The sequence below is a fragment of the Oreochromis aureus genome, linkage group 8, assembly GCF_013358895.1.
Source record: "Oreochromis aureus strain Israel breed Guangdong linkage group 8, ZZ_aureus, whole genome shotgun sequence".
NCBI lineage: Eukaryota > Metazoa > Chordata > Actinopteri > Cichliformes > Cichlidae > Oreochromis > Oreochromis aureus.
The window spans coordinates 28,783,977-28,905,872 of record NC_052949.1 but is presented as its reverse complement, the minus strand read 5'-3'; the positions used below and the strand labels follow the sequence as shown (position 1 = coordinate 28,905,872).

At 40.7% G+C, this 121,896-nt stretch overlaps 1 protein-coding gene across 1 annotated transcript; it reads left to right on the top strand.

Moving 5' to 3' along the window:
* The first annotated feature begins 1,274 nt into the window (after positions 1-1,274).
* On the top strand, positions 1,275-68,388 carry llgl2 (LLGL scribble cell polarity complex component 2). The gene is made up of 27 exons (XM_031747827.2): positions 1,275-1,585; positions 28,800-28,921; positions 35,987-36,084; positions 38,705-38,786; positions 38,928-39,043; positions 39,245-39,403; positions 39,940-40,102; positions 40,186-40,315; positions 40,400-40,454; positions 40,642-40,796; positions 42,005-42,216; positions 42,502-42,569; positions 42,653-42,806; positions 43,584-43,688; positions 47,891-47,986; positions 49,080-49,276; positions 62,164-62,311; positions 62,397-62,544; positions 62,664-62,780; positions 62,872-63,038; positions 63,425-63,689; positions 64,461-64,611; positions 65,520-65,545; positions 65,717-65,764; positions 66,124-66,166; positions 66,858-66,919; positions 67,021-68,388. The coding sequence occupies exons 2-26, from the start codon at positions 28,847-28,849 to the stop codon at positions 66,895-66,897; spliced, it is 3,018 nt and encodes a 1,005-aa protein (XP_031603687.1). The 5' UTR covers positions 1,275-1,585; positions 28,800-28,846; the 3' UTR covers positions 66,898-66,919; positions 67,021-68,388.
* Positions 68,389-121,896: the final 53,508 nt, after the last annotated feature.

Genomic DNA, 121,896 nt, shown 5'->3' with positions numbered 1-121,896 from the left:
GACTGGAATGGACTACAGAACCATCAGCAATCAGTCTGGACAGAAAGTGACAACTTTCGAGGCAGTTATTCAGAAATGAAAGAAATATAAAATGACCATGAATCACCCTCTGTCTAAAACCCAATACGAGATATTGTTTCATGTGGTGCAGATGAGCATGAGAAAGGTGGTGGGTCAGCCTACACAGGAAGTGCTTGTTAATGATCCGAGGGCAAGTGGGATCACAGTCACCCAGAACACTATTATTAACACACTACATCATAATGAATTTAAATTTTGCAGCGTCTGCAAGGTCTCCTTGCTCAAGATAAGGCACATGTAAGGGCCCATCTAAGTTTGCCAGTGAACACTGACATAGTTCAAAGAGGGCTTGAGAGAAAGCACTCCCAAGTGGTCAGATGAAACCAAAATCAAGACGTTTGGCCTCAACTTGACCTGCCGTGTTTTCAGGATGACAAATGCTGAGCATGACCCAAAGAACACCATCCCTAAAAACGCCATCCAAATCTGACCAGTTCCCGGTGTATTAGTTACAAAGAGGTCTCTCTCCTCATTGAGAATTAAGATCTAGAACCTCTTAATTCTGTTCTGAGTCTTTTTCTTTTGTCTGGTAAATGCAAAAACTGATAGGTTGATATGGCTGAACAGTGTTTATGGTAAAACATTCAGTGCTGTGTAAAGGTTTTTGTGTAATTTTTAACAGTGGTATTTGTCTGATAGTATTGCTATCCACAGTTTGTTTCCACTCAGTGGTGTTTTCTAGTTAGGAAACAATCAGACAAACGGGAGTTTTAAAAGATTACAGTTAAATTTGTAATCCTATGCCACATGTCACTACAAGAGTGTGATTAAAGTGGTAGGTGGGCTCATTTACATTTTGAGAGAAGCCAGTTGAGTCTAATAATAGTGTTGATGATATAATTTTCACCATGTACATATGCACAGATCAGATAGAAACTCAAAGTAAAGATCAGGTGGTAGATGGATAACAAATAAACTCTGCTTCCTTGATAGTCACGTTTTGAAGGGTTTAATAACTTTGGCCAGTGTCTAGAAATGAATGTTGCTCTTTCCAAAGTGGGATAGATGCTGTCTCGTCTAACATCACCAGATTTTCCCCAGGAACTTTATCAATTATCAGCCTGCAATTTAAGTAGCCTACATGCGGCTAGATATGCCGCTCTTGGTTCGTCGTTTTCAACCAAATTTCAAATCAAACCACTGACCGGACGTCAGCACACGTTTACGAGGTGTGCTTGAATGTGTCATGAGGGCGGAGTTAGCACAGCAGTGAGGTTTAGCCTAGCAGGAAATACTGAGGCTAACCACCGCAGCGGTGGAAAACAAAAACCAGCCAACCCAGTTTTAGTTCCTTATAGATCTTTAGATGTGATAGTTACTCAACAAGAAGCCTGTCGCCTGGATTCCGGGAATACTTATTCACGGCGTGGCTACGTCTTCCTCGACTCTGGAAGAGGAGAGATACCTCTTTGTAACTAATACACCGGGAAGTGGTCGGATTTGGAATTTCTTTCAGCGGCTGTAAACGGTGCACCTCTGCAGAGCAACGGCCGTTTGGAATCAGGTGGGTTAGGAGGTCGGACCGCACGCTCTCAGACCTTGTGCCCATAGTTGTTGTGAACCGTTCGGCTAACAGTTGAATTCCACGCTGTTTACTCTTCACTATGTACACACTTCAGCTGAAGCTAGCTCAAGTTGTGTGAAGATCCAGAAGATGTCATTTGCCAGTTTTTCTGTGGTTAGCTGTCTAACCGTCTGAAGTAAACCAAGCAAAACAGGCATATGAGCGTTGCCTCAAAAATCAGTTTTGTATATTTTTCTCAAAATTTTCATACTGATCATAATCGCAAGAATGGAGTCTTGCGATGACAGACGCTTTAACTTTCGGCAAGTCGTCGAGTTTTCAAAAATGTAATACAAGGTGGACTGATTGAAATTACCGTCTCACATCAGTAACTTGCCTTCTTTATTAAATAAAAAAATTACTATAATCACATCACTCAGCTTTTGTATGTAATTGGTTGTTTTTGCCGTCGGTTAGCTTGTTTTCATTCTTAAAGCTACAGTAAAACCTAATCGCAGCAGCCTGAAGCCGTTCAGTTATTAAGACAAGTCCACAAGGAGGAAAAGTGGGTAGAAATGGATTAGCAGTTTCCCGCAAGATGTCAGTAGTATTAGAGAAACTGGGGAATTTCTTGCTAACCTGCATGTGCAGCCAGGTGAGTACTAGCTGCAGCTAATGTTGCATAATGACGGAGACATCTAACCTGACTAAGGTGTGTCTCAGCAGTCAGTATGTTAGTAAGCCCTTTGAGTCAACGGTCTGGTTTCAAGAGTGAGTAAGTGCTGTGTTTGGGGAGGGGGAGTATGAGGAAGGCGGTTTCACCTGTTTGGCTGGTTTCACGATAATTCGTATTTATAAAACTCTGCTGACATTGTATCCAGTGAGTCAGAGCTGAGCTCACGTCCTGAACTTTAGTACAATGCATATATGTACAGTGATTCCTTCGTTCAATCAGCTCAAATTAATATGAAGTATTCCTCACTATGAGGAACAAACTAGGAATGATGTGTAAGACATCAGGCTTTGTAAAACAAAATGAATGAAGCAGGGTTTTCCCCAGCTAACAATAAGTGTGTGTGTGTGTGTGGGGGGGAATTTCAGACTACTTAACAAGCAACATCAGCCATATTACTATATTGCTCTGGTCTGCCTAAGTGTGTGTGTGTGTGTGTGTGTGTGTGTGTGTGTGTGTGTGTGTGTGTGTGTGTGTGACGTGTTGCCAAAAGGTATTTTAGTGAAATGATAAATGCCATCTTGACCGACAGACATGAAAAATCAACTTCCATTATGTCCCCTTGCTCTTGCCTTATTTCATATGTCATTTCTGCTGTCATATGGTCTCTTTTCACCTTGGTCTTGTAGGTGCACTTAATCATACATATATGCATCACATGTGCAGTGTCACAATGTTAAGATATTAAAAATGGTAACGATACATTTTGCTACTTGTAATCAAAATAAAAGTGTTACAGAAACATAACAGGAAAGAAGTTCAACTCATGTGTTCACAGTTTATCGTGAAGTCACAAATGTTTGCAATGAAAAGCTTTTGGCATAGATGGTGTGAAATGGGTCCAAACCGCTGGCTTTCTCTGTGCTATGCCAGCTTTCCAGTTAGCAACAGGTGCATGCTTGGTGCCTTATTCACTGAACAACATTGAATTTCATTGAGTAACTTGGCTTGTTGTCACCAAAATGGAGCCACCCATATGCAAAAAAGTTGTTCTGTTAACTGGTGCAACAAAAAAAAGCGGAATCCGTTTAAATATTAGAACAGCCTTCAGCATTCACACTGTACAGTCTGGACAGGATACTGCTAAATGAAGCACAGGCTGTGTACTTCCACCTGCATGAGCCCAGGACTAGTCAAACAAAAGCCTTTGTTCTCAGGCTTGGTGTTATTCCACCTGCATTGCAAAGTCCACCTGAAACTATTATGGAGGCAAAATAAATGGCCCCTCCCAAAAGTGAGGCAAGCTGGAGGGAGGGTGTTCACCTCTTCTAAAGGAACAGTCCTGAACATTACCAGGAATTTTGGTGTTAGTTGTTCACACAGTGCAAATATGAAGAAAAGATGGACAAAGCTTTGCCATCAAAGGCTTCCTATTTTTAAACTTTTGAATGGGGAGGTTAATTTTTACTAACCTTTTACAGGTAAGGAGATGACAAAGACAAAGACCTTGCTTGGCTCAGACAGTCAGCTTGCTAAATTGATTAGGGCAGAGGTTCCCAAAATGTGGGGCCCGCCCCCTAGGGGGGGCGCAGAGCCATTGCAGGGGGGGCGCGATATGAAAAGAAAAAAAAAAAAGAAGAGCGCTGGGACACTGTGGACAGGTTTTTGACGGGGCTCCCACATAAACGCAAAGCAGGAGATGAAGCATCGCCAAATATGTTTCCAAACCAACTTCCTTCCAAGCCAAAGACAGGAAAATATGGTGAAGCATATCTTCCCTTTGGCTTCACCTGCACAAGTGCCAAGGTAGGTCTCCCCTGCAAAATTAGTTTCCCTGCGTCGGGAGCACGCGCTGGGCTCTCCAAATCACGGACAAACATTATCCCACATTCTTGATTTTTAGTTCACAAACACTTCTTGTAATAACTAACTACTCCTGACATTTTGGACATGTTAGCTCTTTATGCAGTAAAGTTACAGTGGGATGCAAATAATATCAGGCTGATCCTGTCGTAATTTGTTCCCCCTGTTCAAATCACGGACAAACAGTATCCCACAGCTGTTTATGTGTTTAAACCCATTTTGCACAGAGGCATTTTTTGAAAAATGTATTGATAACACTGTTGAATATTATTACACAGGAAAAAAACAACTACACGTAAAATGATTACACTGTGACGCCTCTGCCTTTCTAAATAGAGGGAGAGTAACTGCGTGTGTATATGTAAGCGTGTAAAACCTGAAGATAGATTAACAGTATTTTGTCTCTATCTGCCATTCTGCAATCCATCTCATGTAAACAATAACGTGGCGCACAGCGTGACGTGAAAGAGGCACATACCTTTGACTTTGCGTGACGAACTCTGTAATCCTCGTCCACACGTAAACGCAAAAAAGGAGTTTTAGATAATCTCCGTTTTCGGTGAATCGCAACGCCGTTTACGTGTTGACGAAAAGCCCAAACGCATAGAAACAGCTGAGTTTTCAAAAATACCCGTGTAGGTGTGGACGTAGCGTAAAAGAGTTAGTAGTATATTTTATTACTACCTGTAATTTATTGCCGTTTACTTGTATTTGCTTAATTGTTTACTAAATGTTTGAGGTGTGAAATAAACCGCAATGGAGTTTGTAAACAAAATATGGGTGTGTGTGTTTGGAGGATGTGTTTGTGGGGGGGCGCGAACATTTTTCTTGTAAAAAAGGGGGGCCTGGCAAAAAAAGTTTGGGAACCACTGGATTAGGGCAACTCACCGAACAAAGCTGTTCTGTGGTTTGCTAATGGTAAAGCACAGGAAATCCAAATGTAAAATCTCATGTTTCTTGTTTGCCAGCTTGATAGACACTATTAGAACATAACTGAAAACTTGACACTGTAAGCATTGTTCCAGAGGATAGCCTAACCTTGAGAATGAAAGGCTCTGCACACTTGGCCTCAAGGAAGTTTGTCAGTAGATCCTCATCACGATCATTGTTTGGGTAAATGTGAAGTCAGAGCTTATGACATCACATAGATAGTGTGTTTTTATTGCTGGTACTTCATGGAAATGATTGTTTTATAGTGTTCTAGATTGAAACAAAACATACACAAAGCAACTCTAGATATGAAGATTTTGATATTAGTTTTCATAAAGCAGTGTGTATGTGTGCTCATCCAATACCTTTCTTTCTTGGATAAAAGAAAAGACCTACATCCAATTTAAATTCTAACAATTCACTTTTTATGAAACTACAAACAATTGTGATAATGTAACAACACTGTTTGCGGGTCAAAGTGTGTCCTGTGTTGGATGAGGCTCCCATCTGCAGTGCTTTGTTTCTTTTTCTGCCAAGAACTATTGAGTTGTCATTAAAGATTTGTAACACTTTTTTAAAAAGTTGAGGTGTATATACTACAGCTGTTGAGCTCCTGGTTTCTCAGGTACCAAATATTTTAACACTTCAGAACAGAATCACTGTGTTTAGATTTCAAGCTTTGAAGCTTAAGATCAGCTGATGATGAATAATACGCACATGTACACAAGGTTGCCTGATTTGCAAGTGATGCAGCAGATTCAGGCTCTTGCGGATAACTCTGTTCTTGAAGCTCAATTCTGTATGCTCAAACCAACTGAGTGTGGAGGACAGAGCTCAAAGGAACAGGAGTCCTAATGTGATTGGTCAGGTTCAAAGCAGTGACGCTGCAGCATCTACGATGGAAAGGTTCAGGTTACTGCGTTAAACAGAGTTACACTTTGGCAGAAACGTAAGCGTTGTATTAAAACATTTGTTTACAACTTGGAAAATGAAGTTTCCCAAATTAGCTAACAACGGCTGTTTGATGTGTAGCAGTGAAAATACTGACACGTTAATTACAATAATCAAAGCTGAAGAAATCTAAAGGAAAACAGAAATGAAAATTGTACGTGTTTTATGCCGCGAATCATCATGATTAAACAGGCCACAAAATTTCAGAGCCCACATGGTTTACCTGAGGTGGGTGATCACAGTCTCTGATCAAATGAAAATGATCAGTTTTTTACAGGTGAGGAACTATCCTATCCTAAATTCTATATTTAATTAAAAGTAGTTGTTCTAAATCAAATCAGATCAGTTTTATTTATACAGCACCAAATCAAAAAAACAGTCACCTCAAGGGACTTTATATTGTAAAGTAGACCCTACAATAATGCATACAGAGAAAAATCCAACAATCATATCGCCCCCTATAAGCAAGCATTTTGGCAATAGTGGGAAGGAAAAACTCCCTTTAACAGGGAAACCTCCAGCAGAACCAGGCTCAGGGAGGGATGGGGCCATCTATGTCGGCCGGTTAGGGTGAGAGAAGGAAGACGGGACAAAAGACATGCTGTGGAAGAGAGCTAGAGATTAATAACAAGTATGATTCCAGCAGAGAGGTCTATTAACACATAGTGAGTGAGAAAGGTGACTGAAGAAGAATCCCCCAGCATATGCACATTCTATAAAAATAAACTTTTACTGAAGTAAAAGTGTTTTGCATTGAAATGTACTTGAAACAATACGTAATTGTTGAGTCATTAAAGCGTACACAACAACTGGAGCCAATTCATTGTAGCTGCATTGCAACATAATGTGATTTTGGTTGATATCAGCCTTATTCTTCTAGAGAGAAATAGAGCTTTGAACAGAGTACAGACTGAAACACTCGCCATTGTAGCATGCTGTGTTGTGTTGAATAATTATTTTCATGATAGTTTTTGTCAACAACCTTTTTCTCTGATGAGATAACAAAATAAAAACTAATGCACGAGGACAAAAACTGATGAAATGTACTGACACCTTCAGCAAATACAGACGCTGAAACTTTTTCTCTTCACAAGCCATCAGCATATTGAACACGTACAACAAACACACAGTAATAATACACATGCACACATAAACCTACACATCACTACCACATGAGACAAATGCAATTCTTGAGAGCAACCTTGCATATCTGTATTAGTTGTATCTGCCAGAATCACTTTTTCCATAAAGACAAGTCTTTTTCCATAGGTTCAAGGTTCTTTATTTGTCACATGCATAGTTATACAAGTATAACACACAGTGAAATGTATCCTGACACGCTCCTCGACATGTGCAAAAAAAGGGGGGGAGTGTAGAGGAATAACATTATAAATATATATATATATATATAGTATATACATTGGGTGAATGTGCAGTAGTAGCAGCAAGCAGGTGAATTCTGTACATTAATATGAATAGACATCTGACTATTTTACAGAATGGACAATATAAACATATTTAAAGTTAAAGGAATTGAGTGTCTGGAGGAGAGTCTCAGTCAATTATAGATGATGTGAGAGGATGGGTGTGTGTGGGGGGGGGGCGGCGGTTTGGTTTAGGGCCCGGATGGCTTGAGGATAGAAGCTCCTCTTGAGTCTCTCTGTCCTTGCCCGGATGATTCGGGTTTCACCGAACTCCTTGTACCTTGGACTCCCACAGCCTAACCAACCTTGATAGGACTCTACTTTCAGCCTGATAGGACTCCTTCAGCTTTGGTGTCCACCAGCTGGTTCCACCACAACAGGCACCAACCACCTTGCAGCAACCTCAGCAATAGAGGTGCTGAACATTGTCCCCAGTCTCCCTTGGAAAGCTGTTGAAGCTCTGCCAGAGGTGGGAGTTGAAAAGCTGGTGGACCAGGGCCTCTGCTAGGCATTCCCAGCTCATCCTCACTATACATTTGGATGTGACATGTCTGTCCAGCTTCCTCCCTCACTACCTGACCCAACTCAGTTGATGATCAGTTGACTGCTTCTCTCCTCTCTTTATCTGAGTCTCCAGAACATATGGCTGCTTATCTGATTCAATTCAGTTTTATTTAAACAGCACTGCTGTGTTGGCACAAGGCATAAAAGAAGATAACAGTGGATGAATGTTTAAGGATACACATAAGCTTAGTTACAGCACTTTCAGAAAGACATCTACTGTGATGATACTATTCTCTACTGCTGTGTAATTCATTATTGTAAATTTAAGTGTCATTAGGAAATGATCAGACGACAGGGTGTTCATGGAATACTGTTAAATGCTCAGTTTCTTTGCCATATGTTAAAACAAGAACTAGAGTGTAATTAACGTGGTCGTTTTACATTTTAAAATTTGCCAATTGAGTCTAATAATGAATTAAATGCTGTGTTGAGGCTGTCATTTTTAGCATCTACATGGATGTTAAAATCACCCACAATTTTTGAGTTTTGGAGCTAGGGTAGACAAAGCTGAGCATCAGGCTTTCAACTGGATTAAAAGTCTGTCTGGGTCTTTGGTTGATTAATAAGCTGGCGTGGAAGATTGCTGCCACCGCACTCTTCCTGTGCTTCAAGGTTTCTGATACTTAGAATGACTTGGGGGTGTTGATTCATTTAAGCTAACTTAATCATTCTGCTGTAACCAGGTTTCTGTAAGGCATAGTAAATTGATTTCTTGATCAATTATTAATTCACTTACTAACAGAAACTTGGAAGAGAGAGGCCTAATGTTTAATAATCCACATTTCACTGTTTTACTCTTGATGCAGATGTGGATGCTGTATTGTTCTCTCTTTGTGGTTTTTTATGTTTAAGTCTTTTTTGCTGGTTTTTTTTAGGGTTTTTTTTTTTTTTTTTTGTCTGTTTGGGAGCTGATACAGTCTCTAAGGGGATGGGGTTTTGGTGGTATACTGGGGGCTTCTGTTTAAGACCATCACCCAGCCATCCTGTTTTTCCCAGCTCCTGGGGACAATCTGCCATGGGAGCGCTATCGGGGCCTACGCTACCTTCGCCTGCTCTGGCTACAGGGCCTGCTTAGCTACGGGTGAATTGAAGCAGAGTCAGTGAATTGAAGCGGAGTCTCTAATTCAGTGATCCTGGCCTCCAGAGCTACAAATAGGCTGCAGTTATTACAAGTATCATTACTGCTAAAGAAGGCCAAAGAGTAACTAAACGTCTGACGCAGAGACTGTTCTTTGGGGACAGGTGAAGAGGCCATGCTGCTAGTGAATCCCTTAAGACACAATAAGTGAATACTGTGAATATAATTAGTGAGTGAATACACACAGAGTGTGCTTCAGATGAAGCATGTGAAGATTACACTATGAAATACGAAGTTATCTGTAAGTTTTTAATTAAATTGGCTACGCAGAGAAGCTACATAAAACAGCACTGTGTGTTGGAACAGGAAGAAAAAAGTAACGTAACATATAAGATTATGTTGTTGTGACACTGCTTAGTTTAGTTCTGTATTCTCTCCTTGTCTTGTGTGTATTTATTTCAATTGTATGTTTTTCAAACACAGTTTTGTTTTGTTGTTGCTATTTTTTGTTTTTGCTTAATTTATTGGTTATTTTAGAACCAGGGGCCCGTTCTTCGTACCTCGCTAAGTAAGTTAGCCGGATTTGAATGTTGACGATTTCGCGTGATCTTGGATCGTTCGGTTCTCCGAAGCTCATCTGGGACTTGCTGTCATAGCAACAGATCCGTAAGCGTAAACCTGCTCGGGAGCAGGTTTACTTTATGTAAACAGGATTAGATCGCGGCCACTCAGGTATGTCCGCTGCAGTTATATGAAAGCAAGAGCGATATTTCGCCACTGTTTTACCATAAATAAATATTATCAATGTAACTAAAGATAATGTATTTGATTCTTTTATTGATTCCATACAGATACATACAGGTCATTTCGAAAAAAGGAAATGTACTATTAATCATTCTATTACATGTAGTAGATCATGTCAGATGTAATTCATATTTTAGGGTAGTAATAGTAAATTACTACGTGCAATCAAGATGAGAGACCACGACTATAAAAGCGAAGGTGGATTTGGGAAGTCTGTCGCAGCCATGTCCTGTCCGTTTGTACGCGAGCAAGGAAGGTGCAAGATTGATAAGGAGAGTTTACAGAATTTAGCGTATATTGCGGGATAGACGGGATCCTTTAGCTCAGCGCGACGGTGTGCTCAGAGAGATATCGATTCTCCCGTGAGGGTATTATTTACTTTCTTCTCTCTCTCTCTCTCTCTCTCTCTCTCTCTCTCTCTCTCTCTCTCTGTATATATATATATATATATATATATATATATATACATACACACACATATATATATATATATATATATATATATATATATATATATATATATATATATATATATATATATATATATATATATATATATATATATATATATATATATATATATACTTACTGTACTGTATATACTTACTCCCGACTTACTGTGCATGCTTCAGTCACCCTTGCATGGGAACAGGTAAAAGTGATGGAGTGTTATGTCAAACTACACACAAAAAAACCCACAATGTCAATAAATGTCACAGTACAAAAAGCGCGGTGTGACGAGGGGTGCAGGACCACCACCTGTCTTTATTTGCTCTGCCCTTTTCTTGGTTGCTGTTATAAACAAACAAACAGATTATTCCAGGGTCTCTTGTCATAGACTAAAAGCAATATAAGTGATAAATATTACCATTCTGTGGAATATTCTTATATTTCACTTTTACTTTTTCCCATGTTCTAGTGGGTCCTGTTGTGGCTCTAATGTGAAAGACCCTGATGTAATATAATATAATGTGGTATAATATAATATCACATGATATAATGTAATATCATGGATCACTTACGAGTTTGATTTGTCAGCAACTTTCTGCCAGCCCTCTCTCCTTGCTTTTGCAGCCTTTGCAGTGTTCCCCTGCGTTTTAATTAAACTCTGAAACTCCTGATATCCCTCAATCAAGAGTTCTTGGTCTGCTGCCGTGAAATACTGTGCGCGCTCCTTCGACATCTTCGCCGACCAATCACAGGGTTGCCGATCAATGTTTCTACTATCGATGCGTAGCCCCTTTTAAGCCACCCAGTGATCTCAGATTACTTCATCCAGCTATACTAATCGTCAACAACAGGTGTGTTCGGAGAACCGGATTAGCGAGCTCAAAGTTAGCGCGATGATTTGATCTTGGATGTGTCGTTTGATCTTGGATGTAGTAAGCGAGGTACGAAGAACGGGCCCCAGTTCTTCTGCTTGTCTGTACTGTTTGTTTATATGGACTGAATTAAGACTGCATGCGAGGAAGAGACAAGCAGAGATATGGACACATTTCACATGTGATGTCAGGGAAAATAGGAGCCTTTGTGAACCTTATGGAACAACTTTTACACTTTATATTTTAGTCAAATGAATTAACTTAAGATTATCGTCGACTAAATCTAATCAGAGTAAAGCGATTAGAATTGAGATGTGTAAATTACTGATGAAGTCACAAATGTTTGCAATGATGTAAATGATGACTGTTTGAAAGTGAAGTTTACTTAAATTGTAGCTGTTGAACTATTTCTATTGTGCACCGGTGGATGTACTAATTTATCACTGGCATCACTTTCATACTCAAATTTTAGCCGAAGAATTCCAAGGCATATTTTGAAGCACTCTCATCCAGTCCATCCAATCATGGTATGTGGATTCATGTGTTTTCTGCAGACTGAACAACTTTTTGCTAATAGGTTTACTCGTCTCTGCTTTGGCCAAAGTTAATTTCTAGATTATGAATCTGGACTAATTGGGCAGGAGTGCAGTGGCTTCAGAACCTGCCTTAGAATCCTCCACTAGAAACTCGTTTTGTTTTTTGTTTTGTTTTGCTTTTTTTTTCACTCAACCTCACCTCGACACTGGCTCCGCCTCTTTGGTCTTTGTCAAGTGTGTGTAGGCAGACTCTAGCTCCACGTGAAACTATGATGGCATCATGCTTGGACTTAATGTTATCATACTTTTTATTCACATGCTGCTCCTAAATACATTTCTGTGAGAGGATGTTTTTAGTCGCAAATGTAGGGGAAGGACTCGCATGATAATGGCATGCTACAGAGCCATGCATTAACTGAAGCATCGAGGCAAAGAATTTGTTTCAAGGGTTATTTATAATCAAATTATTCAAATTACTTAATAAATGTGTGAAAAATTGTTTGCCCACTTCCAGGCGTTGTTTGTCACACTTAATGATCAAACAAATATGAAAATAAATATTTGACAAAGATCACACAAGTAAACACAAAATGCAGTTTCTAAATGAAGGTATTTATTATTAAGAGGGGGAAAAAATCCAAACATACTTGGCCCTGTGTGAAATAGTTATTGCCCCCTAAACCTAATAACCTTTTTTATGGCGAAGTCATGAGCACTGACTTTAACTGAGACCTGCAGTTCTTTGGATGTTGTTCTGGGGTCTTTTGTGACCCTTTGGATGAGTTGTCTGCGTGCTCGTCGTGGCCAGCTACTTCTGGGAAGGTTGACCATTGTTCCATGTTTTCGCCATTTGTGCATAATGGCTTTCAATGTGGTTTGCTGAGTCCCACAGTTTCAAAATGGATTCATAACCTTTTCCAGACTTAAAATTGCTTTGTTTCTAATTTGTTCCTGAGTTTCCTGATCGTGGCAGCATAATGTCTGGCTTTTGAGTCTGTTGAAAAGCCACATCAGCAGGTATATTCTTGCTTCGACGCCCACCTTTTTTGTAGCTTTCGTGTTGCATTTAAATGTTGTCGCAGGAGGCACGGATGCATTGCTATGACGACAACCATGCATGTTAGGTAGTACCAGATTGTAGTGGAAAACCAGTCAATCTGAGTCGAGTCATGGCAGTCTGTGGCAAGTTGATCCAAGTTGGTTATATGGAAAAGGGACTTATGTGGCTATTGGGTAACTGCTAATAGTTAAAAGGCTAATGTTAATGTGTGCGCTTCACCGTTGTTGAAATGGGAAATTTACTGGCCTCTAAAGTGTTAGGGGGAAGGAGCTGTGTCTCTCTCCACAGAGGTACAGTGTGCAGGTGTGTGCAGGCTGGAGGAGGCAAAGATGGCACCGTTATTATTTACAGTTACTGTAGTTTTTTTTTTTTTGGCTAATAGTAGTTGATTGAACATAATTATTTATTAACTCAACAGACACCTGCTTTTTCAGGTAGATGGGAGATGAGGGAAGGATCCTAGAAGGATATTAGGCACAAACATATGGGTATTATTGACAGTAAAACAAAAGGCCTAGGTGGCAGCTAGAGACCTACGTGGGATCAAAATGTTAACTGTCTGACACCTTGGGTGTGTGCTGCCAGAAACAGGTGTAGTTACAGGTTCACCTGTTGAAGATTTTCATAACTACACAGATCGTATGAACTGTAGCCTCTTTTTTCCCATCATTTTGATGCAAAATGGACTAAACTCTGAAGTAAAAATGTATCACCCTAAGGGTAAGATGTGTCCTTGATGATTTATAACAAGACAAAACATGAGCATCATGGCAACAAAGGAAAACTGTTTTTATTTTTATTTATTCTTTAGCAGTTGCCCTCATTTATCTTTGAGAACTATACCACATTTTAATCCCCTTGAAATTGGTTTTATATATACCTACTTGGACCTTTGAACAACTTTGTATGAAGTTTATGTTTCAGACCTGAGCCATTAAATGACATACTCCTCAGGACAGAGGAGTATGTCATTTAATGGCTCAGGTCTGAAACCACTATCACTGAGAATCAGAGTTTAGTTAATGTAAACTTTGTGCACCTGACCACCCTCCTCTTAATCTCTGGTTTTTCATTATAGGAAGGAATGAGTGAGGTGGTGGGAGACGTGATATCCTGGCAGCCAAAACTAACAATCGGTCTGTCTAGCAATCTAATGTATTCTAAACTAAAGACGGTAAAGGGAGGTACCTCTGCTGTGTTTGCTGTAGTGCTGTACTCTCGCCTCTCTCTTTCTGCTATTTAAATACACAGAAAATTATCTTTTGCTTCGTGCATATTCACCAGCAAAAGTTCTTTTTTTCTCCAGGTTTCAGTAAAACATCTGTGGTTTCTATTTCATGCACCCTTTATACCTCCCTGTCCCCTTCAGAGCGAAGACATAACACCCCCACAGCCCCCTAACTAGCAGTGAACCTTTTAGTAATCACTCATTCCAGTCACTCTAACTGAGAATAGTTCAGTGATTGCCAGTTGAAGATCACTGAGAGGTGAGGTCCTGCATATTCAGTTGATTTGGTGTCTTATGACGTGTTTCTTTGTGTGAGATAGGTGTGTTCACATGTGAAAGCAGTTCCTAGCAGCAGCTCTTATACAGCTCCTGCTTCATCTGTGTTGACAGGATGAGTATTACGGTTTGTACCTGTAGTTTGTGACTTGATCAGATATCATTCAAGAAGACTTGTTCCTGTCTTGAGCGAGTGCTGGCATAGCTGTCATTGCAAAAGATCTCGAGTGGAATGTTTTGGATGCCATGCATTTGGAGCTACTCATCTTGCATTAAGCAGTATGTTAGCTTTGTGTTTAAGAGCCACGAGCTATGGAGCAGCTCTGCTTGGTTAAGCAAGTGTGAGGTTCCTGTTGTGGGATACAGGCGTGTTTTTGCATGGCTGCACTCCCTAACTTAGATGGCTTGATGGATATACTGGGAATTTGATGATATCACTGAGCTGTGTTATGAAAAGCAAATAGCGTCTTGCTGCTTGAGAGCAAAGGCATCCAGGATGGTATATTGAATAGCATAAGAAGACAGGCCTGTTAAATTTGCAGTCAAAGGTAAATAAAGTCTAAATCATTATCTTCATGGGAGATATGCTCATGGTGCTTCAGTGTGACCATAGTGGTACAAGATGGAGTGTTCGCGGTCATTTGCTTCTCCAGGGGTGGCACGAACCAGCATTTGTGACATCACAATCCATTCTGCAGTCACCTGTTTCAGCCAACACACAGACACAAAAATCAAACATTTCTCCCATAAAATAAATATTTTATTCATGACCTGGACAGAGCTATGATGTTTTTAGGCCATTCTTATAGTGAATTTCGATGTTGAAATCTTGCTGTTTTGAAATTCAGTCAAAGATATGAGAAGATAGTGATCTGAGAATACAATGGTTGGAACAGAGCTGGTGCCAAGGTATACTTCAGAATCCTGCAATGCTAGTAGAAAAGCTAATGCTTCTTTTTAGATCATGTTATAGTGTATTAGATTTTTTTTGACAAAAAGATGGTCAATGCGTTTGCCGAGCTAGAAAATCTATTGTTGCATGCAACCGCAAGGATCTGGATAGGTTTTGATGATAGGTTGTGATGTGTTCGGTCCAGGTGGATCAGTAGGACACTGTATCATCCAAGTAAACATCACAATTGCTGGCCCTGCACAAAAGGGTCTTCAGCCATGGAACATGGCTGGTGCGTTTCTTAATCCAGATGGCATTATGGTTTATTGTAAGACATGGTCAGGTGTCTTACAGATAGGAGTTTGGTTAGTGGGACCTACCAGTATCCTTAAAGGAGATCTGTCTTTGTTATTAACTTGGCTAAACCGATGAGTAAAGTCATTCATGCATTGAAGCGGGAATGAATCTGGCTGTAATGGTGTTACGACCGGGCTCAAAAGCCGCAACATAAAAAAGGAGAAGAATACCAGAGTGTTAGTGAGAAGAGGGTTTATCTTAAAATGGAATACCAGGTTTGCTAAAATGGATGGTGCCACCAAGGCAAAGACAAGTGAGCTCCCTGGGAAGCTTGCCTCAGGTATGCCTTTATCCACACCTGACTAGGTGTGGCCAATTAGCACCAGCTGAATACATTAAGATGATTAGGGGCTGCAGAGGGACGTAACACCTCCTCCCTCAAAAGGGTTCCTCTAGGACCCTTAAATTTATTAAAAGCCCCTCTGAAGCCTTCAGGTCCTTGACCCACAAACCTGGAATAAAAGTAAAAGCTAACAGAAGCACAGTGTTCACACTATAGTTGGCATCTGTAAGCATGGATGCCCCTGCATGAGGATTTGAAGTTGCCACACTGAACACACACAAAAAGTAACATGTGACCAACACAAAGGAGCACAACAGTCACCAACCCAAAACGATTACCTGACCTACAACACAAAACCAAAAGTAGGAACAAATAATCACAACTAAGTGATCTGTTGTCTCCACCACACAAACAGTCACATACAAGTGGCCCTACACCACAACAAGTTACTTTAATCCAAAAAGTTCAGTAAAGCAAACACACTAGTGACCAACCACAAATGGAGAGCTATGGCCACACAATGATCACATTAAGGGGGACTCAGCACCCCTCAGTGTTATTGCCATCACTTGGCCAGCAACACTCACGAGTGATCCAACAAAAGTAGTCATATTCCCCACAACACTAAAGGTCACAGCACAAAACACTCACCTCATGAGGATCTCATTAGCATCCATCAACACTGACATATTCGATGCACACACAGTACACATTATGCCAACTTAAAAACAACCTACCTGCCTCAGCTACAAGACCATAATTAACGAATGTCTTAACCTCCTGCCAAGTTTAGTGCCACTAATTTACTGTGAGCAACTCCCATCCTAAAAGGCTAAAAACAAAACTTGACCTGTCTAGTCTTCAGTGGTGTACCGGGCTCGAGGCAACTTTAAACGCAAACTCAAGGGTAGGCAGCAGACCAGGGTACAGTCTCCCACCAAACCCTGAAGCGTGCCCCACCCAGGATAACCACCAAACACAACAAATTAAAACAACAAAGCAAAACAACAAACAAGTGCTCCGATGGAAGGGCAGCATAGCCACCCAGCTGAAACACACTTACTAAAGGGATGTTACTCAATCACAGTGAACACCTTCGCTCACCCACTTAAAAGTCAAACAAGCTGATATTCAGACTCCACTAAAATGTCCAAAAATCCCGGACGAGCCCCCACTTATGTTACGACCTGGCTCAAAAGCCGCAACATAAAAAAGGAGAAGAATACCAGAGTGTTAGTGAGAAGAGGGTTTATCTTAAAATGGAATACCAGGTTTGCTAAAATGGATGGTGCCACCAAGGCAAAGACAAGTGAGCTCCCTGGGAAGCTTGCCTCAGGTATGCCTTTATCCACACCTGACTAGGTGTGGCCAATTAGCACCAGCTGAATACATTAAGATGATTAGGGGCTGCAGAGGGACTAATCTTGCAGAAGTCATTACAAAATCAGAATTGATCAGGATTTGGGACAAGCAGTGATGGTGAGCTCCAAGGACTATTAGTGGGCACATAAAAGGTCAAGGACATTACTTACTTTACATTACTTACATTTTGCATTAACAGAATCACAAAGTAATCAAATGTATTTTTAACATTTCTCAATAGGACCCCCAGAATAAAAATAAAAACATTAGGTAATAGAAATTGAAATGCTAGTGGTATTTTGAACAAAACATAATGTACAAATAGGAAACTAACTGTGTGAAAATGGATTCTGTTTTAAAAAAAAAAAAAAAAGTTCAAATACAGCTTCAAATTAAATCAAAAAGGTATTTTCTTCCAGTCCAAAGTAACAAATTTCTAAAGCTTTCAGATGATTCAGTTCATGATTCAATTACAATCGTGGACATGCTCTGGAGACATGCTCTGGAGACATGCTCTGGAGACATGCTCTGGAGTGAGGCTTGCTCTTATCTTTGAGATAATGTCCCCAGCTCCAGCTGATTTTCATGCTGTCATGACTTTAGTCTTTGGCAGGTGTATGAGCCTCTTTTCAGGAGAAACTCATCTACACTAGTTAAACAGAACAAAACAGAAAAGAAAAGACCGTTACAAATCACAATTAATTATATTAAACGTAGAGATTAACTACCTCACATTAGGTTTATTATTCAGAATAAACACTAATATTAATGTGAGCAAAAAACCAAACGAACTAGGAGACAGTGTAGCTGCTCCTACTCCTCATTAGTTATCAAAACTGAAATGGTGTTCGCTTCGTTTGAGAATTTTCCAACAGGTAAGTTAATATCAACATTACTGTACAAACATCAACATTACTGTACAAATATTAACATAAACTAGGTATCAACGCAACGCACTAACTTAACTCCCTAAGACGGACCCATTCAGAGTTGAAATCACAGGGTCCAGGCGTTTTAAATGCTTGTGCACTTTTTGCTGTTTTGGAAGGAAAACTCTGTTTTTCACAGTCTGTGTTTAACTTTATTTGTTTTCTGTGAAATGCTTTCACTTTTTAAAAAAAATCAGTGTTTCCATTTTCTTCTGTGCACCTGTTTTGCCCTTCATGTTACGTTCTTATGCTTAGTATTGGGTGCAGTATTGGCAGACGATATAAGCGACACTACCCCCATAGCTTCCTGTAGTGTATTGCAGTTGCAAAAACATATTTATGTGGTATTAGTATTAGACATGTTGCCATTAAAATTCTGCGTTGATGAATCATTGATTATGCACCTCTAACTTCAACAACACCCAGGAGAAAGCCAGAAACACTGAACAGTTGAAAATGTTAGGCTGCATCAAATCATTCAGTTCTGATGTGAGAAACCATGGGAACAGGCACCTGTCTCAGCCAACACACACATGTGGAGGGAGGAGAGAAAAAAGCACACACCCTACATTCTGATGGGAGGAGCTATGAACAACAGTTACATGTCAATTCAACAACTCTGCACTAGTTGAAAATACTTTTTTATTTGATCTCTGGAAATATTCTAATAATTTGAGAGACTGGATTTACGATTTTTCCTGAGCTGTAAGCTATGATGATTGATATTAAAAATAATAATTTATGTGTAATCATGGAATATACAAAAGTTTACTTTTCCCTATATTTGTATTTCTGTTTTTTTGTTTTTTCCACACAAGACTGCTGTGTTAGTGTTTGTCTTGGCGTGCTTGACCTTTCTAAACATTGAATGTACTGGTCTGACGCCTGTTCTCTGTGAAACACTTAAAGGGATAATGCAACATTGAGTTGGTCTATGTAGTCCTCAGAACAAGTGACTGGTGAGTCCACCCAGTCTGTTTGGGACAGTCTGAGGAAGTTTGAGGAAGCTGAAGTTGGAAATGTGAGTCATGGGAACACTGAGGGCAGTAACAGAACTATGTCTGGCTTTGGACTGAGGCAAATGACCTGGCTCAGACATGTGAGTCATGGCACAGACCTTTGTTATGAAAATGGATGGTCATGGACTGCAGATCACACATTTGACCACTGGTATGAGCTTTGCTCTGCCATTGTCTGAATCTGGAACTCCAAGTAGCTTTTCTGTTTCATAGCTGCAGAACAGAGTGTGGTGCTCTGTGGTTGACGTATATCCAGGACACACTGATGAGAAGTGGGTTACTGGAACAAGAAGGCACGAGCTGGCATGAGTTTATAATAAGGCAAATGGTAAATGGACTGATTCTTATATAGCGCTTTTCTACTCTCCCAGAGTACTCAAAGCGCTCTATACAACATGCCTCATTCACCCATTCACACCCACTTGTACAAGCACTTCTATACGCAAGTGCAAACTAACCTGCATTCACACGCATTCACACTCCGATGAACGCATCGGAGGGCAATTTGGGGTTAGTATCTTGCCCAAGGATACTTGACATGCAGACTGGGGAAGCCAAGGATCGAACCACCGACCTTCCGATCAGTAGCTGAGCTGCTCTACCTGTTGGAATGCGAGTCAAGCCCAGTGGAAGGGGTTGCATGAATAAAATGAGGGACCTATGGAATCTTCGATACCCAGCATCCAGATTGACAGCAAAACAACTAGTAGCTCAGTGTTTCAACATTTGCAAGAAGAAACTGCTCTCATGGCTAGAGATTGACAAAGTTCAAAACAAATACTACAGCAAGAGGAAGCCAGGACGACAGGTCGGATTGGGTACCAAACCCCAAGTGCGATGGAAAAAGGATCATTGAGTGCGAGAGGAACTGACCTGAAAGATTGGATCATGGTAGAGCTTGAAACCTGGATCCTCTGTAGCCGGTTACCAAGATTAAGTGAAGTACCCTCTGAGGATCTACTAGATGATGTCAATGCAGTCCTACGGATAATAGTACTTTGTGGCTGTTTTTAAAAAGAAGCCACAGAGTCGATGTTGCGTAGAGGGGGAGGGAAACTGTTCCACAGTATTGGTTTGGAAAGCGCGATCCCGTGGAATAGTCAGAAGCCCACAATCAGTGTATCTAAGAATCCGGTTTAGAGAGTAAGGGTGAAGAAGCTTGATAATATAAGTGGGGGCCTCTCCTCATAAAGATATAAAAGTAAGAGTATTTTAAACTGATATCTGTACCCAACCGGAAACCAGTGGAAGGACTTCAACAAGGGAGTGAAATGAGTGAATTTATGAGTGTGGGTTAACAGCCTTGCTGCGGTATTTTGGATCACTTGAAGGTGATTTAAAGAAGTCTTTGACAGACAGGAAAAGAGTGCATTACAATAATCTAATCGGGAGGCGATGAAGGCATGGACAAGTATTTCCTGTTTATCTTTGGAGACAATAGTCCTAAGTTTGGCAATATTTCTTAAATGAAAAAGCAGGAGCAAGTCACAGACTTGATATGAGCATCAAAAGACAGAGATTGATCAAAAATTAACCCAAGATTCCGAGCAGTAGCTTTTATCGTGGATGAGAAGTAAGTAAAGTAAGTAAAATTTTATTTATATAGCACATTTCTAGATAAAAGATCACAAAGTGCTTCACAAGGTATAAAACAAAAACAGTTAAAAGTTAACAAAATGCAATTCTAAAAAGATGTGTTTTTAGCTGTTTTTTAAAAGTAATCACTGAGTCTGCAGATCTTAAGTTCTGAGGAAGAGAGTTCCACAGTCTGGCGGCCACAGTGACAAAAGCTCTATCACCCTTGGTTTTCAGCCTTGTATGCTGAATAACAAGTAGGCCCTGAACACAAGACCTCAGGGACCTACTAGGGACATAGGGCTGTAAAAGTTCAATGATGTAGGCTGGTGCTTGTCCTTGAAGAGCTTTAAATGTCAGAACCAGTATCTTAAAATGGACTCTGAATTCAACGGGGAGCCAGTGCAGCTGTATAAGCAATGGTGTTACATGACAGTATTTAGATCTTTTTGTCAGAAGCCTTGCTGCAGCATTTTGGACAATCTGCAGACACTCCAGGGAGTTTATGTTTAGACATGTAAACAGTGAATTACAGTAGTCCAATGGTGATGAAATGAATGCATGAATAACAATCTCCAGTTCAGTATGAGATACTATATGGCTCAGTTTAGAAATGTTTCTTAAATGACAGAAGCAGGACCGAACCAGAGATTTGACGTGGACATCCAGGGGTAAGAGCAGAATCAAAGGTTACCCCTAGGTTCCTGATAGACGATTTCACAAAAGTTGAAAGAGGACCAAGAGCATTCATTATGTTAGGTACATGTCTGTCTGGAGCACATACAAGGACTTCAGTCTTTTCTTCATTAAGTTGTCAGCCATCCAACCTTTGATGGTTTCTAAGCACACATTTAGAATCTGCAGCTTAGAAACATCTTCAGGTTTAAAAGACATATATAGCTGGATGTCGTCTGCGTAGCAGTGGTAGCGAATGTCCTCAAAGGGGCTCAAAATGTGCTGGAGAGGAAGTAGATATATTAAAAACAATAAGGGCCCCAACACAGAACCTTGTGGCACACCATAGGACAGGGACATGGAAGATGACCTGTACTTGGAGACCGCCACAGAAAAGTATCGTTCATAGAGATACGAGGAGAACCACTCTAAGGCAGACCCAGATACACCAACCCAGTATTTCAGCCTTTCAAGTAAAATGTAATGGTCAACGGTGTCAAAGGCTGACGTGAGGTCCAACATTAGGAGTACAGAACACTTTCCTGCATCGTTTTGCATCAGAATGTCACTGGAAACTCTTAAGAAGGGCTGTTTCAGTAGAATGAGCTCTACGAAAGTCAGACTGAAATTTGTCAAAGATATTATGTTTGTCTAAAACTGCTGTAAGCTGCTTAGCCACAACCTTCTCTAATATCTTAGCAATTAACGGAATTTTTGAGATTGGTCTGTAATTGCTAGTGAGAGATGGGTCCAGCATAGGCTTTTTTAACAGGGGGTGTATAACAGCAGTTTTAAAATAAGCAGGGACTTTACCAGATCCCAGTGAGGTGTTAACTATGGTGAGCACACAGGGACCAATAGAGTGGAAGACATTTTTGAATAACGATGCGGGTATAATGTCGAGTGAACAGGAGGATGCTTTTGTTGCATTAACTATTTTTTCCAGCTCTGATAGTGAGACTGGTAAAAAGCTTTCTAAAATGACAGGCCGAGCTGGCGTAGGAACTGACAATGCAGATGCTGATGGGGACAATTTTTTCCTTACATTACTAATTTTTTCTAGAAAGAAAGAAAGAAATGTTTCACAGTCTTCATTAGAAGAAATAATGGCAGCAGGTGGAGCAGGAGTAATAATATCAGTAATAGTGTCAAATAATACCTTAGTATTACCTCTGCTCTTTGCAACCAGATGAGAAAAATAAGCAGCCCTCGCATCTCTAATTGCATTGTTAAAAGAGGCTAAGAGATCCTTTAAGTAAAGGAGATGAACATTTAAATGAGTTTTCCTCCATAAACGCTCAGCTTTACGACAATCACGTTTTATGGAGCGGATGTTGTCATTTAGCCAGGGTAAGGACTTGGAAACAGAAACTGGTCTCATTTTAACCGGACAGATTTCATCTAAAATCGAAAAACAATGGTTATTAAATAGATCTGTTAAGAAATCAACGCCGTTTTGCGGGGATAGAGTTCAATTAAAAGCATCCGAGAAATTCTCCGCTGTGGAGGAATTTATGATGCGTGAGATAATTGTCCGGTGAACAGGAGACAAAGGCTCATGAAAAGACATGTTAAAAAGAATACAGTGATGATCAGAGATAAAAATGTCCTCAGAACAAATAGAATCAATATTCAAACCCAAAGTAAAAACAAGGTCCAGTGTGTGTCCTTTGTTATGGGTGGGGCCTGACACATGCTGGGTAAAATGAAAAGAATCCATAATGTTGGTAAAACCTCTGGCAAAGAGGTCAGAGTCATCATCAACATGCATGTTAAAATCCCCAACTAAAAGCAGTCTGGACAACCTCATAGTAGAGGACAGGAAGTCGCTAAACTCCGATAAAAACAAGCTATTTGGGCCGGGTGGACGATACACCACAGCACAATAAAAAGGATCCTTACTTCCGATTTTAATCAGCTGTAGTTCAAACGAAAAAAAGTGAGAACAGAGAAGGGACCCAGATGTTGTCTGATTTGGGGCTTGATACTCTCTAGAGCAAGAATTAAACACATAGTCTTGTCTGGGTTCAGCTGCAGAAAATTTATTGCCATCCAACCTTAAATTTCCTTAAGACAGTCCATTAGAGTGGATAATTTGTCTAGTGTGCAAGGTTTAAAAAGATGTATAATTGGGTATTGTCTGCTTACAGATGGTAGGAAATAATTTTGAAACTACTAATGATAAGGCCTAAAGGCAGAATATTTAATGAAAATAACAAGGGGCCTAAAACCGATACTTGTGGAAAACTGCATGAAAATTCAGCTACATCTGACTGAAAGTTTCCTACTGAAACCAAAAGTGATCTGTCCGCCAGAAATGAGGTGAACCATTTTAGGACGGGTCCAGATATCCCTACCATATGAGTTAAGCGGTGGATTAACATCAGATGATAAACGGCATCAAAGGCTGAGCTAAGGTCTAGTACAGGGGTCTGCAACCTTTTACACCCAAAGAGCCATTTGGACCCGGTTTCCACGCAAAAGAAAACACTGGGAGCCGCAAATACTTTTTGACATCTAAAATGAAGATAACACTGTATATATTGTTTTTTATCTTTATGCTTTGTGTGAACAACTAAGGTGTGCTGTTTATGAAACCCATGAAGTGCTACAGAGAAAATTAAATTATATTTATGTAATCAACACATTTTGAACTCTTAAAGAAATATAACAAAAGGAAAGACACCAACCTGAACTAAAATGATCCATGTAGCAAACAAAAACTGTTGTCAGCCGCCACCCTTATATCGCCTTTGGGCTGTTGGAGCCTTGACCTGACTCTTAAAAAATAATTGGACAAAAGCACTATGCTGCTAAAAGATGAAAAATAGATATTTGCAAAATTCTGCCTAAATATGTATTTTACCTGGTTAATGTGTGCGGCGGGGCGTGGTTTGCAGCGCCGCTGCAGGGGAGGCGGACGCACCTGAGCGACACCCGCAAATCATGCCTCGCTGCCTTTACGTCTGCGCTATCTGTGCTGTTGTGTTGTTGGTGGTGTATGTCGGGCTGTGAGCTGAAAAGCTACAGCCGGCTGTATGCGTACAGCAACCGTGTGTGAAAAGTGCTCAATAAAGAGATGCTCAAAAGCATGCTCATGGAAACATCGTCGGGTCTGCCGTGATTTGTTTACAATGGGACTTCTGCTCCTGAACCTCTGCGCACAGAGTCCGCAAATCGGGCTATACTGAAGTCAGTTTACGCAGGACTGTAAGCTGTCATCTGTGAGGCGTGGCGGTGTTTGTCTTTAACATAGTTCACGGTGGAGAACAGCTGCTGACATAATGTGGATCCGAAGATCCATAATTGGCCTACCTGGGGTTGAAAGTCTCGATAAATGCACGGCGTTTCGGCGGGTATACCGGCTTCCACGAGTGTGACGCTTATTTGAGCGATGAAAAATAATAGAATATAATTTTATTTTTATATTTCAATATCACAATAATCTTCCAATTTAGAACTACGAGTTTAAAAGAACTAACATAAATAAAATACACTTCAGCTAAATACTTCTAATTTATTTGCCCAAACCACGTGGAGCCACAGTATAAGGACTAAAGAGCCGCATGCTCTTTAGTTCTACTAGACCAGGGGTCGCAGGTTGCCGACCCCTGGTCTAGTAGAACAAGGACTGAGCAATTGCGTCTGTCCGCGGCCATCGAAAGGTAATTTGTGACTTTAAGGAGAGCTGTTTCTGTGGAGTGTAACTTTCTAAAACGTGATTGAAAGTTATCAAGAACATTATGCTTCTCCAGTGTCTTCTTTACTTGTGACCAAATGGCTTTTTCTAATATTTTAGAAATGAAAGGAAGTTTTGAGATGGGTCTGTAGCTTGTCTGTAGTGTCGGATCCAGGTTAGGCTTTTTCAGCAGAGGTTGAATAACCCCCTGTTTAAAGCACCTGTGGACAGAGCCAGATAGCGGGGAACAATTTATCAATGAGACCACAGAGAGCCCAATGGTGTCAAAAACTTTAAGAAACAGAGAAGTAGGTAAGACATCTGCTGGACTCGTTGAGGGTTTCATTTGAGTTAGTATTTCAGATAGATATTTAAAGAAAGTGGGTGAAAAGATTCCATAATTATGGTTTGTGGGAGATCACGGTTGAAGAGGCTATTTAAGGGGGTTATATTTCCTCTTACCTCACTGATCTTATCTTGGAAAAGCTTAAAAAGTCATTGCAATCCATATCTGAGAAGACTGGTGTGCACGGAGTTGGAGGAGAGACGTTGCTATTCATTGAATCGAAGAGAACCTTAGGATTTCTTTTTCCTACTGCGAGTAGTTTGGAGAAATAAGTGGCCCTGTGATCCAGGGCGGGATTTAACAGAGCTGCCTTTTCTGATTTTAAGAGGAGCTACTTTATCTAGAATTTTTAGACATTGTGAATTGCAGGAGGCCACATGCCATTTCATATCATCCATTTCAGGTAGATTAGATTATTATCAAACAATTCCACAAATTCTTCCACCACAGAGTCAGTAATTAGATGTGAATGCTTCACATTAACAGAGGGCATAGTGTCATAGATAAAGGAGAGATTAAAGAAAAGATATTGTTGATGGCTAATAAAAATGTCCTCATGACGGACTGGTCCGATATCCAGACCCAGTGACAGAATGAGATCCAGGGTGTGGCCACAACTGTGTGTTGGCCCAGTCATATTTTGGGTCTAAGAGATTAAGAAAGTCAGGAGCGGCGTGGCATGAACTGTCATCGACATGGAAATTAAAATCCCCCAGCAGAAGGATTGTTTTCTTGTTTCTTGTTGTCGTCTTGTTTTGGCAGTATGTGCTCTACCTAGCCTAGCACTTGGTGACAGAGAAACCATATATGACCACAAAATGCAGTACATTTTCACTATGCTGAAATAAAGGAAGACTTATCAATTAAGTCAGTGTCTTTTAGCTTTGTTTACATTTTGAAGCCTTAACGGTGGAGTTTTGATAATCTCGTGCTTTTTGCTTTTTTTTCTTGACCGAATCGTGTAGGCAGAAGTTAGCAGGAAAGTTTGTGTGAAAAACCACTTCTAACACACAGCATCTACATTAAATAGCAGTTGTATTATGATTTCACAGAAAATCTCAGATGGAGAAGAATGTTTGATGGCTGAAGTGGGACAAATGATGAATACATTTACATTTGAATCCTAATTTCCCAGTGACTTCAAGCAGGGTAGTCACAGACAACCAAACATGTAGCCAGGGGCCTTATGACACCCAGGTCTCGTGTATTTTGTTTAACAGGTTTCTATAGAGTTTCTATAGTTTGAGGGGATAGGTTAATTGGATAATCGAAATTGTCACTAGGTGTGAATGTGCGAGTGAATGTGAGTGTGAATGGTTGTCTGTCCCTGTGTGTTGGCCCTGTGACAGACTGGCGACCTGTCCAGGGTGTACCCCGCCTCTTGCCCTATGACAGCTGGGATAGGCTCCAGCGCCCCCCGCGACCCTGAAAAGGATAAGCGGAAGCGAATGGATGGATGGAAGGTTTCTATAGACATTAGTGAAGCTAATGTTTTGGTACTGCTAGTAACCCTTTTTCCTCCTAGTAACCCTTATACTGCTACTTGTGTATTGGTGCAAGAAAAAACATGAGAGACACTGTACTTTTTGGAAGGCAACTGGACTGATTAATAAAGCCATGTATCTGATGGTGTGATTCATCTCTGAATTGTGGCTGGAGAACATGCTTATGGAAGAAGACAGGTTTTGATTGTGTTAAATAGTAGAATATCAATACAGGGAGTGCAGAATTATTAGGCAAATGAGTATTTTGTCCACATCATCCTCTTCATGCATGTTGTCTTACTCCAAGCTGTATAGGCTCGAAAGCCTACTACCAATTAAGCATATTAGGTGATGTGCATCTCTGTAATGAGAAGGGGTGTGGTCTAATGACATCAACACCCTATATCAGGTGTGCATAATTATTAGGCAACTTCCTTTCCTTTGGCAAAATGGGTCAAAAGGAGGACTTGACAGGCTCAGAAAAGTCAAAAATAGTGAGATATCTTGCAGAGGGATGCAGCAGTCTTAAAATTGCAAAGCTTCTGAAGCGTGATCATCAAACAATCAAGCGTTTCATTCAAAATAGTCAACAGGGTCGCAAGAAGCGTGTGGAAAAACCAAGGCGCAAAATAACTGCCCATGAACTGAGAAAAGTCAAGCGTGCAGCTGCCAAGATTCCACTTGACACCAGTTTGGCCATATTTCAGAGCTGCAACATCACTGGAGTGCCCAAAAGCACAAGGTGTGCAATACTCAGAGACATGGCCAAGGTAAGAAAGGCTGAAAGACGACCACCACTGAACAAGACACACAAGCTGAAACGTCAAGACTGGGCCAAGAAATATCTCAAGACTGATTTTTCTAAGGTTTTATGGACTGATGAAATGAGAGTGAGTCTTGATGGGCCAGATGGATGGGCCCGTGGTTGGATTGGTAAAGGGCAGAGAGCTCCAGTCCGACTCAGACGCCAGCAAGGTGGAGGTGGAGTACTGGTTTGGGCTGGTATCATCAAAGATGAGCTTGTGGGGCCTTTTCGGGTTGAGGATGGAGTCAAGCTCAACTCCCAGTCCTACTGCCAGTTTCTGGAAGACCCTTCTTCAAGCAGTGGTACAGGAAGAAGTCTGCACCCTTCAAGAAAAACATGATTTTCATGCAGGACAATGCTCCATCACACGCGTCCAAGTACTCCACAGCGTGGCTGGCAAGAAAGGGTATAAAAGAAGAAAAACTAATGACATGGCCTCCTTGTTCACCTGATCTGAACCCCATTGAGAACCTGTGGTCCATCATCAAATGTGAGATTTACAAGGAGGAAAACAGTACACCTCTCTGAACAGTGTCTGGGATGCTGTGGTTGCTGCTGCACGCAATGTTGATGGTGAACAGATCAAAACACTGACAGAATCCATGGATGGCAGGCTTTTGAGTGTCCTTGCAAAAAGGTGGCTATATTGGTCGCTGATTTGTTTTTGTTTTGTTTTTGAATGTCAGAAATGTATATTTGTGAATGTGGAGATGTTATATTGGTTTCACTGGTAAAAATAAATAATTGCAATGGGTATATATTAGTTTTTTGTTAAGTTGCCTAATAATTATGCACAGTAATAGTCACCTGCACACACAGATATCCCCCTAAAATAGCTAAAACTAAAAACAAACTAAAAACTACTTCCAAAAACATTCAGCTTTGATATTAATGAGTTTTTTGGGTTTTTCAATAATAAAATTATTCCTCAAAAATACAACTTGCCTAATAATTCTGCACTCCCTGTATTTGCTTTTCACTAAGGAATAACAAAGGTGTGAACTAGAGGATTTATCTTTGAACATGCCCTCTTTTCTCCTCTCTCAAACTTTTACTTTCGAGCTGGATCATCTACCTCTATCTCCTGTGTCTCCTCCAGCCACCAAGTGTCAACGGGCCTTCTGGCTGCACGCCGGTATTGACAGGATGAAGAGGTTCAGGCGGCATGGTCAAGAGTCCCAGAGGGATCGGCTAAAACAGGAACTCTTTGCGTTTAATAAGGCAAGTAAATTAGACCTTATCACACAATTTCAACCACATCACTACAGATGGCAATGTGAGTGATGAGGAGAAGAAGAAGAAAAAAAACATTCACAAGACTCTGAACTATCTGCAGTCATAATATGCATTCAAGTGACCAGGTTACTTAGCAGAAACAGAAAATAAAAGTAACCAGAACAAGATCAAATAAACTGTTTACTTTAAATTTATATATTAGTTTCCTTTTCTCTCATTTTTTCTGTGTAACTGTATCATGGCAGAGCAATAGTATACAGATAGGTGCAGCTCAAGGCTACAACAGATTTTCACAGGTAGAAATGACCTTATTTGGAGTCCAAAGGACCGCTGTGTTTCCATTTTCCTTAGACTTTGGATGGAACCCTTCTAAATTTACAGTAATTCTCTATTTTTCTCTCATTCAAATCCTGCCTCTATTTATCGCCTTTTTTATTTTCAGTTGTTGTGAATGTGCATACTTTGACAGACAAAAAATGCTGACATGAGAAACCAATGCTTGTCCTAAAAAATGCAGTCAATAAAAAATAATGTTTAGCATCAGCATTGCAAAATAAGGATCCATCAATCTGATCTTAGCGAAAGCAGAAACCATGGCATCACTATATGATATTCAGAATGTATGACATTTTCGAAAAACGTATGGACCTGGGGTTTTTTGGGGTGATTTTTGTCTGTACATCACCGTGGTCCCTTTAAATCAAGGAACACAGGCGTGATTGAAGACGTGCAAGCACTCAGCTTTAATTCAAGGGCTTTAACAAAAATATTGACTTAACTGTTATGGAATACGGCCATTTTTATACATGGTCTCCATTTTTAGTACTCTAGTGTTCAGAATGTAATTCCAAAAATTATCATTGTTCAAATACTTAAGAACCTGACTAATCTCAGATAAGAATATATACATTTCAGACAGAATGTCACCAGGTAAATTTATGAAAGTGCGTTGCCTTTAAGAATCCATACAAATCCCAAACTTTGAACTCTAACCAGCGTAGGTATCCATCTTAAGTAACCATAACGATCTAATTAGGTTGATCCTAACATGAATAATATTATAGCCCTCTGGTTTTTCTAATCCCCTAATCCACTAACAATAACCAAGTGACAATGAAGAAGCTTAGTGGAGAAAGCAGTGTCACCTGATTATTTCAGTGCCTCTAAACCAGGGGTGTCAAACTTACAAACTTACTGTCTAGGGCTGCTCAATTAATCGAATTTTAATCTCGATTACGATCTGGGTTTTCAACGATCATTAAAAATGACTGAGCCGATTATTAGCACCAGAAGTTATTTGGAGAGGAGAGGATAATGGCTGCTGAAGAAAGAATGCCGTTGGCTGAAAAGAGAGGTAAAACGACTTCAGTGGTGTGGAAACCAATGTTCCCTCTAAGCTGCGCACGTGCGCAATTGCGCACTGCTGGCACGGTCTCTGCGCACAGAAAATCTGCGTTGCGCACAAAAAAAAATCTAACCTGAATTGAAATTAAAATTAAAACTTGAACAATTCTGTTTTGCAGTGTTAGTCAGTGAGTGACTGGCTGCTCCTGTATGGGATTAGAACGATGCCACCTTATCCTTTAGTCCAGCCAATAATGCGAGTCACATTCGTATATACGCAGCCAATCAACGTCACTGACAGGCTATGACAGCGTCCTTATGTGCCGACACCGGTGTTTTAGCTAGCAAAGCGGCGTGGCTGATGTGCAGTGAAGCCACATTAATGACCAGTGTTGGGCAAGTTACTTTGAAAAAGTAATTAATTATAGTTACTAGTTACTTCTTCAAAAAAGTAACTGAGTTAGTAACTGAGTTACAATATTCTAAAAGTAATTAATTACTTGAAAAGTAACTATTGCGTTACTTTAAAAAAAACGTTTAACCCTCTGGGGTCCAGGGTATAATTGGCCATTTTTAACTACATTTTCCCTTTTAAAAACTATTTACTTTGCCTTGTTTGGTATCATCCTTTTCAGCACAACCTCACGTGTCTGAATTTACAGTTATGTTTTCATTTTGACATACTGTATTAACACAATTGATTTAAAATCAGACAAAAAACATAAAATCAGAGTAGAAACAGTTATATTTTTACTGTAACAACCACAAACATGTTTAATGAATCACATTTCATAACTTTAAATGCAAATATAAATTGTCAATTTTAAAATCATATGCACAAGTTTTGCAAACAACAAAGTTATTTGCAGCCATTTACCTTTTACCTTGATTTTTTAAATAACCATTTCAAACTATTTACAGAACAATCAGCTGTTCTGCATTCAATAAGATGCCACACAAATTGTTTGTGCCACTCCAAAAAAATAATTTCTGTCCACTATAAAGGAGAACATCACAGCCTGATACCTGCAGGTCTGACAGCAGCAGGTGTATCACTCCTGTTTCTACCTGGAGACAGCAGTCGCCTCATTGTTCTGACACACAACACAAAACTATCCACAACACTACACACTAACTACACAAGACAACACATTAACTACACACTCCAAACACGCTAAACATCACAAATCTCTCACATCTCAAAACAAGCACTCTCGCTTTTTCTGCTGTTTCTCTCTCTCTCCCTCCGTCACTCCTAAAACTTCCCCTGTTTTGTTTTTTTGCTCATAAGCAGAGCGCGCTAACGTGGCGAAACTATTCAGGAAAAAAACGCTGCGTATATCTTTTTTATCATGACTCTGGTTTTACGTGGCCTATCAACACAATTTATAAACTGGTATATATCACCTTGTTGCTTTGTCTTTAAGTGGTCATGTGATTGGCTTACCACGACTACTTTATTCTTCCTCAGTCAAACAGCAGCACTCATGCCATTGTTTTGCCCCCTTAGCTCCAGGTGTTGTGCTAGACAGTGATCGTGATTACCGTCCGCGGGAGCGCACAGCTGCTTAAAGCTGTAGCGTCCAGATTACTTACAGCTACTTCCGTGCAACTGATATAAGATGCGGTAAGCTGAACACAGCTTCAACCATCTGTTTGTTGAAAAATAGTAACGGACCGCATTTTCTTGTTAGTAACGGTAACGGCGTTGTAACGATAGGAATAGTAATTAGTTAGATTACTCGTTACTGAAAAAAGTAACGACGTTATTCCCATCACTGTTAATGACAACGTGTACAACCATTGGAGATGTGAGCAGGACAGACGGAACAACTGACGGGAAAAGTGTGGACTTTATACCAGTTTTTAAATTGTGTTGATAGGCCACGTAAAACCAGAGTTATGATAAAAATATATGCAATGTTTGGTTTTCTTCCTGAATACTATCGTTATTTATATTTACTGCGGGAAGAAAGCGGTAAAATGGCGTTTTATAAGGAAAACGCCGAAAGCACTCTCTGCCTGTGAGCAAAAACAAAACCAAAAACCCTCACCCTTTCCTATTGGTCGAGAAAAAAGTACCGTGTCGACCAATCAAAAATGATATGGCAGCGTGGCATCTAGTTGTTAAGAAACGGGGAAGTTTTAGGAGTGACGGCGGTGTTCTGAGATGTGAGAGATTTGAGACGTTTAGCGCAAATCTTGTGTAGTTAGTGTGTAGTTAGTGTGTAGTGTAGTCAATAGTTTTGTTGTGTGTGTCAGAACAATGAGGCGGCTGCTGAATGTTACAGGTGTTACAGCAGTGATACATCTCCTGTTGTCAGGCCTGCAGGTATCAGGCTGTTGTTCTCCTTTTCTCATAGTGGACAGAAATTATTTTTTGGAGTGGCACAAATAATTTGTGTGGCATCAGATTTGATGCAGAACAGCTGATTGTTCTGCAAATAGTTTGAAATGTTTATTTAAAAAAACGCCTTGGCTGCATTAAAAAAATAAATAGCTGCAAAAACTTTGTTGTTTGCCAAACTGAGTTACTTTTTTGAAGTAGTAACTATATAATTAATTGCCCAACATTGGTCATTATATACTGTATTTGGCAGACAGAGTTACAGACTCTCTCCCAGACCACAGACTCATAATACAAGTCAGAGCTTTATGAAAAAAAAGAAAAGAAAGAAAGTTGTGTTTTCAAAATTGGAGTTCAAGTTATTTTTACTTCCAATAGTGTTAACATACTACACAGGTCATGAACAGGATTTTTTTAAATTTTCACTGTAAGTGGGCTAAAGCAGTTAATTAAAAGTAGTCTAACATAAATGTAAATGCTGTAATTTGATTATTTTAATAAACCATGTAACTTGGATGGATTAGATGCTGGCGTGACCACAGTGCACACGTCTGATGTCGCTCACAGTGGTCCAAGGGATCGCTCAGCGAGTTAGTGTGTTCGCTCAGACACATGAAATATTTGAGGGAGCATTGGTGGAAACATTATGGGTTCGTGGAGTCAGACGTGGATCAAATATTGTGCAGTATTTTGAAGTTCACTAAACATAGATGTTTACATTTTTCATTTATTTTTTTATATTGCAAACATTTGCACTGTAATCAATATTTGCACACTGTCAAAAAATAATATAAAATAATCTTTAAAGCCATTATTCAATACATTGTTATTGTTAAATAAATATCGTCAAATAATCGAGATATCAATTTCAGTGAAAATAATCGTGATTATCATTTTTGCCGTAATCGAGCAGCCCTAGTCTACGATACAATTAGTGTGTGAATGTGAGAGTGAATGAATAGTGGAATTGTAAAGCGCTTTGGGAGCCTAGAAAAGCGCTATATAAAAGCAATACATTATAATTATATATAACCCGCAGGATCATTTCATATGTCAGTTATTAATGTGGAAGCTGAATCTTCAGCCCTGTTGAGAATCCATCCCGGCAGCGGTGGAACTTTATTTTTGATGGGTACACCATGTGGCCAATCACATGCAAAGACAGACAAGGAAGGGGGCGGATGTTCCAAAGACAGCAAGTGTAGTGGTATAGGCCAGGTACATGGAGAGACAGGAGAGTCGGATTTAAATGCTGGCAAGTCATTGTGGAGGTAATTTTATTAAAACAGTGAATTTAAAAAAACTGCTCCCTTGAAAAAGACTAAATTTACAGTTCAGTATTGAATATTAAATTAAAAAACTGTACACAAAATGTCTTTGAATGGCAGAGATGCAGACATGTCTGCAGTCATAGGTTTTACAGCTTTTACAGTTATATTTCTACTATAGAAATGTCTTCTTTTTTTTTTTTTTACAACTACAGTTTAAAAAATGGTCATATAAAAAATCTATTAAATATATAGCTTATTTACACTGTGAGAAAGGGGAGTTTCACTGGTTGGGGCCACTTAAGATCAAAGTGGGCTGTATGTGGCGAATAGACACTGCACTCATTTTATTTTACAGATAATTGTAACCATAATGATGACACACTTTCTGTATATAAGATGCTTGTGCCCTGCAGAAATAACACCTATATATGTGTAGACACAGGTGTTCATTTCAGTGTTTTGTTTGACTAATAATTATCGTCATAGTTTTGATCTTTTTCTGATGAAAAAACACAATTTTATTGACGAATAAAAACAAGATGAAGATGTACTGGAGAGAAGAGGTCCAATCAGAATGAATTGTGTTGTGTATAAGGGATGATGATCCAGTTAGAAGTTATCTTCTTGTGCAAAGTTAGACATGCACAATTTGATCTGCCGCTGACAGACAAGGTTGGGCGAGCTCCCCGTCTCATGAAAAAACAACAACAAATGCCAGAGTAATCATATGGACACCAGCCTGATTATGGACATGTCAAGGAAAATCAGACGCTTCGCAAACCGCGTAGAGCAACTTTCACTGAATAAAAACACAACAAACTTTTATACTTTCTATTTTTGTCAAATGAATTAGTCTACAACAATCTTATGATATTTAGTCAACTAAAACAAAATTATGACTAAAACAAAATCAAAATTTGCATCAAAATTACCACTGTAACATTTATGTATACTTTTACATGTCCAATCTGACATGTTGCTCTCATATACTCATCCCTCCTGGTCCCTCCTAAAAAAATAAATAAATAAAAAAAACCCTAGCTTCGCTTCCTATCTTTTTGTCAATGCCACCATCTAACCAAACTATACACCATAGCAATAATATAAGCTGCAGTATTCTGACAGAGGCTTTCTCCTGACTGATTTATCCTCAGCAATCAGGCGTGTTTTCAAAACTAAGAATTCTAATGCGACCCGCAAGCTTGGCACAAAGACATCTAGATGCTGTGATAGTGGCTGTTTGTTGGGTGTCATAGGTTTCCATTGTGACACATTCCCATTATAGCTCGTTCTGTGGCTGAAGATTGCTTCCAGTAAACAACAACACTTAAGGCACTTTGATTTGTGTTCTCTTTTCTTTGTTGTAATCTTATTTTAACTTTATGATTTCCTCCCAACATTGATTTGCTGTGTGGATGACCCTAGTAGTTATGAGTAAAGGCTTTTATTTTTTATTTTTTTATTTTTTTTTTATTTTTTATTTTTTTTAACCCCTCAGCCGTAGAAAACTGATTAGGTGTTGTCGTCACTCTGCCTGGCGGGTTGGCAGGCGGTGTGGATTGTTGTGAATGCGATAATGCGAGAAAAATTGAAACCATAGGTGTATCTACTAAAGTTAGACCAGTTTGAATCTCAGTGATCTTGAACTCGATGTCAAGTTTTGTAAATGTGATAACTCAAAGGAAGTCACGTAGGATTTATTTTTACCACTCCCTGCCACCAGTATTTTTGCATTTAGCTTTGAGTCAAATTCTTATTTTTGCTCCTGCATATACAGACTGATATCGGCCGCAGCCTAGCAGAGTATCTCAGATGTGCAAACATGTCCGTGGGTTCTACACTTAATTTTCCATACCAGTAAAACCTCCAGTAAAATTGTGATTATATTGGACTGGGGAGCCAGTGGAATAAATATAAATATTAGACACTGCTGCTGACTGTTAAACTGATTAAATTCATTAGCTAGCATTTATTGAGATGTATGAGGGCATTTCTTGAAGTTGGTATTGTTTTGTACACTCTTGTCTCTGTCCTTGGCTCTTTTGTCAAAGTTCTTTCTCACCCTCATCTTTTCACTCTCATCCTCAGACAGTGGAGCATGGATTCCCCCACCAGCCCAGTGCTCTGGGCTACAGTCCCTCCTTGAAGCTGCTGGCCATTGGCACTCGCTCCGGGGCTATCAAACTGTATCCATCATTCTGTTAAATGTTCAGTTTCTATGCCATATGTTAAAACAAGACCTAGAGTGTGATTAAAGTGATGGGTGGGTTCTTTTACATTTTGAGAGAAGCCAATTGAGTCTAAAACCAGATTAAATGCCATGTTGAGGCTGTCGTTTTTAGCATCTACATGGATGTTAAAGTCACCCACATAATTACTGAGCTGAGCACTAAATCAGATAAAAAGTCTGAGAAATCAGACATAAACCCTGTGTAAGGCCCAGGTGGACGACAGATAACTAATAAGACCGTTATTTGAGTTTTTCACCTGGGATGGACAAGGCTGAGCATCAGGCTTTTAAATTAATTAAAAGTCTGTCTTGGTCTTTGGTTGATTGATAGGCTGGTGTGGAAAATTGTTGCCACAGCTCCTCTGCCTGTGCCTCGAGTTTTCAGATAGTTAGAATGAGTCAGGGGTGTTGATTCATTTAAGCTAACATAATAATCCTGCTGTGTAACCAGGTTTCTGTAAGGCAGAGTAAATTAATTTGTTGATCAATTATTAACTCATTTACTAACAAAGACTTGGAAGAGAGAGACCTAATATTTAATAATCCACATTTCACTCTTTTACTCTTTGGTGCAGCTGTGGATACTGTATTGTTCTTTCTTTGTGATTTTTTTTTTTTAATGTTTAAGTCATTTTTGCTGGTTTTTACAATAATAATAATAATAATAATCATTAATAATAATAATAATAATACATTTTATTTGAGGGCTCCTTTCAAAAAACCCAAGGTCACCTTACAAAAGAACAAAATTAATAAAAGGAGCAATAGTCATAAAATACATAAGTTACAATTGCAAAACAGAACTTGACAACAGATAAAATCAGCACTAAAGCGAATAAGCCAGTTTGAACAGATGTGTTTTGAGCTGTGACTTAAATATCGGAAGAGAGTCTATGTTTCATATGGCTGGAGGAAGAGAGTTCCAGAGCAGTGCGACTGAAGGCTCTGTTCCCCATAGTGATAAGATGTGCGGACGGAACAGTAAGATGAATAGCAAATGAGGATCTGAGAGGGCGGGAAACAGTGGTTATATGAAGCAGGTCACACAAATAGGAAGGAGAAGATTTATGGATACACTTGTATGTGAGAAGTAAGATTTTAAAGTTTATCCTGGCTTCTATGGGCAACCAGTGAAGCTGCTGAAGAACTGGGGTAATATGAGCTCTTGACGGCGTACGAGTTATGACCCCGAGCTGCAGAGTTTTGAAGAAGTTGGAGTTTATGAAGGGACCTTTTAGGGAGACCAAATAAGAGGGAATTGCAGTAATCAATACGGGACGTAATAAGACTATGGACAAGGATGGCAGCAGCATGGGGAGTAAGGAAGGGACGGAGTCGTTTAATATTACGTAAGTGGAAGTATGCAGACTGGATTATGTAATTAATGTGAGACTGGAATGAAAGAATATTATCAAGTATGACACCCAAACTCTTAACCTGAGGGGAAGGAAGGGTGGGAGAACTTTCAGTGTTAATGGAAAATCTGTGGGATTTGGTTAAGATGTACCAGCAAGTAAAACTTCAGTTTTATTTTTGTTAAGTTTAAGAAAATTGGAGGAGAACCATGATCTAACCTAAAAATTTGTTTTTTGTCTGTTTGGGAGCTGACACAGTCTCTATGGAGATGGGTTTTGGGGCGTAACAGGAGGAGAGAAGCTGCAGGGAGTCGTGTAAGACTGCAACTCCGCTTCCTGGTCCCAACTCTGGATAGAAATGATATTATTTATAGTCACGAGGGAGAGTTGGGGGCAGGAAACGTTTTCTTTTTCCTAAGAGGGGGAATAGAAAGTAATTGAGAAGCAATGCTCTAGCTTAACCTGTCTCAGAACAGAATTGCCAATTACCAGAGTCTGATCCCCGGCAGATGTGTCGCCAAGTGGGGAAAAGCAGTTAGACACATGAACAGGTTGGTGGTGTACCTGGGCCTTCTGTTTAAGACTAAACTTCCTCCTCACCGTCACCTAGCCATCTTGTTTCCCCGGCTGCTCTGGACAGTCTGCCAGGGGAGCGCTAGCTACCTTAGGCTGCACTGGCTACTGTGGCCTGCATAACTATGGGTTTTCCAAGGGTGTGAAGCCAAGTCTCTAATTCAGTGATCTTGGCCTCCAGAGCTGCAAACAGGCTACATTTAGTACAAGTAGCATTACTGCTAAAGGAGGCCGAGGAGTAACTAAACATCTGACACAATGAGCAGGAAAGTGTAGGAGGGACAAGTGAAGAGGTCATGCTGCTAGCAAATCCTTAAAGACACAGTGAGTGAATACACAGAGTGTGTGCTTCGGATAAAGCATGTGAAGATTACACTATGAAATAAGAAGTTATCTATTAGTTTTTAATTAAATTGCTACACAAAACCACCACTGTGTGTTGGACTCTAATTCCCTTCACATTGTATCTTGGCGTCCCCTCAAACACTTAGATACCTCCCTGAATTTGGGACTTAAATTTTAGGATTTCTCTGTGTAAAATACACCATATCTCACTAAATGTACATTAGCTTAGCTCTTCCCAGTTTGCTAGTATGTTAGTATCACTGCAGCTATGATAAATGTAGTCTGTGCTTAACCATTGTTCAGATATGGATCTCCGGGTGTGGAGTTCATGGGGCTACATGATGAAAATGCTGCTGTCACACAGGTGCACTTCATGCCCCACCAGGTAATGTTTGATATAAATCACACAACATAGAATGCCAGCAGCATTTAGGTTTTTTGCGCTTGTACTATAGTGCTGTTCACAATAGTGTGTCTCAGGGAATACATTTTGTTATATCTCTGATTATTTGTAACTCTTATGTAGGTTGAGCTGGTGACTTTGCTGGATGACAACAGTTTGCACATGTGGACTTTAAGAGGACACAATGGACTTTCAGAACTTCTTGAAATAGGACGCTTCACACTGACTGGACCACCTGGGTAAACCACATATTTCCACCTGTCATTTTCCTTTCTCCACAGTAACCTTTTTGAGAAATGGCCTAGTTTTATTTGACTTGCTAAGCTAAGTAAAGCCAGGTAAAGAAGAGAGATGAATATGTAGAATTTGCTTAGCAACTTCTATGTCCTGTGACCTGTACAACTAAGTGATGCCACCTTTCTCCTTCCTCCTCCTCTCAGTGCCCCCCCAAGTGTGACCAGAGTGACAGCAGTACTGGCCCACTCCTCAGGTGAGCTGCTGCTGTTGGGGACAGAAGGTGGACATGTATTTGTAGTTGAAGTTCCAGGATTCAGAGAGCTGGAAGAGAGAAACATCAGCCTTGACCAAGTTTCCAGCAGGTAGGCAAATTAAAACACATTACAGACTGTCGCACACTATTATAGAGTGTCACAATATGCTGCTAAGAACTATGACGGTTGTTAGTTTCTGCAACGTAGGCATAGAAGAAAAAGTGAAACTGCTACAGTTACTAGAGAGAGTTTTTTCTGTTTGAAAGCACCTATTGTTGCACTTTGTTTAGTTTTGTTGTTTTAAAAAAAAAAAATTCTGCTAGGGACAAGAAATGTCCTTCTTGTCACATAAAATATTGTATTTGGCTACTGTTTGCACTCGTGGCTGAATGCTGGATAGAGCAGATTGTAGCTCAGTGCTACAGTTTGTCTGTGGAAATTTACATATTTCAGTCACTTTCAGAGCATGTATTACAGTGGAAATGAGCACTCTGTATCAGTCTGTTCACTTCAAGTGTTTAAATAAATGTTACTGCTAAACTGCTGTCACACAGTATAATAGAATATATTGCCTGTCATCCCCTGTGCGTCAATAATATAGACTGCTATTCACTTGAGTTATTTCCTCTGCTTGTTGTGTACAGCATACCCGATGACTACATTGGTCGCAGAAATCTAGAACACGTTGAGGCCTTGCAAGAGAACCCGGTCGATCCAGATCAGGTCATTATTGGCTATGGACGTGGCCTCATGGTCATCTGGGATTTGGAGAAAAAACTTGCTATCCAGCACATTCCTGCCACACAGGTATCTGTCATTTAACGTGCGCCTGAACAGAATACCAGCTGCCATTAAATAAACTTACTGAATACTGTGTAATCTAACCATAGCAACTGGAGAGTGTTTGTTGGACTGAGGACGGAAAGTACATTCTGAGTTCACACAGCGATGGAAGCTATTGTCGATGGATGGTGGGGGGGCAGGACATGAACGAGGAAGAGAAATCAGACATTCCTTATGGTAAAGAGGAAGCTCTCCACCGTTTTATTAATCACAAAGTAAAAGGGTTTAGGGCTCATGGTTACTTGTGTTTTATAATTGCAGGACATTTTCCCTGCAAGGCCATTTCTAAAATAGTTCAGCTCCCTACAGAAGAAGGGTAAGATGACGTCATCCACCAGTGAAATAAATTTTTTTGTCAGCTTCCTTCAGTGAAAGTGGCGTCGTCACCTTTCTAATGTTTAACTTCTCAGATATGTTATGTGAGCCGTTGTTACACATTAATCACTGAACAAATGGAACTGAACTTGAACCTTGTGTGTACGTATGTTTGCGTGTTTCTGTAGGCCTCCATTCCTGCTGTTCAGTGGTGGTATGCCCAGGGCCAGTTATGGGGACAGACACTGTATTACAGTGATCCATGGTAAAACACACGTGGCCTTGGACTTTACCTCCAGGATCATCGACTTCTTCGTCATTAGAGATGGACCGCAGCGCACAGGCAAGCCACACACACCAACATACTCAGTTACTGGCAACAAAATTACAGCACATTTAAATATGGGACTCTTAAAGGATTTGACACTATTGAATGTTCCCCATTCTCTCATGTTGTCAGGTCCTATGAAGAACTGAGGAATGAATTACATTTGAGAAGATTTTTTTTTTTTTAAGTACAGATGATAAAGTTTTGTAATAACTAATTCATATAATTACTTACCATTTCCACAAAGACCTCCTAAAAATACAATGACAGGCAACTGTTTCCATCAATTTTACAGTCTGCTTACGTCTTATCACTTTATAAGATAAATGAAGATGAAGATTTGGAAATTGATATCAAAACATTAATACACTATAACTGGCGTGTGTGTGTGTGGCACAAACATACTAAAAGCACAGAGGAACACTGCTTCAGTGTTTAACTTACTTAGACTTTGTTACTTTGTTGCTGTCTAGAAGGACACAGTTATAATAAATGAACAAACATTATTGAAACACAGATTAAATGCCAAAACTATATTAATCATGATATTGATGGTATTTTGGGGGAGTACTCATAAACCTAATGTAGAAAAGACAAATGATGTCGAATCCCCCATTAGAAAAAATAACACTCAATAACAGTCAAGAGTTTTTGGGCCTATCAGAAAGTGAATGAGATCAGCTAATTTCTTTGAACCATGCAGTGCTATTTGTTATGTCACAACTGGCTAAAAAGGGGCGAGTAACGGTGGGTGATGTAGTTAGTCAGGTAAAAGGATAAAAGGCTTTATTTGAAATAACTGAGCTGAACATGAGATGTGTCAGTAAGTCAGTAGGGTTGGCATGTTGCATATGAGCTAGCTTGGTGAGTTAAATATTTGGATAAAAACAAAAAAACAGTTTTACAGCACATGATGCTCAGGAGCAGAGGAATCGCTCTTTCTGAGGGAGCAAGTAGAGCGTATTCTTATACCAGCCAGTACTGTAGCCAGGTGTTCCCAATCTCTGATGACCTGACTACAACACACACAGACAAAGACAACCTGCCAGAAGAGCCGAGGTTGTCACAGTTTGATATGACTGGGTTGTGTAAATTTGAACATACTCTCTTGTGTAATTGTAATTTATTCATCACCGCAGCACAGAAAAAGGAGAGCAGCTTTGACAAGAGACACAAGCATATCGCAGATCTCAGTTTATTAGCTGCTGTATATCTTCCTGCAGGAGATCCCAGTGCCCTGGTTGTCCTGGTGGAGGAGGAGCTGGTAGTTATTGACTTGCAGACTGAGGGCTGGCCTATCATACAGACTCCTTATTTGGTCCCCCTTCATAGTTCAGCCATCACATGCTCGCATCATGTCTCCACCATTCCCCTCAAACTGTGGGAGAGGATCCTCGCTGCTGGAAAGCATCAGAATGCACACTACTCGAAAAAGGTAAAAATCTTTGTAAATTAAAAATAATGTCATGTCATATGTATTCTTCTCTGATGACATGACAGGTTTTCACCTTTTCTGTGAATCTGTAAAAACACAGGCTAAGGCTATACAGTCACCCATTTAAGTACCAATATTCTTACCGGTGGGAAATGTTACCACTGTATGAGACTCCAAAGAATCCCCTAGAAGGCTGTTCATCATAACTGGAATGTTGCATCTTGAATATAAGATGCTGGTTGAGGACATCAAGTTTTCTTACCAATTTTTCTTTCTTCGTGTCAGCCGTGGCCAATAACAGGAGGTCAGAACCTGGCCCCAGATCCTCCACAGAGAGATCTGCTCCTCACAGGGTTAGTGCGGCTGCCTTCATTCACATTTATTGAAAGGTTTCTTTGAAGTTCTAAAAATGATTATAACACTGTTGTGTATATAGGCATGAGGATGGAACAGTTCGTTTCTGGGATGCATCAGGAGTCTGTCTCTATCCCATGTACAAGCTGAGCACAGCTGGAGTATTCCACACAGATGCTGACCCCAATGACAACATGAACCAAGGGACTGAAGGAGAATGGCCTCCATTTAGAAAGGTATGTTTTTGTAACTTAATTTATAGAAAAGAACATTTTCATTTATATTTTAAGGTGAATATAAAAGAAATGTCAAGACACTAGAGCTGCAGCTATCGATTATTTTAATAGTCAAGTATTCTATCGCGAATTCCATCAATTCATTGAGTAATCGAATAAGAAATACTCTTGTCTTATTAATGAGCAATGATAAATATTCAAAAGATAAAAAACACAGGTCTTTCCAAATGAGCTGCTCGTTGGTTAGCATTTTACAAATGACAAGGTTTCTAAGTTTGAGTGCATACAACATTTCTCAAAAAAACTAGAACCACTTTGATTGTATTTATGTGCCATATTCGATTTTTTTTTTTTTTTCTTTTTTTGGGGAGTGTTCCTAAATACAAAAAAAATATCAATGGGAAATTTTGAATCACTAATATCAGAATACTTTAATAATTCCTAAGGAAACTATGTATACCTAACCCCACTAAGTGCATGTTTTTGGGCTGTGGGAGGAAGGCACTCCACACAGAAAGGTTCTGGCCAGATGGTTATTTACAACCCAGGGCGTTCTTGCTCTGAGGTAACCGTGCTAATTTATTTTTAATTAATCTTAATTAGCATTTAAATCGACATATTATTTTATGTTATTTTACTTTAAATTAACAGCAATTATTTATGTTAATATTTATGTAAAAGAGGAATGTTGATCAAGGTCTTGCATAGCAGCATATTAGGCAAAGTTGGAAGTATAGGTCCTACTCTAAATTTCACCCTTGTCATGTTTCTGTTTAGGTTGGCTGTTTTGACCCCTACAGTGATGACCCAAGGCTCGGCATCCAGAAGATCCATCTCTGCAAATATAGTGGTTATCTGACTGTAGCTGGCACTGCGGGACAGGTGACTATTGAGCTCTGAGGATGTTTTTTTTACAACAGACCTATGTCATGTTGGGCTAAGGCATACCTCTGATGTAGAGTAAGCTAAGTAAAAACTTAACTTACACCAGTAAGTTAAACTCTTACTTGTCAAGTAATATTTTTAGTTTTAAAAGTTTTATAAAACTTAAGTATTATACTTTGCTAGTGAGTATATATGATAATGCCTGGGTATCAGTATTTAATTTAGATTTTTCTGTTGCTTATTCTGTCCTCTTGCATATGTAGGGGTAGTAGAGCTTAAGAAGTCAGTTTTTTCACACTCAGTGTTGAATTTATTTATTTTCATAAACACTCTTTTTCTTCAACCACAGCATCATGCTGCCACCACCATGCTTGAGTGCAGGGATTGTATTGGCCAGGTGGTACCAGGTTTCCTCCAGGCATAGGGCTTTGGCTTTAGACTAAAAAGTTCTGTTTTCTCTTATCAGACCAGACAATTTTTTGTCATAGTCTGAGTCCTTCAGGTGCTTTTTTAGCAGACTCCAGGTGGGCTGTCATGCTGTGTCATGTGTATCCAGTAAGAATCCCCCATACTACACAAGCCTACCTTGGAAAATATCCAAGAGCTGTGTAAGTAAAGCTATACTGGCAGTGTTGAGGAACCAGAAGACATTGATGAGAAGTGGGCTACTATAACAAGAAGGCATAAGTGTACAAGGTATGAGAATATGGGGTTGTTAGAATGCTACTATCAAGGAATCCCAGTGGAAGGGGTTACATGAAGTGGATGTGGGACCTGTGGAATCACACCCAACATCTAGACTAACAGCAAAACAACTAGTAGCTCAGTGTTCAAATAGCTGGAAGAAACGACTCACAACTAGAGATCGACGAGGTACAACACAAATGCTATGGGAAGGGAGAGCTAAAACGTCAGGTCAAGGGGGAGATGTCATCATTCCCACCCTCCGAGATTGGGGCTACGTCCACACGTACCCGGGTATTTTTGAAAACGCAGATTTTTCTATGCGTTTGCATCTTTTGTCCACATGTAAACGGCGTTTTCGGTCACTGAAAACGGAGATTTCTAAAAACGCCTGCCAGGGTGGATATTTTCGAAAACTTCGTTTTTGCATTTAAGTGTGGACGAGGAAAACGGAGAAAACGCAGCGTCAAAGGTGTGCGCCTTTTTTGACGTCACACTGTGCGCCACGTTATTGTTTCGGTGAAATGAATTTCTACAATACTGTTACTGTTAATTGTACTCTCTGCAGTGTTTAAATGCTTACATATACACACACAGTTACTGTCCCTCCACACATACGACTCGGTTCTGCTTCTATGCCCCATCTTTGTTTACTATTTCCTACCGAGGCTTCTAGACTTCTGATTGGCCAACATTTCTACACGGTTAGGAATATATCGCCACCTGTTGCTTTGGCATGTTCCTAGCAGCGTTTTCCTTCATGTCTGCGTTTACGTGTGGACGGGATTATTTTTTAAAACGAAAACGGAAAGTCTCCGTTTTCAAAAATACCCGTGTACGTGTGGACGTAGCCTGGGTCACCAGGCCCAAGTACAACTGGTGCATTGCATTGTCATAGGATCATGGCTGAACTGGAAAACTGGACCCTCTGTGGGTGATTAACTAAGACTACATAAAGTACCTCTTGGGTACTTTATCTAGTCTTAGATGTGAAGATGTGAATGCAATATTACAGACAATCCCTATTGCAACCATCACCAAAGCCAATCAGCTGAACTATACCACGGCAGTAATGATCACTGAGATGCTTGGCTACGAGATGAACAGCCACAAGGAGCAGTACCCTCCATGGAAAATGAGACTAGAGTTAGCCAACTATTGGAGCTATAGAAAGGTGTGATGAAAACAGGGATGCTTGAGAAGTACAACAAGCTGCCAATACCTGAGAAACTGCCAAGCAAAGACTCACAGCCTTGGCAGGCAGCTTGAAGAGCTACACCATAGAGACTGAAGCCAGGAGAATAAACCAGCTGTACTTCACTGAATCATCCAAGGTGTACTCTTAGTGGCAGAGGAACAATATGAGAACAGAACAATATTGGTAAGAGCAAACGGCAGGAGGATGCAACATACAGCTACAGTGTTCAGTAGCCAGTGGATCTAATAGCAGACTATAGCAACCAGGTCCTCCAGGATCCAGAAACCATTACAGTGGCAGACCTACATGAAAGGTTCTGAAAAATGAAGAGTTGGACAGCACCCTGACATATTTCACGCCTGGTGGCTAAGGAAGCTAACTGCTTTCCATGAGCATTGGGCAGCACACATGAACCAGCTGCTAACGGACGCGTCACACTGAGAATAGCTAACTGCCCAGAAGGGACCGGCCCCAGCCAACTACTTGTCAATAACCTGCTTCAGTACTGTAGAATGCCACAGGAAGAAGAAGGAGGAACCATGAACGCCTGTTCATGGTTCCTTCTTCTAGGAGCCGCAACCACCAACCACCTGCAGATTCCTGAGGAATCAGCTGAATGGGAAGAACATCCAGGCAATCAACACCTACTCCCTGCTGGTCATCAGATACCCTGCTGGGATAAATAGCTGGCCAAAAGAGAACATGGAAGCCATTGACATCAAGATAATGAACCGCCATGCATTGAGGGTTTCATCCAAAGTCCAGCTCCTTGAAAAGGAGGCAGAGGACTAGTGAATGTGAGAACCTTTATCCAGGATGAAATGACAAACATCCAGGAATACATCAGAAAGATGACCACAACTGACCTCGTGCTCAGTGAATACCTCAGGCAGCAGAAACCCAAGCAAGAAGACGAGCAAGAGGAGGAACCATCATGGAAGGTCAAGCCCCTCTACATGGTATGTACCACGGTCACATAGAAGAAGTGGCTGATATAGAAATAACACCCCAGCACTCCAATACAGGAAGTCTGGATCGGATCTGGAGAAGAGAGCAGGCACATCCAGGGCTGAAGATGCACTTATCTCTGTGTTCTGTGTTATAATAATAGTCTAATGGGAAAGAAGCACCCGTTGGAAGTTCAACTCCCCATTAATATAGTGGAAAGAAAAAATTCTCCAAGTTAAAACCCAAAGGAAAACATTAGAAACCCCTGCAAGTTGTAATCCAGCAGGAAAACAATGAAAATCCAGATCATCTTGAATTTATAGTGAAACACTGCAAAAAACAAGCAGAGAAAAGGCCAAAAAAATTAAAAACCAATTTGCCAATTTGTAAAACCACAGCAGTTCATCCCTTTGGTGTCTCAGCTGGAATTTTCAACTGTGAATGCTTAGATTCGGTCTTCTGCCCTTCTGAAAGGAAGAACCTCTTATCTCTTTCTGAACAAACCTTTTATACCTGCTCAACCTTTTTCCCCACTTTCTTTCTGTATGCCACACTTTCTGAGATGACATGTAGTCTCACACCCATTGTGACATCCAATCACTGTTCCTGCAGCCAAACACAACCACTAATATTCCAAGGTCAAAGCTGATTCATGTCTACACAAACAAATGCAGACATTAGAACAGGCATTTCCATTACTTAAACTGTATTTGTCATTCATCATGTTAGTTAGCCAAATACTTTGCAAGAATAAAGATGATTTACCATTAGCAAAAGACCCTTTACTCTCTGAAATGTAATGAGAGGTAGTCCAGGGGGGGACTCTCTTTCAATTCCACCTTTCTTGATACTGGACAAAGCTGCCTGTCGTGGTTGAGACTGACCAAGTAAGTTTCTATGGGACTTCCAGATACAGATGGACGAACTGGGTATCGCTAACCAACCAAACATAGCAGAGGAAGATGCAATGATACATGTAGCTAAGTGATAGCAACATCAGGATAAAAGAACCCAAGAAAACTGAGAAATACCGAGGGTTGAGAGGGTTGGAGGGTACAGGCAGCAGTGATCTCTGTGTTCGGAGCATTTGGGACAGTGACCCCCCCAAACTGGGCGAGTGGCTCCAGCAGACCCCAGGAACGACATCCGAGATCTCTGTCCAGAGGAGCGCAGTCCTAGGAACAGCTAAGATACTGTGCAAGACCCTGAAGTTCACATAGAGGACCTAAGCTTGAAGAATAAAGACTGTCTGCAGAACGAGTGGGGAAATTATTATTGTGTGTGTGTGTGTATACGTACACACTCTTATATAGGCCTACTTTGATATCACACTATTGTGGTTATTCCCACTGTTATTTTGACTTTGCAGATCCTAATGCTGGAGTTAAATGACGAGGCAGCAGAGCAAACCGTGGAGGCTAAAGTTGTGGATTTGCTGCAAGGCCAAGAAGGATTTCGATGGAAGGTAAAGAACAGAACTGATTACTCAGACCATGTTTATCTTTTTACAGTGACATGCAGCAGCTATAGACATTATAAAAGACGGATCTGGCCACTGTAACATGACCCGTATGTTTTAGGCCCTGTATTGTGAAACTTTTTTCAAGATAAGCTCTGTAAAATTTTTGTAGGTTCCTTTTGTTCATGTGTTTCTTTAAACTGTTTATTTATTAATTTCTCTAAGTGTTACTGCATTACAATATATGTGACCATGTCTAAACTGGCAGGCAGAAACAAAGGAAGAGGGAGAAAATATAATAAAAGGATACAGCACAAATAGAAAAGGATGATGTTTCACCAACGGATGCATCTGTAAAAAAAAAAAAAAAAAACACAGAAAGAAAGGGGAAAAAAAAACCATACAGCACCTGGAACAGAAAAATCTGACAATGAACAGCTACACACATCAAGAATAGAGTGCTAAGTTATCAGCCAACGCCAGCTGACTCAGCTACAGCCATATACTGTATGGGTTCTGTACACATATGCACTTATTAAGGGTAAGGTAACAGATTAATGAAATACTAACATTTCACTCAGAGATGCTGTATAGAAGTTTTACTAAGTGCTACTCTGTCTCCAACAGAGTTTTCGTTCTCCACAGATGCCTCCCCCAAAAAAACCATTAAGAATTGTTTTTGTAGTCTGGCATAAAATATTATTGAATGAAAAAAGGTGCACCTGCAGATTTAATTAATGCAACTTTGCAACCAAGCTAAGTAGCTAAGAAATCCACACTCGTGTCTAAATAAGGTCAGTTGTACTTCTAAAAATAAATAGCAGTAGCCAAAACTCAAAAGTTGACTTTGCAGAATCCAGAAACATCACAGTGGCCATCTTGATATACAGTGTGCAAAAATAGGTGATCTAAAAAGGCTTTAAATGCTGCATTTACAAAAATAACTAGCTTACTGTGAACATGCTCTGGGAAGCAGATACAATCGCAGTTTACCAATTTACTTTCTTTACAATAATTCCTGGAAAGCTATCATAAACCCTTTCTATTGTTACACCGTCAACTACATATTCCAGCATTTGATAGTCGTCTTCTTTCACAGGGCCACACTCAGCTGGATATCCAGGAAGACCCAGTGATGTTTCCTGCAGGCTTCCAGCCCTTTGCTGTTGTCCAGTGCCAGCCCCCAGCTGTGGTCACTGCTCTCACACTGCACTCAGAGTGGAAGTTGATAGCCTTTGGCACCAGTCATGGGTTTGGGTTATATGACTACCAACAGAAGAACAGTGTCCTGATCAAGTAAGGAGAAGCATTAAGAAAGATGTGTGTCTGTACTGTGTTTACAACTTCCAGGAAATCTGTTTCATGTTAGTGGATGTGTTTTAGCCATTATTTTCATTTTCGTAGTTAGCTGTTTTCACTCGATGTTGATCAATGTACAAAGAAGCAAGTTTGATGTAGCCAAGCTTTCAAACTTGCAAAATTTAAAACTGATACAACCATTCGTTAACTACTGGGTAGCAAATTCAATTCAGTTCAATCCAATTTGATTTATATAGCGCCAAATCACAACAACAGTCGCCTCAAGGCAATTTATATTGTATGGTAGACCCTACAATAATACATAAAGAGAAAAAAAAATCATTTATTCTCTTCCGGAAACTCCACACCGAAAGGCTCAACCCAGATGGTGGATTCAGACCTAGGACCTTCTTGCAAGGCAACAGTGCCAACCACTACCTGATACAACCTGATGCAAAACAAATCTAAACCATAATGGCTATCATGATAACAGATACACAAACAAACCCGTTTATCAATTCTCAAGTACGCGAGTACGTACTCGCGTTCTCGGTGAGTACGCATCGCTGAGAACGCACGCGAGATGCGTACCCGCCCGGCTTATGAGCACGGACTCGCGATTTGTACAATTGGAACACCTGCGTGCGTGATGATGTCACAGGTCCGGAGTTTTACTGCCGCCCCTCCTAATTTAACTGTGAGTAACATGTTATGAAGCTTAACTGTAATCACAGCCAAACCGGTTTACTCAGGAACAAATAAAACACTGAAATAAACCAAACATTAACATTTAGAAGTGATCTAAGTGACTTATATATCATTTTTAACCTCAGTAGTGAAACCTCTATTAATAAAAAAAGTGTACATGTACATACGTGTACATACCTTAATAAAAACAAGCAGGTGAGATGTTAGAACGCTTTTATTTCTATTCTAGTGGACACTCAATACTATAGACAGCTGCTGGAGTTTCTTTACCCCCCCGTTGAAAATGATGTGCCGGGAGTCCGCTGTTGAGTTTTGGACGAAATGCATTCTGGGATATATAGCTGTCCCAAGTCCACACCGATGCATGCTCGATAAAGCGGGCGGATCGAGAACACATCTGGGACTTTTTTTTCGCGTTCTCGGCTTGATGCGTGCCAATTGGAACAGTACTTGGTCTCCGACTGATGACGTATCACGAGTACACGAGAACGCAAGTACGCACAAGTACGCATATTGAGAAACGCCCTATGTCAGCGACACACACCAGCTCTCTGTGGCTCTCTATTTAATGACCCTAAGCAGGTCACTCTGACCTGCAGACTCATGCAGCTGGCCTTAGTGCTATCTACCACCCACTCGTCAGACTGCATAAGCCCAGATACCACCCAGTGATCCATCAGTTATCACTCATTCATCAGGCCCAGGTCCCAGCTGTCATCCATCATGTTCAAAGGAAATCTTCAGTTACAGTGGCTTGCAAAAGTATTCGGCCCCCTTGAACTTTTCCACATTTTGTCACATTACAGCCACAAACATGAATCAATTTTATAGGAATTCCACGTGAAAGACCAATACAAAGTGGTGTACACGTGAGAAGTGGAACGGAAATCATACATGATTCCAAACAGTTTTTACAAATAAATAACTGCAAAGTGGGGTGTGCGTAATTATTCAGCCCCCTGAGTCAATACTTTGTAGAACCACCTTTTGCTGCAATTCCAGCTGCCAGTCTTTTAGGGTATGTCTCTACCAGCGTTGCACATCTAGAGACTGAAATCCTTGCCCATTCTTCTTTGCAAAACAGCTCCAGCTCAGTCAGATTAGATGGACACTGTTTGTGAACAGCAGTTTTCAGATCTTGCCACAGATTCTCGATTGGATTTAGATCTGGACTTTGACTGGGCCATTCTAACACATGGATATGTTTTGTTTTAAACCATTCCATTGTTGCCCTGGCTTTATGTTTAGGGTCGTTGTCCTGCTGAAAGGTGAACCTCCGCCCCAGTCTCAAGTCTTTTGCGGACTCCAAGAGGTTTTCTCCCAAGATTGCCCTGTATTTGGCTCCATCCATCTTCCCAACAACTCTGACCAGCTTCCCTGTCCCTGCTGAAGAGAAGCACCCCAGAGCATGATGCTGCCACCACCATATTTGACAGTGGGGATGGTGTGTTCAGAGTGATGTGCAGTGTTAGTTTTCCACCACACATAGCGTTTTGCATTTTGGTCTCATCTGACCAGAGCACCTTCTTCCACATGTTTGCTGTGTCCCCCACATGGCTTGTGGCAAACTGCAAATGGGACTTCTTATGGTTTTCTGTTAACAATGGCTTTCTTCTTGCCACTCTTCCATAAAGGCCAACTTTGTGCAGTGCACGACTAATAGTTGTCCTATGGACAGATTCCCCACCTGAGCTGTAGATCTCTGCAGCTCGTCCAGAGTCACCATGGGCCTCTTGGCTGCATTTCTGATCAGTGCTCTCCTTGTTCGGCCTGTGAGTTTAGGTGGACGGCCTTGTCTTGGTAGGTTTACACTTGTGCCATACTCCTTCCATTTCTGAATGATCGCTTGAACAGTGCTCCGTGGGATGTTCAAGGCTTGGGAAATCTTTTTGTAGCCTAAGCCTGCTTTAAATTTCTCAATAACTTTATCCCTGACCTGTCTGGTGTGTTCTTTGGACTTCATGGTGTTGTTGCTCCCAATATTCTCTTAGACAACCTCTGAGGCCGTCACAGAGCAGCTGTATTTGTACTGACATTAGATTACACACAGGTGCACTCTATTTAGTCATTAGCACTCATCAGGCAATGTCTATGGGCAACTGACTGCACTCAGACCAAAGGGGGCTGAATAATTACGCACACCCCACTTTGCAGTTATTTATTAGTGTGAACGCTTGAAAAGCATTCACAGTATTGTTCTTCAAATCTTTATTAGTGTGAATGCTTGTAAAAGCATTCACAGTATTGTTCTTCTAATTAGTGTGAATGCTTGTAAAAGCATTCACAGTATTGTTGTTGTAATCTTTATTAGTGTGAATGCTTGTAAAAGCATTCACAGTATTGTTGTTGTAATCTTTATTATTATTATTAGTGTGAATGCTTGTAAAAGCATTCACAGTATTGTTGTTGTAATCTTTATTAGTGTGAATGCTTGTAAAAGCATTCACAGTATTGTTCTTCTAATCTTTATTATTAGTGTGAATGCTTGTAAAAGCATTCACAGTATTGTTCTTCTATTCTTTATTATTATTTCACATTCCGTACGTTTTTTGGACGCTAACTCCTTCAAAACCGTTCAACTTAGAAAAACCATTCAAACACCGTTAGATTCCTCTTCTTTTGGAATAGTGTGCTTCTATTTTTCTCATTATTAACATTTATATTTTTAAAATTATTCAACTTTTTTCAACAAAAATTTCCCATGTATTTCAATGGGGAGACCCTTCAAATCCTCATTCAACTTACTCATTTCTAAACTCTTACTACTTCCACATACATTGACATAGAGCCACCATTCAAACTTTAAAACGAAGACAAGACATTCAACTATTCAACTTGTATTTATCTTTTCAATATCTGTTATACTTTTTCTTCAGTTCCAGTTTAAGTTTCATGATGTTTTTTCAGCCGTTTCAGCGTTTATAATGGGTGTGTATGGGACGGAATGTTGGGGCTAGAGTGAGACAGCTCAACTGCTAGAGTGAGAGGAGCGAAAAAATTAATCTGAAAATATTTTTTAAAACTGCTGCTGTGTCCGCAGCGTTTGCTCTACAGGTATGATTTTACCCCCAAAACGTAGCCATCGCTGTCCTCTTTCATCCAATGTGTTTACTATTGTGCTAGGTGTTATGGTTCTTTCATAAATGTCACCAAAGCACAGCCTCCTCCCTCAACTCCTCCTTAGACTCCAATGTTAAAATGGCTCAGAAAGTTCCTTTGAAAATCAGAAGAGCAGGCTGTCTTTACACTGTCACCACGTCCATATAATAAACTCCACAGGCATGAAAACTGAGAATTAGGTAGACTAGACATTGCTGCCGCTCACGGTGAAAGAATTTTGTCAATACGACTTATACTTTTCATTTGGGAGCGATTTGTTTCGCCTGACTTTTCTGTTCATTTTAAGCAGCAAAAGTGAGGTGCATGTCTGCGTGTGTATGGGGCCATTGGGTGCAGTCACTATAGCAACCAGGCTCACACCTGCCTGCTTAACGAGCTCTCTCTCTCACTGTGCCAAGATTCATTTTAAACACTTCTCTTTCAACTGCTGCTGTGTCCACAGTGTTTGCCCTACAGCCATCATTTTACCCTCAAAACGTTGCCATCGATGTTCTCTTTCCAACAGCATGTCTTTCAAAGCTCAGAAATATAAACTTTTTAAACTGTGTGGATCCAAGTGGAGGGATCACATTTCAGTCATTCAGTGATTCAAAGAATATGAACTTTTAATATTCATTCAGATGTTTTCTGACTCTAAATTTTCTTTTCTCATTTCTTAGGTTTTTCTAATTTACATTTAAAACATTTTCAGCTATTTTCCAACTTCTTCTCTATGGATGTCAGCTTTTAGCAGTTCAGCACTTTTGTTTTCAGGTGCAAATTTCTGTATTTTTCATCTCATTCAAAATTCCTAACTTAAATTCAGCAATTAATTCATTTCAGTGCATACATTCAGATTCAAGCATTCACACTGCAGTTTCTTCAGAAAATGCACTTTCTAGTTGTGTGGATGCCCTAAAAGGGCTTCCACACTATTGAGATCCTGTTTCTCTTTCTTCTTTATTATTATTCTTCAAGTTGCTTCCGTGACGCTTTTTTGCCGTTTAACTACTGCCTCAGTTTTCAGCCGATTTTCTCCGTTCAAACTCTATACTGTTCTGCTCTTTCTGCTAATGTTTGCTATGACTTTTGGTGTTTATTACTCTTATACTTTTTAAAATATTACACTTTTTTCCTTTAATTTGTCCCATTGAAATGAATGGAAATCTTCAGAAATTCTGCTAAAACTTGCTTGTTTTTGAAATTTAACTACTTTGTCATACTTTCACCTAGAAACTCCATTCAAACTTTAAAATGTTCTCAGACTATTGGGCTATTGCTGTGTGATTCAGCTTTTTCAGATCTTCTACCGTTTTAATTTTATACCTCTTTAAGTTTTCAGTTGCAAAATTGGGATTTTTCAGAAAATACATGCGTTGTTATGGTTGCTATGCAATTAACTCAGAGTGTGCACTCGTCCTTTCTGAATTTTCTCTTCATGTCTGAACGACTTCTTGCTACTCGCTCAATTTCCACTCAACCCCACAAACAATTATACATCAAAACGTAGGTATTTTTGCTGGCTTTCAGAAAATGTCACCATCATTGTTGTGGGACTTATAGATTTTTGCAAATCTCCTCAGAGTAACATAAAGTATCAAAACTCTCCATAGAAACTCAATGGAGAGTTTCTTCAAAATCAGCGCTGGAATTCTCTAATGAGAGGCATTTTCAAATCGTCATATCTCCTTAACGAAACAAAGTTGAGACATGAGGCTTGTGCCCATATATCTTCAGACATCCCTGATGCTCACAATTCAAAATTTTTTCCCACCTATTACCGTTTTGAGATGAGTTACACTTGTTTGAGGGTAGGAAATTCGTGCCTTGCTCAGATCTCTTCAGATTTCAAACTCTGGAAATGAGGCACTTTTTTCTCTCGTCATATCTTTTGATGGATTTCAACAGAGACCTGAAAATTTCCATGACTGTTCACCAAAGCCTGCTGTTTCTTACGGTGAAAGAATGATTTTGATGCTCCATATAGATTTAGAGTTACAAAACGTTGTTTGAGGGCAAGTCAAGGCAGTTTTGCTTTGCCTCTACTCAGTTACAGTGTGTTACAAGTCATATATCTTCAATAATTTATATTTTATCTCTGAATTATGAAGACCTGCAGATTCCCCATCTCTTCTGAACAAAACGGTGTCAGAATGACCGTTCTAGCTCCTACGGTTAGGAAATTATGGCCATTTGTTCGAGGGGAATCCTGAATGTGAGAAATACACTGCAGAAAACTTATACCTCTCTCTGTGTCTGTGTGTGTAAGTGCTGATTACAGCAGGTGCAGCCAATTTAGCTGACCTAGATATACCAAGCACAGACTCTTAACAGCCACTGTACACTTTGCTCTCTGTGTATGTGTGTGTGAGTATCAATATTTCTCCCATGTTAAAGTATTACTCCTCCATAATAGTATTTGTGCTAAATCAAAGTACTTCTACTACATGTTAGTACTTCTGCTCAATCATAGTATTTCTGCTAAATCAAGTATTTTTGACAAATCATGGTATTTGTGCCAAATCATGGTTTTGGGGCAGAACCATAATATTTATTTAATGTTATGAGATTACTACTAAGTGGAGGAATGTCTGTTATGTTATAGTATATTTGCTGAATATAGTATATCTGCCAAATCATAGTATTTATCCCAAATCATAGTGTTTATGCAAAATTACAGTATTTCTGCTAAAAAGCAGAAATAGTACCTTTAGCAGAAATTTCTGTCAAAAGATATTATTTATGTTAAAACATAGTATTTCTGCTAAGTCATAGTATTTCTGCCAAATCATAGTATTTGTACTTATTCATAGTACTTGTGCCAAATCATAGTATTTGTACCCAATTATAGTATTTCTGCCATATCATCGTATTTGTGCCAAATCATGGTATTTTTTGCCAAATCATGGTTTTGGGGCAAATCATGTTATTTGTGTCCAGTTAAAATTTCTGTTATATTATAGTGTTACTACTAAGTCGTAGAATTTCTGTTATGTTATAGTATATCTGCTGATTATAGTATATGTGCCAAATCATAGTATTTATAGCAAATCATAGTATTACTGCCCAAACATAGTATTTCTGCCAAATTGTAGTATTTGTGCAAAACATAGAATTTCTGCAAAATCATAGTATATCTGTTATGTTATAGTATTACTACTAAGGCATAGTATTCCTATCAAATCATAGTATTCCAAATCATAGTATTACTGCAATTCCATAGTATTTGAGCGAAATCGTAGTATTTGTGCAAAAACATACTATGTCTGCAAAATCACATTATATCTGCTATGTTATAGTATTACTACTAAGGCATAGTATTTCTACCAAATCATAGTATTCCTTCAAAATCATAGTATCACTGCAATTTCATAGTATTTGAGCGAAACTGTAGTATTTGTACTAAATCATGGTACTTGTGCCAAATCATAGTATTTTTTTGCAAATCATGTTATTTGAACCAAAACATTGTATTTGTACGAAGTCATAGTATTTCTTCTAAATCATGGTATTTCACCCAAATCTCAGTAGTTGTGCTAAAACCCAGTATTATTGCCAAATCGTAGTATTTGTACTGAAACATAGTATTTGTGCCAATAAGAGTATTTGTACTAAATCATAGTACTTGTGCCAAATCATAGTATTTCTGCCATATTGTGCTAGTTGTGCAACAACATAGACTGTCTGCAAAATCATAGTATATCTGTTATGTTATAGTATTACTACTAAGTCACAGTATTTCTGCCAATTCGTAGTATTTGTACTAAATCATACTACTCGTGCCAAATCATAGTATTGAAATCAAAATATAGTATTTGTACCAAAGCATTGTATTTGTACTGAAGTACAGTATTTCTGCCAAATCATAGAATCACTGCAATTTCATAGTATTTTGAGGAATCCCTTTTGTTATAGTATTACTTCTAAGTCATAGTATTTCTGCTTTGTCATAGTATTTGTACTGAAACATAGTATTTCTGCCAAATCATAGTATTACTGCTATTTCATATTATTTGAGTGAAATTACAGTGTTTCTGCAAAGACATAGTATTTCTGCAAAATCATAGTATTACTGCTATTTCATAATATTTGAGTGAAATTACAGTGTTTCTGCAAAAACATTGGTTGGTATTGGTTTTAGTTACCTTTAGCGTATGCGCTAGTTAGCAATAGCTATGGCAGCCCAGTTATTTTATTGTTTTGGGCTTGTTCCTGCTTTGTTTTTTTCCCCTGCAAATTTATGTGAATTTGTACACTGTAATATCGCTGTATTACGTAATGGCTAAGTAGGAGGCTGACTGTTACTAAGTGCATCAGTGTACATAGGTCATCTCTTGTGTTGGAGTGCCCTCTTGTGGCGCCTTTTGGGTAGTGCCTTTGTAAGCGTGAACACTGCAAAGAAGTGGTATCAGACTGGTTTGTAGTGGAGGAATTTGTTGCCAGTTTCTTTCATCTTTAATCCGTATTCATGTTGTAATGTAGTAGTACCACAATATGGCAGAAACACTATGTTTTGGCACAAATACTTTGATTTGGTATACTTTAGCTTCTTCACCCCTGTAGGCAAAATTTTCATTTTTTCACCCCTTTTCAGCACAAATTCCAGCTTTTTGGCTGTTTTCAGAAAAACAAAACTCTTTTGAGCAGAAACTCTGCTGATTCATCTCTTTTCAGCGCAACTTATTGCTTCTTTAGCTCTTTTCTGCAGAAATTCTGCTGATTCACCTCTTTTCTGCAAAATGTTCAGCCTTTTCACCTCTTATCAGCACAAATCTCAGCTGTTTTCAGAAAAAAAACTCTTTTGAGCAGAAATTCTGCTGATTCACCTCTTTTCTGCAAAATTTTCAGCCTTTTCACTTCTTCTCAGCACAGTTCTCAGCAGCTTCTGCTCATTTAGCAAAATTGTCAGTTGCTCCATCTCTTGCTTTTGTGAGAATGAGTTTGGTTCAGTGAGATGAGCAGCTACCTTGAGACCAGAAGGGCCAGGTTCAAATCCCGGTCATGGCAAAAGCTGTTTTCAGTTTTCTCTTTTGTTCTGCCTCTTTTCTGCAGAAGTTCTGCTCATTCACCTCATCTCTTGTGTTGGAGTGCCCTCTTGTGGCGCCTTTTGGGTAGTGCCTTAGTAAGCGTGAACACTGCAAAGAAGTGGTATCAGACTGGTTTGTAGTGGAGGAATTTATTGCCAGTTTCTTTCATCTTTAATCCGTATTCATGTTGTAATGTAGTAACTTTTGTGGCACAAATACCACAATATGGCAGAAACACTATGTTTTGGCACAAGTACTTTGATTTGGTATACTTTAGCTTCTTCACCCCTTTTCAGCAAAATTTTCATTTTTTTTTCCCCTTTTCAGCACAAATTCCATTTTTGGGGCTGTTTTCAGAAAAAAAAAACTCTTTTAAGGAGAAACTCTGCTGATTCATCTCTTTTCAGCGCAAGTTTTTGCTCCTTTGCCTCTTTTCTGCAGAAATTCTGCTGATTCACCTTTTTCTGCAAAATTTTCAGCCTTTTCACCTCTTATCAGCACAATTCTCAGCAGCTTCTGCTAATTTCAGCAGAGTAAGTAATGACACGTCTCTGCAGTTCAAAGGTCGTGCGTTCAATCCCACCTTGGTCAACATTTTTTTCCCTACAAATTTATACACTATCACAGACCTCTAATTTATATTGCTAATTTCTTTCACTACAAATGAGTAGTGCAAAAAACATACTATGTCTGTCTGCAACATCACAGTATATCTGTTATGTTATAGTATTACTACTAAATCACAGTATTTCTGCCAATTCAAGGAGGCTGACTGTTACTAAGTGCATCAGTGTACATAGGTCATCTGTTGTGTTGGAGTGCCCTCTTGTGGCGCCTTTTGGATAGTGCCTTAGTAAATGTGAACACTGCAAAGAAGTGGTATCAGACTGGTTTGTAGTGGAGGAATTTGTTGCCAGTTTCTTTCATCTTTAATCCGTATTCATGTTGTAATGTAGTAGTACCACCATATGGCAGAAACACTATGTTTTGGCACAAATACTTTGATTTTGTATACTTTAGCTTCTTCACCCTTTTCAGCAAAATTTTCATTTTTTTCACCCCTTTTCAGCACAAATTCCAGCCTTTTTGGCTGTATTCAGAAAAAAAAAAAACCCAACTCTTTTCAGCAGAAACTCTGCTGATTCATCTCTTTTCAGCGCATACGTTTTATGATTTTAGCAGCTTTTCTAATATGGACCTCAGATTCTTGTTAATGCTCCATGGCAGAAATACATACAAGTACCCACCTGATGAAGCAGACAGAGGCAGTACCTCTGATTTGTGAATTTGAGCAGAAACAGGTTGTTTTACCTCTTTTCAGCAGAAATTCTGCTGATTCACCTCTTTTCTGCAGAAGTTTGAGCAGCTTCTGCTCATTTCAGCAGAATTATGAGTCTCTCCACCTCTTCTTTGCAAGAGTGAGTTTGGCTCAGTGAGATGAGTGGCTTCCTTGAGACCAGGAGGGCCAGTTTCAAATCCTGCTCACGGCAGTATTTTTTTTTTCACCACTTTTCAGCACAAGTCCCTGCTTTTTCAGGTATTTTCAGCAAAAACATCTTTTCGGCAGAATTCTGCTGAAAATTCTGCTTATTCACCTCTTCTGCAAAATTTTCAGCCTTTTCACCTCTTATTAGCACAAATCTCAGCTGTTTTCAGAAAAAAACACTTTTGAGCAGAAATTCTGCTGATTCATCTCTTTTCAGTGCAACTTTCTGCTTCTTTACCTCTTTTCTGCAGAAATTCTGCTGATTCACCTCTTTTCTGCAAAATTTTCAGCCTTTTCTCCTCTTATCAGCACAATTCTCAGCAGCTTCTGCTCATTTCAGCAAAAGTGTCAGTCTCTCCACCTCTTCATTGGGAGAATGAGTTTGGCTCAGTGAGATGAGTAGCTGCCTTGAGACCAGGAGGGCCGGGTTGAATCCTGCTCATGGCAACATAGGACGGGTTTCTTTCACCACTTTTTAGCAAAATTTCGCCGTCTTTACCACTTTGCAGTAGAATTTTTGCTTTTCACCACTTTTAAGCAAAAATCTCTCCTTCTTCACTTGTTTTCAGCGGAATTTTCAGTTTCTTCACCACCATACAACTTTTTGCAACTTTTCATCTTTTTCAGCTTTTCAGCAGACAGCTTCAGCGTTAAGGCATCCACACAGCATTTTCGCAGGAAATGCAAATTTTTCTAGTTATTATTTTCTTTTCTGTACGTTTTTTGGCATCTAACTCCTTCAAAACTGTTCAACTTAGAAAAACCATTCAAACACCGTTAGATTCCTCTTCTTTTGGACATGACTGCTTGTATTTTTCTCATTCATAACATTTATATTTTTAAAATTATTCAACTTTTTTCAACAAAAATTTCCCATGTATTTCAATGGGGAGACCCTTCAAATTCTCCTTCAACTTACTCCTCTTTAAACTGTATCTACTTCGACATACATTGACATAGAGCCACCATTCAAACTTTAAAACGAAGACAAGACATTCAGCTATTCAACTTGTATTTATCTTTTCAATATCTATTATACTTTTTCTTCAGTTCCAGTTTAAGTTTCATGATGTTTTTTCAGCCGTTTCAGAGTTTATAATGGGTGTGTATGGGACGGAATGTTGGGGCTAGAGTGAGACAGCTCAACTGCTAGAGTGAGAGGAGCAAAAAAATTAATCCTAAAATCTTTTTTAAAACTGCTGCTGTGTCCGCGGTGTTTGATCTACAGGTATGATTTTACCCTCAAAACGTAGCCATCGCTGTCCTCTTTCACCCGATGTGTTTACTATTGTCCTAGGTGTTATGGTTCTTTCATAAATGTCACCAATGCACAGCCTCCTCCCTCCAACTCTTCCATAGACTCTAATGTTAAAATGGCTCAGAAGGTTCGTTTGAAAATCAGAAGTAAGGGCTGTCTTTACACTGTCACCACGTCCATATATTAAACTCTACAGGCATGAAAACTGAGAATTCAGTAGACTAGACATTGCTGTCGCTCACAGTGAAAGAATTTTGTCAATACGACCTGTACTTTTCATTTGGGAAGGATTTGTTTGGGCCTGACTTTTCTGTTCATTTTAAGCAGCAAAAGTGAGGTGCATGTCTGTGTGCGTGTGTATGGAGCCATTGGGTGCAGTCACTATAGCAACCAGGCTCACACCTGCCTGCCTAACGAGCTCTGTCTCTCACTCTGCCAAGATTCATCTTAAACACTTCTCTTTCAACTGCTGCTGTGTCCACAGTGTTTGCTCTACAGCCATCATTTTACCCTCAAAACGTCGCCATCGTTGTTCTCTTTCCAACACTGTCTTTCAAAGCTCAGAGATGTAAAGTTTTTAAACTGTGTGGATCCAAGTGGGGGGATCACATTTTAGTCATTCAGTCATTCAAAGAATATGAACTTTTAATATTCATTCAGATGTTTTCTGACTCTAAATTTTCTTTTCTCATTACTTAGGTTTTTCTAATTTACAATTAAAACATTTTCAGCTATTTTCCAACTTCTTCTCTGTGGATGTTAGCTTTTAGCAGTTCAGCTTTTTTGTTTTCAGGTGCAAATTTCTGTATTTTTCATCTCATTCAAAATTTTTAAGTCAAAATTCAGCAATTAATTCATTTCAGTGCATACATTCAGATTCAAGCATTCACACTGCAGTTTCTTCAGAAAATGCACTTTCTAGTTTGTAAAAAATGTTTGGAATCATGTATGATTTCCGTTCCACTTCTCACGTGTACACCACTTTGTATTGGTCTTTCACGTGGAATTCCAATAAAATTGATTCATGTTTGTGGCTGTAATGTGACAAAATGTGGAAAAGTTCAAGGGGGCCGAATACTTTTGCAAGCCACTGTATAATACGGTACAAGTGATACAGGCACATAATATTTACCTAGGTGGATACTCCAACCTTATATATCAGTCACTCATGCTCAAGTCACAATACAAGTTATGAGAAAAACTGATTCCACCTTGTTGTCTCTTTGTTACATTTTAGGAGTAAGCAAAGTATTTGCGCAGCTGTCTGCATATCATATGTGCTAATTTTGTGTTTTCAAACTTTTAGGTGCACGCTAAACCCCAGCGATCAGCTGGCCATGGAGGGTCCTCTCTCCAGAGTGAAGAGCATAAAGAAATCCCTGCGACAGTCCTTTAGACGAATCAGACGTAGCAGAGTCTCTCTAAGAAAACAACATGTTAACACTGCTACTAAGGTAGAATCGCAAAAAGGACTCTGCTACCTTTTCCATGTTTCTCCATTGTCGCATGTGTTATGTATATTGATATCTGCCTAAGCAGCTCCAAGAGGCAAATGCTCGTCTGGAGGCTGAATTGGCAGAGATGGAGCTGGCTCCCGTCCAGAGGAAAATTGAAGCTCGCTCTTCAGACGACTCTTTCACTGGCCTAGTACGGACGCTCTACTTTGCAGACACCTTCCTCTCTGACAGTGAGTTTGCGTGTTAAATGTGTAGTATAGTATGTAAACAGCACTTGCTACAGAAATGAATAGTGGGCAGAACTTTGGGTTGTTTCCATTTCCTTACATGTCTCCTCATTTTCTTTTAGGTTCACATAACACGCCCTCCCTGTGGGCAGGGACCAATGGTGGCTGTGTGTTTGCCTACATGCTTCGCCTTCCTTCTGTAGAGCATAGAGCAGATGAGCCTGTCACCGCTCAACTATGTAGGTTTAACATTGTGGTGGTCTGATCTCTCAGCTCTGCCCTCTTCTTGTAAAGTTGTCTCTTCTTTATATTTGCGTCCTTTATTTTCAGCCAAAGAGATTCAGCTGATGCACCGCGCTCCTGTCGTCGGTATTGTGGTGTTAGATGGACATGGGGCTCCTCTCCCTGAGCCCCTAGAGGTTGCTCACGATCTGGCTCGCGCGCCTGATATGCAGGGCTCACACCACCTCCTGGTCGTGTCTGAGGAACAGTTTAAGGTTAGACTTGGAGCACTAGGGTTCCAGTGGGTCATTAAGATGTCTTAAAAAGTTAATATCAAAGAAAAGGTGGTCTTAAAATGTCTTGTTCCTTGTAAATTTTTCTAAAAGTGTTACATTCTCAGTTAGTATTTTTATAGACTTGTAGATTATAGCCCTAAAAAATAACAATTAAATCAGTTACTGTTGGTTCATGTCACTTGTTGAGCATTGTTGTCTCTTAGCTTGTTCTATGGTCTAAAGAGAATGCCATTTATGTGGTCTAGGCTCACAATTTTAAATATCGGTACAATTACTGTTATTTATTGAAGTGTAGGATAGAAATATTAAATCCTCTTAAAATTTCCAAAACTTTATTCCAATGCATTTATTTTGTGTGTGTTCAGGTTTTCACCCTGCCAAAAGTTAGTGCTAAGATGAAATTAAAGCTGACTGCTGTTGATGGCTCTCGAGTGCGAAGGGTAGGCATGGCCTGGTTTGGTAGCAGTCGGACAGAGGACTATGGTGAAAGCGGCTTGTTGGTCCTGACTAATCAGGGCGATGTTCACGTGGTGTCACTGCCACATGTCAAGATGCAGGTACAGTACCCCTGCATCCGCCGAGAGGACGTCAGTGGAATCGCTTCTTGTGTTTTCACAAAGCACGGCCAAGGTATAGAGACGCCTGCGCACACGTTTCTTCCTCTGTTTTACTGGGACTCTAAATACATTCTCTTTAGAATATACCATCAACAACACAGGTGTAACTCTGGCTCGACCTTCTAGAAGCACTTTTCACAAGTCATGTATGTCTTTGTTCTAGCCTGAAGTCTTTAGCCTTAATAGCTATTTGAAGAGATGGGGATCAGTCATAAGTTGTTGACTTTCCATAAAGAGCTAAAGAAACATGTGACAGTCAAAGAATTCAGAGTTGATATATGTGTTAGTGTTTTGCAACAGCAATTTCTAAAGCAGCTTTTACAAAAAGCTGGTGATGTTATGCAATTTTTATGTCCTAGTTACCAATAAAATTAAAGATAATTTAGACACACGCTTCCAAATAACTGCCCAAATAAGGAATGTAAGGTGTTTCAAGATGCCTGTACAACAAGACCTGATTTTAGAATGACTTTGATTTCACTCAAAGAAAAAATGCTTGTTTCATGGTGGTAAACTGGGGTTACAATTGGTATATTTTGTGATTTGCGTTAGTACATGCCGAGACTTGTTGTATTGTGGGATATGTTAATCAGATTAAAGGATCCATTTACTGTCAGATTATTATGAGAACTGGATTGTTTAGTTTGTATGTTTGTTGGTTTTAAATGGGAAGACCCTTATGCCGCTTACATCCATGCTGTTCAGTAACTGCTGCCATGAGGTTTCACCCCCCACCCCGCTTACCACTTTCACTAAGCTCCTGTGTCCTGTTGTTCTCCCTCAGGCTTCTACCTGATCTCACCGTCTGAGTTTGAAAGATTCTCTTTGTCGACCCGCTGTGTTGTGGAGCCTCGTTGTCTGGTGGAGGCTCCACTTCATTCTGGCTGCTCCAACCAACACCAGTCACAGCCAGTTGGAGCTTCATCTACTCATAGGTACATAAACTTGGAGGTTTCCTTGTTTTCATCATGTTGGTGTTTACTGAATACAAAAGTTTGCTGTAGGGCAATTTGAGCCAGGTTGTTATATGATGCTGGTAGTTACAACTGCCATGTTAAATGAGAGTAAATACATTGTAATAATGCCAAAAAAGTACATAAAAGAGTGAAAAATTTCTAAGGACTTTAATGCTGACCCTGTTGAAGGTATAATAAACATTAGATGGACATCTCACTGATGTGTGCAGAGTGAGTAGATAGAAAGAAAAGTAAACATGAAGTTAGTTAAAAACATTAGAAGCAAGACTGATATTGTGTAACACAGAAGTGCAAATTGCATTTATAAAAAAAGGGTGAAAAGACAGCGATCTGGTCTGGTGGATTTGAGTGTAAACATGGCTGTCTGACTTTCTGATCCCTGGTTGGTGAAACTCACTCTTGGGACATAGAATGTCACGTCTTTCGTGGATAAGGACCCCAAACTAATGCTTGAGGCTGAGAGATGCCGACAGTCCTGACTCAGGTGTGCCTCAACACCTGGAATAGTAAAACCACTCAACTAAAGCGCATAACATCTCTTGCCTTCTCTTCCAAATGTATAAACCACTAGTTCCAGTATAGTCAGTTATGCTGTTTTTGCATGCTTTTGTCTTTCATTTTCTCTTAATATTTATAAGTGACATCAACCTTCCTGTGACTGCAGATTGAAATCAGCCAGTATGGCTATATCAGCAAAATTTACACATTTTACTTCCAGTGCATTGTCCCTTTTTAACGAATATTTTAACAGGATATCAATATTACATGTTTTACATATTACAATAATTGATATGTTGTGACATCCCTAAGAATGAGCTTTGCAGAGAATGAGCTTTCATTACTTTTTGTCTTCTCTGTCCTTTTAGAGCCAAACATGATGGTGGGGATGCAGGTAAAACAATTAAAAACAAAAAATATCATTCTAACTAAATGTGCATGTGTCACATGAGTGTGTGTTCTGTGTTCTGTGGTGTTGTATAATTCTTTGCTATGCTAAATGTGCTGTCTGTTTTTACACGTACCTTGTCTATGGCTGACTGTGTTGACATGCCATCTATTGCAGAAAATGCAGCTAAACATGTTATGGAGCATGCTTTGCTGAATGATGAGAGTGAGTACTCAAGATACAAAGGCAGGAGAATATCCTGAAATATAGACCTGGAAGGTCAAATAGTATGTCCCTCGGACATTGTAGTTGTTCAAAGGAAATCTGGCTTCAGTTGTAACTGAATCATACTCTACGTTTTTGAGCTAGTACTGCAGCCTCTTACTCACATTGTCATTTGACACATCCAAATTACATGGCTCAGAACCATATATAAGCACCTGACTGATACAACTTCAGTTTTTCCCCAGTGAGCTGGCTTGCTGTGACTGAGCTAACACTCCAAGTCATGACAAAGTGTGGTGATGTTAAAAACAATAGTTAGTTACAGTTGGGTTTTTTGTATTTTGTTTTTTTCTTTTCAGAAGTACTTCAGGAGATCCAGAAGTCACTAGAAGGAGATCAAATGCAAGTATCACAAACACTTTGTAGTTATACAAAAATTAAATGAGGAAAAAAAAGATGATGTGCCATTCTCAGGCTGGGAAAATGACTGCAGTGTGTAGCTATATCTGTGTGTAAGAACTGTTTGCAGCGTGCACCTCTGCGGGGGAAAAGGCACTGACCAACTTCAGTCTGTTTTGTTACTGTGATTGGAAAGCGGCGTTGCTGGTGTTAATCCCAGAACTCTGAATTCAATAATATTTTCCCAATTAACCTTTAAAAGTAAATCGATGTGATTCTTTGGCTTAAAAAGCTACCAACATTTTTTCTTGCAGATTTTCACTTGATATGTTATGAGAAAATTCAACTCATTCAACCCAGAAATTCTTCTAACATTTCTCCAATATTAACGACAAACATCACACAGTGCATTATGACCATACATCTCCACTTCAGTCTCATTCGTCCAAATAATTTTTCGAAAGTCTTGTGGCTTACTCAAATATAACCTTGCAAATCTAAGGCTTCTCCTTATAGTGAGAAGAGGCTTTTCCCTAGTAAGCCTTGCAAACAAGCTGTACTTGCTCAGTCTTAATTGTAGTATCATAAACTTTTAAAATGCTGAGATTATGGCTCTTGGGTTTTTAAAGGTGAACATGAAGTTGGAAAGTTGTAACCAATTGTGTTAATGGATTCTGTTTTCTGTTTGTCAAAGGTCATTCCTGGAGAATAATGTGAAAAGTGCTGTAGCATGAGGAGCCTATCTCAGCAGCTGAGGTGCGACTTTGTAGCACTTTCTTTCCTACAAATGCAAAACATGCAACCAATTTTTGAATCCACGTCTGTTGGTTCATGGTGTTTTTGTGCTATATCTTTAGAGAGAACCGACATGTTGATATGTCTAAAGTGGACCTAAGCGACAGATCTTGCCTCCATTTTAGCTTACACAACCACTACTGACACCTGACCCCTCTCCTCAGAGACTTACCCGCTCACACCCGCCCCTTCATAGAGACACCAATAGGCTCTTGTCAGAAGTGCTTTCTGAATATCGGGGGCTTTGGCTCAGTAATGGTGCAAAGAATGTGAAGGAAGAGACACCACATGTGCCTAAGGACCATACACTGCTGCCATAGCATGGCCACACCCATTTAATCCCAAAGCTGGATGAGGCACATTACTGGCGTGTGACCGGATCCCTTCAAATCAGCCTTCTACATCTGACATGGAAGCTACTGAGCTGTTTTGTTTGGTATAAAACCGTTTGTTTAAATTCACTTGATGTTCTAATGGCCTTTATCACTACCAGCATCACTATCTAGTCACTGTACTCTGCTGTATATCTTACTGGCCTTCATGTCCTCACAGAAACATGAAGAAGAAAGTTGGGGGATGATTTTTAAATAACATTGATAAATATTTTGTGTAGTTTAGATTTGTAATTTGTTGTAGAAAAGCCCATTTCTACCTGCAAAAACATGTTGTGTCCAAAATTATAAAATGTTAAAATTAACAACAAGTTGCTGTAAAATATTTGACAAATTCTTGAGACACTGAAACACAGAGGAAACGCGTGTTTCAGTCTGAATTAGGTAATACTATTTTAATTTGTTTGGGGTTTTTTGTTGGTTTTGTTTGTTTATACAACAATGATGTAACACAAATCATGCGTTTTCACTTCATGCATAGTCTTTATATATTTTTTCATGTCTTAACTTTTTAAATTTACATTTACAAAGTTGGCATGATTTTAACTTTTAGTGGTTTTTTTTCTTTTGATGTTAATGAGCTTCCATACTATTCAGAAAATCAGTGGAACATGTAATGCCTGAGATGATATATGTGTGTGTGTTATTTTGACTTATCATTTACTTAGTGAGAGCATTACACATTCTTTACACCACGCATAGGTACTGATGCACTACTGCAATTTTTTGTGCATGTTCTTATTTTAATCTTTTTTCTTTTGCAGGTAATAAATACTGTAATTTAGGAATGTAATTGTAAACTATTGTGCTGAAATATTTTTAATATATAAATGATTCTTTACCTGTGGATCTGTTGTAACTGGGGTTGGCTGCTATTTAGATCACACAAGGAAATATTTTGGTACTATCTCTCACAATGCTGGGTGTTTTAGCATCAGTCTAGAATCTATTTTTGTAGTGAATTGATTAAGAATGCTAATTTTTTTAATAACTTTACACTACAATTTTCTTGGATAAAATTGTTTTTTCAAAGAATGACTTTCTGGCTCTTTTTTTCTGCATAGTATCTACATTTTGTAACATAGCACAAAATCGATATGGAAAAAATGACTATGCCGCAATGCAATTCTTGATTGTGTGACTGTCCCCAAGTCTTCAAGTCTTTGTGTGCTTGGTTCAGAGACCAAATGTCAACTCGGAACCCATTATTTGGCCCTCATGAACTGCCAAAGCTCAGTACTCCTTTTTGGTATCTTTTCCTCTAAAAGCCTAGCTACAGTGTTGTGTACTTGAGAGCATAGCTTTCTCTGATGAAATCTATACAATGACGGAGGAATCCGCTCTCCTGCGTGATCCAACTGTTTTGATAATAATGATAATGATAATAAAAACTTTGTTTGAAAGTGCAATATAGTCAAAGTGCTGAACAGCTGCTCCAATCTGACAAGACAACCAGTGAAGAGATTTTAATACTAGAGTAATGTGCTCAAAAATCCTAGTTTTGGTTAAAATGCGAGCAGCTGCATCTTGTACCATCTGTAAACCTCTAAAACGTTTCTCCCGTAAGCCAGAAGGGAGAGCATTATAATAATCAATGCATGAAGACACAAATTAATGGACAAGAATCTCTGCAGTGTCAAGTGATCAAACTTGTCTGATTTTAGCTATGTTCCTTAGGTGACAAAAGGCAGTCCTTGTTGTCTCTTTTACATGAGAGTCGAAGGAGAGCTCCGGGTCAAGCCACACGCCCAAGTTTTTTACCTTGTCCCTGCAATTTATGACATTCAGCAATTTTCAAGGTGAGGTTTTGGGGCAATTACTGAAATTTTTGTGATCCAATGACCATCAAATCTGTCTTATCAGCATTAAGAAACTAAAATAACAATAATAATAATACATTTTATTTGAGGGTGCCTTTCAAAAACCTAAGGTCACCTTACAAAAGAAAATTAGTAAAAGGAGCAATAGTCATAAAATACATAAAATAAGTAAAAATTGCAAAACAGAACTTGACAACAGATAAAATCAGCACTAAAGCGAATAAGCCAGTTTGAACAGATGTGTTTTGAGCTGTGACTTAAATATCGGAAGAGAGTCTGTTTCATATGGCTGGAGGAAGAGAGTTCCAGAGCAGAGCGACTGAAGGCTCTGTTCCCCATAGTGATAAGATGTGCGGACGGAACAGTAAGATGAATAGCAAATGAGGATCTGAGAGGGCGGGAAACAGTGGTTATATGAAGCAGGTCACACAAATAGGAAGGAGAAGATTTATGGATACACTTGTATGTGAGAAGTAAGATTTTAAAGTTTATCCTGGCTTCTATGGGGAACCAGTGAAGCTGCTGAACTGGGGTAATATGAGCTCTTGACGGCGTACGAGTTATGACCCCGAGCTGCAGAGTTTTGAAGAAGTTGGAGTTTATGAAGGGACCTTTTAGGGAGACCAAATAAGAGGGAATTGCAGTAATCAATACGGGACGTAATAAGACTATGGACAAGGATGGCAGCAGCATGGGGAGTAAGGAAGGGACGGAGTTGTTTAATATTACCTAAGTGGAAGTATGCAGACCGGATTATGTAATTAATCTGAGACTGGAAATAAAGATTATTATCAAGTGTAACACCCAAACTCTTGACCTGAGGGGAAGGAAGGGTGGGAGAATTTTCAATGTTAATGGAAAAACTCTGGGATTTGGTTAAGAAAGAGGCTGTACCAACAAGTAAAACTTCAGTTTTATTTTTGTTAAGTTTAAGAAAATTGGAGGAGAATGATGATCTAATCTCGATAAGACAGTGTGGAAGGGATGAATTGGGTTTAGAAGAAATGTAGAGCTGGGTGTCATCGGCATAACAGTGAAAATTTATATTATATTTTCGGAATATATGACCAAGAGGGAGCATGTAAATAATGAATAAAAGAGGCCCTAATACGGAACCCTGGGGCACACCAGCAGAAACAAGATAGAGACTTGAAGAGGGAGATTTAAATTGGATAAACTGAGTGCAGTCTGAAAGATATGAGGCAAACCTAGCAAGGGGGGTATGACTAATGCCAATGGATGCCAACCGGTTTAGGAGGATATTGTGAGAAATGGTATCAAGCACTGCACTAAGATCAAGAAGAATGAGGATGGATAGGAGACCAGAATCAAAGGGCGCTAAAGCTTTAAGCAGCTGCGCGCGCTCCGGCAGGCGGCAGTCACTTTCTGGCAGACGATCACTTTTTGGCACAACACCTGGAGCTATTGGGCAAAACAATGGCATGAGTGCTGCTGTTTGAGTGAGGAAGAATAAAGTAGTCGTGGTAAGCCAATCACACGACCACTTTAAGATGACAAAGTTCAATTCAATTCAGTTCAATTCAATTTTATTTATAAATCACAACAAAAGTCGCCTCAAGGTGCTTCATAGGTACAGAGAAAAACCCAACAATCATATGACCCCCTATGAGCAAGCACTTTGGCGACAGTGGGAAGGAAAAACTCCCTTTTAACAGGAAGAAACCTCCGGCAGAACCAGGCTCAGGGAGGGGTGGCCATCTGCTGCGACCGGTTGGGGTGAAAGAAGGAAAACAGGATGAAAGACATGCTGTGGAAGAGAGACAGAGGTTATTGCAGCACGTCTATTGCAGCATAACTAAGGGAGGATTCAGGGTCACCTGGTCCCGCCCTAACTATATGCTTTAGCAAAAAGGAAAGTTTTAAGCCTAATCTTGAAAGTAGAGATAGTGTCTGTCTCCCGAATCCAAACTGGAAGCTGGTTCCACAGAAGAGGGGCCTGAAAACTGAAGGCTCTCCCTCCCATTCTACTTTTAAATACTCTAGGGACAGCAAGTAGGCCTGCAGTGTGAGAGCGAAGTGCTCTAATAGGGTGATATGGTACTACAAGGTCATTAAGATAAGATGGGGCCTGATTATTTAAGACCTTGTATGTGAGGAGCAGGATTTTGAATCCAATTCTGGATTTAACAGGAAGCCAATGGAGGGAAGCCAATACAGGAGAAATATGCTCTCTCTTTCTAGTCCCTGTCAGTACTCTTGCTGCAGCATTTTGGATTAGCTGAAGGCTTTTCAGCGAGTTTTTAGGACATCCTGATAATAATGTAGTCCAGCCTGGAAGTAATAAATGCATGAACTAGTTTTTCAGCATCACTCTGAGACAGGATATTTCTAACTTTAGAGATGTTGTGCAAATGTAAGAAAGCAGTCTTACATATTTGTTTAATATGTGTATTGAAGGACATGTCTTGGTCAAAAATGACTCCAAGGTTCCTCACAGCATTACTGGAGGCCAAGGTAATGCCATCCAGAGTAAGAATCTGGTTAGATACCATTTCTAAGATTTTCAGGGCCAAGTACAATAACCTCAGTTTTATCTGAATTAAGATGCAGAAAGTTAGCGGCCATCCAGGTCTTTATGTCTTTAAGATATTCCTGCAGTTTAACTAATTGGTGTGTGTTACCTGGCTTCATGGATAGATAGAGCTGGGTGTCATCTGCATGTATAATGTAAATAGAATTGGTCCTAGCACGGAACCCTATTGAACACCATAATTGACCTTAGTGTGTGAAGAGGACTCTCCATTTACATGTACAAATTGGAGTCTATTAGATAGATATGATACAAACCACTGCAGTGCAGTACCTGTAATACCTACAGCATGTTCTAATCGCTCTAATAGGATATTATGGTCAATAGTATAGCAGGACAAGCACAGAGATGAGTCCACTGTCAGAGGCCATAAGAAGATCATTTGTAACCTTCACTAAAGCTGTTTCTGTGCTGTGATGAGCTCTGAAACCTGACTGAAACTCTTCAAATAAGCCATTCCTCTGCAGATGATCTGTTAGCTGTTTGACAACTACTGTTTCAAGGATTTTTGATATGAAAGGAAGGCCGGAGATTGGCCTATAATTAGCTAAGACTGCTGGGTCTAGAGATGGCTTTTTGAGTAAAGGTTTAACTACAGCCACCTTGAAGGCCTGTGGTACATAGCCGATTATTAGAGATAGGTTGATCATATTTAAGATCGAAGAATTAATTAATGGCTGGACTTCTTTGAGCAGTTTTGTAGGAGGTTGTGCTGAAAAGGATGATACCAAACAAGGCAAAGTAAATAGTTTTTAAAGGTGAAATTATAAGTGAAATTACTTTTAGAATCCTGTAACTCAGTTACTAACTCAGTTACTTTTTTAAAGAAGTAACTAGTAACTATAATTAGTTACTTTTTCAAATTAACTTACCCAACACTGCTGAAATCATTACTGAATTGGTGTGTAGCTTTGCCAAAACAATGTCAGACTCTCTGCTCCCCTCCCCAATCAGACCAGGAGTGACATGTTTAACAGCATGTTCTCCTTAAATTGCTGGCTGTCTAAGTGGTGTCCAAAAAACAATGTGGACTTTATAGATAATTGAGAAACTTTCTGGAGGAAACCTGGTCTTGTTGGGAGAGATGGCTTCCATCCCACTTTGGATGAAGCAGCTCTCATTTCTAGAAATCTGGCCAAATTTATTAAACCCCCCATAACGTGATTATCCAGAGTTGGATCCAGGAAGCAGAGTTACAGTCTTACACACCTCTCTGCAGCTTCACACCTCCTGTTTTCCCCTCAAAACTCCATCCCCTTAGAAACTGTGTCAGCACCCAAACAGACTTAGTTAACTTAAACATAAAAAAATCACAAAGAACAATACAGTATCCACTGCATCAAAGACAGTGAAATTTGGTTTATTAAACATTAGGTCTCTCTCTTCCAAGGCTCTGTTAGTACATAAGTTAATAATTGATCAACAAATCGATTTTCTCTGCCTTACAGAAACCTGGTTACAGCAGGTTGATTATGTTAGCTTAAATGAATCAACTCCCCCGAGTCAGAATCATTGAAGCACAGGCCGAGGGGGTGGTTTGGCAGTAGTTTGAACTCACCTCTCTGACATCACTCACAGAGTAGTCTCTCACTGTCTTCCTTTTGGTAGTCCCTCAGATTCAATTGTACATTTCTGAAGACCCTGGAACCACCCACTTGTTGTAGGTCCACACTGATGGACCCATAATAGCATCTTAGGTTGGAACAATTTCTGTCACCAGCACCATTTAAAATCGTGTTTCTCTCCCTCAGCAATCTGACACCTGGGATCTGTCTTGAGGTATTGCTGTTTATAATGACTTAGTATTCAGAAAAAGCTCTCTCTCCCACCTCATTGTCCCTACGATGGTGCACTAGATTTGCTTTCAGGTGCTTCGCTTACTCTATACTTAGCAAGCAAGGTTGACTTTGTTCTTCTCCAGATTTATTATTATTACCTACAGACTCACTTTCACTATGCAAAACCAGACATACTTTCCAGCCAATTATCCACTTCCAAGACCACCTCTGAAAGTGCTACCATAATTTCCATCCATCTCGATTTACCTAGGAAATCAAATCACTGATCAGGATTCCCCAGTGTGACAACCAAGACCCAGGTATCGGTCCACCTAACCATCTTTTTGTCCCTTCCAAGTAATACACTGTGCCCATTTACCTGCCACCCTGGTAAGAACTGCACCATCTCTTTTCTCCAGTGCCTGTTCTGGTGCCATCTTTAAGGATGTCAAAGACTACCTATCTCCATGTCCTGCCTGCATGTCCTGAACACCACTTGAAGAGTGTGGGAGACAAGGTAGGGGTGGTGTCACCGACAATGGCACCTAGGCTGGCTCCATCTGCACAGGTTCCTCCGGTTACATAGTTGGTCGTCCCTGCACAGGACACACAGCTGAAAAAGAACTGGTCATCCCAAGTTTCCCTCTGATCCCTCCCTTTCCTCTGATATGTCGAGTTTATAAAAAGCACTCAAAAACAAGTTTTCAGCAATCACAGCAGTTGTAGGTTTGGGTTCAGTCTCTGGCTGGGGTCCGGAGCAACCCTGGCAGAAACCCTGCTTCCTCTTGGAAGTCTAAGAAGATTGGACAAGGATTGCAGTCACTTCATCCTTAGTCAGTAGCCAAGGAGGCTGACTGACGTCACCAGGTCCAGGGCCAGCTCCAGCAAGAAGGAGAACTAGTCTGAGGTGATGGAGACTCCTGGTGTTTGGCTCCTGCGTATATACATTATACATTTCTTGGGTGCTGCTACAGATTCCCAGTAGCTTGTCACTATTGTTTGGCTGATGAACTGAACTGAAATGAAATATAGACTTCCAGCAAGGTCTGCATCTACCAGACTGCAGCATTGCCAGCTCCCCTCTGTTTTAACTAATAGTCATTGTGTCCCATCAGCTGTTCAATTTAATATTAAATATAAATTATACACATATATATATAACCTTGCAATCCAAAAATAAACTGTTAATAAAAGGCCAACATTTTGCATTTAAGTAATCATTTTACCTTAAAATGACATAAAAACACAATTTCTAATTGAATATTACATATAACAAACAGGTTAATAATGTATAACAATAGTAAATAATCATGAATTATAGTTTATCACTTTGTAAAATTATGACAGCTTTATTACCCCATTTGGGGCTAATCACTTTTGAGATAAAATATCTGTTTTCTCTGTAACTGACTGGGACATGCAACAGCTGAAATTCTCTAATTTCATAATGGAATGTCTGATTAATTCCATACTGGGTAGGAGTGTGGCCAAGGGGTTCCTCCACACATATAGCACATAGAGGAACCTGTTTCTCGCTGTGCTCTTTCTCATCCTGTCAATCAGCTCATATTGTTAATGTAGCCCAGATGGAAAAATCACAATTAGATGACACGAATAAAAAAAGAAGAAGTATTTAGTATTTATTTTCGTTATTTTAATTGTTTACATCAAGTGTTACAGTTCCTGTCACAATTGCTCAGTTCACCTCTAGCTCTCAAAAGCCAATCAGAGCCTACATCCAGCCTGTCAACTAGGAGGTGAGGTGAAGGCGTGTGGTTCTCCCAGGTTTCTTTCTGATCTCAGCCATGGTAGTGAAGGCAGCTACTGAAAAGAAGACCTAGAAACACGGAGAACAAAAAGAGGAAAACCCAGAGTTAAACTGTGGGACAGAAACAGAAAGCCAGTGTACTTACCTACTGGAAGCCTGGAGCTGAGTGAGTAAATGAAGGAGAGAAGTAACGTTTGTAAGACAAGTGTTAGTTGGATAAAAAAACAAACAAACTTGAAGATTCTTACTGTCCTTGTCCATCTAATGCTAGCACAGGCTTACCACTTACAGCAGCAGCAGAAGAGCTGCTGCTGTTCTGATACCGGTGTGTTTGGCTTTGAAACACAGAGCAACTATGAGAAACATTTTCCTGTAGCTGCTCTGAAGCTGCTCTGAACCTGTCAGTTCACTGTGTGCTAAAGACAGTAGTAGTAATATTAAAGTTATGAGAGTGAACTAAAGTGGATAGTTGTTACAGTCCTGGGTCGTTTGATAACTCCCAGCTGTGTTTCCCTCCTGTTTCTTCCCTCATTATCCCTCTATTTAAGCCTTTTGTCTTCCTCTGTGTGTTGCTGGTTTGTCTGCATATTATCAGTCATTCCTCCATGTCCCTCATCTCAGGCTCTCATGTCCCATGTTCCACGTCTCCATTCAGGTTTTTGGCTCCTTTGTATTACTTTTGTATGGCTTACTATTACTATTACTTAAAGCTTTTCAACACAGTCATCTTTGGTGACATCTGGTGGCCAAAAATATGAAGAACAGCTTGAAGCAACAAATTGAAGTGTACTGCTTCATTATGACTGCCCACTCCACAAAGTGGAGTTCACAATTTGGTCTGATATTGGGCCATCCTTGTGTTGCTTTGAAAATGTATTGCTTGGGGGTGATAAAATTATGTTTATTTGTTTAATAAATAAATTTGATCAATAAACATTCCTTTTTTAAACATGTGCCATGGTGTGGTCTTTCTTTGCTTGAGACTCCTTGATGTTGGTAAATACAATAGATGAAAAATACATATAATATACATATAATAATGTACAACACATTATGGAGTATGCCTCTGCTGTGAGGTCCTGCCTTAAGGTACTTATGCAATTAACCGCTGGACAGGTGTGTTTATAAATAATATTATATTAGGCCAATTTTCTTTTACATATTTTTAAACCTGGGCGTAGAACTGATTGTGAACTGGAAAGGGGAAATGCTTATGAACTTGTAAAGTAGAATTTAAGGTTATCCTGTTTGGTTTTCAGGATAAGCGGAAGCGAATGGATGGATGGATGGATAGAATAGAATAGAATAGAATAGAATAACTCATTATTGTCATTGTTACAAAAACAATGATAGGCAATATGGCATCTCTCCATGTGTGTGAAGTACACAATACCATAAGTATAGTACACAATAACACAGACAAATTTACATTTACACAAGAAAGATATGTACAAGTTATACATACACCTGCATACATACGGATACACCCATGCATACAAATACATACATACGTACATATATGCATGCATACATATGTATACACACATATTTCCACATACACGCTTACATATATATACACACACACATGCATGCCATCTGAGGAGCAGGTACATTGTGTCACAATGCATTGGGGGTGGGGGCTGTTGCAACTATAATAAATATTGTTATAATAAATACAGTTTCAAGAGGTAGGAATGTTGGTTGCATTAAAGTATGCATAGAAATACAGTTTATAATGTCCATGGGTGTTGGCAGTGCAGTTATCCTCCAATCAGGGTGGAGGTAGGGCATGTTTGAAAGCCTGTGGGTAAAAACTTCTATTGAGTCTGTTTGTCTTCGTCTTGATGGACCTGTAGTGTTTACCAGAGGGAAGGGGGGGAAAAAGTGAGTGTCCAGGGTGCGAGGGGTCTTTGATAATGAAGCTGGCTTTCTGCTGAAGTCTGCCAGTAAAGATGTCTCTGAGGGGGGTTAGTGAGGTGCCAACTGCCCGCTCTGCTGCTCTCACCACCCGCTGCAGTTTCCTCGTCCTCCGCGGTGCAGCAGTTGAACCAGAGTGTGCAGCAGTAAGTCAGAAGGCTCTCGACGGTGGAGTGGTAGAAGTTTACTAGCAGTCTCTGGGGTAACTGGGCTTGATGCAGCAAATTTTATAATGGTGTTACTGGTGTGGATTGGAGAACAGTCATGGGTGAAAAGTGAGTATAAGAGGGGACTGAGGACACACCCCTGTGGCACACCTACATTCAGAATGAGGGTGGAGGAGGTATGCGCTCCCATTCTTACGTTCTGGGGTCTGTTGCTCAGGAAGTCCAGTATCCAGCTGCACAGTGAGCTGCTGAGTCCTAAGTTGCTTAGTTTATTGACCAGTTTGTGGGATTGAACTGTATTGAAGGCAGAGCTGAAGTCCAAAAACAGCATTCTCACATAGGTGTTACTACTGTCTAGATGTGTGATGGTTGAGTGAAGAGCTGTTATTATGGCGTCCTCTGTCAAACTGTTTGCCCTGTATGCAAACTGGTATGGATCGAGGTTTGCAGGGATGGCAGCTTTGATGTGTGGCATGATGAGTTGCTCAAAACATTTGGCAATTATGGGTGTTAAAGCAACTGGACGATAGTCATTCAAGCAGCTCACTGTATTCTTCTTGGGCACTGGAACGATGGTGACTGACTTAAAGCAGGATGGTACTACAGACTGTAGCAGTGAGAGGTTGAAGATGGCGGTGAAAACCTCTGCTAGTTGGTCTGCACATGCTTTAAGAAGAGAATTTCTTCCTCTGTGTGATGGCCGAGTCTGTTTGTTTTCTTGGAGATAATTTCTCCTGGCTTAGAGAAAATCCTCTCACATGGAACAGAAGAGGCTGGAGTGCACAGAAACTGAGATGCAAGTTGGTAGAAATGCAGGTATACGGTCTTCCTGGGTCCCAAAGACTATCAACTAAAAAGACTGAGTAAATTAAATTGCTGCACATTTTTTAGGATAACATTTTAAGATTATTTTAAACATAAAATTATTTAATGACATATATATTATGAAATGCAGATGTTTTGTTAAGACATTTTAAGTTTTTTAATTTTTCAGATAAAATAAACACACGCAAAAAACAAGAACAGAAAGCTGGCAAACCCACCCGATTGACCAAAATCAACTCAAAATACTCCCACATGACAGAACTTCCCATCTTCCTCACTGGCAAATAAAAGCTCATTCTCAGTTAAGTTGGTTATCAGTGTAAATATAGATATCTGAACAGTGTATATATAGTGTCTTTTATTTTATGCTGATTTAAATATAAAAGGGGAAGTCTTTTTTATTTTGCTGTTGCCAATTTAAAGATGGCTAATTTTAAAAAATCAGATGAAGAGAGTAAAATAATGTTCTATTTTGTAATATGCAAATTATTGAAAGAATTCATTTCTACTGTGAGTCTAATGTAACTGGGGGTAATTTTTGGTATAGACGTATAGTGTTGGAGAAATTAAGGACGATGCTTTGATACCTCTAAACCAAACTCTGCATGTGTATTTTGTTGTTTTATTTGCACATGGCTATGATGTATGAAATTTTGAATGTTAATGGTTACTCACCATCAGTATTATTGAAAAAAGAAATATGTGAGTACTTGAATGTTTAGTTCATGCATTTGACTATTGCATGTTGTACAGCTAAAAGAAAAACTGAAACTTAGAGATTTGATAAGATTTAATACATGGGGTTGATGCAATATTTTGATAGACCTCTCTGCATCGAATCATATCTGTTATTAATCTCTGTCTCTCTTCCACAGCATGTCTTTCATCCTGTTTTCCTTCTTTCACCCCAACCGGTCGCAGCAGATGGCCGCCCCTCCCTGAGCCTGGTTCTGCCGGAGGTTTCTTCCTGTTAAAAGGGAGTTTTTCCTTCCCACTGTCGCCAAAGTGCTTGCTCATAGGGGTCATATGATTGTTGGGTTTTCTCTGTATTTATTATTGTGCTATCTACTGTACAATATAAAGCGCCTTGAGGCGACTTTTGTTGTGATTTGGCGCTATATAAATAAAATTGAATTGAATTGAATTGAATTGATATTTCATTTAAACTTTAAATAGCTTATAATATGATAATAGACCTGGGTTATAGGTTAGGTATTTAGAGGGGACAGGAAAGTCCGAGGACCAGGACGAGCTTTCGGTCATGACAGATGTTGAGTCAACCACTTTGAGGAAAATCACCATGAAGAAGATGCACGCGTACAAACTCATACATATGTTCACATTACACTTACAAAGACCTTTGAAGTCAGGTGTTACCGAAACAACTCTTAATTCTTTAAAGGGCCCCAACGGACACTTTTATTTCATTTAACTGTGCACACCATTCATTTTATTTTTGATAATTAGGGTCAATTTGATTATTTTATACTCTTTCTCTACAAATTGGACAATGTTTCTTATGCATTGTAACAATACAAGAGTGGCTACTCAACAGTTATTCTTGTGTCTGAGTCATTATTGCTGCTCAACACTTTGGCTCCTCACGAATTTGGTTTCTTCTGATTCTGGTCAGGGTCTTATTACTAGCCCAAGTAGTTACTGTGCTGTAGTTCACTTTTTTTATCTCTAAAACTGGTTGCATTGAGCACTTGAAACAGCACTTCTCACCTTTCCCAACCATTTAGCAGCTGTCCATATGAATGGCAGCACAGTGCTCTGATCAGCAAGGTAGAACTAAATAATTCAGAAGGCCCTCTGTGTTTGTGTGTCTGCACTTTACTGCAAGCAGTTCAACTTTGTCGTTGCTGTGTCACAGGCATACAATGTTGTTGGGTGTATATTACATATGTGGCTCTCTGCCCTTGGTTTAATTTTAGTGGGTGGGATATTTGTGTGTCAGCACTCCTCCTGAGCACAGCACATATTTGGATCAGTAACACTAGTTCTTGAGGAAAAGCGAGAGGACTTTGCAGCCCCCCAGCTATGCTTTGGTTTCATCTGAGAAGCCTGGTAAGCTATATTACACTGAAATGAGCTCTGTGCTTTTACCCCCAGGGACACTGGATATAGAGCCACATCTAGGCTGAAGGCGCAGACAAAATCTGCCGTTTACTGTTACAAGGGGAATAGCTGAGTGGTTTTAATCAAACTTGGAAAAGATTTATAGCCTCTTTGAATGGACTTTGCTTCCTTGTGCGTTATCCTTATCCTGCATATTAATTCTAGCCCACAAAGTTAGCTTAGGAATGTCAAGTAAATAGAAAGGATGAGGGACTTAAATCCTGAAATATGGTCTCAATAATGAAAGATGAAGTCAAGGACCTGGTTTCACAAATTTTTTAAAATTCGATTTAATATGTAAGGCTTTACCTCTTACCTTTCTCTCCATTTTCCAAATGAAAATTTAAATGACAAAAAAACATTTTGTTTTCATACTTTGTAGGTGAGTTCAACTCTGAAGAAGTGATTGCATACTATAACTTGACTCCCAAGCTAGAACAAATTCCATGAAACAGAAGGCAAAGACAAAAACAAACAAAATTCTACAAAAAAATGTGAGACAGAATAGTTCTAAAACATGTCAGTCTCCTTCTCAAGAAAGAAAAGGGATTTTATTAACACTAAAGGATGGAAGGTCCAATGAAACTGAAAGCAATGTAAGAAAGAAAGCAGTTCAAAGCAGAAGAAGAGGTTCCAGTGAAATGGAGCATCATACTGAGGAAGAAAATAAAAAAACAGGACATGCAGAATTGCATGCTCAACACAAGAATGATAATGACTTTACAGGTGGGAAAAAAAAGATGACCAAACATTCACCAAAAGTATTCCCAGCCATTCAAGAGAGGATTAATAATGATTTCCATGCTAAGCCTGAGAAAGAGAGGGTAGTAGAAAGTGAGGAATCAGAGAGCAATGCTGGGAGCTCAGTGGAGGCATCGGTAAAGGAAATTAGTAATAATGAGGAGGCGGAGGAACAGAGTAGCGATGAAGAGCCAGTTAAGATGCAGGCTAGAGAGGAAAGCAGTGAGCGATCTGGGGTGTTGAATTCTCAAAGAGATACAGAACAGTCAGCAAAAAAACAATCAGACAAGGAAAAAGCTGAATCCACCAGAAGTGATTCTAAGGACCAGGAAGAAAAAGAGGGGAGAAAAGAACAGGAACAAAAGAGAGTAGAAGAAAAAGAAGAAGAGGAACAAAAACAACAAGAAGAAGATGAGCAGAGAGGTTATCTATGTGAAATTATCAACCATGACAAATTTGAAGACAAGAAGATAGCCTGGGAGGAAAGGTCTAAAAAACCAACTGCTGATAAAGCCAGCAGACAACACAAAAACACTCCTGCAAAGCCTGTTCAAGGAATGAAATACAAGATGTTTAAAAAGACAAAGGATCAGCAGGCTGCAAAGACAGAAAAACAACGGGCCAAAGCAGAGAAGCTAAGGTTGAAAAAGGAAGTCAAACAAAAAGCCAAGGAAGAAAAGGAGAAGAAAAAGAAGCCACAAAAAGAGTACAAATCTCGTTCTACAACAGAAGGGGTTCAGCCTCCAATGGGTATTTCTCTTACCAGGACTGACCCAGCAAAAAGTGAGACCCAGTTAACAAATAAAGTAAAAAATATCAAAGGGAGAGATTCTTCTGTAGAAGTTGATCTAATCATGCTTCCCAAAGGCAGAAGTGAAGAACTCAAAACCATTCTGGATCCAGAGGAGCAGCAGGGCGCTAAGAGTGTCATTAACAGGAAGTCACAGATCTTGCTCTTGGGGAAAGTCAAGACATTATCTCTCCAACGCAAAGCAACCAACAAGATTTTGGCAAAGCCTGATAAAGAAGAAATAGATACATGCACAATTGATGGAGGGTTTAATAATTTTAAGGACCATTTGATGGCACGGGAAAAAAGTATGAAGAGTTTGTGCAGACTGTCTGGCTGGATTCAAAATAAAATGCCACAGGGGTTAAACTGGAGAAAAAAGCTTTCTGCTTGGACTAAAGCTATTGGGATATCTCGCTGGCTCTCAGTTCAGGCAATAAACCAAAAACATGGCCTAAGAAAATCTAAGGGGAATATCTTCAAAAAACAGATGGCCGTAGGAGTTGAAAGTAAAGCCAACCTGGCTAACAGGAAAAACAAGAGCTCCACAGAGGACAGAATTGTTGAAGAGAGAGCGACCTTCCAGGGTACGGACGAGGAAGGAACAGAAGAAACAGTCCAGGGTGGGGAGAAAGTTGTAGAAGCCAGATATGCTGTTGTACTCCCGACGATGAATAAACTAAGCAAGGAAAATATAACAGAAGCACCTAAGGCAGATCTTCAAACTTCTACTCCAGCGATTCTAGCAGCAGAAGCCACACTCCCAGAGCTCAGACCTACAAACCCAGGTGTCAAGTCTGTGCTCCCTATCAAACCAGATCTAAATGTCGTAAAGTGCATCAATAAACCCTTGTCTGGAGGATTAACATCAGTTCAACATGTGCCTAAGAGCAGTTCTGGACTCAGTGAGTCCACCACTGAAGACAGAAACAACAAAGGCAATCAAGATAGAGTCAATATGTTTGAAGTTGCAAGAGGGAAGGTGAACACCTCTGAAATCAACATTCCCAAGATGTCCTTGTCAGTGGGTGGTCCAACACAGGCCTCAGGACAAGAAGAACAAAGAGGTACCAGTCGACCATTTCCAAATGGAGAGTCCAGTGCAGAGAGATCTTTGTGGGAAGAAGAAGCAGACAAGGAAGTAGCTCATCTGATGAGTGAGGGGAGAATATGTTCTATCTCCAAACCAAAGGTACATTGGACTGGGAACCCACGGATGAGTGGAAAGCCTCAGGTATGGGTTATATTTTTGTTAGTGGACTTTTAAATAAGCAATGTTTAATATGTGGCTGGAAAATGTGAAATACATTTATTTAGGTGTTAAAGGCTTTTCGTAAGGCCAAGATTTACATTTGGATAAAACAAATAAGGGAAAAATTTCATAAATAAAAATATGTGTACCTAACCCTAACTGTAGTCTGTGATCACGTTGATGCTAAGATGGTTAACATGTGTAAAATCTTGGTAAAATAACAATTAAGGGAGTGCTATCATTGCACGCAGCAACAACAGAACTCAATATGTGTACTTCTCTCACACTATGCTCAAGACAATACTTTCAAGCTTAGTTGTCAATCTTTTTCTATGTGGGCTCAGGACTGGTTGTGCGCTGAGAACATGTTGCCCCATCAGAGAGTGGAGAAGCTAACCAAATGGACAGTCTATGAGGATGAAGGCCAAGGCCAGCCCATTCAATCCCATAATGGCAGGGGATGCTGGGAATCAGAAGATCCCAACCAGGAGATACTGGAGAGTCGACTAATGAACATACAGGTATTGATACTCTGTTTTAGTATAAAACTATAAATCACTTAATGACAGCAATATTTAAATGCTACTATTAGTTTGAAAGGGGAGAAGGCATTGGGAATGAATAAGAATTTACCATTTCCAATTCCATTATCGATATCTCTTAATATACTACACAGAACAGTTTTCTTTAAAGTAATGCAGTAAGTTACTCAATTTCTTGCTGGAGAAATTAATTTGTTATACTACTCATTAAATAACTTTCATGTTACTACGTAAAATGACCTGAAATGCATGCATGTCTTATAATTATCATTTAACAATATAAACCTAAGGCTGCAGTCCCTCACACCACCACAAATCTCTATGCGAAACTTTCTCTTAGCCGAGAGATATAATCTCTTCAGCGTGTCCTGGGTCTGCCCCGGGGCCTCCTCCCGGTGGGACATGCCCGGAACACCTCACCCAGGAGGCGCCCAGGAGGCATCCTTGTCAGATGCCCGAACCACCTCAACTGGCTCCTTTCGATGTGGAGGAGCAGCGGCTCTAATTTGAGCCCCTCCCGAATGGCCGAACTTCTCACCCTGTCTCTAAAGGAGAGGCCAGCCACCCTTCGGAGGAAGCCCATTTCTGCCGCTTGTATTCGTGATCTCGTTCTTTCAGTCACTACCCACAGCTCGGGACCATAGGTGAGGGTAGGGGCGTAGATCAACCGGTAAATTGAGAGCTTTGCTTTTACACTCAGCTCTCTCTTCACCACAACAGACCGGTATAGCGTCTGCATCCCTGACCTGGAGTGGGCACTCCACCCTTTTCCGGCTGAGGACTATGGCCTCAGATTTGGAGGTGCTGATTCTCATTCCCACCGCTTTACACTCGGCTGCGAACCGTTCCAAGGCGAGCTGGAGGCCATCACCCGATGAAGCCATGGACCCTCAAGTATCCTTGAGAGGATAAAGAGCTGATCCAGTGTTCCACGACCAGGATGAAAACCGCATTGTTCCTCCTGTATCCGAGGTTCGACTAACGGACGGACTCTCCTCTCCAGCACCCTGGTATAGACTTTCCCAGGGAGGCTGAGGAGTGTGATTCCCCTGTAGTTGGAACACACCCTCCGGTCCCCTTTCTTAAAGATGGGGACCACCACCCTGGTCTGCCAGTCCAGGGGTACTGCCCCTGATCTCCACGCAACATTGTAGAGCTGTGTCAACCAAGACAGCCCTACAACATCCAGGAACTCGGGGTGGACCTCGTCCACCCCAGGGGCTCTGCCACCAAGGAGTTTTTTAACTGCCTCAGTGACCTCACGCCCAGAGAGTGGCGGGTCATCCCCTTCGTCCCCAGACTCTGCTTCCGCCACAGAAGACATGCCAGTGGGATTGAGGTGGTCCTCAAAGTATTCCTTCCACCCCCCGACAATTTTCTCAGTCGAAGTCAGCAGCACTCTAACCGTTCTATACACAGTGCAGTTAGAACACCGCTTTCCACTCCTGAGTCGCCTGACGGTTTGCCAGAATCTCTTTGAGGGAGTCCGAAAGTCTTTTTCCATGGCCTCTCTGAACTCCTCCCACACCCGAGTTTTTGCTTCAGCCACCGCCTGCGCCACATTCCGCTTGGCCTGTCGGGGAATGCGACAGGCCAAGCGGACCAACCTATCAGCTGCCTCCGGAGTCCCACAGGCTTATCAAGCCTGGTAGGACTCCTTCTTCAGCTTGGTGGCTCTCCTCACCTCTGATGTCCACCATTTGGTTCGGGGATTACCACCACAACAGGCACCAACTACCTTGCGGCTGCAGCTCAGTGCAGCGGCTTCGGCAATGGAGGTGCTGAACATGGTCCATTCCAGACATGGTCCCCAGTCTCCAGTCTCCCTCGAAATGCTGTTGACGCTCTGCCAGAGGTGTGAGTTGAAGATCTCGCGGACCGGGGCCTCTGCTAGACGTTCCCAGCACACCCTCACTGTACGTTTAGGCGCGCCAGGTCTCTCCAGCATCCTCCCTCCCCACCTGATCCAACTCACTACCAGGTGGTGATCAGTTGACAGCTCAGCCCCTCTCTTTACCCGAGTGTCGAAAACATAGGGCCTCAGGTCTGGTGATACGATTACAAAATCGATCATCGACCTGTGGCCTAGAGTGTCCTGGTGCCACGTGCACTTATGGACACTCTTACTCTTATGGACACATAAGTCCAATAATAAAATACCATTCGGGTTCAGATCCGGGAGGCCGTTCCTCCCAATTGCACCCTTCCAGGTCTCGCTGTCATTGCCCACGTGAACATTGAAATCTCCCAGTAGGACAACAGAGTCCCCAAGAGGAGCACCCTCCAGTGCCCCACCCAGGGACTCCAAGAAGACTGGATACTCTGAACTGCCGCTCGGCGCATAAGTTCAGACAACGGTCAGGACCCGTTCCCTGACCTGAAGGCGAAGGGAACAAACCCTCTCGTCCACTGGGAGAAACCCCAACATACCAGCAGCAAGCCGAGGGGATATCAAGATACCCACCCCAGCCTACTGCCTCTTACCAGGGGCATCTCCAGACTGAGACAGAGTCCAGCCCCTCTCCAGGAGGCTGAGGTGAGCCTGACAATATCTAGCCGATACCTCTCAACCCCACGCACTAGCTCAGGCTCCTTCCCCACCAGAGAAGTGACATTCCATGTCCCAATTGCCAGTCTTGGTAGCCGGGGATCGGTCCGCCAGGACCTCCGCTCCTGGCCGCAGCCCGACTCACATTGCACCCGACCCCTACAGTGCCTCCTGTGGGTGGTGGGCCTGCAGGAAGATGGGCCCATGTCCCTTTTTCGGGCTGTGCCCGGCCGGGCCTAAATACGGTTTTTACTTTACCATTGCACCCTCATTTTTAGAGCAATAAGAATAAAAGTAATTTCCACGTCCACACTGCAGACTGCACCACTGTTTTCCTCCTCCAACCCAACTAAAATCACCTGTTTGTAATGCGAGTGTAAGTGGAACTGATAAGCAGGATCGATAGGCATGGTAACTAACAATTCCAAGGAATTAGACTGCTGGGAATCAGTTCTCTATGAGAACTGGTTCTTACTGACATGAAACATCAGTTTCATGATCATTGATATATAAATTGACAGGACTATTAATCAATGATCTAGAATATCCCTCACAGAGAACTAGAGAATGGCTGCAATTAGGGCACTAGCTCTGATCGTTAGCCCTTTAAAACCGGTCGGAGCGGGAACGCTCTGTTTTGCGTAACTATTTTTAAATCCCGGTAGCACTGCAACCACGTAAGCTAGCGCAATAATTTTTTTTGCATATGAAACCGGAGGAGTTGTACTTACATCTTATGCCATCAGCTTGTCCTAGGTCACAGTTTCCTTCCACATATAGCTTTGCAAAAATTGCATAAAAAGCGCTTGCAGCAACAAAAATATAATACTCCAGAAACACGCTTTGCCGATCCGATCAGCTGTTCATAACACTTCCTACGTCCATCAGCGTGAACTATCGCATGTCCGCCGTGACCTGCCCGAAACCGGAAGTGACGTCATTTTGCGGAAATGTAGTTGTTTACCATCGAGGCCTCATGAGCCTATACTGTTGTTTTTGAAAGTTATTGTCACTACCCGATCCGTACCAGAAACCCGATCGGTACCCCGCATGCGCGAAAGGTGTCTACTTCCGGTCGAAGCGTTTTACGATAGTTACGGGTCAGAGTATCTGTTGAGATGTTAAGAATAATAAGTATCTCTTAAAATGTTTGCAATAATGAAGCATTTTAATATAATGTAGACAAAAACGAAAAATAAAAAGATCGTTACGGATCAGGACTCCCCGATCCTTACTGCGCATGTGCAAAGTCGGACCGTACAAATCGGGTCTACCCGATCCGTACCGCGCATGTGCAGGGGTTTTCTTCTTCTTCTGTTCGTTTAATGGCAGTTTACTCCCCAGTGTACGAGGATACTGCCACCTGCCGACCGAGCGAATGAACCCTGTTGTAAATGAATTAGCGTCATTACAAACGTGTGTTAAATTTGATTTAATGATAGTCGAGTGTGTTTATGCTTGTCTGTGTGGAGAGGATTGATTGGAATAGTGATGATGATGTCCGCTATCACTGTCAATTGTCAGTAAACACTTCTTCTGTCTGATTAATCTTCACGTGACATGTTACAAAGTCTGTATTACTAACTCTGTAATTAGGCGGCATTCTTCTTATTTTACGGCGTTGTTGTTCAATCAGGGAACGCTCTCTGTTGAGGAGAAAAGCATGAATTTGTTTATATACGGATTATCCATTGTTTAAATGTCCCGGTAGTCGAAAAGGAGGCAGAGCTGTTGAGAAATGCTAGGAGCTAACCGTATCATTCAAATATATTGAATGTCGCAATGTTGGTAAAGAGAGGAAGTGACGTAAGATTTGCGCATGTGGGGTACGGATCGGGTTTCCGGTACGGATCGGGTAGCGACACATGACTTTATGACTTTCTGTGTCGTTTCTGGGATGCTTAGGACTCATATTGCACTGCTGGAAATAGTTTATTTTGATGCACATGCTGCTTTTTTGCAAATTTGCACTATAATATTTATTTTTGTTTTTCCTGCAGTATATAAAAATTGGTGTATTTCAAAAATAAAACTATGAACACACTCAAAATAAATTTCCTGTGGTGGGAAACTATTTTGTGCAACTTTTTTGTATTTACAGTTTTGAGGGACAAGCCTCTTAAATTTCTCTAACTAGAAATATATGTTAAAAAAACAAAAACAATTTTCAATTTTTTTGTAGTTTATTGCACTTTTTTGCAATTTATGTACTATGCACTTAATGCATACATATTGTTAAAATTTGGGCTATAATGGTTGTATTGATGTATAGCAACTTGAAATGCTCCCAAAAATGGCACTACAGCATGTAAAAATATAATATAAGCTCTGGCGGACTTGGTTCTATGGTAGGTCTTAAAGGGTTAGGCAGCTATGCTGTTTATAACCCTGGCGAAATCTGCAGTAAGCTGAGACTGAAGAAGTCACTTGTATGCGTGATGAAATACATCTACCACTAAAACCACTGTCCAAATGAACAGAGTCTTTAGTCAGAGACTACTTCCAGAATTTGAGGATTCCAGAGGATGGAATGGCCTGGCTGCAGTCTGAGAAAACCCCACTGAAGACTTTTTGGATCAGCTTAGGCGTGCTGTTCATGCCAGAGTGACCACATTGGCTGCCTTGCAACAAATGCTGGTTGAAGAATGGGATGCCATCTTACAGCAGTGTGTGACCAAGATAGTGTCCGTCATTAGGAGGAGGTTCCAGGCTGTTCTGGCTGTGGGGTTTACCACATGCTACTGAGGCCCCTGTTTGTTAAATGGTAAATGGTAAATGGCCTGTATTTGTATAGCGCTTTACTAGTCCCTAAGGACCCCAAAGCGCTTTACACATTCAGTCATCCACCCATTCACACACTGGTGATGGCAAGCTACATTGTAGCCACAGCCACCCTGGGGCGCACTGACAGAGGTGAGGCTGCCGGACACTGGCGCCACCAGGCCCTCTGACCACCACCAGCAGGCAAGTGTCTTGCCCAAGGACACAACGACCGAGACTGTCGGAGCCGGGGCTCGAACCGGGAACCTTCCGATTACAAGACGAACTGCCAACTAAATGAATTAAATGAATAAAATGAATCCACTGTTTAATTGCCAGTTGTTTCTTCAGACTTCAATCATCCAACCCAATAAACTACACCAAATAAAAGTCATTAGCAGACTAAGCTGTTTACTATTGGCAGAGAAAATTTGCCAGATTTTTCATGAGTGCAACTCACATGCTCAACTCTGCTTCTCAACCCACAAATGCATTTTCCTTCCAGATGCGGCCTCATTTAAGGGGAAATAAACAGGCTTTCCACAGAATAAGATTTATTGCCAAGAAGCATTGTTACAACAAAGATATAGTTGACCAAATTTCCTTACATTTTGGCTAAATTTTGAATAACTTTGAGTATCAAGAAATGTATTTCTTCACAGGCATGGAAGACAGCAAAAATCATTTCACTTCTTAAGAGTGAGATTGCTCATATTAGCGGTGGAAGTAATCTTCCTCCAAAAAGTAGCCAGCCATTTCCATAGAGATCAGGTGAGGAGTTTAGTCATTCGAGAGGGGCTCAGTGTAGAGCCACTTCACCTCCTTCCTGAATGAAGATAATCTGAGTTTCTCTGCTGAAGTCTGGAATATATTCTGTTATGGACAGGGACAGCAGGAGACCTAAAGCTGGAGCAGTAATTCCTATTTTACTTCGTTGAAGTCTGATGCTCTATCTGGATGCATGCATGGGTGGTACATTCTAGGCCATGTCCACACTAATTTTCGTTTGAAAACACATCTTTTTCTCTCTGTTTTGGCCTTCTGTCCACACTGAGACGGCATCTTTAGTCAAGGAAAATGGAGCATTTTGAAAACGCTCTCCCTAGGGGATAAATTTGAAAACGCGTCGCAGTGTGGACTGTGAAAACAGAGGTTTTCAAAAACAATGATGCATTTTAGTTGTATGATGCAGTCATATGACCAATTCAACTAAGATGGCAGATGGCATCGTATAGCAGTTGTTTTGTTTGCTCTCAATTTTGACAGACCTATTAAGGATTAGTATCAGTTTGTACATGCTCCAGATAGCTTTTCTTCAAAGAAGACGGAATGTTTACTCAGAGCTGTTGTTCAGCGATGGAACTAGATGACAGTTGTGTTTCATTTTGCTGCAATGTTTCAAGAAAATAAACGACTGACGGTCAAATCACGCATTCGCAACTCTTCGGAAACAATTGAAAACGATGGAGCCACTTTTCATATCCTCCCTGGTGAATTTGATGTGTTGGTCCACCGAGTTAATGTGATCTGTGAATTGTGGTATGTCCTGAGATTTGATTTCCACCCAGGTGCCATCCACGTACCTAAACCAATGACTTTGGTAGGATAGCAAAGCCCTCTTTTCAACTTGTTCCATGTACAAATTGGCCACAATGGGTGAAACTAGGGAACCCATGGCACACACGTTTCTGCCTGTAGTACGATTGTAGTAAGATTAGGGGAAACCTGCAGTCAGCTGAGACTCAAGAAGTCACTTGGATGAGTGATGAAACGTTTCTCCCACTGAAAAGGCTACGGCCAGATGAACAGAATCAGCTTTTGGGGATTTACTTACCTGGATGATTGAGCATGCATCAAGACGCATAGAAACCTATTTTACAAATGCATATCCTAAAACTTGAATGAATAGGGTTCGTTTTAAAGTCCTTTTATTGGTTTTTAAATCTTTAAATGGTCTGGCCCCTGTTTACTTATCTGATTTGCTGAAACCACATGTTCCTCCTCGCTCGCTCCGTTCAGCTGAGCAGCTGTTGCTGTCGGTTCCTAAGTCGCGGCTGAAATGCAGAGGAGACCGAGCTTTTTCAATTGTGGCTCCGATGCTCTGGAATAACCTTCCCCTTCAAATTAGACTAGCGTCATCAGTGCAGGTCTTTAAGTCCAGATTGAAAACCTATTTTTATTCCCTGGCTTTTAACTCTGTAGGAAACTGACACCTTCTTATTTATTTTATTGTATGTAATGATTTTATCGTATTTTTAAATTGGTAGTTGTTTTAATCTGTGTTGTTCAGCACTTTGGACTGCCTTGTGTGTTCGTAAAGCGCTATACAAATAAATGATGATGATGATGATGATGATGATGATGATGAATACTGATCATTTAGGCACAATTTATATTGGGCAATTTTCTCATTTAAAAAGCTTCCTGTGAATACAAATATATAAAACTACATTTAACGTCTTACTCAGAATTCTTGAATGCATGTAGACGAATCAGCTGACGGACACAGATCATGTTGCATACCGCGTATGGGGTTCTGAGACAAACTTCACACTGTTAGCTTTGCACGGATCCACAAATGAAAGCTGCGTAAATGGTCTCTGTCTGTATTCCTGAATTTATTTATTTTTGATTAAAGTGGGAGTTTCGTCATCTGAATAAGCAGAACAACTCATCACCCCTCTACTAGAAAACATAGATTTACCCATTACAGACACAGCACAATAGCACCACACGAAGGTTAATATATGGTTTAAATAAGCTTAGAAATAAAACACTTGCTGCTGGTTGATTTATTGCCTGGTCTTTGTATATACAATAGACCTTATGAAAACACTGCAGCACACTGCTATGAGGTTGCAGCCTCATAACACTCTTCCACTGCAGCAAACTGAATTTTTTGCCTGTTGTGGAAAGCTTTCCAAAATAGTTGACCAAAAAAAAAAAAAAAAAAAAATCACACTTTAAACCATCAAGGCCTCTAGAGCAGATCCTTGCCCTTTCTGACAAGCTTCATTCAGTGTTGTTGAGCTGTCTTTATTTCATGGTCATGACTGGAAGGGAAGGGCCAGAGCTCTGGTATCCTTGCATGCTCATTTCTCTAGCTTTTACAGGTGATGATCCCCGGCAGCCAGAGTGCTATAGAGGTGGATGAGGTGGACGATCTGTCCCAACTGGAGTGAGTACACACACAACGCACACACACACACTCTTTATATTTTAAACTGTGCATAATTTCAACCTTTCTGTCTAATGGTTATAGAGAGGTGTGTGAGAGTTCCGTGCTTCTGAATTTGAAGAAGAGGTTTCATCGTGACTGGATTTATGTAAGTTAAACTGATTTTGACCCTTTCTTACACAGTTCGATGAAAAAAGGTTATAATTTATTATATATTATCAGCATTTTAAACTGCACATCAGAACAATCTTTCAATAAAAAAAAAGTCACCTCTGGTATTTTTTGGTTTTACTTTTTAAAGTGTTTATATACATTAAAAAAATACATAACACTTTAAAATAACCATCACAAAAAATTTATTTTCATTTTGTCATTACTTTGTGGAATAAAAATATATATACTAAATATATATATTTTGTATTATGTATTATACTATTAAAAAAGATAATGATAAAAATATATTATAAATTATAATTTTCCTAATTATTACCAAATGTTTGTGTGGTTATGGTTAAAACCCTTCATTACAAAAGAACAATTACTGTAAATATTAGTTTTTGTTTCACAATAGCGATGAAAAATAATGTTAATAAATTTAATAGTAATTAAAGCTGCAAGCAGCGATATGAGGGCCCTCGCACCCCAGCACGTCGAGCCAAGCCCAACACCTAAAACCAGTGCGTCCGATCTGATGTCACATTGATGGAATTCATGCATTTAACCACCAGCTAACATTTCATCTAATTCAACCATTATTATAGTCGTCCCACTAGGTGGCGCTCTAACCATTACTGACAAATGGCATAACAAACATTTCCGAGCTCGAGTCTCATCACGCCTGCGACCTTTGGGAGAGATTGGACATTGTGTTTTTGAGTGACAGCAGATTACTGCTTGTTGGCGAGTGATTGAAACTCCACGTGCCGCCATGACCACCCCGTTTCCCTGAACGTAAAAAGTTTCGCAATTTAACATCACAAAGGTCTTTAGATTCCACACACAGGAGATCGGGTTAATCTGATGAAATCCCTTGGAGGAGTTCGTCAAAGTATGAGGCCTGAAAAGAGGCGAAAAAGTGGCTAAAATTACACCTTAATTTTAAAATGGCTGACTTCCTGTTGGATTTGGGATATTGCTCCAAGAGACTTTTTTGTACATCTTGATATCCTCCATAAGCTTACCAAGTTTCAGACTTATAAATAAAACACAGAGCAGGGGCTGATGTTTTGAAATTTTGTAGGGGGCGCTGTGGAGCCATTTTGCACTATTCAAGGAAAATGATCACATAACAACAAAGCCCTCATCACATTGGAGGTTTGGGCCAAATTCCAAGACTTTTTAAAATTTCCAAGCCCCTCAAAAGCCACTTCGTCTTTCATGGTGAACCGCGTTGCCACCAGGGTGCGCCGTTCAGTTTAAAGTCACAATTTTCGCACAGAAGCATCATGAAGGACTGATGGTGATACTCACTGCTTTTGAGGTGGCCACGATGAACCTGTGAAAATCAGTACAACAAAATGAAAGACATGACATTTCCTGGTGCCACTAGGTGGCGCTCTACGTATTCCTGACAATGGGCATATCAATCTGTTCAGGGCGGGTCTGACATCATCCCTGTAAAATCTGGTTCTGATCAGACTGGATTTCATTGAGTTACACTAATTTGTTTCTTCATGGCGAGACCTCAATGTTCGCCATGCTGCTGGGGTCACACCCTTCAGCGAAAACTCACAGTTTTCTCTGTAACCCAAGACCAACTCCTTAAGGCTTTCCTGGAGAAATTTGAGGCTGCAGATGTCACCCATTACAATACTGTACCCCAAAGTGTAAAACATGACACTTCCTGTTCCCACTAGGTGGCGCTGTCCCTGATGTCAAATATGGCACTTGAAATATGTTCAGTGGTGGAGCCTTATCATATTTATGCTCTTTGGTCCAGATGGGACAATGTATGACAGAATGAGAGGCAATAAGATTTTCATGGCGAGTCATCGAAATTCGCCGTGGCGCCACGTCCTCACCGTATCACGAAAACTCAAAAGCTCCGCAATTTAACATGGCCCAGGTGTGTAGTTGGCACTGTCCAAACATGAAGTTTGTATGAGAAAATCCCAAGGAGGAGTTCGCGAAAGTACAAGGCATGGAAATGGTAAAATCAGAGCCAAAATGTGACCGTCAATCCAAAATGGCGGACTTCCTGTTGGGTTTGCGTCAATGGTCCCAATGACTTTTTTGTTCGTCTTGGCATGATACATACGTGTACCAGATTTCATACATGTAGCTCAAACCATGTGGTCGTAGGGCTGCATTTTATAAGGCATAGGTGGCGCTCTAGAGCAATTTTCCAATGCTCATATGTAAAACCATTAAAATACGAAATTTTTCACCAGACCTGATGCGTGTGCAAAATTTCATGAGTTTTTGAGCATGTTAAAGCCCTCAAAAAGGCAATTCATTTCAATGAAAAATAATAATAATAATTAAAGCTGCAAGCAGCGTTATGAGGGCCCTCGCACCCCGGCACGTCGAGCCAAGCCCAACACCTAAAACCAGCACGTCCGATCTGATGTCACATTGATGGAATTCATGCCTAGAACCACCAGCAAACGATTCATCTCATTCAATCATTATTATAGTCGTCCCACTAGGTGGCGCTCTAACCATTACTGACAAATGGGATAACAAACATTTCCGACCTTGAGTCTGATCACGCCTGCGAACTTTGGGAGAGATTGGACATTGTGTTTTTGAGTGACAGCAGATTACTGCTTTTTGGCGAGTGATTGAAACTCCACGTGCCGCCATGGCCACCCCGTTTCCCTGAACGTAAAAAGCTTCGCAATTTAACATCACAAAGGTCTTTAGATTCCACGCACTGCAGATCGGGTTAATCTGATGAAATCCCTTGGAGGAGTTCGTCAAAGTATGAGGCCTGAAAAGAGGCGAAAAAGTGGCTAAAATTACACATTAATTTTAAAATGGCTGACTTCCTGTTGGATTTGGGATATTGCTCCAAGAGACTTTTTGTACATCTTGATATCCTCCATAAGCTTACCAGGTTTCAGACTTATAAATAAAACACAGAGCAGGGGCTGATGTTTTGAAATTTTGTAGGGGCGCTGTGGAGCCATTTTGCACTATTCAAGGAAAATGATCACATAACAACAAAGCCCTCATCACATTGGAGGTTTGGGCCAAATTCCAAGACTTTTTAAAATTTCCAAGCCCCTCAAAAGCCACTTCGTCTTTCATGGTGAACCGCGTTGCCACCAGGGTGCGCCGTTCAGTTTAAAGTCACAATTTTCGCACAGAAGCATCATGAAGGACTGATGGTGATACTCACCGCTTTTGAGGTGGCCACGATGAACCTGTGAAAATCAGTACAACAAAATGAAAGACATGACATTTCCTGGTGCCACTAGGTGGCGCTCTACGTATTCCTGACAATGGGCATATCAATCTGTTCAGGGCGGGTCTGACATCATCCCTGTAAAATCTGGTACTGATCACATTGGATTTCATTGAGTTACACTAATTTGTTTCTTCATGGCGAGACCTCAATGTTCGCCATGCTGCTGGGGTCACACCCTTCAGCGAAAACTCACAGTTTTCTCTGTAACCCAAGACCAACTCCTTAAGGCTTTCCTGGAGAAATTTGAGGCTGCAGATGTCACCCATTACAATACTGTACCCCAAAGTGTAAAACATGACATTTCCTGTTCCCACTAGGTGGCGCTGTCCCTGATGTCAAATATGGCAGTTGAAATATGTTCAGGGGTGGAGCCTTATCATATGTGTCCACTTTGGTCCACATCGGACCATGTATGAGGGAATGAGAGACGATAAGATTTTCATGGCGAGTCATCGAAATTCGCCGTGGCGCCACGGCCTCACAGTATCGCGAAAACTCAAAAGCTCCGCAATTTAACATTGCCCAGGTGTGTAGTTGACACTGACCAAATATGAAGCTTGTACGATGAAATTCCAATGAGGAGTTCGCAAAAGTTCGAGGCATGGAAATGGCAAAATTAGAGCCAAAATGTCATCTTCACTTCCAAATGGCGGACTTCCTGTTGGGTTTGCGTCAATGGGCCCATTGACTTTTTTGTTTGTCTTGGCATGATACATACGTGTACCAGATTTCAGACATGTAGCTCAAACGATGTGTTCGTAGGGCTGCATTTAACAAGGCATAGGTGGCGCTCTAGAGCCATTTCCCAGTGCTCATATGTAAAACCAATAAAATACAAAATTTTTCACCAGACCTGGCATGTGTGCAAAATTTCAAGAGTTTTTGAGCATGTTAAAGCCCTCAAAAAGGCCCTTGTTTTGCCTGAATAATAATAAGAAGAAGAAGAAGAAACGGAGCAGATACAATAGGGCCTTCGCACTCGAAGTGCTCGGGCCCTAATAATAATAATAATAATAATACACAGAGCAGATACAATAGGGCCTTCGCACTCTCGGTGCTCGGGCCCTAATTAAAGCTGCAAGCAGCGTTATGAGGGCCCTCGCACCCCAGCACGTCGGGCCACGCCCAACACCTACAACCAGCACGTCCGATCTGATGTCAAATTGATGGAATTCATGCATTTAACCACCAGCTAACGATTCATCTCATTCAATCATTATTATAGTCGTCCCACTAGGTGGCGCTCTAACCATTACTGACAAATGGCATAACAAACATTTCCGACCTTGAGTCTCATCACGCCTGCGACCTTTGGGAGAGATTGGACATTGTGTTTTGAGCGACAGCAGGTTACTGCTTTTGGCGAGTGATTGAAACTCCACGTGCCGCCATGACCACCCCGTTTCCCTGAACGTAAAAGCTTCGCAATTTAACATCACAAAGGTCTTTAGATTCACACACAGGAGATCGCGTAAATCTAATGAAATCCCTTGGAGGAGTTCGTCAAAGTATGAGGCCTGAAAAGAGGGGAAAATGTCGCCAAATTTACACATTAATTTTAAAATGGCTGACTTCCTGTTGGATTTGGGATATTGCTCCAAGAGACTTTTTTGTACATCTTGATATCTCCAATAAGCTTGCCAGGTTTCAAACTCATACATAAAACACAGAGCAGGGGCTGTTGTTTTGAAATTTTGTAGGGGGCGCTGTGGAGCCATTTTGCGCTGTTCAAGGAAAATGAACATATAAAAGAAATCCTCATCACATTAGAGGTGTGCGCCAAATTTCAAGACTTTTTAAACTTTTCAAGCCCCTCAAAATCCACTTCATTGTTCATGGTGAACTGCGTTGCCACCAGGGTGCGCCGTTCAGTTTATAGTCACAATTTTCTCACTGAATCATCAAGAGGGACTGATGGTGATATTCACCGCTTTTGAGGTGGCCACGATGAACCTGTGAAAATCAGTACAACAAAATGAAAGACATGACATTTCCTGGTGCCACTAGGTGGCGCTCTACGTATTCCTGACAATGGGCATATCAATCTGTTCAGGGCGGGTCTGACATCATCCCTGTAAAATCTGGTACTGATCACATTGGATTTCATTGAGTTACACTAATTTGTTTCTTCATGGCGAGACCTCAATGTTCGCCATGCTGCTGGGGTCACACCCTTCAGCGAAAACTCACAGTTTTCTCTGTAACCCAAGACCAACTCCTTAAGGCTTTCCTGGAGAAATTTGAGGCTGCAGATGTCACCCATTACAATACTGTACCCCAAAGTGTAAAACATGACATTTCCTGTTCCCACTAGGTGGCGCTGTCCCTGATGTCAAATATGGCAGTTGAAATATGTTCAGGGTGGAGCCTTATCATATGTGTCCACTTTGGTCAAGGTCGGACAATGTATGACAGAACGAGAGGCAATAAGATTTTCATGGCGAGTCATCGAATTCGCCGTGGCGCCACGGCCTCACCGTATCCCGAAAACTCAAAAGCTCTGCAATTTAACATGGCCCAGGTGTGTAGTTGACACTGACCAAATATGAAGCTTGTACGATGAAATTCCAATGAGGAGTTCGCAAAAGTTCGAGGCATGGAAATGGCAAAATTAGAGCCAAAATGTCACCTTCACTTCCAAATGGCGGACTTCCTGTTGGGTTTAGGACATGGCCATAATAGACTTTTTTTTGTGCGTCTCCGAACGTTAGATATGTGTTCCGAGTTTTATACATGTAGGTCATACCCATCTCGGGGCTCGCGTTTTCATTTTTCTAGGTGGCGCTACTGAGCCAATTTTCCCTGGACATGTCTACGGACATTAAAATACGTAAATTTTCACCAGACCTGACGCGTGTGCAAAATTTCATGAGTTTTTGAGCATGTTTAGGCCCTCAAAAGGCCGATTCTTTTCCGAAATAATAATAATAATAATAATAATAATAATTAAAGCTGCAAGCAGCGATATGAGGGCCCTCGCACCCCGGTAGCGTCGAGCCAAGCCCAACACCTAAAACCAGCGCTTCCGATCTCATGTCACATTGATGGAATTCATGCATTTAACCACCAGCTAAAATTTCATCTCATTCAACCATTATTATAGTCGTCCCACTAGGTGGCGCTCTAACCATTACTGACAAATGGCATAACAAACATTTCCGAGCTCGAGTCTCATCACGCCTGCGACCTTTGGGAGAGATTGGACATTGTGTTTTTGAGCGACAGCAGGTTACTGCTTTTTGGCGAGTGATTGAAACTCCACGTGCCGCCATGACCACCCCGTTTCCCTGAACGTAAAAGCTTCGCAATTTAACATCACCAAGGTCTTTAGATTCCACACACAGGAGATCGCGTAAATCTAATGAAATCCCTTGGAGGAGTTCGTCAAAGTATGAGGCCTGAAAAGAGGGAAAATGTCGCCAAATTTACACATTGATTTTAAAATGGCTGACTTCCTGTTGGATTTGGGATATTGCTCCAAGAGACTTTTTGTACATCTTGATATCTCCAATAAGCTTGCCAGGTTTCAACCTCATACATAAAACACAGAGCAGGGGCTGTTGTTTTGAAAGTTTGTAGGGGCGCTGTGGAGCCATTTTGCGCTGTTCAAGGAAAATGAACATATAAAAGAAATCCCTCATCACATTAGAGGTGTGCGCCAATTTTCAAGACTTTTAAACTTTCCAAGCCCCTCAAAAGCCACTTCATTGGTCATGGTGAACCGCGATGCCACCAGGGTGCGCTGTTCAGTTTAAAGTCACAATTTTCTCACTGAAGCATCACGAGGGACTGATGTTAATATTCACCGCTTTTGAGGTGGCCACGATGAACCTGTGAAAATCAGTACAACAAAATGAAAGACATGACATTTCCTGTTGCCACTAGGTGGCGCTCTACGTATTCCTGACAATGGGCATATCAATCTGTTCAGGGCGGGTCTGACATCATCCCTGTAAAATCTGGTACTGATCAGATTGGATTTCATTGAGTTACACTAATTTGTTTCTTCATGGCGAGACCTCAATGTTCGCCATGCAGCTGGGGTCACACCCTTCAGCGAAAACTCACAGTTTTCTCTGTAACCCAAGACCAACTCCTTAAGGCTTTCCTGGAGAAATTTGAGGCTGCAGATGTCACCCATTACAATACTGTACCCCAAAGTGTAAAACATGACATTTCCTGTTCCCACTAGGTGGCGCTGTCCCTGATGTCAAATATGGCAGTTGAAATATGTTCAGGGGTGGAGCCTTATCATATGTGTCCACTTTGGTCAAGGTCGGACAATGTATGACAGAACGAGAGGCAATAAGATTTTCATGGCGAGTCATCGAAATTCGCCGTGGCGCCACGGCCTCACAGTAACCCGAAAACTCAAAAGCTCCGCAATTTAACATGGCCCAGGTGTGTAGTTGAGACTGACCAAATATGAAGCTTGTACGATGAAATTCCAATGAGGAGTTCGCAAAAGTTCGAGGCATGGAAATGGCAAAATTAGAGCCAAAATGTCACCTTCACTTCCAAATGGCGGACTTCCTGTTGGGTTTAGGACATGGCCATAATAGACTTTTATGTGCGTCTCCGAACGTTAGATATGTGTTCCGAGTTTTATACATGTAGGTCATACCCATCTCGGGGCTCGCGTTTCTCATTTTTCTAGGTGGCGCTACTGAGCCAATTTTCCCTGGACATGTCTCACGGACATTAAAATACGTAAATTTTCACCAGACCTGACGAGTCTGCAAAATTTCATGAGTTTTCGAGCATGTTTAGGCCCTCAAAAGGCCGATTCATTTGCCGAAATAATAATAATAATAATAATAATAATAATAACTAGAAAGCGAAAATTTCAGAAGAAATTTTATGTGTGCCTATGCCGCTGCTATTCAGTGTAGTTTGCCATTCATACAGCTACAGAGAGCAAAACTCAGAAGAGCACCCATTCTCCACCATGAACTATGGTAAAAACAAACACTGCTCACGCTTCACAGATGACAGCTTACAGTTTTGTGTAAAGATGAAGTTACTGCCATTACAGCGCCGATTTGCAGGCGCTGTGCACACAGGTTCATGAGCAGAAGTCCCATTGTACCACGGCAGATCCGACAATGTTTGCATGAACACGCTTTGAAGCATTACGTTATGGACCACTTTTCACACATGGTTGGTGTACCCAAACAGCCGGCTGTAGCTTTTCAACTCACAGCCCGACACACACCCAAAAACAGCCGAGAGAGCACAGACTACGCCCGAGAGGCGTGATTGCAGGTGCCGCTCAGGTGGGTCCACCTCCCCTGCAGCGGCACTGCAGACCACGCCCGCCACACACATCAAACACGTAAAATAAATATTTATGCACTTTTGCATTCACTTTTTGTTTTTGTTATTTTTACACAGTGTTCTGAATGATGAACAATGGTCTACAGCCAATCTTGTGTATTATTATACAAACTTTGGTTGTAAGATTCAGATAACTATTTAATAAAAGCTAAATATTTTATATGAGAGTAAGAAAGAAAAGTATATCTTTGTGTCCACCTTTCTCTGTTAATGCCCTACCTGGCCCCTGGCAAAAGCTTTGCTAGATCCGCCCCTGCACAGTTACCAGCTGTCAGCTACACAAAAAAGGAGCTTGGTGTATATTTGTCTGTCAGAAACAGTTCATAACTTCCTTCAACTCATTCATGTCACCTAAGGGTAAACCTGTTTCTCCATCATCAGTTCAGCTCTGATGATTCAGTAAGGACATCTCCTGATTTCATCTTCATGCTCCAGCAAACATCAGCTGATACTAGAAATTAAAATCAAAAGAATTCTAACAACAGCTGATCAAGCTTAAACGTGCTGCTGTTGTTTAGCGCGATAAACAAACAAGAGAGAAAAGCCGATCATTGATCAGTTTCATGACTGAAGTTTCAACAGGCGAGAGAATGACAGGGGAGGCTGTCATAAAGTTCAACATCGGTAACATCGGTAACTTAGCGCGCACACAGCTGTATACAAACTCCGTAGTGCTAGCTAGCATGCAGTATGAGTTATTGTAAGTGATTGAAAAAGTCAGCACAACGAAAATAAACTACACCTAAACTCGGTTTATATCTGACCCAAATAGAGTGCAGGTCATAACTTCTTACCTGAAATTCAGTTCACCTCACGCTCCTGCCTTCGCTTTCCCTGATCCACCGCATTAGCAAACACCGGTCGATCGGCGGTAGCCTCACCGCCTTGTATGTCTCATTCGCGGCATGTCCTTTCTGTCACACACCGGTGGATAGCTGCCCTCTGTTGTAGCTCCACCACCAAACAACTCAGTTATTTTTTCCACATCGACCAGTATCATCGGCCCATATAAACGAAAAATAAGTCCAGCTAAGACACAGACCCTTGCCGAGCGATCGGGCGATTAAACAAATTTTAGCCACCTCACTATCAGCCAAGCCTGGGTGGTTTTTCACGAAGGGTCGCTAGCCGCGCTAGCTAGCTAAGCTAGCGGCGCTAGCTAGCTAGCCAGCCGGCTATCAGCAACACATAAGAGAACTGCTGCTAAATAAACTACACCTAAACTCGGTTTATATCTGACCCAAATAGAGTGCAGGTCATAACTTCTTACCTGAAATTCAGTTCACCTCACGCTCCTGCCTTCGCTTTCCCTGATCCACGATTGACCTCAGCGTTAGCAAACACCGGTCGATCGGCGGTCGCGGCATGTCCTTTCTGTCATACACCGGTGGATAGCTGCCCACTGTTGTAGCTCCGCATTATAGCACCACCAAACAACTCAGTTATTTTTTCCACATCCAGCTGTAACTCCGATTCTGTGCGAGCATTTGCGAGAGACCGGGAGGTGAAAGGGAGAGAGAGTCCCTCGCTGTCCATTTGCAGCCAAGGCGCGGCAGCTAGCTAGGTAGCCGGCTAGCTGTCAGGCAGGACCGAGGTCGTCAGAGCATTGTCGCTAATATGGGATGTCTTGATAAAACAAGCAGATATTTGAAGTTTACACACCTACATTCTCGCCTGAAAATATCTTAAAAGTTGATTTTGTGACCTAGAAACACTAATAAAAGACATATAAAACGAAGTGGTGGCCGCCATTGTTTAACTCGGCAGAGGTGTGCTATGAATTGTGGGATATGGAGTTTTCCACCAAGCATAGAAGCCATTGTGTTTACCGTAACTATTCAATGGTTCGTGCAACCTTAAAACCTCCAATGGTTCCTGAAAGCAGCGAGGCTGTGCGCGCCATTGATATTGTCATCATTACGGTATCCAAATAAGGGTAGACAGGCTGTACCACTCCCGGCATACCACTAGAGAGAGCCAACACACCACAAATGAAGTTTGAAATTTGTTTCAATGGGACCAAAAGATGGCGCCAACACACCACAAATGAAGTCTGTTTATTTGGCGCCAAAAGATGAATTGGCCTAAATTTGCACTAAAATATTAATATTTAAAAAACTATAAAAGTCATAAACACCAAAAGTCATGACATAATAGTCCAGCTCCAGCCGCACAAAATGATCTAACATATGTAAACCTAATGTCAAAACTGTTCGGCAGAGGAGCGCGGGAAAATTTTCACTAAAATATTAATATTTAAAAAACTATAAAATTCATAAACACCAAAAGTCATAGCACACCATTCCAGATCCGGCCGCACAAAATGAGGTAACATATATGAAGCTTTTCTCAAAACTGCGGGGCGTGATACGTGCCGAAATTTAGGCGGAAGATGGAGAATAATAATAACTAGAAAAATTTGCATTTCCTGCGAAAATGCTGTGTGGATGCCTTAACGCTGAAGCTGTCTGCTGAAAAGCTGAAAAAGATGAAAAGTTGCAAAAAGTTGTATGGTGGTGAAAAAAAACATGTCGCCCTGAGCAGGATTCGAACCTGGCCCTCCTGGTCTCAAGGGAGCTACTCATCTCACTGAGCTAAACTCATTCTCTCAAAAAACAGGAGGAGAGACCGACAATTCTGCTAAAATGAGCAGAAGCTGCTGAGAATTGTGCTGAGAAGAGGTGAAAAGGCTGAAAATTTTGCAGAAAACAGGTAAATCAGCAGAATTTCTGCAGAAAAGAGGTAAAGAAGCAATAAGTTGCGCTGAAAAGAGATGAATCAGCAGAATTTCTGCTCAAAGGTGGCTATTCATTTCCCTGAGCCAAAGTCAGTCTTACAAAGAAGAGGTGGAGAGATGGACAATTCTGCTGAAATAAGCAGAAGCTGATAAGAGGTGAAAAGGCTGAAAATTTTGCAGAAAAGAGGTGAATCAGCAGAATTTCTGCAGAAAAGAGGCAAAGAAGCAGAAACTTGCGCTGAAAAGAGATGAATCAGCAGAGTTTCTGCTCAAAAGAGTTGTCTTTTTTCTGAATACAGCCAAAAAAGCTGGAATTTGTGCTGAAAAGGGGTGAAAAAAATGAAAATTTTGCTGAAAAGGGGTGAAGAAGCTGAAGAAGCTGAAGAAGCTAAAGTATACCAAATCAAAGTATTTGTGCCAAAACATAGTGTTTCTGCCATATGGTGGTACTACTACATTACAACATGAATACGGATTAAAGATGAAAGAAACTGGCAACAAATTCCTCCACTACAAACCAGTCTGATACCACTTCTTTGCAGTGTTCATGTTTACTAAGGCACTACCCAAAAGGCGCCACGAGAGGGCACTCCAACACAAGAGATGAGGTGAATGAGCAGAATTTCTGCTGAAAAGAGGCAGAAGGTTCTGTATGTAGAAAAAGAAACACTGTTGAACCATGTGTGAAATAAATAAAGAAATGAAATGAAAGAACAACCTGGTTCTGCTCAAATTCACCAATCAGAGGTACTGCCTCAGTCTACTTCATCAGGCTGTGTACTTGTTTCTGCCATGGAGCATTAACAAGAATCAGAGGTCCATATTAGAAAAGCTGCTAAAATCATAAAACTTTGCAGAATTGTAATAAATTAGCAATATAAATTACAGGTCTGTGATAGTGTATAAATTTGTAGAAAAAAAAAAAAAACATGTGGACCAAGGTGGGATTGAACCCATGACCTTTGAGCTGCAGAGCCGTGTCATTACTGATTGCGCCACCTGGAAAGGGGCGGCGGTCTGAAAGACAGATACTTGGGCAGTCAGAAAATAGATCGCGGTGAGAGGCGATAAACGCCGTTTTTGGAGTTACAAAATGTCGTGTAACTCAAAAACTAGGAGGGCTAGCAGCATAATTCTTGTACTGGGTGAATCAGCGGACTTTGGTGTATTTTGACTGCGATTTTCATAGTTCGTTCTACCTCCGTCGCTGAGATATGACGAGAGAAGAAACGGCTTCATTTTCGGAGTTTGAAAACTGAGAGGAGGACAGATTTCCACCCTCAAACAAACGTAATTCATTGCTCAACGGTAAGATAATTGTAAAAACTGCTTCCACTGTGAGTGTCAGCAGTGTCTGAAGATATATTGGCACAAGCCTCATGTCCTAACTTTGCTTTGTTAAAGAGATTTGGCGATTTGAAAATGCCTCCCGTTTCAGAATTTCAGCTCTGAATTTCAAAACCTCCCATAGACTTTGAATGGGGAGTATTGAGACCTTATGTCACTCCGAGGCAAATTGCGAAAAAACGGTAAATCTCACAATAAAGATAGTGACATTGTCTGAAAGCCAGCAAAAATACCTACGTTTTTGATGTATAATTTGTGGGGTTGAGTGGAAATTGAGTGAGTAGCAAGAAGTTGTTTAGACATGAGAGAAAATTCAGAACGGACCAGCACTCAATCTGACTTAATTGCATAGCAACCATAGCAACGCATGTATTTTCTGAAAAATCACAATTTTGCAACTGAAAACTTAAAGAGAGATAAGATTAAAACGGTAGAAGATCTGAAAAAGCTGAATCAGACACGAATAGCCCAATAATCTGAGAACATTTTAAAGTTTGAATGGAGTTTCTAGGTGAAAGTATGACAAAGTAGTTAAGTTTCAAAGACAAGCAAGTTTTAGCAGAATTGTGGAAGTTTCCCATTCATTTCAATGGGACAAATTAAAGGAAAAAAAGTGTAATATTTAAAAAGTATAACAGTAATAAACACCAAAAGTCATAGCCATCATTAGCAGAAAGAGCAGAACAGTATAGAGTTTGAACTGAGAAAATCGGCTGAAAACTGAGAAAGTAGTTAAGTGCCAAAAAGTGTACGGAAGCAACTAGAGGAATAATAAAGAACTAGAAAAATTTGCATTTCCTGCGAAAATGCTGTGTGGATGCCTTAACGCTGAAGCTGTCTGCTGAAAAGCTGAAAAAGATGAAAAGTTGCAAAAAGTTGCATGGTGGTGAAAAAAAAACATGTCACCCTGAGCAGGATTCGAACCTGGCCCTGCTGGTCTCAAGGCAGCTGCTCATGTCACTGAGCTAAACTCTCTCCCTCAAAAAAGAGGAGGAGAGACAGACAATTCTGCTCAAATGAGCAGAAGCTGCTGAGAATTGTGCTGATAAGAGGTGAAAAGGCTGAAAATTTTGCAGAAAAGAGGTGAATCAGCAGAATTTCAGCTGAAAAGAGGTAAAGAAGCAGAACGTTGCGCTGAAAAGAGATGAATCAGCAGAATTTCTGCTCAAAAGAGGCAGAACAACCTGGTTCTGCTCAAATTCACCAATCAGAGGTACTGCTTCTGTCTGCTTCATCAGGCTGTTTACTTGTATGTATTTCTGCCATGTGGTGTTGACAAGAATCTGAGGTCCATATTAGAAAAGCTGCTAAAATCATAAAACTTTGCAGAATTGTAATAAATTAGCAATATAAATTACAGGTCTGTGATAGTGTATAAATTTGTAGTGAAAAAAAAAACGTGGACCAAGGTGGGATTGAACCCACGACCTTTGAGCTGCAGAGCCGTGTCATTACTGATTGCGCCACCTGAAAGGGGCGGCGGTCTGAAAGACAGATACTTGGGCAGTCAGAAATAGATCGCGGTGAGAGGCGAAAAACGCCGTTTTTTGGAGTTACAAAACGTCGTGTAACTCAAAAACTAGGAGGGCTAGCAGCATAATTCTTGTACTGGGTGAATCAGCGGACTTTGGTGTATTTTGACTGCGATTTTCATAGCTCGTTCTACCTCCGTCGCGGAGATATGACGAGAGAAGAAACGGCTTCATTTCCAGAGTTTGAAGACTGAGAGAAGGACAGATTTCCACCCTCAAACAAACGTAATTCATTGCTCAACGGTAAGATAATTGTAAAACTGCTTCCACTGTGAGTGTCAGCAGTGTCTGAAGATATATTGGCACAAGCCTCATGTCCTAACTTTGCTTTGTTAAAGAGATATGGCAATTTGAAAATGCCTCCGTTACAGAATTTCAGCTCTGAATTTCAAAACCTCCCATAGACTTTGAATGGGGAGTATTGAGACCTTGTGTCACTCCGAGGCAAATTGCAAAAAAAAACGGTAAATCTCACAATAAAGATAGTGACATTGTCTGAAAGCCAGCAAAAATACCTACGTTTTGATGTATAATTTGTGGGGGTTGAGTGGAAATTGAGTCAGTAGCAAGAAGTTGTTTAGACATGAAGAGAAAATTCAGAACGGACCAGCACTCACTCTGACTTAATTGCATAGCAACCATAGCAACGCATGTATTTTCTGAAAAATCACAATTTTGCAACTGAAAACTTAAAGAGGTATAAAATTAAAACGGTAGAAGATCTGAAAAAGCTGAATCATTCAGGAATAGCCCAATAGTCTGAGAACATTTTAAAGTTTGAATGGAGTTTCTAGGTGAAAGTATGACAAAGTAGTTAAGTTTCAAAAACAAGCAAGTTTTAGCAGAATTGTGGAAGTTTCCCATTCATTTCAATGGGACAAATTAAAGGAAAAAAGTGTAATATTTTAAAAAGTATAACAGTAATAAACACCAAAAGTCATAGCCGGCATTAGCAGAAAGAGCAGAACAGTTTAGAGTTTGAACGGAGAAAATCGGCTGAAAACTGAGGGAGTAGATAAGTGCCAAAAAGTGTACGGAAGCAACTAGGGGAATAATAATAAAGAAGAAAGAGAAACAGGAAAACAATAGTGTGGAAGCCCTTTAGGGCATCCACACAATAATAACTAGAAAGCGAAAATTTCAGAAGAAATTTTATGTGTGCCTATGCCGCTGCTAATCTGTGTAGTTTTCCATTCATACGGCTACAGACAGCAAAACTCAGAAGAGCAGCCATTCTCCACCATGAATTATGGTAAAAACAAACACCGCTCGCGCCTCACAGATGACAGCTTACAGTTTTGGGTAAAGATGAGGTCACTTTGTACAGCCCCGATTTGCAGACGCTGTGCACACAGGTTCATAAGCAGAAGTCCCTCTGTACCACGGCAGACCCCGACAATGTTTGCACGAACACACTTTGAACCAGTACGTTATGGACCACTTTTCACACATGGTTGGTGTACCCTCCCAGCCAGCTGTAGCTTTTCAACTCACAGCCCGACACACACCCAAAAACAGCCGAGAGAGCACAGACTACGCCCGAGAGGTGTGATTGCAGATGCCCCTCAGGTGGGTCCACCTCCCTGCAGCGGCACTGCAGACCACGCCCGCCACACATATCAAACACGTAAAATAAATATTTATGCACTTTTGCATTCACTTTTTGTTTTTTGTTATTTTTACACAGTGTTCTGAATGATGAACAATGGTCTACAGCCAATCTTGTGTATTATTATACAAACTTTGGTTGTAAGATTCAGATAACTATTTAATAAAAGCTAAATATTTTATACAGGGAGTGCAGAATTATTAGGCAAATGAGTATTTTGTCCACATCATCCCCTTCATGCATGTTGTCTTACTCCAAGCTGTATAGGCTCGAAAGCCTACTACCAATTAAGCATATTAGGTGATGTGCATCTCTGTAATGAGAAGGGTGTGGTCTAATGACATCAACACCCTATATCAGGTGTGCATAATTATTAGGCAACTTCCTTTCCTTTGGCAAAATGGGTCAAAAGAAGGACTTGACAGGCTCAGAAAAGTCAAAATAGTGAGATATCTTGCAGAGGCATGCAGCAGTCTTAAAATTGCAAAGCTTCTGAAGCGTGATCATCGAACAATCAAGCGTTTCATTCAAAATAGTCAACAGGGTCGCAAGAAGCGTGTGGAAAAACCAAGGCGCAAAATAACTGCCCATGAACTGAGAAAAGTCAAGCGTGCAGCTGCCAAGATGCCGCTTGCCACCAGTTTGGCCATATTTCAGAGCTGCAACGTCACCGGAGTGCCCAAAAGCACAAGGTGTGCAATACTCAGAGACATGGCCAAGGTAAGAAAGGCTGAAAGACGACCACCACTGAACAAGACACACAAGCTGAAACGTCAAGACTGGGCCAAGAAATATCTCAAGACTGATTTTTCTAAGGTTTTATGGACTGATGAAATGAGAGTGAGTCTTGATGGGCCAGATGGATGGGCCCGTGGCTGGATTGGTAAAGGGCAGAGAGCTCCAGTCCGACTCAGACGCCAGCAAGGTGGAGGTGGAGTACTGGTTTGGGCTGGTATCATCAAAGGTGAGCTTGTGGGGCCTTTTCGGGTTGAGGATGGCGTCAAGCTCAACTCCCAGTCCTACTGCAAGTTTCTGGAAGACACCTTCTTCAAGCAGTGGTACAGGAAGAAGTCTGCATCCTTCAAGAAAAACATGATTTTCATGCAGGACAATGCTCCATCACACGCGCGTCCAAGTACTCCACAGCGTGGCTGGCAAGAAAGGGTTTAAAAGAAGAAAAACTAATGACATGGCCTCCTTGTTCACCTGATCTGAACCCCATTGAGAACCTGTGGTCCATCATCAAATGTGAGATTTACAAGGAGGAAAACAGTACACCTCTCTGAACAGTGTCTGGGAGGCTGTGGTTGCTGCTGCACGCAATGTTGATGGTGAACAGATCAAAACACTGACAGAATCCATGGATGGCAGGCTTTTGAGTGTCCTTGCAAAGAAAGGTGGCTATATTGGTCGCTGATTTGTTTTTGTTTTGTTTTTGAATGTCAGAAATGTATATTTGTGAATGTGGAGATGTTATATTGGTTTCACTGGTAAAAATAAATAATTGAAATGGGTATATATTTGTTTTTTGTTAAGTTGCCTAATAATTATGCACAGTAATAGTCACCTGCACACACAGATATCCCCTAAAATAGCTAAAACTAAACTACTTCCAAAAACATTCAGCTTTGGTATTAATGAGTTTTTGGGTTCATTGAGAACATGGTTGTTGTTCAATAATAAAATTATTCCTCAAAATACAACTTGCCTAATAATTCTGCACTCCCTGTATTTGTCTCTCAAAAATAGTTCATAACTTCCTTCAACTTATTCATGTCACCTAAAGGGTAAACCTGTTTCTCCATCACCAGTTCAGCTCTGATGATTCAGTAAGGACATCTGCCGTTTTACAGCTGTAGCTCCAGCAAACATCAGCTGATACCAGAAATTAAAAGCAAATGAATTCTAACAACAGCTGATCAAGCTTAAAGGTGCTGCTGTTGTTTTTTGCGCGATAAACAAACAAGAGAGAAACGCCGATCATTGATCAGTTTCATGACTGAAGTTTCAACAGGCGAGAGAATGACAGGGAGGCTGTCATAAAGTTCACCATGCGCACACAGCTGTATAGAAACTCTGTCGTGCTAGCTAGAACGCAGTACGAGTTATTGTAAGTGATTGAAAAAGTCAGCACAACGAAAATAAACTACACCTAAACTCGGTTTATATCTGACCGAAATAGAGTGCAGTTCATAACTTCTTACCTGAAATTCAGTTCACCTCACGCTCCTGCCTTCGCTTTCCCTGATCCATGATTGACCTCGCGTTAGCAATCGCCTGCCCGGCCTCGTATGTCTCGTTGGCGGCATGTCCTGTCTGTCACACACCGTGGATAGCTGCCCTCTGTTGTAGCTCCACCACCAAACAACTCAGTTATTTTTTCCACATCGACCAGCATCATCGGCCCATATAAACGAAAAATAAGTCCAGCTAAGACACAGACCCTTGCTGAGCGATCGGGCGATTAAACAAATTTTAGCCACCTCACTATCAGCCAAGCCTGGGTGGTTTTTCACGAAGGGTCGCTAGTCAGCTAGCTAGCTAGCTAGCCAGCCGGCTATCAGCAACACGTAAGAGAACTGTTGCTAAATAAACTACACCTAAACTCGGTTTATATCTGACCCAAATAGAGTGCAGGTCATAACTTCTTACCTGAAATTCAGTTCACCTCACGCTCCTGCCTTCGCTTTCCCTGATCCATGATTGACCTCGCGTTAGCAAACACCGGACGATCGGCGGTAGCCTCACCGCCTTGTATGTCTCGTTCGCGGCATGTCCTTTCTGTCACACACCGGTGGATAGCTGCCCTCTGTTGTAGCTCCACCACCAAACAACTCAGTTATTTTTTCCACATCGACCAGCATCATCGGCCCATATAAACGAAAAATAAGTCCAGCTAAGACACAGACCCTTGCCGAGCGATCGGGCGATTAAACAAATTTTAGCCACCTCACTATCAGCCAAGCCTGGGTGGTTTTTCACGAAGGCGCTAGCTAGCTAAGCTAGCGGCGCTTAGCTAACTTAGCCGGCTATCAGCAACACTTAAAAGAATTGTCGCTAATATGGGATGTCTTGATAAACGAGCAGATATTTGAAGTTTACACACCTACATTCTCGCCTGAAAATATCTTAAAAGTGTATTTTGTGACCTAGAAACACGAATAAAAGACATATAAAACGAAGTGGTGTCCGCCATTGTTTGACTCGGTAGAGGCATGCTATGAATTGTGGGATATGTAGTTTTCACCAAGCATGGCACCCTTTAGGCCGTACTACTCCCGGTATACCACTAGAGAGAGCCAACCCACCACAAATGAAGTCTGTTTCTATGGTGCCAAAAGCAGAATCTTTCTCAGGAGCCTAGAAATTGGCCTAAATTTGCACTAAAATCTAAATATTTCAAAAACTATAAAAGTTATGAACACCAAAAGTCACACCATACTAGCCCAGCTCCAGCCGCACAAAATGATGTAACATATGTACCCCTATTGTCAAAACTGTTTGGCAGAGGAGCGCGGGAAAATTTTCACTAAAATATTAATATTTAAAAACTATAATAGTCATAAACACCAAAAGTCATAGCACACCATTCCAGATCCAGCCGCACAAAATGAGGTAACATATATGAAGCTTTTCTCAAAACTGCGGGCGTGATACGTGCCGAAATTTAGGCGGAAGATGGAGAATAATAATAATAATAATAATAATAAGAATAATAAACCGACGAATAGTAATATGTGTGCCTCTTGGCATAGGCACACATAATAAGAACTAGAAAGCGAAAATTTCAGAAGAAATTTTATGTGTGCCTATGCCGCTGCTAATCACTGTAGTTGCCATTCATACGGCTACAGAGAGCAAAACTCAGAAGAGCAGCCATTCTCCACCATGAACTATGGTAAAACAAACACCGCTCACGCTTCACAGATGACAGCTTACAGTTTTGTGTAAAGATGAAGTTACTTCAGCACAGCGCCGATTTGCAGACGCTGTGCACACAGGTTCATGAGCAGAAGTCCCATTGTACCACGGCAGACCCGACAATGTTTGCATGAACACGCTTTGAAGCATTACATTATGGACCACTTTTCACACATGCATTCACTTTTTGTTTTTGTTATTTTTACAGTGTTCTGAATGATGAACAATGGTCTACAGCCAATCTTGTGCATTATTATACAAACTTTGGTTGTAAGATTCAGATAAGTATTTAATAAAAGCTAAATATTTTATATGAGAGTAAGAAAGAAAAGTATATCTTTATGTCCACCTTTCTCTGTTAATGCCCTACCTGGCCCCTGGCAAAAGCTTTGCTAGATCCGCCCCTGCACAGTTACCAGCTGTCAGCTACACAAAAAAGGAGCTTGGTGTTTACAGGAGTGCAGAATTATTAGGCAAATGAGTATTTTGTCCACATCATCCTCTTCATGCATGTTGTCTTACTCCAAGCTGTATAGGCTCGAAAGCCTACTACCAATTAAGCATATTAGGTGATGTGCATCTCTGTAATGAGAAGGGGTGTGGTCTAATGACATCAACACCCTATATCAGGTGTGCATAATTATTAGGCAACCTCCTTTCCTTTGGCAAAATGGGTCAAAGAAGGACTTGACAGGCTCAGAAAAGTCAAAAATAGTGAGATATCTTGCAGAGGGATGCAGCAGTCTTAAAATTGCAAAGCTTCTGAAGCGTGATCATCGAACAATCAAGCGTTTCATTCAAAATAGTCAACAGGGTCGCAAGAAGCGTGTGGAAAACCAAGGCGCAAAATAACTGCCCATGAACTGAGAAAAGTCAAGCGTGCAGCTGCCAAGATGCCACTTGCCACCAGTTTGGCCATATTTCAGAGCTGCAACATCACTGGAGTGCCCAAAAGCACAAGGTGTGCAATACTCAGAGACATGGCCAAGGTAAGAAAGGCTGAAAGACCACCACCACTGAACAAGACACACAAGCTGAAACGTCAAGACTGGGCCAAGAAATATCTCAAGACTGATTTTTCTAAGGTTTTATGGACTGATGAAATGAGAGTGAGTCTTGATGGGCCAGATGGATGGGCCCGTGGCTGGATTGGTAAAAGGCAGAGAGCTCCAGTCCGACTCAGACGCCAGCAAGGTGGAGGTGGAGTACTGGTTTGGGCCGGTATCATCAAAGATGAGCTTGTGGGGCCTTTTCGGGTTGAGGATGGAGTCAAGCTCAACTCCCAGTCCTACTGCCAGTTTCTGGAAGACACCTTCTTCAAGCAGTGGTACAGGAAGAAGTCTGCATCCTTCAAGAAAAACATGATTTTCATGCAGGACAATGCTCCATCACACACGTCCAAGTACTCCACAGCGTGGCTGGCAAGAAAGGGTATAAAAGAAGAAAAACTAATGACATGGCCTCCTTGTTCACCTGATCTGAACCCCATTGAGAACCTGTGGTCCATCATCAAATGTGAGATTTACAAGGAGGAAAACAATACACCTCTCTGAACAGTGTCTGGGAGGCTGTGGTTGCTGCTGCACGCAATGTTGATGGTGAACAGATCAAAACACTGACAGAATCCATGGATGGCAGGCTTTTGAGTGTCCTTGCAAAGAAAGGTGGCTATATTGGTCGCTGATTTGTTTTGGTTTTGTTTTGAATGTCAGAAATGTATATTTGTGAATGTGGAGATGTTATATTGGTTTCACTGGTAAAATAAATAATTGAAATGGGTATATATTTGTTTTTGTTAAGTTGCCTAATAATTATGCACAGTAATAGTCACCTGCACACACAGATATCCCCTAAAATAGCTAAAACTAAACACAAACTAAAAACTACTTCCGAAAACATTCAGCTTTGATATTAATGTGTTTTTGGGTTCATTGAGAACATGGTTGTTGTTCAATAATAAAATTATTCCTCAAAAATACAACTTGCCTAATAATTCTGCACTCCCTGTATGAGAGTAAGAAAGAAAAGTATATCTTTGTGTCCACCTTTCTCTGTTAATGCCCTACCTGGCCCCCTGGCAAAAGCTTTGCTAGATCCGCCCCTGCACAGTTACCAGCTGTCAGCTAAATAAAAAAAAGGAGCTTGGTGTTTATTTCTCTCAGAAACAGTTCATAACTTCCCTTCAACTCATTCATGTCACCTAAAAAAAAGGTAAACCTGTTTCTCCATCACCAGTTCAGCTCTGATGATTCAGTAAGGTCATCTCCTGGTTTCGACCAGCCGCTTCTACAGCTGTGGCTCCAGCAAACATCAGCTGATACTAGAAATTAAAATCAAATGAATTCTAACAACAGCTGATCAAGCTTAAACGTGCTGCTGTTGTTTAGCGCGATAAACAAACAAGAGAGAAAAGCCGATCATTGATCAGTTTCATGACTGAAGTTTGAACAGGCGAGAGAATGACAGGGGAGGCTGTCATAAAGTTCAACATCAGTAACTTAGCGCGCACACAGCTGTATAGAAACTCCATCGTGCTAGCTACCACGCAGTACGAGTTATTATAACTGATTGTAAAAAGTCAGCACAACGAAAATAAACTACACCTAAACTCGGTTTATATCTGACCCAAATAGAGTGCAGGTCATAACTTCTTACCTGAAATTCAGTTCACCTCACGCTCCGACCGGCAGCCGCCTGCTTCTCCTGCCTTCGGTTTCCCTGATCCACGATCTACCACCGGTCGATCGGCGGTCACCGCCGCCTCGTCCCCGCATGTTCTTTCTGACACACACCGGTGGATAGCTGCCCTCGGTTGTAGCTCCGCGTCAGCGACTACCAAACAATTCAGTTATTTTTTCCACATCGACCAGCATCTGGACAATCCACCGCCTTTCACTGTTTGTACCGTTACTAAAAAAAACCCTCATCGGCTCATAAAAACGAAAAATAAGTCCAGCTATGACCCGAGTCAAAAAGACAGCCAGCTCGGGTTAGCTAGCTACCTGTCTAGCTCTTTGCAGTCACCGAAAACATCAGAGCTAATATGGGATGTCTTGGTAACACGAGCAGATATTTGAAGTTTACATCTGGCCAATCCACCACCTTTCACTGTTTATACCGTTACTAAAATGAATAAATAAATAAATCATCGGTCCATATAAAGCGAAAAATAAGTCCAGCTAAAACACATACTGTCGGCGAGCGACCGGTGCTGACACGAGTTTCACCCGCCTCAATATAAGCCAAGCCTGGGTGCTTTTTCACGAAGGGTCGCTAGCGGTGCTAGCTAACTATGCTAGCGGCGCTAGCTAGCTAGCCGACTATCAGCAACACATAAGAGAACTGCTGCTAAATAAACTACACCTAAACTCGGTTTATATCTGACCCAAATAGAGTGCAGGTCATAACTTCTTACCTGAAATTCAGTTCACCTCACGCTCCTGCCTTCGCTTTTCCTGATCCACGATTGACCTCTGCGTTAGCAAACACCGGTCGATCGGCGGTCGCGGCATGTCCTTTCTGTCATACACCGTGGATAGCTGCCCACTGTTGTAGCTCCGCATTATAGCACCACCAAACAACTCAGTTATTTTTTCCACATCCAGCTGTAACTCCGATTCTGTGCGAGCATTTGCGAGAGACCGGGAGGTGAAACGACAGAGAGAGTCCCTCGCTATCCATTTGCAGCCAAGCGCGGCAGCTAGCTAGGTAGCCGGCTAGCTGTCAGGCAGGACCAACGTCGTCAGAGCACTGTCGCTAAATATGGGATGTCTTGATAAAACAAGCAGATATTTGAAGTTTACACACCTACATTCTCGCCTGAAAATATCTTAAAAGTTTATTTTGTGACCTAGAAACACGAATAAAAGACATATAAAACGAAGTGGTGGCCGCCATTGTTCACTCTGTAGAGGCGTGCTATGAATTGTGGGATATGGAGTTTTCAACACAAGGATAAATCTTTTCGGCTGTACTACTCCCGGTATACCACTAGAGAGAGCCAAGACACCACAAATGAAGTCTGTTTATTTGGCGCCAAAAGATGAATTGGCCTAAATTTGTACTAAAATATTAATATTTAAAAACTATAAAAGTCATAAACACCAAAAGTCACAACATAATAGTCCAGCTCCAGCCGCACAAAATGATCTAAGATATGTAATCCTAATGTCAAAACTGTTTGGCAGAGGAGCGCGGAAAATTTTCACTAAAATATTAATATTTAAAAACTATAAAATTCATGAACACCAAAAGTCATAGCACACCATTCCAGATCCGCCGCACAAAATGAGGTAACATATATGAAGCTTGTCTCAAAACTGCGGGCGTGATACGTGCCGTAAATTTAGGCGGAAGATGGAGAATAATAATAATAAGAACTAGAAAGCGAAAATTTCAGAAGAAATTTTATGTGTGCCTATGCCGCTGCTAATCAGTGTAGTTTGCCATTCATACGGCTACAGAGAGCAAAACTCAGCAGAGCAGCCATTCTCCACCATGAATTATGATAAAAACAAACACCGCTCGCGCCTCACAGATGACAGCTTACAGTTTTGGGTAACGATGAGGTGACTTCGTACAGCCCCGATTTGCAGACGCTGTGCACACAGGTTCATGAGCAGAAGTCCCATTGTACCACGGCAGACCCGACAATGTTTGCATGAACATGCTTTGAAGCATTACGTTATGGACCACTTTTCACACATGGTTGGTGTACCCACACAGGCAGCCGTAGCTTTTCAACTCATAGCCCAACACACACCCAAAAACAGCCAAGAGAGCACAGACTTTACACCCGTGGGTCCACCTCCCTGCAGCGGCACTGCAGACCACGCCCGACACACACATCAAACACATAAAATAAATATGTATGCACTTTCGCATTCACTTTTTGTTTTTTATTTTTACATAGTGTTCTGAATGATGAACAATGGTCTACAGCCAATCTTGTGTATTATTATACAAACTTTGGTTGTAAGATTCAGATAACTATTTAATAAAAGCTAAATATTTTATATGAGAGTAAGAAAGAAAAGTATATCTTTATGTCCACCTTTCTCTGTTAATGCCCTACCTGGCCCCCTGACAAAAGCTTTGCTAGATCCGCCCCTGCACAGTTACCAGCTGTCAGCTACATAAAAAAAGGAGCTTGGTGTTTACAGGGAGTGCAGAATTATTAGGCAAATCAGTATTTTGTCCACATCATCCTCTTCATGCATGTTGTCTTACTCCAAGCTGTATAGGCTCGAAAGCCTACTACCAGTTAAGCATATTAGGTGATGTGCATCTCTGTAATGAGAAGGGGTGTGGTCTAATGACATCGACACCCTATATCAGGTGTGCATAATTATTAGGCAACCTCCTTTCCTTTGGCAAAATGGGTCAAAAGAAGGACTTGACAGGCTCAGAAAAGTCAAAAATAGTGAGATATCTTGCAGAGGGATGCAGCAGTCTTAAAATTGCAAAGCTTGTGAAGCGTGATCATCGAACAATCAAGCGTTTCATTCAAAATAGTCAACGGGTCGCAAGAAGCGTGTGGAAAAACCAAGGCGCAAAATAACTGCCCATGAACTGAGAAAAGTCAAGCGTGCAGCTGCCAAGATGCCACTTGCCACCAGTTTGGCCATATTTCAGAGCTGCAACATCACTGAGTGCCCAAAAGCACAAGGTGTGCAATACTCAGAGACATGGCCAAGGTAAGAAAGGCTGAAAGACGACCACCACTGAACAAGACACACAAGCTGAAACGTCAAGACTGGGCCAAGAAATATCTCAAGACTGATTTTTCTAAGGTTTTATGGACTGATGAAATGAGAGTGAGTCTTGATGGGCCAGATGGATGGGCCCGTGGCTGGATTGGTAAAGGGCAGAGAGCTCCAGTCCCACTCAGACGCCAGCAAGGTGGAGGTGGAGTACTGGTTTGGGCTGGTATCATCAAAGGTGAGCTTGTGGGGCCTTTTCGGGTTGAGGATGGCGTCAAGCTCAACTCCCAGTCCTACTGCCAGTTTCTGGAAGACACCTTCTTCAAGCAGTGGTACAGGAAGAAGTCTGCATCCTTCAAGAAAAACATGATTTTCATGCAGGACAATGCTCCATCACACGCGTCCAAGTACTCCACAGCGTGGCTGGCAAGAAAGGGTATAAAAGAAGAAAAACTAATGACATGGCCTCCTTGTTCACCTATCTGAACCCCATTGAGAACCTGTGGTCCATCATCAAATGTGAGATTTACAAGGAGGGAAAACAGTACACCTCTCTGAACAGTGTCTGGGAGGCTGTGGTTGCTGCTGCACGCAATGTTGATGGTGAACAGATCAAAACACTGACAGAATCCATGGATGGCAGGCTTTTGAGTGTCCTTGCAAAAAGGTGGCTATATTGGTCGCTGATTTGTTTTTGTTTTTTGTTTTTGAATGTCAGAAATGTATATTTGTCAATGTGGAGATGTTATATTGGTTTCACTGGTAAAATAAATAATTGAAATGGGTATATATTTGTTTTTGTTAAGTTGCCTAATAATTATGCACAGTAATAGTCACCTGCACACACAGATATCCCCCTAAAATAGCTAAAACTAAACACAAACTAAAAACTACTTCCAAAAACATTCAGCTTTGATATTAATATGTTCTTTGGGTTCATTGAGAACATGGTTGTTGTTCAATAATAAAATTATTCCTCAAAAATACAACTTGCCTAATAATTCTGCACTCCCTGTATGAGAGTAAGAAAGAAAAGTATATCTTTGTGTCCACCTTTCTCTGTTAATGCCCTACCTGGCACCCTGGCAAAAGCTTTGCTAGATCCGCCCCTGCACAGTTACCAGCTGTCAGCTACACAAAAAAAGGAGCTTGGTGTATATTTGTCTGTCAGAAACAGTTCATAACTTCCCTTCAACTCATTCATGTCACCTAAGGGTAAACCTGTTTCTCCATCACCAGTTCAGCTCTGATGATTCAGTAAGGACATCTCCTGATTTCATCTTCATGCTCCAGCAAACATCAGCTGATACTAGAAATTAAAATCAAAAGAATTCTAACAACAGCTGATCAAGCTTAAACGTGTTGCTGTTGTTTAGCGCGATAAATAAGAGCGAACAGCCGATCATTGATCAGTTTCATGATTGACGTTTCAACACGCGAGAGAATGACAGGGGAGGCTTCAGAACGACAGAATAAATCATAATGTTTTCTCTGAATGTGGGACGATTCCGTTTTTTAACGGCACGGCAACTCTATGAACTAACCCTAATGAATAAAATAAAGTCCAACGTCAGTAACTTAGTGCGCACACAGCTGTATATAAACTCCCGTGGCATTACGATTGTAAAGGTCAACGAAAATAAATTACACCTAAACTCGGTTTATATCTGACCCAAATAGAGAGCGACCGGTGCTGACACGAGTTTCACCCGCCTCAATATAAGCCAAGCCTGGGTGCTTTTTCACGAAGGGTTGCTAGCGGCGCTGAGCTAACTATGCTAGCGGCGCTAGCTAGCTAGCCGGCTATCAGCAACACATAAGAGAACTGCTGCTAAATAAACTACACCTAAACTCGGTTTATATCTGACCCAAATAGAGAGCGACCGGTGCTGACACGAGTTTCACCCGCCTCAATATAAGCCAAGCCTGGGTTTTTTTTCACGAAGGGTTGCTAGCGGCGCGAGCTAACTATGCTAGCGGCGCTAGCTAGCTAGCCGGCTATCAGCAACACATAAGAGAACTGCTGCTAAATAAACTACACCTAAACTCGGTTTATATCTGACCCAAATAGAGTGCAGTTCATAACTTCTTACCTGAAATTCAGTTCACCTCACGCCCTGCCTTCACTTTCCCTGATCCATGATTGACCACCGCGTTAGCAATCGCCTGCCCGGCCTCATATGTCTCGTTGGCGGCATATCCTTTCTGTCACACACCGGTGGGCAGCTGCCCTCTGTTGTAGCTCCACCACCAAACAACTCAGTTATTTTTTCCACATCCAGCTATAACTCCGATTCTATGCGAGCATTTGCGAGAGACCGGGGAGGTGAAACGACAGAGAGTCCCCTTGCTATCCATTTGCAGCCAAGTGCGGCAGCTAGCTAGGTAGCCGGCTAGCTGTCAGGCAGGACCGACGTAGTCAGAGCACTGTCGCTAAATATGGGATGTCTTGATAAAACAAGCAGATATTTGAAGTTTACACACCTACATTCTCGCCTGAAAATATCTTAAAAGCTTATTTTGTGACCTAGAAACACGAATAAAAGACATATAAAACGAAGTGGTGGCCGCCATTGTTCACTCTGTAGAGGCGTGCTATGAATTGTGGGATATTGAGTTTTCCACCAAGCATTACCGTAACTTTTGAATGATTTGCGCAACCTTAAAAATTCCAATGGCTCCTGAAAGCAGCGACGCTGTGCGCACCGTTGAAATTGTCATCATTACGGTAATCCAAATAAGGGTAGACAGGCTGTACCACTCCTGGCATACCACTAGAGAGAGCCAACACACCACAAATGAAGTTTGAAATTTGTTTCAATGGGACCAAAAGATGGCGCCAACACACCACAAATGAAGTCTGTTTATTTGGCGCCAAAAGATGAATTGGCCTAAATTTGCACTAAAATCTAAATATTTCAAAACTATAAAAGTCATAAACACCAAAAGTCACACCATACTAGTCCAGCTTCAGCCGCACAAAATGATGTAACATATGTAACCCTATTGTCAAAAGTGTTTGGCAGAGGAGCGCGGGAAAATTTTCACTAAAATATTAATATTAAAAAAACTATAAAATTCATAAACACCAAAAGTCATAGCACACCATTCCAGATCCAGCCGCACAAAATGAGGTAACATATATGAAGCTTGTCTCAAAACATGGGCGAGATACGCTGCAAAATTTCAGGCGGAAAAAGGAAAATAATAATAATAAGAATAATAAACCGAGGAATATAATATGTGTGCCTCTTGGCATAGGCACACATAATAATAAACCGAGGAATAGTAATATGTGTGCCTCTTGTCATAGGCACACATAATAATAAATCCGACGAATAGTAATATGTGTGCCTCTTGGCATAGGCACACATAATAAGAAACAGAGCAGATACAATAGGGCCTTCGCACTTTTGTGCTCGGGCCCTAATAATAATGATAATAATAATAATAAGAAACCGAGCAGATACAATAGGGCCTTCGCACTCTCGGTGCTCGGGCCCTAATAAACAGAGCAGATACAATAGGGCCTTCGCACTCTCGGTGCTCGGGCCCTAACTAGAAAGCGAAAATTTCTGAAGAAATTTTAAGTGTGCCTATGCCGCTGCTAATCAGTGTAGTTTGCCATTCATACGGCTGCTTAGGGCAAAACTCAGAAGAGCAGCCATTCTCCACCATGAACTATGGTAAAAACAAACACCGCTCACGCTTCACAGATGACAGCTTACAGTTTTGTGTAAAGATGAAGTTACTTCGTACAGCGCTGATTTGCAGATGCTGTGCACACAGGGTCATGAGCAGACGTCAAAAACAGCCGAGAGAGCACAGACTACGCTCGAGAGTCGTGATTGCAGATGCCGCTCAGGTGGGTCCACTTCCCCTGCAGTGGCACTGCAGACCACGCCCCGCCACACACATCAAACATGTAAAATAAATATTTATGCACTTTTGCATTCACTTTTTGTTTTTTGTTATTTTTACACAGTGTTCTGAATGATGAACAATGGTCTACAGCCAATCTTGTGTATTATTATACAAACTTTCATTGTAAGATTCAGATAACTATTTAATAAAAGCTAAATATTTTATATGAGAGTAAGAAAGAAAAGTATATCTTTGTGTCCACCTTTCCCTGTTAATGCCCTACCTGGCCCCCCGGCAAAAGCTTTGCTAGATCCGCCCCTGCACAGT

Coding starts and splice junctions, on each gene's coding strand:
- llgl2 (XM_031747827.2), top strand. CDS start 28,847: ATGAAGAGGTTCAGGCGGCATGGTCAAGAGTCCCAGAGGGATCGGCTA. Junction 63,039..63,424: donor TGTCTGAGGAACAGTTTAAG/GTTAGACTTGGA, acceptor GTGTGTGTTCAG/GTTTTCACCCTGCCAAAAGT. Junction 64,612..65,519: donor GGAGCTTCATCTACTCATAG/GTACATAAACTT, acceptor CTGTCCTTTTAG/AGCCAAACATGATGGTGGGG.